The sequence below is a fragment of the Lithobates pipiens genome, unplaced genomic scaffold, assembly GCF_037356315.1.
Source record: "Lithobates pipiens isolate NorthernLeopardFrog02 unplaced genomic scaffold, aLitPip1_a1.2 Scaffold_25, whole genome shotgun sequence".
Taxonomy (NCBI): domain Eukaryota; kingdom Metazoa; phylum Chordata; class Amphibia; order Anura; family Ranidae; genus Lithobates; species Lithobates pipiens.
Genome location: NW_027507787.1, coordinates 89,103,877 through 89,248,055, shown reverse-complemented (window position 1 = coordinate 89,248,055; position 144,179 = coordinate 89,103,877). Strand labels below are relative to the sequence as shown.

At 46.2% G+C, this 144,179-nt stretch overlaps 1 protein-coding gene across 2 annotated transcripts; it reads left to right on the top strand.

The window, feature by feature from the left end:
• Nucleotides 1-61,327: 61,327 nt before the first annotated feature.
• LOC143930373 (membrane-spanning 4-domains subfamily A member 4A-like) lies at nt 61,328-119,319 on the top strand. Of its 2 annotated transcripts, XM_077454650.1 has the most exons (6): nt 61,328-61,611; nt 63,612-63,722; nt 65,121-65,177; nt 89,741-89,884; nt 110,223-110,348; nt 118,862-119,319. In XM_077454650.1, exons 1-6 carry the CDS (start codon nt 61,339-61,341, stop codon nt 118,958-118,960), a joined length of 810 nt encoding a protein of 269 aa, XP_077310776.1. In that variant the 5' UTR covers nt 61,328-61,338; the 3' UTR covers nt 118,961-119,319. The 2 variants fall into 2 exon arrangements, with proteins under 2 accessions (XP_077310776.1, XP_077310777.1); XM_077454651.1 differs by lacking the exon at nt 89,741-89,884.
• The last annotated feature ends 24,860 nt before the right edge of the window (nt 119,320-144,179 follow it).

Sequence of the window (144,179 nt, the reverse complement as noted above, 5' to 3'; positions counted from 1 at the left end):
TCCCAAACAATATATTATAAATAATATTGCCCACTCCTAGTTAAATTTAAGGGATAAATTAAAATTTGTAACAGACTCCTTTATCAGTAGCAGGACGATGAAATTTAATCAAAATGCTATGGATGCCACAGCTCCTGTATGTATTACATAGTTCCCCAGTGTGGGTGTTTAAAAAGTGGTTTCAAAAGATAGATGTTATTTTTAAAGAATTAATATGGAAAGGAGTGCCGGCAAGAATTTGATTGCATAGGGAGGGGGAGCACTCCCACATCCCTGGAGCTATTTTTTTGTGGTACAGCTGCAATATATGGGAGTGAGTAACTGGCTGGAAGGGGGATACGTAGGGGAGGAAATGCTGCTACAAAATACCCTGCATAGATCAATGGTGGAGGCCATGGAGGCAGGTTTCTGCCCCTCTAGGCTCCCCAAGTTAAATCTAATGACAAGAGTATGGGATACAGCAAAGGTATTGTTGAAGTATAGGGGATTCACAGAGTACATCCCCCTTTGGAAAAAAGACATTTGGAAGAAATCCAGAAGATGGGGACAATTAAGGAATGGGAGAGGTGTGGAATAAATTTCATTAACCAGTTATATAGACGGCATTCTAAAATCCTTCCAGGAAGGGAAGCATGGAAGGGACTCCACCATGTGGGGGGAGATGGGAACAAGATGTAGGAACTATAACAGAAGTGCAGTGGAGTAGAGCGTTGGAACTGGGTCTGTTGGTTTCACTCTCCCCTTCACAAAGGATGTCACATTTATTTTTGTTATATAAAGTATACTATACACCTCAAAAGCTATTCTTCTTTAGCTGTAGACCAGATGCCAGCTGCCCTAGGTATGGGCATTTAATCCACATGCTCTGGAGGTGCCCAAAGTTATAGCAGTATTGGAAGGAGGTATCCGGAACGGAATCATAAACCTGGTATTCGAGAGAAAATGGACGTAAGGTTATGTTTGTTGGGTTACGTAGAGGGGAAGGGAGACCCCGGAGGGGCCCAGATTGCTATTCTTAAATGCCTATTCCAGGCAAGGAAAATTATAGCACAAAGATGGCAATCTGTGTTGACCCCAACTTGTGGAGAGTGGGAACGTGGTGTGAATGAGACAATATGGAAGGAAAAAATTGTATATGTTAGACAAGGCCGTATAAAGAAATATGAAGAGATTTGGAAACCTTGGGTGGATGTGAAGGGATACCCCCCTTAGAGCAATGCCAAAGATGAAAATGAGAAATGAACCATCAGTAAAAAAAAAAGGAAAGCCAAGGTTGGGGAGAGGGGTTGAGAGGCCCAGCATCACCAATATCTATAAGGCAATGAATAACGAATAAGTAGACAGGATGTGATATATCAAAATAGAACGAAAGAATGATTAAGAATGAAAAGAGAGAGGTTGGGTAAAATGTAAGTATGAGTGCGGGAAGAATGAATAAGCGGATTAAGACGATTTAAGGCAAATTAAATGTCTGTCCTCCCGCTCACACAATCGACTTTTTTCCCCCCATCTCCCTTCCCTGCCTTTCCTTTCACACTATCCTTCCCCTTCCCGGTGCACTATACATTATTTGTATGGTTACCACCCCACCAACTAACTATTAGATATATATATTCCTATTCTTATATAGACTTATTCTCCGCACAAATCACCCATGTCCGCCGTGGGGGGAACCTATTGAGTAGCTGGGGACTGTACCAAGCTGTGGACCTGTTGGGTAAGCAATTTCTCAGAGCTATTGCTGAGCTTTATATATGTAATATGCTTTTGTATATTATGTAATTTGTCTTGTATCTTATTATATTACTTGCTTTTTAGATTATTCCTCCTGATGAAGCTGTCTATGCACCGTGAAACTAGTAGAGGACTGGTTAATCTATGAGAAAACTCCATCATCAAATACTTTTTGGGGAAACCTTTGAGTATTTGTATATTGTGTTGAATTTTTAATACTGGGACCTATGTATGCTTTTTATACATAAGAAATTATATACATTTTATTCTAAAATTATCATTGTGTATCAGTACCGAGTCCACCAAAAACCCTTGTGGGTCAGAGTTTATGTTTGGTCAGCCTCTGAAACTGTCTGAACGCTCCCATCCCTCCCCCCCTTTTCCTATAAAATTCTTGGATGATGGTACTTCCACATGCCTAGCGTTAGGCTTTGATATTTGAAGCTACACTTAAAAATTTCTTATCTGAGAATTTTTATGAGATCACGTTTTCTACTTACCCTTGCATATGTACATGCAAAACTGAGGGGGGAATTGTTGCTTGTATGTTAATGATGATAAATGTTTCAATAATTATTATAAGGTTAAAAAATAAATCAGCAGGGATTTACTAATGCTTAACCACTTAAGAACCAAGCCTCTTTCTGAGATTTGGTGTTTACAAGTTAAAAACATTTTTTTTTCTAGAAAATTACTTAGAACCCCCAAACATTATATATATTTGGCCTTTTATATATAAAATACATTTTGTCACACTGCATTTGCGTAGCGGTCTTACAAGCGCACTTTGTTTGAAAAAAAGATTCATTTTTTAAATTACAAAATAAGGCAACAGTAAAGTTAGCCCAATTTTTTTTTTATATTGTGAAAGATAATGTTACGCAGAGTAAATTGATACCCAACATGTGACACTTGAAAGTTGTGCCCGCTCGTGGAATGGTGACAAACTTTTACCCTTAAAAATCTCCATAGGCAATGTTACAGAGGAGGTCTAGGGCTAGAAGTATTGTTCTCGCTCTGACGATCATGACGATACCTCACATGTGTGGTTTGAACACCGTTTTCATATGCGGACGCTGCTCAGGTATGCGTCTGCTGCTGTACGCAAGCTTAGCGGGGTGAGGCACATTTAAAAAAATATCTTATTTATTTTACCTTTTATTTTTTACACTTTTTTTTTTTTAAAGAAAATTTGGTCACTTTAATTCCTATTACAAGGAATGTAAACATCCCTTGTAATAGAAAAAAAGCATGACAGGAAAATGCAAAAAAAAATAAAAAAAAATAAATGTAATGGGATTTAAAAAAAAAAATAGAAAATGTCCCTTTAAGAGCATTGATGTTTTGACATCGCTTCTACCATACAATGATATGGAGATGTGTGGGGGCCATCTTCCCCTCACTTATCTCCATGTCAGGCTAGGGAGAGGATCCGATTTCCTCTGCCGCTACTGAGGGCTCTGGTAAGCGGCGGAGGGCACCGGAGAGAGGCAGGAGGCCCCTCCCCCGCCGATAAAAGTGATCTCGCAGTGAATCCGCCTCTGAAGAAGAGGATACCGGGGTTATGACAGCTAGTTGCTACCATAAGCAAAAGTATTCCTCTTCAAAGTAACGACGTAAAACGACAGTGGCCGGTCCATAAGGGGTTAAAGTGAAACTATCAAAATGAGAAATAACAATACAAATTAAAAATTCCTTTAAATATAGTGGCTTGAACATGTATAGAGCCTGCTGCAGCAATAATAAAATTTATAAAGGCAAAAAAAAGTGGCGTTTTCCAATCAAGCTTGACTTAGGAAGCCAGTCTGTATGATAAGGCCACAATTTAGTGCACTCAGAACAAGATTAAAGATTTCTCACCGAGTTACACTTCTTCTTGGTGAAAGCTGTTATATAGCTGAGGACCACGTGACATCAGAGGAAGGCAGGGTCACCCGTTTACATCAGGTGGTCCAACCCTCAGCTATATAGCAGCTATCACCGAGAAGAAGTGTCACTTGGCGGGAGCCTCCCATGGAGGCGGAGCTGTTGCAGCTTTTTTTTTTTTGGCTAATCAGCGGCGTGAGATGGATCTGGATCGTAGGACATTTTTTTTTATCTTTGTCCCAAAGTATCTTCTGTCTTTTTTACTATTTTTTACACTTTTTTTGTGAACTGGTAGGGGTACAATGTACCCATTACCAATTCACATGGGGGGAGGCCAGGATCCCAGGAGGCCTTGTTAAAGGAAGCTTCCAGATTCCGATAAGCCGCCCGCAGACCCCTACAACCACTGGGCAAGGGGGGGGGGGGGCGGCTATGTAAATTTTTTTGGTGCAAAATCCATACAAGTCCTATGCCATTTTTTAAAAAAAAATTGGCACTGGGTTCCCCTTAATTTCCATACCAGACCTGAAGGGCCTGGTATGGATTTTGGGAGGACCTCCACACAATTTTTTATTTACATTTTTGTTTCGGGGTTCCCCTTAAAATTTATACCAGACCCAAAAGGGCCTGGTAATGGACTGGGGGGATCCCATGCTATTTTTTTCAATGAGTTTTAACTACCGTATATACTCGAGTATAAGCCGAGATTTTCAGCCTCTTTTTTGAGGCTGAAAGTGCCCCCCTCGGCTTATACTCGAGTCATCGCTGTCTGCCCGCTCGATCAGCGTGTCGAGCAGACAGACAGCGGCCATTCTATTCAAAAGCTGCGCCTCCGGCTCCGCCTTCGCCTGTGATAGGCGGAACACTGAATTTCCCAGCAGCCTGTGTTCCGCCTATCACGGACATCGTATCATCCTCGTACTACGGACGAGGATGATACGACGTCAGTGATAGGCGGAACACAGGCTGCTGGGAAATTCAGTGTTCCGCCTATCACAGGCGAAGGAGGAGGCGCGGCTTTTGAATTTTACAATGGCCGCCGAAGAGGGCACGGGACGGAGGCAAGGCAAGGCAAGGCAAGGCACGGCACGGCACGGGACGGGACGGGACGGGACGGGACGGGACGGAGGCAAGGCAAGGCACGACACGACGGCAAGGCACGGCACGGCACGGGACGGCACGGGACGGAACGGAGGCAAGGAGGCAAGGCACGGGACGGAGGCTCGGGACAAAGGTAGGCTGGACACACACACACACACACACACACACACACACACACACACACACACACACACACACACACACACACACATGGATACACACACACACAGGGATGGGTGGATGGATGGAGACACACACAGGGATGGGTGGATGGATGGAGACACACACAGGGATGGATGGATGGATGGAGACACACACACACAGGGATGGATGGATGGATGGATGGAGACACACACACACAGGGATGGATGGATGGATGGACACACACACACACAGGGATGGATGGACGGACACACAGGGATGGACGGACACACAGGGATGGACGGACACACAGGGATGGACGGACACACACACAGGGATGGACAGGCATGTCTCACCCTCGGCTTATACACGAGTCAATAAGTTTGCCAGTTTTTTTGGGGGTAAATTGGGGGCCTCGGCTTATATTCGGGTCGGCCTATACTCGAGTATATACGGTATATTGCCGAGACCCAATCCGTTTTAAATGACTTTTTTCTTTTAGAAATTTAATTTTGCTGTGGTACCCGGGAAAACTGTGCCACTTTACAGGCATACTATAGACAACCCCCCCCCCCCCCCCCCACCCCAGGCACGCTATTTAAAGGAATATTTAATTTTTATTAAGTATTATTAAAATCAATGCTCCCGAAAAAACAGCAGTTTTTAAAACATTTTCTTGATCATACATCACGGGACACAGAGCCTTCATTACATAGTGGGTTAGATAGGCACCTTCAGTGATTGGACACTGGCTAACCCCCAATTAAGGAGAATTCCTCCCTTATATACCTCAGTTTTTTTGCCAGTGTCTAAGGTGGTTGGTTACGTAAAACATCTGCTGTGAAGAAAATCTCTATGCAGGTCCCTGCAGGGGTCAGAGGGCTATACTAACCTGATCCATATCTCAGGCCGATATTTCACTCCCAAGATGATATGGTACCCGGGTGTCAGGGTCCTGCTCGCACTTTGCGAGCGGACCGCCATTCGCGCATGCACACTCACGCCGCTAGTCAGCCTGAGCATCGGCGCATGTGCGGGCGCAGTCGTGCGCCCCAGGCGCGTGTGCACGGCGTTCGCGCTAACGCGATTGGCGCCAGTGGCCCTATTTAAAGGTACAGCTGTTTGCAGCTAGTACCTGAAGAACCCCGTTTTTCTGCTTCTTTGTTCCTGATCGTTTGACCCGGCTCCTGTCTGACTTCGCTGCTCTCTCCTGCCCCGACCTCGGCTTGCCTGACCTTGTTTCGGACTGCTTACTGTTGCTGAATCTCTGCCTGTTTTTGACATTGCGCTATCTGCCACCTGTCTGCTGGTTCCTGCCTGCCTGACCTATCTTGCCTATATCTCGTTCTGAGACCATCCGCTACTGCCTCCCAGGTTCATCGAGTTGCCAGCCTTGCCGCTACTGCCAGTTCTGCCAAGCCGTCTGTTTCCACCAGCTCCTGTGGTTCCAGCATCTGGAGGTTCGCCGCTTCGCCTGCATCTGCTACTGCATCCGGCCAGACACTCCTACCCCGCTGTGCACTCTTACCACTGTTCTCACTCCAGTGGGACTTGAACCAGAGCCATAAGAGAGGTCTTCTTCCGTCAAGTCAGGCTCACCACCCAGGTACCTAACAGTACAAACAGCCATGACTGAGCCTGTGGAAGGAGCCTCTGCTATGAAGGAGATATGTTCACACCTTGCGGCTCTCACCCAGGCTGTGAAGTCTCTTCAGGAGGGGTATACCAGATTGAAGGAACGAGTTCAGCATCTGTCCAGTTCCGGTCCCACGGTCACTGTACCTCTGTCTACTTCTGCTCAACCCATCTCCCAGCCTGCTGTTATGATGCCTCCACCTGAACCAAGGGTACCTATTCCTGAGAGGTTCTCCGGGGACCGTTCCAAGTTCCGGGCCTTCCGCAATGCTTGCCAGTTGTACTTCGCCCTTCAGCCCAGAACTTTTTCCCTGGAAGCAACCAAGGTGGGATTCATCATCTCTCTATTACAAGGGGAGCCTCAAACCTGGGCCCATCACCTCCTGGAGAATGACAATACATTGACTCAGACTCTTTCTTCTTTCCTTGAGGGGATGGCCCAGCTATACGATGACCCTCAAGGGACTGCCTGAATCTTCCCTATCTGCGTTCCAGCAAGGCTGCCGAACGGCCGAGGACTATGTTACAGACTTCAGACGCTGGAGTGCAGACACCCAGTGGAACGAGTCAGCCCTGAGGCATCAGTTCCGCATGGGCCTTTCTGAAAGTCTCAAAGATGAACTGGCCCGTGTCGGTACCCCGGACTCTTTGGAGGGCCTAATCGCACTTGCCATCCAGATCGACCGACGGCTTCGAGAACGTAGAGCCGAACGCTCCTCACAACCCCACCGGCCTGCTTGGATGACTGCAAGAGTTCCAACCCCTGCAGCCTTTTTCTCACCTCCCCCCCAAGGGGGTCCTGCCAGCTCTGCCCCAGTCGCTGATGAACCCATGCAGCTCGGACTGTTGCGACCCACCTTGTCACCAGAAGAGCGAGCCCGGCACTGGCTGTTGAACTTATGCCTTTACTGTGGTGGATCTGGACATTATGTAATTAACTGCCCTGCTAAGACACGTAAGTGCCTCTCTTCTGTGTCTGCCAGTCCTGTACCCTTGCCAGCCAACACCACCCACATTGCTCTTCCTCTCTCATTGCAACTTCAGGAAAAGACGGTCTTCATCAACGCCATCATTGATTCAGGGGCCTGCAGCTGCTTGATCGATTCCGCCTTCACCAGCCTGCATACCATACCTCTTCGGAGGAAGACCTACGAACTATCCATTTTTCTGGCAGACGGTTCTCACATCAAGTCGGGCCAAGTAACCCAGGAGACACTTCCCCTACCAGCTGTCTCCCCTTGCCAGCATAAGGAACTACATACCTACGATGTGATCTCATCACCCCCGTTTCCGGTGATCCTGGGCATACCTTGGCTACAGGCCCATAACCCCACTATTAACTGGCCCACTGTTTTCCTAAGGCATCTGTCCGGCCCGGAACACTTCTCTGCTTGGACTCTGATCAGAACTTATGTCAGTCTGTGCCCGAACCATATCATGAGTTCCTGGACGTTTTCAGTAAATGGGGGGCAGACTCCCTTCCTCCCCACCGTCCATATGATTGTCCCATCGAGCTCCTTCCAGGGGCTGAGATCCCGTTCGGACGCATCTTTCCCTTGTCCGAGAACAGGAGGCCCTGAAGGTCTACATTACAGAGAACATCAAGAAGGGGTTCATTCGCCATTCCACCTCTCCCGCAGGTGCCGGAATATTCTTTGTCACCAAGATGGATCAGTCACTTCGGCCCTGCGTGGATTACCACGAGTTGAACAAGATTACGGTCAAGAACCGCTACCCTCTGCCCTTGATACCAGAACTTTTCCAGAAGTTGAGATCGGCCACAATCTTTACTAAATTAGACTTAAGGGGGGCATACAATCTGGTCCGCATACGGGCCAGTGATGAATGGAAGACAGCTTTTCAAACTCGTTTTGGGCACTACGAATATCTTGTGATGCCTTTTGGGCTCTGCAATGCCCCTGTCACCTTTCAACATCTTATAAACGATGTGTTCCGGGACTTTTTCGACGTTTTTGTTATAGTTTACTTGGATGATATCTTGATTTTCTCCGGGTCCCTGGAGCAACATCGGGGACAAGTGGGCAGGGTGCTGCTCCGCCAGCACGGATTATATGCCAAGGCCGAGAAATGCAGGTTTGAGCAGCGGAACATTCAATTTCTCGGTCTCGAGATTTCCCCAGCAGGCATCAGGATGGATCCACAGAATGTATCTGCTGTACTCGACTGGCCGGCACCCACAGACAAGAAGGGGATACAGCGCTTTGTGGGTTTTGCAAACTTTTATAGAAAGTTCATTAAGGGGTTTTCTGCCATCATCACCCCCATCACTCAATTCACTAAGCAGAATGTACGCTTCTATTGGGGCTCTGAGGCACAGGAGGCCTTCGAGAGGCTCAAAAGCCTGTTCACTTCTGCCCCCATTCTCAGCCATCCTGACCCATCTCGGCCCTACATCCTTGGACTCGATGCTTCCGAAGTGGCTGTGGGGGTGGTGGTATCGCAACGTCAAGGCAGTAATGACCTGATGCACCCCGTAGGGTTCTTTTCCCGGAAACTTTTCCTGCTGAAAGGAACTACGACGTGGGAGACCGAGAGCTGCTGGCCATCAAGTCAGCTTTAGAGGAATTTGTTTGAAGGTGCTGTCCATCCTGTATTGATTTACACCGATCACAAAAACCTTGAGTACCTCCGAACCGCTAAGCGTCTGAAGCCCCGGCAGGCCCGCCGGGCCCTGTTCTTTTCTCGGTTCTGCTTCCACATTACATACCGCCCTGGTTAAAAAAAATTGAAACCGGACACGCTCTAGCGCATGTATGACGGCTCTAAAGATGCTGCACCCCCAGACACCATTCTTCCTGCTAGCACCTTTTTGCTCGTTCAGCCAGATCTGCTGTCCCAGATAAAAGAAGCATCTCTTAATTCTCCTTGTCCTCCGGGGACTACATTGACAACCAGAGAGGGTCTGCTGTGGAAGGACAGTCAAATCTTTGTCCCTGAGAACGTCCTGATAAGGGTCGTTACCCTTCTTCATGATCATCCCCTAGCAGGGCACTTTGGGGCACATAAGACTCTGGAACTAGTGCTGCGTACTTTCTGGTGGCCCAGCATTAAGGAATTTTGCAAGAAATACGTTAACTCCTGCCCCGTGTGCATCCGGAGTAAAGCTACCAGGAACCGGGCCTGGGGGCTGCTGAAACCGCTCCCTGCACCTGATCGACCCTGGCGAATGATCACCATGGACTTTATAGTCGAACTTCCACCCTCCGAGAACTGTACAGCCATCTTTGTAGTTGTAGACCGTCTGTCCAAGATGGCCCATTTCCTACCTTTGAAAGGAACTCCTTCAGCATCTGAGACGGCCCGTATCTTCATTAAGGAGATCATTAGACTACACGGGGTACCCGCTAATATTGTATCTGACAGGGGGGTCCAGTTTACTTCCCTGTTTTAGAGAGCTCTGTGTGAGACTCTGACCAACGGACCGACGGAACATACAAATCACACTCTTGAACAGTATATCAGGTGTTTCACGTCTTTTGTGCAGGACGATTGGGTAACCCTTTTGCCCTTAGCGGAGTTCGCCTACAAAAATGCCAATCATTCAACCACAGGGCAGTCCCCGTTCTTTGCCAATTATGGGTTCCACTTATCATTTCTTCCTGATTTCCTTTCAGAATCTTATGGCAGTCCAGGACACCGTGACCTTTCTTCACCTCAACAACCAGATTCTGCAGGAAGCTATATCCAAGGCTCAGGCGGATAGTAAGAAGGCCTTCGATTGGAGGAGTAGGGGAGAATTGGTTCTTCAAATCAGGGATCAGGTATGGCTTTTCAACTTCTAATCTGAAGTTAGCCTGTCCTTCCAAAAAGCTGGCACCCAAGTTTTTGGAGCCTTTTCCGGTTAAAAGGAGGATTAATGAGGTATCTTATAAACTGTCTTTACCTGAATTCATGAAAATACACCCGGTTTTTCATGTGTCCCTGCTTAAACCTTCAGTACCTGACCCCTTTCCTAATAGAGGAACGAGACCGCCTGAGCCTGTTCTTTTCGACGGGAATGAGGAATACGAGGTAGAGGCCATTCTGGACTTTAGAAGACGGCAGGGACAAGGTCAGTTCTTGATTAAATGGAAAGGCTATGGCCCAGAAAGTAACTCTTGGGAACCTGTTGATAATCTGCACGCTGAGAGATTAATTCTGGCCTTTTTCTCCGCACACCCTGAAAAGAGAGGGGGGCAATGTCTGGGTCCCGCTGGCACTTTGCGAGCGGACCGCTGTTCGCGCATGTGCACTCGCGCCTCTAGTCAGCCTGGGCATCGACGCGGGTGCGTGCGCCGCCTTGCGCCCCAGGCGCACGCACATGAACGCCGTTCGCGCTAACGCGGTTGGCGCCAGTGGCCATATTTAAAGCTACAGCTGCAGATGCACTGTTTGTCTGCAGCTAGTACCTGAAGAACCCCGTTTTCTGCCTGTTTGTTCCTGATCGTTTGACCCGGCTCCTGTCTGACTTCGCTGCTCTCTCCTGCCCCGACCTCGGCTTGCCTGACCTTGTTTCGGACTGCTTACTGTTGCTGAATCTCTGCCTGTTTTTGACATTGCGCTATCTGCCACCTGTCTGCTGGTTCCTGCCTGCCTGACCTATCTTGCCTATATCTCGTTCTGAGACCTTCCAGGATCCGCTACTGCCTCCCAGGTTCATCGGGTTGCCAGCCTTACTGCTACTGCCAGTTCTGCCAAGCCGTCTCTTGCTTCCCCCAGCTCCTGTGGTTCCAGCATCTGGAGGTTCGCCGCTTCGCCTGCATCTGCTACTGCATCCGGCCAGACACTCCTACCCCGCTGTGCTCTCGTACCACTGTTCTCACTCCAGTGGGACTTGAACCAGAGCCATAAGAGAGGTCTTCTTCCATAAAGTCAGGCTCACCACCCAGGTACCTAACACCGGGCCTTGTCATCCGAAGAAATTTGTTTTTTCCTGTAAGTCCTCTTCCTTGGAAGACTGGGCTCTGGGAAAACCAGACTTGGTGTACTATTAAAACAGTGGCATGAAAGTTCTGGCAGAGTCTTTTACAGGTCCAGGTAAGAGGTTCCTCTGAGAAGGAACCCAAAAAATCCTGAAGGTTGGCACAATGCTACCCGCCGTGATGAGTGAAGATTGGAAACTGTCTGTTTTCAGCAGTTCCTGTGGAGGGGACAGGTAAGAGAAGTTAATCCTATATAAATTGTATATTATGGATTTCTTCATAATAGTAGTTGCATGTCTTACCTGGTTTCCGCCACTGGAGGGAGTAAAGAGCAACCTGGAGTATACTTACATGCCTTTCTAGGATACACGCTCAGTGAAGCCAGTAACTAGATGGCTTGTCGCATGCACAAGGGTGCTCGCTTTTAGCAAAACAGAGGGGGGTGTGGTTGTGGGGCGGTGCACATGCGGCGTGCACGACGCTCCACTGGGGAGCACCAGAGCTCTGTAATGTGGATGGACACAGAGCTGTGGGCAGTAAGCATCCTAAGGGATGGGACCCAGCCAATCCTAAGACGTCAGCGTCAGGTTGTGAAGTTTAAGCTTATAGGTATATTGTGAGACTTGTAGTACAACAGTGATTGCTCCTTGTACTAGTACCTCTGCTTTGTAGCTTAGGACTATGTCTCCCTGTAAAAGGGTCTCAGGGGGAGGTAACTAAGGCACTAAAAAATCACCACCTATGTCTAGGGGTCCTAAAGATGCCTGTAGGTTACCATCCCCCCAGCAAAACTGGAGCCAGCCTCACAGGATGAGTCAGTGCCCTGTCAGGTTTTGCAGCCTCTCCTAATGTTTCAGCCCCAGCGTATGTCACAGAAAACTCCCTTAGGGCTACATTGGGGGGGTTTTGAGGGAAGAATTATGAATTGTATTTCAGCTTCCTTAAAAGATAGCAGAGAAAGGGGTATATCCCCTCCCTCTGCTGCGATTCTTCTTTCAGATGATTCCTTTGACAATGAGGAAAGATCCCCATCATGAAATAGGGATCAAGAGCAGTCGGATGAATAAGTGGAAAGAGTCTCCTCCTCTCAGACACTCAAGAAGCAGGTCTAATATTACACTGAAATGGTACCTACCACTTTCAGAATGCCCGCTGATGAGGCCGCTACATCCTCTGTGGGATTTTCCTGACCCCCAGGGAAGAAACAGACTTCTTTTTCCTTTCCAATTCATCGCTTAATGGATAAATTGCTGCATGAGGATTGGGGGCATCCCAATAAACAGTTTTTTCCTCCTAAAAAGTTTTTAATGCTTTATCCTCTGGAGGAAAGTTTCACAAAGAAGTGGGAGGTCCCATCCGTGGATGCAGCTGTATCATGTGGGAACAAAAACCTGACCTGTCCTTTGGATAATGCTCAGGTATTTAAGCACTTTCAGACCGGACCATTTAGCTGGCTTAAGACCAGACCACTTTTTGCGATTTGGCACTGCGTCGCTTTAACTAACAATTGTGCGGTCGCGCGACGTGGCTCCCAAACAAAATTGACGTGCTTTTTTCCCCACAAGTAGAGCTTTGTTTTGCACTATAAACAAAAATAGAGCGCCAATTTTGAAAAAAACACATTATTTTTTACTTTTTGTTATAATAAATATCACCCAAAAATATATAAAAACAAATTTTTTTTCCCCTCAGTTTAGGCCGATACGTATTCTTCTACATATTTTTGGTAACAAAATCACAATAAGCGATTATTGATTGGTTTGCGTAAAAGTTATAGCATTTACCAAATAGGGGATAGTTTTATGCATTTTTATTAATATTTTTTTTTTTTACTAGTAATGGCAGCGATCAGCAATTTTTATTGTGACTGCAACATTATAGCGGACACATCGGACATTTTTGACACATTTTTGGGACCATTGTTATTTATACAGCAATCAGTGCTATACAAATGCACTGATTCCTGTGTAAATGACACTGGCAGTGAAGAGGTTAACCAGAGGGGGGCAGTGTAGGGGTTAAGTGTTCCTAGGGGCGTGTTATTAACTGTGGGGGGCTGGGCTTTGTGTTAGTGAACAATGATCTCTGCTCCAATCACATAGAGCATAGATCAGTGTCACTTGTTGCTAGGCAGAACTGAGAGATGCTGTTTACAACGGCATCTCCCCATTCAGCCTCCCCTTGAGACGATCGCGGGTACCCCCACGGCAATCGAGTCAGTGGGACCCGCGACTGGACTCACGGGGGTCCCGACCGGTGTGCGCGCGTTGGCAGGGCGGTATATAGAAATGGACGTACCTGTACACCAATATGCCTGCCTGTGCCATTCTGACGACGTACATTGGTGTGCGCCGGTCGGGAAGTGATTAAAGATCCAACTGATAAGAAACTGGAAACTTTATTTAAAGCCTCCTTTTCCATGGCTGGCGCTGTGGTACAACCTACAGTCGCAACTGTGGGGTTGTGTCAGTTCCTCAAGGAACAAGTTAAGCAAATGCTTAGCCTCCTTCCCAGTGAGGAAGTCAAGAATTATGCAGACCTTCCTCAGGTTCTGTGTTTCATGATTGATGCAATTTTGGATTCTGTCCAACAAACATCTTTTTTATCTCTCCTGTTGGTACATATGCGAAGGTCCCTGTGGCTCAAAAATTGAGCAGCTGAGCTGTCGTGTAAAAAATATTTGACTGGATTCCCATTTAAAGTGGAACGCTTATTTGGGGATGACTTGGATAAATTCATCCAAAAGATTACTGGGGGTATATCTACTCTCTTACCAATCAAAAAGAATAAACGTCCATCATTCAGGCGTTCTCTTTCTCCATCCCCTGGAGCATCAAGCTCTATGCAGTGGCGATGGCCTTCCCAACTTTCCTCAAGAGGAAAGGGCCAAGGTCACACCCAGGGACAGAAAAAGACTTGGGGGTGAAAGCCCGCCAAGCAGAACCCCAAAGCTTCCTTATGAAGGGCCCCCCCCCACTCGGCCGAGTGGGGGGAAGGATGCTGCAGTTTGCAGAAGCCTGACGGGAAGAGATTCAGGACAGATGGGTAATCTCCTCAGTACCTCTGGGCTACAAGCTAGAGTTCCAGGAGATTCCACCATCTCGATTTCTAAGGTCAAGGGTCTCCAAAGATCCAGTAAGGCAAGGGCCGCTACTTCTGGCCTTAGATCACTTACTATCCCAGGGATTGATAGTAGAAGTGGACCCAAAAGAACAGAGTTCAGGGTTTTACTCAAATCTCTTCGCTGTTCCAAAACCAAATAGAGATGTCAGACCTATCCTGGATCTAAAGGATCTGAATCAGTTTCTACACATTCGGTCCTTCCGAATGCAGTCAATACATTCTGTGGTCTCCTCCCTAAAAGAGGGAGAGTTTATGGCATCAATAGATATCAAGGATGCATATTTTGATGTGCCGATATTTCCCGCTCACCAAAAATACCTAAGGTTTGTGGTAAATCAGCACCATTTTCAATTTGTGACCTTGCCTTTCGGGCTCGCTACAGCTCCTTGAGTTTTCACAAAGATTCTAGACCCTCTCTTGGCAAACCTAAGAGCTCAGGGCATAACCGTGATGGCTTATCTAGACGATTTGCTACTCATAGAGCAGACAGCAGCGCATCTGAACCACAGTGTTCTCAAAACAGTAGAACACCTGGAAATCCTAGGTTGGATTATAAACCTAGAAAAATCATCCCTACAACCTGCTACAAGGTTGGAATATCTGGGCATGATCATAGACACCGCTTAGGGCAAAGTGTTTCTACCAGGGCCAAAGATCATGGCCATAAAGGTTCTGGTTCACCTAGTGTTGAGCAGGAGTTCCTCCATTTGGCTATGTATGAGACTGTTAGGGAAAATGGTCGCCTCCTTTTGAGGTCATTCCATTCACCCAATTTTATTCAAGGCCTTTGCAGAGATGTATCCTGCCAGCTTGGAACAAGAAGCCCCAAGCCTTGGATCTTCCTATCCCCAGAGATACGCAAGAGTCTCATTTGGTGGTTGCAGACTAAAAATTTGCTGAAAGGCAAAACTTTTCTTCCACTTCCATGGAAAATTGTAACTATGGATGCCAGCCTGACATATGCAAGTATTATGGTGCTCATAAAAACCCCCACCCACCTATCACTATTTTTCAAGAAATTGAAAAACACTTTTTAAACACAGTATTTTAAAAATCATATTTAAAAGGCAAAATAATAATGCTGCAAGTAATAATGTTGTAGGTACAATCAGCACAAAAGAGACAATGCACAGTGCAGATGGTATGAGGTGCCTTTAAAGCAGCTATTAGGAGGATTTACATCTCTGCCATTAAGGCGGCAAGAGTTGAGCATAACCATGCCACCTGTATTCTACAAGATCGTGAACAAGAATGTGCCTGGTCTCACATTGACTCCCCCCCCCCCGAAACTTTGGTCAATTTTCAGTTTGCTAGGCGAAAACTGTTTACACTACCAAAATCTTATGCATTGCTCATTAATCACTTGCTGACAGCAATACATGCACTGTTTATACATTGCGGTTTGCAAGTGGTTTACCGGGATTATGGCTGCAGATATCAGCCGTAGCCCCGGTATCGTACTTTGCAGACGGCGACTCTTTCTCAGGGAGGCTAATGAGCTGCAGGAACACTTTCCGAAGCTAGTGGTGTTTCTCTCGCTTACTATTTCTAAAAGTAAATAAAAAATTAGAGTGAGAGCAATAATCCTAGTGCTAGGGCTCCTCTGTAACTCTAAACAAGTAAAAAGGTGTTAAAAATCTCCATAGGTGACATTTTAAAGTACCATAGATGGTTGTCACTCCACGAGTGGGTTCAATTTTAAAGCATGACATGTTAGGTATCTTTTTAGTTTGCTTAACATCATCTTTCACGATTTACAAAATGAGGTATATACTGGGGGTTTTTTACTAAAGGAAAATCCACTTTGCACTGCAACTGCACTTGCAAGTAAAGTCGCTGTAGATACAAGGGGGACATGCAAGAAAAATAAAAAACAGCATTTTAGCTTTGCACATGATTGGATGATCAGCAGTGCTTCCACTCATTTCAGATGTACCCCTTAGATTTAGAACGACTGCACTTCCAACTGCACTTGCAGTGCAAAGTGGATTTGCCTTTCGTAAATAACCCCCATTGTGTTTTGCTTTTTTAAATTCATTAAAATGCATTTTTTCCCCAAAAATTTCATTTGAAAAACCACTGCGCAAATACAGTATGATCGCCATTTTATTCCCATGAGGTCTCTGATTAAAAAAATTTATAATATTTGGGGGGTTCTAAGTAATATTCTAGCAAAAAATACTGATTTAACTTGTTTTCTAGGCTTTTTCTGGCACTTTTTGTTTACAAGTGGGCGGAATGTATTTTTGAAAGAGAGACACAACATGGGAAACTTTTTGCACTCTTTACAGCAGATGTTAAATCCTAACAGTTATTCCATTGCCTTGTCTCTCCCTCAGGTGACCTAATCACTTCTAGAAATGAAATCTTTCAGACCCTTGTTTCTTATTATTCAGACCCATGCTCACCTATAGCTTCATACTCTAGTTCTTGAGCCCTTACATATGCCTCCTGTCCTGCTGAGACTCCTGAGTAACCAGATTGATACCCCCTTTAAGTACGAGGAAACGGCAATTGCCCTAACCACAAGGCCCTCAGCCCTCGGCCCTAATGGGTTGCTAGTTAAATGGTACAAACATTCACCTATCACCAAAACCTTTGCATTTTTACCAGGATTGTCTCCAGCTGGCCTTCCTTCCTTTTAAGAGGCCCACGTGGTACCGGTAACCAAAACTGACCCCCTGCTTTTTAATTTCCCTGCCCAGTATGGATTTTAAAATCCACAAGAAAATGGTGGCCAGTAGACTTATGGCTGCCCTTCAGTATGCTATCTACTTGGACCAGATAGGGTTTATGCCTCATAAAGCTACAGATTAGGGATGAGCTTTGAGTTCAAGTCCAACCCATGTTCGACTCGAACATCGTCTTTTCGGTCGTTCGCCGAATTCCGAACATTATGGGCCGTAAGCGCCAAATTCGAGTGTCACGTCACGGCCCATAATTCACTGCAGCATCGCAGTGCATTGCTGGCTGCCGATTGGCCAAGCATGCACTATGACCCGCATGCTTTGGCCAATTACAGTGCAGAAAAAATGGAGAGCCATAATTGGCCAAAGCCAGGGTGGCTTTGGCCAATTATGTCTCGAGGGGTTTAGTACACACCCCACACTATATAAGGCCGCCTGAGCGGCGGCCTTGTGTAGTGTGTTGCAGCGGTGGTTAAAGACATAGAGAGAGATAGAGAGAGACAGTGTTATTTAATTTGAGTTAGATAGAGTAGGCAGGCGAGTCAGTTAGCTTCAGTTACAGTGTGTAGAGGATATATATGCATCCCATTTGTATTGTATATATATTTATACACTGTATTCAGTTTAGCTAGACCTGTTCCTGTTATTCTTTTCATAATATACTGACAGGTAGGGAGCTGAAGTATTTCCACTTAGTGTACTGTGTCCTTTGCACAGTGTGCACCTATAGCTTTACCTGTATACAATTGCCAGTGTTCTCATACAAATATAGGCAGGGAGCTGCAGTATTTTGTTTTAGTGTCCTTTGCACAGTGTGCACCTAAAGCTTACAATTGCCAGTGTTCTCATACTACCGTAATAATACTACAGGCAGGCAGTTGATTCTGCTAGTTGCAGTATAATCAGTATATATATATATATACATCTCCCTGCAGGCCATTAGTATATCTGGAAGGCCAACAAGGAGAGGCAGACAGTCACGAGCCAATATAAGAGGGCAAGCAGGCTCTGGGTTGAGAGGCAACGGTGCTGGTCGTGGACACGGTGCATTCTCATCAGCACATGGCCATGGGACATGCTTGTCCTTTTTTTCAGCAGCTAGCCGTGTTGAGCTGCAACATGCCAAAGACTTGGTAGAGTGGATAACCAAGCAGTCCTCATCCTCCTCCTCCTCATCCTCTCTCACCCAGGCTCAGGGCACTTTGTCTGGCAAAGCAGCTGCCAACGCGGCCTCTTCCCTCAGGTCAATGGCATCAGTCACTCCTTCCCTAGCCCCACCATGTCCTCCTGAGGAGTTCCTTCGAACTGTTTGACCACAGGTTTACTGCCAGGTTTACTCCAGTGATGAAGAGGGAGGGGATGATGAGGTCACTTACTCCACATGGGTGCCTGATAGGAAAGAGGAGGAGGAGGAGGCACATCCCCAACAAGGCAGGATACCCTCCAGGGGCCAGATTAAGAGCAGCACACCAAATGTATCACACCGCAGAGCTCCGCATGTACAGGGCACTGCTGTCTCTGTGCGTTATTTCAAAAGTTCTCTAGTGTGGGCCTTTTTTGAGAGCATCAGATTGCACCGCTGCTATTTGCATATTAACATATGTCTCAAGCGTATCTTGCGTGGCCAAAACATCAGCCGCTTGGGCACCACATGCTTGACCAGACATATGTCGACCTGCCATGCAGTTCATTGGCAAGCGTACCTAAAAGACCCACACCAAAGAACAAAGTGGACCTTTCCTTGGCCCTCATAAGCTGGGATCTCTTACCCCACTATACCTTCAGTCCTCTCTGAAACCTGCACTGAGAGGAATGAAGGTGTAGAATTAGGTGTGTCACAGCCGAGTACTTACGGGCAATCTGCTATCGGTACACCAACATCAGATTGTACCAGGCAAATTTCCCTGCCCCAGCTGCTGCACCGCCGAAAGAAGTTCACTCCCAGCCATCCACATGCCCAACGGTTGAATGCTACCTTGGCTAAATTTCTAGCACTTCAACTGCTGACTTTTCAGTTGGTAGACTCTGTCCCCTTCCGTGAGTTTGTGGAATGTGTGGTTCCTCAGTGGCAGGTTCCCAAACGCCACTTTTTCTCATGGAAGGTGATTCTGGCTCTCTACCGGCATGTAAAAGGCAATGTATTGGCCTGGCTGGACAGGGCGGCCAGTGGTAAGTTGCATATTACCGCTGACTCATGGTCCAGCAGGCATGGACAGGGACATTACCTATCTTTCACAGTGCATTGGGTGACTCTTCTGGCAGCTGGGAAGGATGCAGGACAAGGTGCAGTAGTGTTGGAGGTTGTTCCGCCACCACGTCTCCAAAATGCTACTACTGGTGATTGTGACACACCTTTCTCCTCCACCCCCTCCTCTTCTTCCTCCATGGCCTCTTCCTGTGCTTTATCCTCGGAACCAGCGGTGCTCCGTAGGCATTCAAGGGGCTACACAAGTACGCAGGCAAAAATATTCTGTCAGCTCTGCAGGGGCATGCTGAGAGGTGGTTGACGCCACACCAGCTTAAGCCAGCAATGGTGGTTTACGACAATGGCACCAACCTCCTCTCTGCCCTCCAACAGGGACAACTGACCCATGTGCCCTGTTTGGCTCATGTCCTTAACTTGGTGGTGCAGCGTTTCTTGGGCAGGTACCCTGGCTTACAGGATGTCCTGAGGCAGACCAGGAAAGTCTGTGTGCATTTCCGCCAGTCATATAATGCCAGTGCTCGGCTGCCTGACCTCCAAAAGGAATTTAGCCTGCCCAAGAACCGCCTAATCTGTGACATGCCAACCAGGTGGAACTCAACGTTGGCCATGCTGCAGTGGCTGCACATAGGGCCATCAATGAGTACTTGTGCGACTATGGCACCAGGATAGGATCAGGGGAGCATGTTTTTTTTCCCCATGCCAGTGGGCCATGATCAGGCATGCATGCACTGTCCTGTCACCATTTGAGAAGGCCACGAGGATAGTGAGCAGTGACAATGCATGCATCAGTGACATTGTCCCTCATGTCCACCTGTTGGAGCACACGCTGCATGGAATAATGGATAGGGCACTTGAGGCAGAACAGAGGCAAGAAGAGGATGACTTCCTTACTTCACAAGGCCCCCTTTATCCAGACAGTGTTCCCGCTGGCCTACCGATCACACAGGAAGAGGACAAGGAGGAGGAGGATTGTGTCAGCATGGAAGTGGAGCCTAGCACTCAGCATCAGCAGCAGTCTTTAAGGGATCATTTACAGTCCCAAGAAACCCATGGACATGTACATGGCTGGGAGGAGGTGGCTGCGGATCATGTCATCCTTAGTGACCCAGAGGACTCCGGACCAAATGCCTCAGCTAACCTACGCTGCATGGTCTGCATTAGCCAGTAGCAGTCCCATAATCTTCCTCTAATCTTAAAATCCAAATGGCACTATAGCCGCTGCTACCGGTCCATCCTCTACAGACCCAATAGCATTAACAGCCAGGTTTCCCTTTTTAAAAATGACGCTCATCTCTCCGCCTTGCATTGCATCATTTCCTGTTTGGAAATAACGCAATTGTTCCAGAGGAGGATACCCATTGACACCTGGGATTGCACAGCTGGAAATTGCTGCTGTGAGGTACACCAGAAGAGGAGCAATTGCCCTGTAGAAATAAAGTAATCAGATTACATAAAAAAAAAACACCAATGCGGATTTATAAAGCAATAATGACCGGGAAGGCGCAAAGTTTACAATGTGGGTGAAGCTCAGCTTTAAATACAGACTATAGGCCTGGCAAAACCTTCTGTTATCTTTGATTGGGAAGATCAAATTACTCAACCTTGGAAGGAAAGAGGTTTGGTGGTGCCAATTTTTTCTTGCTATTTTCTAGTGAGTCAGTTGGTATATGCCCACAGATGATTAACGATTAACGATGATGTGGCAGTATCCTTGGAGGTCACTATTGTCGGACACTATGAGGCACTGTCACATTTAGTGTTTAGAGGATGTAAAACCCGCTATCTTATTACAGCCTTAATGCGCTCTGTTATTTGTGCGTGGGAGGTCACTAGAAGGGGGGATATTGGTGAGGATCCCATTAAATAATCTTGTTTGCCGCTATGGAGGAAGCCTCAGTTGCCTAATTTCTACACATCCTGCTATCTGTACAAAATTTGGGGTAAAAAGGTTGGAAATATGGTGAGGTGGGGGTAAGTGCTGCTCCAATTTGATGCTTTTAAATCATAATTCAAATTGCCGAACTCCTATTTCTTTCCCTAACTACAGTTCAGAAACATGTTCTATGCCTAATTTGGTACACCTGCAATGTTGGTTAGAGTTGGAGGCCTAGAAGCCCTGCTATGTGATGACACACTACCCAAGGCGCAATCTACACTTCATAAACAGCTTTTCACTGACACCACCAGGGTCCTGATGTCATGTAGACATGCCTGACTGGTTGATTTCCCTCAAATGGATGACGATGATTGGGACGATATGTGTGTCACCCTGTTTACCAGACTCGTATGAGCAGGGAATCACCTTATTCAGTATAAATTACTCCATAGAGCATGTTTAACTCCACCTAGACTAGCCAGTTTCTTCCACTCTCAGTCCACTACACACTGGTGTTGTCCCGCCTCACGAGCTGACTTTATAGATATATTTTGGGATGGCAATTTTGGCTGGAGGTTCCCTTTCTATTATGCTAGGAAAATCACAAATTTTGTCATGGAAAAAAATCTGTGGCTCCATCAGTATCTGCTAAAACTACTTTATTCAGTAGAGGTGTGCCAGACAAATTCGATAAGGTTTGGGGAGGTTGGGTGAATATGTCTGATGAACGGTCTTTTTGTTCAATATACAATTCCACAGTTTGGTGGAAAAAAGATACACATCCATCTAGTTCAACCAATAAAAGGGGAAAAAAAAAAAAAGATATAATCGATATATATAAATATATTTATATCATACAGTTCTATGTACTAAATCCTATACCCACAGTTGATACAGAGGAAGGCAAAAACCCCAACAAAGCACGAAACGATTTGCTCCAGCAGGATAAACAATTTCTTTCTGATTCCCCGAGAGGCAGCTGGATATTCCCTGGATCAACTTTACCTATAAATGTTAGTATCCAGTTTTACCATGTTTCTGCGAATAAAAGCCCTACCCCAAAATAGGACATAGTGTGATTATTGGGGAGGGCTGCAATATAAGCTTTACCCCAAAAATAAGCCCTAGTAAAGTTAATTTTAAAAAATGTAATGCGTTTTGCAGAACGATTATACCGCTATAAGGGGTGTGTGAGTCTCCCTTTGTAACTGTATTATGTAAAATACTTCATTTACAGCCACCACTGACCTGCCAGAGGTCTTCTCCTCTCCTCCCAACTGACGTCTGCGGCCCCTCCCTCTTCAGTGCACGGAGTGTGCTGATGTCAGCGGGGATCTCAGAGCGGAGAAGAAGAGCTCAGGGAGATCATGTGACGCCCAGGGGAGCTGTAAAAAAAAGCTGTAACAAAGATATTTTCCATAAAACAATTACAAAGGGAGACACGCTGCACCTTATACTGGAATGATTTTTATAAAACAGATTAATAAGGATTTTAAGGTGTTTTTATGCCAAAATACTGACTCCTGAACTGACAGGGGGTGGGGGGAGAAGACAGGGGACACAAGCAATCTATCATGCTTTAAAGGGACATTTTTTTTTTAGGGTTACAACCACTTTAAGATTATTGTACATATCATAAATAAATAAGACATCCCCTGAAAATAAGCCCTAGTGTGTTTTTTGTAGCCAAAATTAATATGCGACTCAATCTTATTTTTGGGGAAATACATTATTATGTACATTTAGGAAAGAATCCAGGCAGTTTTTAAAGCCACTGAGCTGGCCAGAACCAGCTCTTGAGGGCGTCTATTCTACATTTTCACAGCTCTTACTGTGAAGGAACCTTTCTGTATTTGGAGGTTAAATCTCTTTTGCTCTGGACTTACACAGTGCCCCCTTGTCCTCTGTGATGACCTTAAAGTGAATAACTCAACACCAAGTTCACTATATGAACCACTTATGTATTTATACATTGTGAGATTTGGGTGAATAAACTCATGCAGCAGGTGCATTTCCAATGAGTTGCACCAGTCCAAACTGTATTTTTAGGGCATGGCAGCCCATTTTTATTAAAAGGCAAATGGAAAGTCCATAACATATAGGGCTTCCCATGCAGGGGTTCTTCTCCAGTAAATGCTAACCCACCTGGCTCTTAAGCTCTCACTTAGCTTTACATCTGCTCTTTATGCTGCTCCTCAGGCCATAGGTGCTTCAGTGCAGACCACTTCTCAGCTCCGCTCTGGCCTTAGTCCTCAGGCTGTTACCTGTCTCTTGCAGACACACACATGCCTGGAGAAAGCTGCAAAAGCAGTTTACTCCACTACACATCTATGCTCTGTAGTCCTGCGCTGAGCCAATGTGCACACCCTGTGTCCTTTAAATGACCAATTTTACAGTGACAGCATTTCATACTGTCTCAACATGTTGATCATACTCCCCTCAATCTCCTCTTCTCAAGAGAAAATAGATTTAGTTCTCTGCACAGGGAGCTGCCAGAACTGATTGGTGATGTTTGATCGCTCGGTTCTCAGTGTAGAGGCTTCGGGGGACAGATGCAGCATTCAGGAAAAAAAAAAAAACCCCTAAGCTTATGATCCACCAGAACACCCAGACCCTTCTCTACCACTGATTCCTCCAGTTGTACTCCCCCTAGTATGTATGATACATGCATATTCTTTGACCCCCCAAGTGCATAACTTTACATTTATCAGCATTAAACCTCATCTACCACATAGTTGCCCATTTAGTGCATTGTGGTTGGTTTGTAAATTGGAGACGTCCTGTAAGGACGTTAATCCACTGCATAGCTTGGTGTGATCTGAAAAGACTGAAATGGTGCTTTTAATCACAGACCCTTTATCATTTTGAAAAATATATTAAAAAGTAAGGGTCCCAACATGCTGTCTCTTGCTTAAAATATTTTTTTCCAGCAAGAACTAATCTATGTGGTCTTTTATGAACCGCTTGCCAACCAGCCACTGTCATTATACTGTGGCAAGGTGACACAATCCAGAGAATCACCGTAGCTGTGCATCAGCTAGGGAACTCACTATTGTCCCATTGGCCAGTGGGGGAGCCAATTAGCGGGTTTGGCGGACTCGATGTTCGCCAGCCACCCCCAATCATTTCCCGCAGTGACAGAATGAGGATCTGCCTGTGGAAACAAGGCAAATCTCCGTTCTGACAGGGAAGATCACACAGACCCTGTCTTTCTACTATGCAGAAAGATGGATCTGTGAGTTTCCCCAGTCACACAGTCCCCTATACAGTTAGAAAACACCTGCAGGGAACACATTTAACCCCTTCACTGCCAGTGTCATTAGTACAATGGCAGTGCATATTTTTAGCACTGATTACTGTAATAATGTCACTGGTTCACAAAAAGTGTTAAAAATGTAAAAATGTCAGATGTCCGATCTGTCTGCCACAATGTCGCAGCCCCGCTAAAAATCACTGATTTCCGCCATTACTAGTTAAAAAAAAAACACAACATAAAAATGCCATAAATCTATCCCCTATTTTGTAGACTTTGGTGCTTATTGAGATTATTATTATTATTATTTTTTTTACTCAAAATATGTAGCAAAATACATATTAGCCTAAACTGATGAATACATTTGTTTTTTTTTTTTTCCATTTTTTGGGAAATGTCTTATGGCAGAAAGTAACATTTTTGTTTTTTTCAAAATCGTCGCTCTTTTTTTTTTGCTTATAGCGCAAAAAAATACTGCAGAGGTAATCAAATACCACCAAAAGTAAGCTCTATTTGTGGGACAAAAAGGACTTCAACTTTGTTTGGGTACAGTGTTGCACGACCGCGCAATTGTCAGTTAAAGCAATGCAGTGCCGTATCACAAAAAATGGCCTGGTCATTAATGGCCTGTTCCCTAATATATAATATACACATGCGTCCTATGAAGTCCACACATATATGATGTAATGGGAAGAAGCTCACCATATGTTCATTGTTGCCTCACGGCAGCCATCTACATCATACCAGGGATAGCCAGAAACCATCTGCTACTTAAGTCCATTTTATATTTTGTGGGTGCCTCCAAGGGCCGCCCCCATCACCATCCAATAGGCAAGATGATAGGTGACCTGGGTAAGGCCTTTAACTTCTCAAAATCGTGCCACAACCTGGGACATAAACATCCCACACCATAAGATAATTATCTCTGGGTGGGAGGTAGATCAAGGGCTGCTGTGTCTGAGCGGAAATTACATGATCATGCGTTATACAGTGCGACCACAACTGACACGGAAGTGTGTCATCTCAGTAAACTAGAAGTGACATACACATAAACACAGGGAGTAACTCAGATAACTATAGGGTGGAGAAACATGTTACAACCAAAAAAGCAAATGTATTTTATTGGGATTTTATGTGATAGACCAATACAAAATGGCACATAAAAGTGACATGGAAGGAAAATGATAAATATCTGAAAAAGTGTGTCGTGAATTTGTATTCAGCCCCCATGAGTCAATACTTTTGTAGCTGTAATTGCAGCGAAAGGTGGTTCTACAGTCATTTTGGGTATGTCTCTACCTATTTTTCATATCTAGAGAGTGAAATTTTTGCCCATTCTTCTCAAAATAGTTCAAGGTCTGTCAGATTGGATGGAGAGTGTCTGTGAACAGCAACTTTCAAGTCTTGCCACAGATTCTCAATTGGATTTAAGTCTGGACTTTGACTGAGCCATTCTAAAGCCTCGTACACACGATCCGATTGTTGGCAGGGGATTGTCTGTTGACAGACTGTTGTCCTAAAATCTGACCGTTAGTACGCTCCATCTGACAATTGTTGCCCAACTTTCGACCAACAAATGTTGGATGGCAGGCTAGTAAATTTTCCGCGGACAACTGTCTGTTGTCTGTTGTCTGATTTTCGTATCATCAGTACACGAGTCCGTCACACAAAAGTTGAAACTACAAAAATGCATGCTTGGAATCAATGCTCACCGAACACAATATTAGCAGAAGGGTACCAAAGGGTGGTGCTCTAGAGCTGAAATTCCTCATAGTATGTCACTACATTAGTATGCAAGACAAGATCCTGGCACACGTCTTTTTGACAAAAATCAGATGCTCGGTTGGCCAACAATCTAATCGTGTGTACCAGGATTAACCCATGAATTTGCTTTGAACTAAACCATTCCATGGTATCTCTGGCTGTATGTTTAGGGTTGTTGTCCTGCTGGAAGGTGAACCTCTGCTCCAGTCTCAAGTCTTTTGCAGGCTTTAACAGGTTTTCTTCTACGATTGCCCTGTATTTGGCTCCATGCATCTTCCCATCAACTCTGACCAGCTTCGCTGTTCCTGCTGAAGAAAAGCATCCCCACAACATAATTCTGCCACCACCATGTTTCACGAAGGGGATGGTGTGTTCAGGGTGATGTGCAATGTTAGTTTTCCGCCACACATAGCGTTTTGCTTTTAGACCAAAAAGTAAAATTTTGGTGTTATCTGATCTGAGCACCTTCTTCCAGATGTTTGCTGTGTCCCCCACATGTCGTAAACTTCTAACAAGACGTCTTATGGCTTTCTTTCAACAATGGCTTTCTTCTTACCACTCTTCGATAAAGGCCAGATTTGTGGGGTGCACGACTAAGCCCTTGTACACACGGTCGGACATTCTGCCAACCAAATCCGTCGGATTTTGTCCGACGGATTGTGTCCGAAACTGTTGAATACACACGGTCGGACCAAGTTGTCGGATTTTGCGGTTGCCAAGAACGCGGTGACGTAAGCCGTGTACAGCGGGACTAGAAAAGGGAAGTTCAGCACCACATCCGGCACCCTTTGGGCTCCTTCTGCTGATCTCGTGTTAGTAGAAGTTTGGGGAGAGACGATTCGCGCTTTTCACATTAGTGATTCAGATCGCTACTGCTCTTCGGTTTCTGCTTGTCTTTGCGTATCTGATAATCAGTGCGTACAGTCATTAAGTATTTGTTTCTCATTGTGGACTATATCTTGGTATAGTACGCTTTGAAAGGCATTTTTTATCGTCTGCTTGCTTCTGCTATTCAGGTCGTTCTTTCAGGCCTTGCTGTTTATCGGTGCTTTCTGGTGTCCGTTCTGACGAGCCGACCGTTTTCAAACCATGTTTCGTCTACGTACTCGTCGTAGAGTTTGTGCTGTGTAGGGGCTTCATGTTGGGGTTCTTACTTTGACACAAGCCCGGTCCATGAACAGGTAGGGGAGGCGTTTGTGGACCAAGAATTGGTTGCGCCAGTGTGACCAGTTCTCGCACATGCCTTTGCTCCGTGAGATCCGCAAAAATAATCCTGATCATTTCAGGAATTATCTCCGGATGACGGACCCCGTTTTTCACGGTCTGCTGGCTTTGCTGACCCCTTATATCACCAGGCAGAATACCTGCATGTGGCAAGCCATCACTCCGGAGCAGAGGCTCATCGCCACGTTGCGCTACTTGGCGACAGCGAGAAGCCTTCAGGACCTCAAGTTCTCTACAGGCATCTCCCCCCAGGCTCTAGGGATCATTATTCCAGAGACCTGTTCTGCCATCATTCAGCTCCTGCAGAAGGACTATATTATGCTAAGTTTTATCCTTAAACATCACATTCTATGTATTTCATGATTGCTAATGTCTTGCATTTCTTTCCTCATTCCCTAATTACCATCATTGCAATATGCTCTAATTCATATGCTCTGGCCCTTTGTCCTCAGGCATATTTGCCTCACTAACTTCCCCACCACGCTCTTCTTGGCCCATAAAACTATAGTTTAGTCACTTAACAATGTTTTTTGTCAGCTCCATAGTATTGCTTTCCCCTAAACACCCCCTAAAATGTCTACAAATGTGATGTGTGTGCTTCAATTCATGCAAAGTGACCTTTTTTAAATTTTTGGGGTTCTGACAAACTCATTTGGAACCCCCCACCCCCCAACTGCTAGCTCAGCTGATAGCAATCCTCTATCTGATGACTTGACCAAACCCAATACACACTATACCTACCTTTTTGATGGTCACATTTATGGACAAATTCACCAAAGCATGTAGTGTAAGGGCCTGCCTCAATACTTTCAAATGCAATTTTTTTTTTTTAACACATTCATTTTCTTGCTATGTAATAGCAGAATGTCAAAATGTGCTTCCATTTTGTTATTATGACACTTCTTACCTGTCCCGTGGGCTGCCAATAGTGTAACTAAGGATGGGCTTCACAAAGTATCACACATTATTTAGACATTCAGCTCTCAATCAAGTGGAAAGGGTTATCTGTCCTAAACATCCCCCCTCATTTTTTTAGCAAAGGCCCATCATATGGGGGGGATGGGGGGGGGGGGGGCTGATGACTCTTATAAGGGGACCTTATACTTTAGGCTTTAAATACTCAGTTCCCAAAATGTTATACTAATTTAGACCAAAAATGTGGGTGTCTAACCTGCTTGCAATGTTGATTTGTCAAATTACTAATTTTTGTTCTTGTTTCACTACACAGTGTCCTTCAACGCCACAGGAATGGCAGACTGTGGCCTCCCACTTTTCCATTTTTTTTTTAAGTTGTGCCTTTTTCACCAACAGTGCAAACCCAAGTTCAGAGCGAGATGAGGGGATAGTCTCTTCTTCAGATAATCTAATAATGTTGTGGGTCTGCTATACACACACCTTCTTTTTGTAACTAATGTATGTAGTGCATTACTGACCATAATCATGCTCATTTTCAGCACCATGGCAGGAAAATGGCATGATTGTCCAAATTTACACATCACTGTGGGTGATTTTTACTAAAGGCACATCCACTATGCACTACAAGTGCACTGCAAAAGTACACCTGAAACTGCACTTGGAGTGCAAAGTGGAGTTGCCTTTAGTAAATCACACTCCTTCTCAGCACAAACTCAAATTTGACTACAAATACATTTTATGCGCAATGAAAAAGGAAGCCAAACATTGTTGATAATTAAACTTTTTAATACAAGCACATTCACATGTGCGTTTCAAAAAGGTTTTTACAACAAAGAAATGTTGTGTATCCAAAACAGAGTTTAATCAGAATTTTGTTTCCTTGTTATTTTTGTGTAAACAGGCATGTATTAAACCGTAAAATACTGAACACAGGAACTTACAAAGTTCAACTTTGAAAAGTGAAGACAATATCAGACCTTAGTATGTACAAACTGGGCTGATATTGCCTTCATCACATGGGGTGTCACCCCTGAAAAAAACTAATTTGGAAGATGCACACAGTGTGTCAACGTGCTATCTCCCAGCCAGGGTGGTCTTGACGTGCTTGACGCAAATCACGTGACATTTGGGCGTTTGCTTTGCCAGACGGCTTTTCTTAACGCTGATTTAACCTTTATGTTTGTGAGTGTTTTTTATTATGGAATAGAAGATTTTGGTTTACGGTTTTACGCTATGGGAGTCTTTGCTTGCCTTTTATGAATGGCCCAACCACGTGAAAACGAGGTGATGTCCCTGTGTGATGACCCCTAAGATTTCTGATATCAAATGCCTTTCTGATTCTGGGATTTGGTAAGCGCGCATTTTTACCATTTATCAGCACGGTGTTGGTGAAGGAAATTCTCTCTCTTGCACCCGCATAGGATTTCTTGAGAAGAAACACTTATGATTATTGGACTGTTATGCCCATGATTACATCTTGATGAAGAACTGTTTTCTTATCTATAATTTTTGAGCACTCTATTCATAATATTTCTGATTGTTCACAAAAATTCTGTGCACTTTACCACTGCATGCTCATTACTACGTTTTTATGAGGAACTGTTGCTTATTTATAATTTTTGAGCACTTAGATTTAGATATATTTTTTTTAGATTTTTGTAATTGTGAGTGCGGTTGAAATTCCTGACTTATATGCTTTATAGGTGTGTATCACATCGTATCAATCGCAGTCTTTAGATATTTAGACTGATTGTTGAGAGATTTCTTTAGCGTAGTATTTTTTCCCAAATTTTTGTAAAGCATTTGCTTGTAACATGACAAAATGTGGAAAATGTCAAGGGTATGAATACTTTTTCAAGACACTGTATGTACATGGTATAAGATATCAAAATGGTCCACAAGGTGGCACCGTTTCTCATATATCAGAAAGGACATGAAAGGAGCACAAGTTATCTGTGACACGTATGCAGATCATGTTTTATTTTATGTTCGGCAACCAAAAGTTAAATTTATTGGAGCTAATGTGAGAATTTCAAAATATATCCAATTTTAAAATTATTATGACTAAATCTGAAATACTAAATATATCAATACCTACGCACGAACCTGGAATTTTAAAAGCATCATTCCCTTTTACTTGGCAACCAGCCACCTTAAAACTGAGGTACACACAAAAACTGAACCTCCACTTTTCAGAACCCTCCCCCCCTTCGGTGTAGGGATGGCCGAACTGTTCGCCCGGCAGTCGGTTCACGGCAAATTTTGCGTGTTCGCGATTCGCCCGATCGGCGGACTATTGCCGCTGTTTGCCCGGCGGACATATGTGTTTACAGTGTGAAAGAACTTTGACCCATGATGACACATCCATCATGGGGTACAGGACAGCCATTTGAGACATTTCAGCACATGGACAATTGGACATTCCCCCTACCTTATAAATAGACCTGATCTGGCGGCCATTTTACATTCTGTCTTATGTCAGTTTAGGGACAGGATGCTGTGTGGAGCAGGGAGAGACTGTAGTGACACAAATCACTAGCTATTAGGTCCACAAAAGTCCTTTTAAGGACTGGTATAGGTGTAGTACAGTATATAAGGTTCAGTGCACTGCTGTGCTGGTGATTGCAGCAGCCTGTCTTTTGTCAGTGTAGGGACAGGACGCTGTGTGCAGCAGGGACAGTCAGTTTAATCACTAGCTAGCTATTACTATTAGGTCCACAAAGGTCCTTTTAAGGACTGGTATAGGTGTACAGTATATAGGGTTCTGGTGCACTGCTGTGCTGGTGATTGCTGAGTGCACTGCTGACTGATTCTGCAGCTGTCTTTTGTCAGTGTAGGGACATGACGCTGTGTGGAGCAGGGACAGTCAGTTTAATCACTAGCTATTACTATTAGGTCCACAAAGGTTCTTTTAAGGACTGGTATAGGTGTACAGTATATAGGGTTGTACACGTATAATATACTTTCTTCCAAACATAGAAAGAATATTATACTTGACTGCTGCCCGATTCTGCAGCTGTCTTTTATCAGTGTTTGGACTGAGGGACAGTCTGCAAATCACTAGTTACTAGGTCCACAAAGGTCCTTTTAAGGACTGGTATAGGTGTACAATATATAGGGTTGTGGTGCACTGCTGTTGACTGCTGCCCTATTCTGCTGCAGTCATTTATTAGTGTAGGGACTGAGGGACAGTCTTCAAATCACTAGCTACTAGGTCCACAAAGGTCCTTTTAAGGACTGGTATAGGTGTACAATATATAGGGTGCTGGTGCAGGGCTGTGCTGCAGATTACTGCCCTATTCTACAGCAGTCCTTTATCAGTGTAGTGACTGAGGGACAGTCTGCAAATCACTAGCTACTAGGTCCACAAAGGTCCTTGTAAGGACTGGTATAGGTGTACAATATATAGGGTTGTGGTGCACTGCTGTTGACTGCTGCCCTATTCTGCTGCAGTCATTTATTAGTGTAGGGACTGAGGGACAGTCTTCAAATCACTAGCTACTAGGTCCACAAAGGTCCTTTTAAGGACTGGTATAGGTGTACAATATATAGGGTGCTGGTGCAGGGCTGTGCTGCAGATTACTGCCCGAATCTGCAGCAGTCCTTTATCAGTGTAGGGACTGAGGGACAGTCTGCAAATCATTAGCTACTAGGTCCACAAAGGTCCTTGTAAGAACTGGTATAGGTGTACAATATATAGGGTTGTGGTGCACTGCTGCTGACTGCTGCCCTTTTCTGCAGCAGTCTTTTATCAGTGTAGGGACTGAGGGCAGTCTGCAAATCACTAGCTACTAGGTCCACAAAGGTCCTTGTAAGGACTGGTATAGGTGTACAATATATAGGGTGCTGGAGCAGGGCTGTGCTGCAGATAACTGCCCTATTCTGCAGCAGTCTTATATCAGTGTAGGGACTGAGGGATAGTCTGCAAATCACTAGCTACTAGGTCCACAAAGGTCCTTTTAAGGACTGGTATAGGTGTACTATTTGGTGTGCAGTACACGTATAAAATACTTGCACATATACAAAGCATAGTATAGTGCATTTCCACTGTGCAGCATTGTGACTGCTGAGCGGTTCTGCAGCGATACTACAAAGAGGACAAACACAATAAAAAAAAAGTATTATAACTGGTGTGATAGACCAGTGGCCCCCAAAAATGACAGATTGAAGTGGGGTGTTATATACCTTCTTCCACATACATACTGCACTTCTCTAGAGACTTTTGTCACAGGGTCATTTAAAAAATGACAGGCAGAGGAAGAGGCAGGCCCTTCCGCAGGGGTGGTAGGGGTAGGGCAGGAGCAACAGGCTTGAGCCAAAGTGGCAAATTGCAGAAGGTGCATGCGATTACATCAAAGGACGCACCAGACTTGGTTGAGTGGCTCACTCAGCCCTACTCTTCTGCACCCTCCTCATCCTCTCGATCTGCACCCTCTTCTTCACTCTCTGCTATGTGCACCCACAAAGACACTACCACCAACACCACCATATACCTTCCGCATGAGTCACAGGAATTATTTTCCGATCCATATCAAGACATTTCCGATGCGCAGCCACTCTTGGCATTGGATCAGGAAGAGGAGGTAGCAACAACCACCACTCAGGAGTCTGACGACAGTAACCAGATCAGCCCAAGGAGGAGGTTGGTCCCCGCTGTTGCTGCCTACTCTGAGATCTCTAATTATAGCGGTGCGGAAGGTGACGTTGATGATGACGTGTCTAGTGATGTCACGTGGGTGACCACAAGAGAGGAAGAGGAGGGGAGTTCAGAGGGAGATATGGACCAGCAGATAGGGAGGAGAAGCAGGAAGAACTTACATTGCACAGGAGGGACAAAGCAGACTGCGAATGTATCAGGAGTGAGGCATCAACCATGTATGGTCACATCTGGCGCTCCCAGGATGCCTGCACATGGTTCCGCAGTGTGTGCTTTTTTTAACATGTCCGCTGCTGACAATAGTGTTGCCATCTGCAATCATTGCAGTCAACGCATAAGTCGCGGTAAGCCCAACACTCACCTAGGGACGACCGCCTTAAGAAGGCACATGAGCTGCCATCACGGAGCCCAGTGGGAGCAACGGAACACACAAAGCCACACTCCAGGCTCTCACCGTCCAGACTCGTCTTCTACTTCTCCTTCTCCTCTCTCCTCACACCTTCCATCACGCCATCCTCATGTTTTTCTGCAAAAAGGCAGGCTTCCGTGGGCCAAATGTTCGAGCATAAAAAAATGATGATGCCGGATAACCCTCTTGCCCAACGGTTGATGGCTGGCTTGTCAGAACTGATAGCCCGCCAACTACTGCCATATAAACTGGTGGACTCGGAGGCCTTTCGAAAATTTGTGGCCATTGGAACACCACAATGGAAGGTCCCAGGAAGGAAGTATTTCTCAGAGAAGGGCATCCCAGAGCTATATGGCCATGTTCAGCCGCAAAGGAATGTATCTCTGGCACACAGTGTCGGTGCCAAGATACAACTGACCACAGACACGTGGTCTAGCAAACACGGGCAAGGAAGGTATATCACTTTTACTGCCCACTGGGTGAACCTTCTGACGGCCGTCAAGCATGTAACCCGTGGCACCTGTGTAGATTTGGTTTTACCGCCACGGATTGCATGCACGCCTGGCTCTTCTTCTCCTCCTCCTACTCCATCCTCCTCCCTCTCCTCCTCGGCTGACTCCTCCTCTCCTCCTTTTCTGCTGCTAGCGTCTCTTCCGCTGCGCCGCCCAAGCTCCCCAGAACATTCAGCGGCGACACAATCTGCCGGTCAGACGTCTTATTTGCGATTGCCCGACGCGATGGAACTCAACCTTCTATATGCTTGATAGGCTGCTCCAGCAGAAACGTGCAGTTAACGTCTACCTGTATGAACTCTGCGGCAGAACCGGTTCTGGGGAGCTGGGGTTTTTTTTCACCGCACCAGTGGCTGCTCATGCACGACGCATGCAGACTTCTGCGGCCATTTGATGAGATCACCAAACTGGTCAGTCGCAGCCATGGCACCATCAGTGATATGGTACCTTATGCCTTCTTTATGGAGCGTGCATCGCGTTGTGTCATTGATCAAGCCGTGGAGTAGCAGGAGCGGGAAGATGAGGAAATCGCAATGCTGGATGAATTCCCAGGGGGGGCTACTCTATCTGAGACAAGTCAACAACAGGAGTCTGAAGAGGAGTCAGAGGAGGATGGTGTCGGGGCGGATGAGGAGTACCTTTCTGGGATCCCTGTTGTGCGTGGATAGGGAGAGGACGACGATATTATCCTGGATAATGAGCAGGAGCCAGGCCACCACACTGCTTCCAGTTTAGTGCAAATGGGGGCCTTCATGCTCCAGTGTTTTAACAGGGACCCCCGTATAGAAAAGCATAAGGGTCAAGGACCAGTACTGGGTGGCAACGTACTTAGACCCCCGGTACAAACACAAAATGACGGAAATGTTACCACCGTCATAGAGGGCTGTCAGAATGGAGCACTTCCAGGCCTTGCTTCGAGAAATGCTGCATTCTGCTTTTGCGTGCGCTGGCAGAGGAGGAATTCCCACTCCCAGAGAAAGAGTTGCGTGTACCAATCCAACAGTGCCTGCAAGAAGAGGCCGGTTTGAAGATGTGTTGGTGACTTCTGATATGAGGTCATTCTTTCAGCCGACCCATCGACAAGTCTCATCCGGATCCAGCATCAGGGAACGCCTAGACCGACAGGTGTCCAACTACATCGGGTTAATGGCCGATGTGGACGCTCTGAGGAGTGACGAACCCCTGGACTACTGGGTGGGCAGGCTTGACCTCTGGCCAGAGCTTGCACAATTTGCAATGGAACTGTTGGCTTGCCCCTTGTCCAGTGTCCTGTCCGAAAGGACGTTCAGCGCAGCAGGGGGGATCATGACCAATAAGCGCACTCGCCTAGCTCACGACAGTGTTTTTTGTTTGTTTTTTAATATATTTTTATTAGAGTTTAACAGATTACAAAAAGCATATCAATTGACAGATTGCATAAAATATGAATGCCAAGTATCTAGTATGTCAAGTCTTGGGACAAAATCCAAACACTAGAGTAATTTGAGAGATAAGAAGAAAAAGAGGAGGAAAAAGAAAAGGAAAGAGAAGAGGAGGGAGGGGGGGGGGGGGGGGAGGATGGATGAGGGGATTGTGTGCCATCACTATAACCGCAGAATATAGTAAACCTCCTTTGCAGGGGGAACTGACAAACACAGTAAGCAAAATACCAAATACCCCTAATTACCACTAACAGTTGACAAGCTTATAACCCAATGAAAGTAGACCTGTGGGAGACCAGTACATAAGTGCAAGTAAAAGAATGGTGAATAGAAAGAACAACCGCCTATGAAGCGGTGGGATGACCAGAACAGTCCAAAGGATATCCACTGGGCTCATGGCGGATAATGCACGACGTTGAGGGGGTGAGTAGAAAGATGGGAGGTCGGTAGTTTAAGCTTCCCCAACGAGTTTGTGAGGTTATGTTTGAGGTACCAGTCGGTATATCTGAAAGGGTACATTATCGATGGAATGTCAGCAGGAGCAAACGAGTGTTCAATGTAATTTTTCCACCGTGAGAAGAACCGGGTAGTAGACTGAAAATGTGAAGAAATAGTGTCCAGCTTTTCCATGTAGAACAGGGAGAGAAGAGCTTGTTGTACTCCATGGAGACTCGGAGGAGATGAGGTGATCCAATGAGACATAATGGTTCTGCGGGCAGCAAGTAGACAGACGTGCATCCAATGAGAGAGCACCACAGATCCTGGTTGGGGCCTTTCAGAATTGGTGGGGTCACAGCTGAACAAGCAGATAAGTTGCTCCTTAGGTAGACGTACATTAGTAATGGTGAATATGTATTGTAGCACCGAGTCCCAGAAGGTGGAAATTGAAGTACATTCCCAGAGGCGATGAAGCAAGGTGGGGCGATCCAGAGAGCACCATGGGCACTTGGATTGGGAAGGATCTCCCTTGGCAGTGCAAAATGGATAGTAGGCCCTGTGGATAATTTTAAATTGAGTTTCCCGCCAGACTTCAGAGATGATGAGTTTATGAATGAGTCTGTATCCTTTGAGAATGTTGTCGGAGAGGCCCGGGTCGCCGAAGATGGAGGCCCAATTCTTAAAAGGAGCGAGGTGGTACTTGTGTGCTTGATAGGTGATTAGTTGAGTATAAAGATCGGAGATAGAATAAGTATCTCGTTGAAGCATGGAGTCAAGGGGAGAGGTCGAGCAAGAGTCGGGCCGAGTCCCTCCTATATCTTGTAGATAATGAGTCATTTGGAAGTAGTGGAACACCTGAGAGGGAGGGAGGGAGTATTCGCAAGCCAAAATACGGTAGGGTTTGAGTCGACCCCTAGGGAGGTCATATAGGGAGGCAATTGATGTAAGACCTTTCGTGCCCCAAAGTGTGAAGGCCTGATGAGCCGTGGAGGGGGGAAACATTGGGTTCCCTTGGATGGTGAGATGCTTAGAGATGTTGGTAGGTAGTCCCATGAGTTTTCTGGTTTCCCTCCAGGCGATCACAGTATCACGGATGAGAACATTAGCCTTGAGATGACCCGGGAGGACATGCAGATTGGAATGAAGAACAGCAGAAAGAATATAGGGATGTACCAGTGCACTTTCAAGAACATAGTTTGAATATCTAGACTTACCCACTAGCCAATCCAACCCTTGGCGTACTAGGCAGGAGAGATTGTAGAAGCGAATATTGGGCAGGCCAGCCCCTCCCCCAGACTTCGGGAGACTTGGTTTCTGAAGAGCGATGCAAGGTTTTTTGTTAGCCCATAAGAAAGCACTTAGGGCTTTGTGTATTTTTTGAACATCAGAGTGTTTTATTAAAAGTGGGATAGTTTGCATTGGGTATAAAAGTCTCGCAAAGGATACCATCTTGAAGAGATGACATCTCCCAAAGAGTGAGAGTGGCAGGCCTGCCCAAGACTAAAATTCCTGCACGATTTTAGTCAACAGTGGGGGATAGTTAAGGGAGTACAGAGAGGAGGGTTCTCTACCAATACATATACCTAAATATGTGATGAAGTGTCGTGCAAGAGTGAAGGGCGAAGATGATTGCCAGAGTTTGGCTTTGCGTGGGTTTAGGGCTAGGACTTCAGTTTTATCATAATTGATTCGAAACCCTGAGCATAGCCGGAAGGTTGTAAACAGGTCACGAAGGGTGTCAAAATCAGTTAAAGGGTTTGAGGAGAACAGGAGAATGTCATCCGCAAAGAGGGCAGATTGCAATTTATGTCCATGTATGGGGATACCACTAATGCCCTCAGGGGAATTTAGAATTCTTGAGAGGGGTTCAATGGCCAAATTAAAGAGTAGGGGAGAAAGGGGACAGCCTTGCCGCGTGCCCTTAGTGAGAGGAATAGTTGGGGAGACAAAATCTGGAGTCACCAATTTAGCAGTCGGGGCAGCATACATCTGGCGCAGGAAATGTAGAACCGGGCCAGAGAAGCCAAAAGTCTGAAGAACTTTGAACAACCAGGTAAAATTAATGTTGTCAAAGGCCTTCTCGGCATCGACTGAAATAATGGCCATGTCACAATCCGGATTTCGGTTGGCACATTCCAATGCCAAGAGAACCTTGCGGATGTTAAGGGTGGCGGATCTGCCCGTGGTGAATCCCGATTGCGCTGGGTGGAGGAGAGAGGGGAGGAGCGTAGCTAGACGGGAGGCAATAATTTTGGACAGGATCTTCACATCAACATTTATTAAGGATATCGGTCTGTAGGATCCAGGGTGGGAGGGGTCCTTGCCCTTTTTCGCTATCAGTTTTATATGTGCCTGAGAACCCGTAGGGAGATAGGAGCCCCCACGCCAAAGAGTAGAGAATACTTTACACAAGGTGTCGGGGAGGAAGTCTTGAGTAATTTTATAAAATTCCGCTGTATAGCCATCAGGGCCTGGGGCTTTGGAAGAGGACAAGTGTTTAATAGTGGACTTAACATCTTCTAGCGTGATGGGAGCGTTAATGGCTTCTAGTTGCGGGGTAGTTAGTTTTGGCAAGTGGATTTTGAATAGTAGCCTATCCGCTAAGGATTGATCAATAGGGTCGGTTGCATACAAGGATGTGTAATAGTCAGTAAGAATCTTACTAATTTCCTCAGGAGCAGAAGCAAGGGATCCGTCTGGGCGTTTTAAGGTGTGTATGTAGGTGGGGCAATGGAAACCTGAACAAAGTCTAGAGAGAAGTTTTCCCGCCTTGTTGCCATATTTATGGAGGCGTAAGGTGTGATAAGAGGAGGTGAGACGTTCTTGCGTGTCAGCCCACAAGTCAAATTCCCGCTTGGCTAGTTGCCAGGCAAGAACGTTGGCTGGAGTCCGACTGCAAAGAAGGTTTAAATGCATTGCTCGTAGTTTTTGGCTGGCTAGCAAATATTGCTGTTTGGAATGTTTCTTGTGTCTAGAAACATAGGCAATGATTTTGCCCCTGAGGTAGGCCTTTCCCGCTTCCCAAAACAGATTGGGATCAGCTAAATGTACCGCATTGGTATCAGTATATTCCGACCAGCTAGTTAACAACATCTGCTTGAAATCCTCGCTGTCGGTCAGATGTGAAGGGAAGCGCCATGTGATTAATGGTGAAGAGGGTTTGGTATGTAATAAACGGACCAAGACCGGGCTATGGTCCGTGATTACCATATCTTTAATCTCCGGGTCTCTAACAAACGACAATAGGGGTGGGGATGCAAAAAAGTAATCAAGTCGCGAAAAAGATTTGTGTGGAGGCGAGAAAAAAGTGAATTCCCGATCGGTAGGGTGGGTTAGGCACCAGACATCAGTGAACTGCAGAGTGGAGAATGTCCTGTCTAAGGGAGTGACAGCGGATGTGTGGGGACTGGTCGCGATGGAGACGGGAGGATCCCGAAATTGCCTATCTTCCAGTGGATTAATGACCGAGTTAAAGTCCCCCCCAACTAAATGTAGAGCGTCAGGTACGCGCGATATCCAGGCCAGCATGTCCTGGAAAAATGCAGAATCAGGGTAATTAGGGGCATAGATGTTAGTGAAGGCTAGTTCTTTGTTATTCAAGGTAAGATGAATGGTAAGCATACATCCACCCGAGTCAGTCCGAACGTCTCGTGTCGTATAACGAAGGTGCTTGTGTAGCAGAATAGCCACGCCTGCCTTGCGGCCATCGGCAGGGGAGCCAAAGACCTCTCCGACCCAAAGTTTTCTGAGGCGAAAAAGATTGTCAGCGGATAGATGGGTCTCCTGAAGGAGCGCAACATCTGCCCACAGACGTTTAAGGTGTCGTAGTATTTTCATGCGCTTAGCAGGCGATCGAAGGCCCTTGACATTCCACGTAACCACGGTCAGTTGGTTTCTGCTTGTGTCAGCCATCAGGTGTGGGGGGAGTGTGTAAGAGCCTCAGAGTCACTTTTAAGGGAGACCTGAAGGGGATCAGGGTGGATACCGTAATGAGGATGGGTAGGTATACATCAGATGGCACACGGTACAGGGGGGGAGGAGGGAGAGGGAGAAGGAAGGAGAGGAGTAGAGGGAGAGACGAGAAGAAGAGTAAAGAAGAAAGAGTAAGAGAGAACAGTAGATCAACTAAACAAGTGCTATCAACACCTTCACCTTTTTCCACACAAGGAACGATGTGTGAGTGCATCTCCCAGAGAGTGACCGCACCCCCTGGGAGAGGCGTGGTTTGTACCCCGGGGAGGAGGGAGGGGTGAAAGGACAAGCAGGGGAAAGATTGGGAGGGCCAGGGCAAAACAAGGGAGGGAGGGATGAGAGGGGAGGAGAGAGGAGAGGGGGGGGGGGGAATCAGGGAAGGAGGGTAGGAGAAGGGACTGCGGGAGGTAGCAGAGGATAGCAGCAAAATAAATAATGAGAGCATCAATATAGCAATTGACATATGCGAAGAGCAAAACAGAACAGTAATCAGCCTAATGGAGGCAGTAGGGTCTACATCCATTAAAGACAGTAAAAATGTGAACCTTAACCATGTACATTCCTATCAGTAACAGAAAAGACATAAAGGATAAAAAGCGAGCAAACATTTGCAAACCAACATACTGAAGGTTTGCAGGATAACTTGCAAACCTGCCATGCAGCGAACTTCCAGACTGCGCTGGGGCAATAGGGATAATAGAATCCCCAACGCAAAGAATGATACCGATGGGTAGTAAAAGGAGATCTTCAGCGAAGTGCTGTGCGGTGGGGGTGATTGGTCGAGCGGCTTCGCTTGTAAGGCGGCTTTTCAGGGCTCATACGTTGGGAGGTACCGGCATGAGGGTCCAGTGCTGATCCTGGTGAGAGGCTCCTTGTTGAGGGGGCATGGGTAGTGTCCATTTCTGCAGGGTAGTTAAGAAAGTGTTCCGCCTCAGCAGGGGATGTAAAAGTGCGACGGGTACCATCAGAGGAAGTAACGTGGAGTACCGCCGGGTATGCCAGAGTGAACTTAACATGGTTGTTGAAGAGGGCCGCACAGATCGGTGAAAATGCTTTGCGCATCTTCATGACTTCAATGGAGTAGTCAGCAAATAGAAGTAGGTTTGCCCCGTCGACAGTCAGGGAGCGTTGGGATCGAAACTTTTGTAGGATGGCATGCTTATCAGCATAGTTGAGATAGCGGACAATGACCGCCCTGGGTTTAGAGCGCTGTTCATTGGGATGGCCTAGGCGGTGGGCCCACTCGACAATACATGGCGTAGTGAGGCCTAGTTGTGAAGGAATGGCTTCGGCACAAATGTCCGTCAGCTGTGCATTAGTGACCGATTCAGGCAGTCCCACAACCCTCAGGTTGTTCCTTCTAGCACGATTTTCCAAATCGTCAATTTTGATCCAAAGGTCCCTATTAGAATGTGTAAGACGTGCTATGGCTGCGGACTGCACTGTGGTATCATCCTCCATGATGGAGATACGTTCCTCTGCATGTGTGAGGCGCTGCGCCTGCAGGTGAAGCTCAGTGCGGAGCTGTTCCATGGCTTTTTGTATCGCAGTGTCAATGGTAGCAGTTAGCGTGGGGGTCAGGAGTGAGACCACTGCCTGTGCAATGTCAGCAGAGGGGGCCGAGGCATTGTTGGGCGCCGCCGGAGACAGCGGAGGAGGCTCTGTGAGGCAGAGCACGGGCGCCATCTTGGCCGCAGTCTCGGCCGGGTCTGTATCCGCAGCGATCGCCGTGGAGAGCGACCGTTGCGCAGATCGCTCCACAAAGCGATCCATCGGCGGCTCGTCGTCTCCCGGAGTCTGGTGGGGGGGTTCCCCGAGGCGGATGGCAGGCTAGAGGCCGGTTTCAGGGGGGTGAGCGGTGTCCGCTTACCTCCTCCTCATGTGGCGCCGGAACCGGAAGTCACGACAGTGTTGACTACCTCACATTTATAAAAATGAATGAGGCATGGATCTCGGAGGAATTCAACAGATGTGACCAGTAGACCATGTATATCTCTATAAATGATTTATTTAATCGAGCACACAGACCTTTTTTCTACATTTAGCTCACTTCCTTGTACAAAAAAAGCACACCGTACTATATTCCCATACCCTCCTGTTTGAAGAGGTTGAGCGGTGTCATATTTTTGGGGCCCAGCAGCGAGTTGCTGGTATTAGTATAAGTATCAGTGCTGCTGTCAGTGCTCTCTATCTCGGTGCTGGTGTCAGTGCTCTCTATCACGGTGCTGGTGTCAGTGCACTCAATCACGGTGCTGGTGTCAGTGCTCTCTATCTCGGTGCTGGTGTCAGTGCTCTATATCACAGTGCTGGTGTCAGTGCTCTCTATCACGGTGCTGGTGTCAGTGCTCTATATCACGGTGCTGGTGTCAGTGCTCTATATCATGGTGCTGGTGATCATCTCCTGCACCCTCTTCATAGCCTACCCTGACCTTTCCTCTCCTCCATTGCCTTCATGCGCTTCTGAGTCCTGAATTGTCAAAATTTCACAGATAAAAAAAGAATGCTTGTAGTTGTCGATCCCAGATTCACTTCATACATGTGTTATGTCAGTGGCCATGTGGTGAGACTATATGTGCACAGCTAGTAAGTATTTTGTGGCTGAAAATATGACCTGTAAGTTTTTAAAGTTCACCTGCCATTGAAGTCAAGTTTGCGGTTCGCAAACTTTTGGCAACGTTCACGGTTCACGAAACGTCCCGTCGGAAGTTCGTCCATCTCTACTCCGGTGTCACATTTAGCACCTTTCAGGGGGGAGGGGGTGCAGATACAGTGGTGTGAAAAAGTGTTTGCCCCCTTCCTCATTTCCTGTTCCTTTGCATGTTTGTCACACTTAAGTGTTTCGGAACATCAAACCAATTTAAACAATAGTCAAGGACAACACAAGTAAACACAAAATGCAATTTGTAAATGAAGGTGTTTATTATTAAAGGTGAAAAAAAATCCAAACCATCATGGCCCTGTGTGAAAAAGTGATTGCCCCCTAAACCTAATAACTGGTTGGGCCACCCTTAGCAGCAACAACTGCAACCAAGCGTTTGCGATAACGTGCAATGAGGCTTTTACAGCGTCCTGGAGGAATTTTGGCCCACTCATCTTTGCAGAATTGTCCTAATTCAGTTACATTAGAGGGTTTTCGAGCATGAACGGCCTTTTTAAGGTCATACCACAACATCTCAATAGTATTCAGGTCAGGACTTTGGCTAGGCCACTCCAAAGTCTTCATTTTGTTTTTCTTCAGCCATTCGGTGGTGGACTTGCTGGTGTGTTTAGGATCATTGTCCTGCTGCAGAACCCAAGTTCGTTTCAGCTTGAGTACACGAACAGATGGTCGGACATTCTCCTTCAGGATCTCTTGGTAGACAGCAGAATTCATAGTTCCTTTTATCACGGCAAGTCTTCCAGGTCCTGAAGCAGCAAAACAGCCCCAGACCATCACACTACCACCACCATATTTTACTGTTGGTATAATGTTCTTTTTATGAAATGCAGTGTTCCTTCTACGCCAGATATACTTGGACACACACCTTCCAAAGAGTTCCACTTTTGTCTCATCGGTCCACAGAATGTTGTCCCAAAAGTCTTGGGGATCATCAAGATGTGTTGTGGAGAAATTGAGACGAGCTTTGATGTTCTTTTTGCTCAGCAGTGGTCTTCTCCTTGGAACTCTGCCATGCAGGCCATTTTTGCCCAGTCTTTTCCTGATGGTGGAGGCATGAACGCTGACCTTAACTGAGGCAAGTGAGGCCTGCAGTTCCTTGGACGTTGTTGTGGGGTCTTTTGTGACCTCTTGGATGAGTCGTCGCTGCGCTCTTGGGGTAATTTTGGGCGGCCGGCCACTCCTGGGAAGGTTCACCACTGTTCCATGTCTTCGCCATTTGTGGATAATGGCTCTCACTGTGGTTCGCTGGATTCCCAAAGCTTTGGAAATGGCTTTATAACCCTTTCCAGACTGATAGATCTCAATTACTTTCTTTCTCAATTGTTCCTGAATTTCTTTGGGTCTCGGCATGATGTGTAGCTTTTAAGGATCTTCTGGTGGACCTTACTGTGTCAAGCAGCTCCTATTTAAGTGATGCCTTGATTGTGAACAGGTGTGGCAATAATCAGGCCTGGGTGTGGCTAGAGAAATTGAACTCAGGTGTGGACAACCACAGTTATAGTATGTTTTAACAAGGGGGGCAATCACTTTTTCACACAGGGCCATGATGGTTTGGATTTTTTTTTCACCTTTAATAATAAACACCTTCATTTACAAATTGCATTTTGTGTTTACTTGTGTTGTCCTTGACTATTGTTTAAATTGGTTTGATGTTCCGAAACACTTAAGTGTGACAAACATGCAAAGGAACAGGAAATGAGGAAGGGGGCAAACACTTTTTCACAGCACTGTACCTGTCTAAGACAGGCATTTTCACCCACTTCCGGGCATAGTTCCCACAGGAGCCTATGCCTCTTCCCGTCCCGCCACGCTGTCACACACAGCAGTCCCAGAGACAGCAGGGAGCATGCACAGTAGGGAACCAGAAAGTGAAGCCGCAAGGCTTCATTTCCTGAATCCCATACCGAAGATGGGGGCGGCAGCAACCGAGGGCCAAGCGACTATTTGGCCTCAGGTGCCAACATCGCTGGACCATGGGACAGGTGAGTGTCCTTATTCTAAAAGTCAGCAGCTGTATTTGTAGCTGCTGACTTTAAAGGGACACCCTCTTTAAAGTATTTAGGTATTCATCTTACAACTAGCCTTACCAATTTATTCAAATACAATTATCTAGATCTACTTAAAAAAAATGATACCCTTTGGTGTCACTATAGTTTTTTTTTTGATGCTACATTTATCTATAGCACATTATATTTGGAAGGGACAGGGACAGCTTTATCTATCCTCTTACAACACCCACCCTTAAACCTTACTGAACCTACATAGCAGGTATTTAAATTGAGTGCTTCCTATACAATATCTTTTTCCCATTCACACTAGCAAAAGGAAAAAGACAAACTTACAAACAACATACAATACTACAACAGACAACAGAGGAACATCATCAAAAAAGAAAAACCACATAAGACAAATACAAATTAATCCTCACACACCCCACACCTGGCCCTCACTAGGCCTGTACAAGAAGCATTTGAAGTGACCCAATCCTATAAAAAAAACATTTCCCTTCTCCCCCCCCCACCTTCTAACATGGGGAGGGAAGAGAGAGGGAAAGAGAAAAAACAAAACCAACTTAACTGAGGAAAAGAGATGAAGAAGGGAGCGCCTCTGGGTGTAGATTTTTAAAAGGCAATTTTTTCACAGGTAAAACAAACAGATGATGCACTCACATTTTCCAAGGCATAAAAAGGCATGTAGAATACAAGGGGGGCGTTTTTTTCATCTGATTCGTCCGTCACATGGGATCCGGTCTGCGGGTGTCATGTTGCCACTGTCAATGTTGTCATCATGCCACTGTTTGGCCTGATGAAAGAGCGCGGCCGTCTCTCCACCTCGACCCGAACGCTCAGGAAACACGTCGCCCGCCGTGACGTTACAACCCCGCGACCCGCGTGTCACCGCTAACCAAGCCTCGCTTTGGAAACACATCCTCTGCGTCCATCAAGCCGGCATTTTTTAACAACAAACTCGTGGTAACGTCAGGAGAGGACAACATGACACCCGCGGACCGGATCCCATGTGACGGACGAATCAGATGAAAAAACCGCCCCCCTTGTATTCTACATGCCTTTTTATGCCTTGGAAAATGTGAGTGCATCATCTGTTTGTTTTACCTGTGAATAAATTGCCTTTTAAAAATCTACACCCAGAGACGCCCCCTTCTTCTTCTCTTTTCCTGCAACAGTCTAGGAGCCTGGTTTCAGCTCCCTGTGGTGGCAGCCCTGCATTCCAATGTCCCACTCAAAGAACGAAAGACACTTTCACGGGACTTGAGAACTAAAAGTCCTCATTCATATTATCGTCCAATATAACTTTATACAGACAGCCCTCTGGAGTATATTATTTTCTGATCTTTTGCACCTCTACTTGTCGTGTAACTTAACTGAGGAGAACGCGCATATGTCATCCTCCTGCCTGTGGTGCAAACCCCACCCCCCTCCTAACTAGCCAATCTATCACTATTTCAAAACTAAATCATTATGCATCATAGTTAGTCTCTTGGACTCCATTCTTGATCTTTCTGTTTGCTTTGTATCTTCTCTTCATTTTTCTCCAACCACACATGTGCCTCATTTGGAGTGTAAAAAAAAAAGAGTTTCACCTAGTGCCCCTACCCGTAGCCGAGATGGATATAACATGGCATATGTGATTTTTAATTGCTGCAATTTTTTCTTCATCTCCACAAACTTGGCTCTTTTTTTTTTGCAATTCTGGGGTGAAGTCTGAAAAGAATAGAATCTTGACTCTATTATGGTATATGTCTCTCCCCTCCCTGACCTTCTGGAGCATAACCTCCTTATCTTTGAAAAAAAGTAATTTCACCAAGAATGGTCTAGGTCGACCCCCTGGAGGTGGCACACATGTGCTCTCGCTATTACAAACAAAATGGGAAAAAACTCCCTTCCCCAGAATTTCCACAAGCCATTTCCCCATAAAACCTACAAGGTTAGAGCCCCCGCAGTGCTCAGGGAGTCCCAGAATTCTCACATTATTCCTACCCATTCGGTTCTCCATGTCCTCCATTTTAAAAAAATTTCACTATCTTCACTTCCTGCTTTTAGGGGTTTAGATCTTCCTCCACCAGGCTCATTCTCCCCTCCACAGCAACTCTAGATCTCCTTCCCCTGCAAAAATAGATCTCCCAGCAGCCAACATCAATAGACCTTATAGCACACCCCAGCACACCTTGCTGTTACATACATTCAGTTCTTGAGGTGCCGGAACTGCATTCCCGCTGAAAAAAAGCCCTTCCTAAATCCAACTGAGAATCTGTGACAAGACTTGAAAATTGCTGTTCACAGACGCTCCCCATTCAATCTGACAGAGCTTAAGCTATTTTGCAAAGAAGAATGGGCAAAAATGTCACTTTCTAGATGTGCAAAGCTGGTAGAGGCATCCCCCAAAAACACTTGAAGGTGTAATTGCAGCGAAAGGTGGTTCTACAAAGTAATGATTCGAGGTGACTGAATACAAATGCACCTCACACTTTTCACATATTCATTTGTAAAAAGTTTGGAAAACCGGTTATCATTTTCCTTCCACTTCACAATTATGTGCCACTTTGTGTTGGTCTATCACATAAAATCCCAATAAAATACATTTACGTTTTTGGTTGTAACATGACAAAATGTGGAAAATTTCAAGGGCTATGAATACTTTTTAACCACTTGCTTACTGGGCACTTAAACCCCCCTCAGTCCCAGACCAATTTTCAGCTTTCAGCGCTGATGCACTTTGAATGACAATTGCGCGGGCATACAACACTGTACCCAAATGAAATTTTTATCATTTTTTTCCCACAAATAGAGCTTTCTTTTGGTGGTATTTAGTTACAGCTCGGAGTTTTATTTTTTGCTAAACAAACAAAAAAAGATGCAAAAAAAAAAAAAAAAAAATCATGTTTTAATAGTTTGTTATAAAATTTTGCAAACGGGTCATTTTTCTCCTTCATTGAAGTGCGCTGATAAGGCGGCACTGATAGGCTGCATTGGTGGGCACTGATGGGCTGCATTGGTGGGCACTGATAGGCTGCATTGGTGGGCACTGATAGGCTGCACTTGTGGGCACTGATAGGCATAGTTAAGGCGGCACTAATAGGCACAGATAAGGCGGCACCGATGGGCACAGATAAGGCGGCACTGATGGGCAAAGATGGGCACAGATAAGATGGCACGGATGGGTGGCACGGATAAGTGGCACGGATGGGTGGCACGGATGGGCACTGATAGGTACCACAGATAGATGGGACTGATGGGCACTGATAGGTGGCACTGATAGGTGGCTCTGATAGGTGGCACTGCTGGGCACTGATGGGCGGCACTGCTGGGCACTGATGGGCGGCACTGCTGGGCACTGATGGGCGGCACTGGGGTGCAGCACCTTTGAGGCAGATTGGGTGGCACTGTGGGTGGCACTGTGGGTGGCACTGTGGGTGGCACTGTGGGGTGGCACTGTGGGGTGGCACTGTGGGTGGCACTGTGGGGTGGCACTGTGGGCATTATGGGCACAGACGGGGGGCACTTACTTTTACTTTGTTATATTTCAGGATGGCACTGCGGGAGGCAGGTGGGCACTGGCAGGTGGCATGTGGTGCCTTTCATTGCTGGCCGTGATCGGGACTGATGTCCCGATCACGGCCGCCGGTGATCGGCTTTTTTTTTTTCTCCTCGCGCTGTCAGCGCGAGGAGGAATAATAGCCGATTACCGGCTCCGTTCTATCACATGATCAGCTGTCATTGGCTGACAGCTGATCACGTGATAAGGGGTCGGGATCGACCCCTTACACGGATCGGTGATCAGGCGAGTCTCACGGACTCGCCGATCACAGAGCGCGCCGCGCGCGCCCCTCAGGGGGCGCGCAGGCCACTCGTAACCAGGACGACGTACCCAAGTGGTTAAAGGCACTGTGTGTGTGTATATATCTATCCATTAGGTCAGTAATACTATTCAACACTATAGAATATAGCTATAATGTCCCCAAATTCATCTTATTCCTATCTAGTGGTTTTGTCTCCTATGGGCCGGTAGGCCCATATCAGTATCCTGAGCTCGACATCATGCATACATACTATCTATATTTTTATAAATTTGCAAGCGTGAGCTGCACAGATACATTGAAGGTATGACATATAGGATTAAATGTGTTAGATTTAGTTCATTCATCCAAGTATCCTCTCTTCTCTCCCCACCCCCTTTTGCCTTTTAAGTTTCCCCTTTTTTATTTTCTAGCCTAACTCCCCCCCCCCCCCCAGTCTTTTCCTGAATTATGGTTTGCTATGCATGAAAACAATATGTTTAAAACTTGCATATGATTTTTTCACTTATATGTTGATACAGCTATTACGTACCTCTTTGAAAATAATTCTGTATAAAACCACTAGGGCATTTTTCAAGTGCTTTTGGGCTAAAAATAGCGCATGTAAAGCACCTGAAAAATGCCTCCCCTGCAGCCCCATTGTGAGAGCCTGAGTACTTTCACACTGGGGAGGTGAGCTTGCAGGACGTTAGAAAAAGTCCTGTGAACAGCATCTATCGGTTGGTGGGGGAGCAGTGTATACACCGCTCCTCCACCTCCCCGGCCATTTAAGTCAATGGGCACCACTGCTGAAGCGCCTTGCGGGCTCTTTTAACCCTTTATTCGGTTGTTAAAAGCCCCTTGCTAGCGGCCGAAAAGAACCAGTAAAATAAACAGTGCTTTACCACTAACGCCCCCGCCTCAATGTAAAAGTAGCATAAGTAGCTAAAATTATCTTTTTATATTTTTAGTCACATTTAATGCTTGCTTGTATGGTTTTTGAAGAAGCGGAAGTCTTTACCCGATCACCCTTTCAAGCATGCCCATGAAAAATATATGTAAACATGTGACTGCAAAGCTTGTATGATATTATAGACCCAGGGTCTACAATTTTACTTGACTTATTTTTATCTATGTGTAGCAATATGGACTGCCTTTGCAACGAACAGCTATTCCCTGCCATATCTCTATAGCATATTATCCCTCTAGTGCCCAGCATTACTAGACTGTCATCATATTTGTGAGATCAACCAAAGGGACTACATATCTCCAGAATCTTTGCTATCATCAGGGAGATCTATAAAATAAGCCAGAGACCCGCCCCACTCTCTTTCTCCTGGGCCTCATGTGTGAAGGATCTCTCCATGCAGGGAGAGTGAGATCACAGGCTACCATGCGGTCTACAGTTTTCCGACCTGACCAAGAAGGGTTCCAGCATTTCCTGACGTTCGTTAGACATCTGACCAGCACCATGTCTACCGTGCAGCAACCCACGTTTCGCATTTGCAACGGGTGATCATCACAAGCAGGTTGATAGTCAGGATTTGCTAGCTGGAAGGCGTCGATTCGGCATGGTCGTTGGTGAGAGGGACACTGCTCACCTTTGCAAACCTTTCCTTTGTTGTTTCACTGGGACACAGACAGATTTACCTTGGGAACATTTCACTTCACCTTTATATGGACACTGTACATAAGCATTTTTAGCTACAGTCATCACAAGATATCTTACCACTCTGTTAGTACACCTTATTGGATATAATTAATGAGCTCCAACTGCCAGTGAAGACTATCAGATCTGCAACAGGGACGTTCCGTCATTTCTACTTAAAGGGCTCTCATACCATTCTTGTTTAGCACCATCTCTCATTAGGATCAAAGGTAAAACAGGTTGGCCTGGGTTTGCTTTCTAGAAGTATTGTCAGAATTGTTGCCTAATGTTTGCTTATCCTTTCAGGTCATGTTCCAATGGTACTCTATTGTACATATGTGTATATAATATTCTGTTGTTGCCATCTGTCTTAACTGACATTTCATGAGGAGTCATTTGGATGAGTTTGATCTGCTATCCCAAACTCAGTTGAATCATCACAAATTTTGTACAACAATATCTTAACTGAAGTATTCCAGTAAACATTAATAGAATATAACTATCTTGAGTGTTGTCTTATTACTTAAAGGTGTCACAATGATGTCTGAAATCAGAGTGTCAGGTGGGTTGGAATGTTCACAGGGTCATTAGCGAGGCAGATGAGCAGGTAAATCCAAACAGTCCCCAAGGGGGCCATGCTACATATATATTAAATAAAAAATTACCTTTTTACTATACTTATGGCATGTTCTTTGAGGCATATATAAAGTCCCGCACTACATATATGTAGTAGCCTTTCCCTTTTCCAGAAATCGTGTTATGGTCACTTCTAGGTCCAACAGAGCATTATTCCATTCTTGTGATAGCTTTATACATTTTTGCCCTTTAACTGTTCCAGCAGTGCCATTTGTCCAGTCAATTTCCGGGTAATTAAAATCCCCCATTATTATTATTGTCCCAGCCCTTGCAGCCCTTTCTATTTCCACCTTCTCACCTCTAATGCCGCGTACACACGGGCGGACTGTATGGCCTACTTAGTCCGTCGAAACACATTTCAGCGGACAGTCCGCTCGTGTGTGGGCTTCAGCGGACTTTTTCAGTGTGCAGTCTGGCGTACTAAGTATTTTGGATTTTTCGAAATTCTGTCCGTCATACTTTGGTTTCAGCGGACAATCCGCTCGTGAGTAGGCTAGTTCAACGGACTAAGAATGGCGCATGCTCAGAAAGGATTCTACATCTTCTGCACTGACGATCTGATACCTCTGCTCCCAGGAGCGGACATACATGACATAGCTATCTCAGACCACGCACCCATTTCGGCGACCCTGGAGACCCCGGACGTGCACCCCAACCCCAAATTATGGCGCTTTCCATCCTACCTTCAGCACAATTCAGACTTTAAAGCATACATGGAGAAGGAGTGGGCAATCTATGCGCATACAAATGCGATACACACTGATAACCCCAACTTGTTTTGGGATGCTGGCAAAGCTTTTCTCCGAGGACGCATTATTTCTTATGCGTCCTCGTTCAAAAAGCATGCCCTTCACAACTACAAAACTTCCAGCTCCAGACTGCACCAGGCCCAATTAGCACTCTACGCTATTGACTCTCCCGAAAACCAGACGGCTTGGCACTCAGCCAAACAGTCTTTTGATGCATGGGCTGACACCCTGGAAATCACCAAAAAAACCTACCTCGACGCTACTCTTCATAAATTTGGCAACAAAGCTGGCAAACTTCTTGCCAGACTTTGCAAAGGCCCCTACCGCCCGACGATCATTCCATCCATTCGCGACTCGGACGGTCGTGTTGCTACCTCCCAGAAAGGCATAAACGCGGCAATGCTGCGCTACTATTCTACCCTCTACTCGGCTGACCCTATTGACCAACGCACAGCGCGAGACTTCCTTGATAAGGTTGACTTAACCTGCATATCCTCTGATCAACTCAATGAGCTGAATGCCCCCATCTCCCCTTCTGAAATTTCTTCCACAATTCGGTCTCTAGCCTCCTCCAAAGCCCCCGGCCCTGATGGCCTGACAGGCGAATTCTATAAATCTCTTGATCCCCTGCTAACTCCGACTCTTGCCAAGGTCTACCAGAACATATGGTCTGGCGGTGCCTATTTACCCTCTGGCAACCAAGCGATTATTAAACTACTAGAAAAAAAAGGGAAAGACCCGCAAGAACCAGGGTCGTATAGACCCATTTCGCTCCTAAATCTTGATGTCAAAATCCTTTCTAAAATAGTAGCCAACCGCCTGGCCAATATCATCTCCTTCCTGATACATTCCGCCCAATCAGGCTTTGTCAAGGGTATAACAGCGACCATTAATATCAGGAAGGTGATGATCGCACTGGAGCACGCTAGATGCAACCCTACTAGTGATCTAGCCATTATTACCCTAGATGCCGAAAAGGCTTTTGACAATGTTAATTTTGGGTGGCTATCCATGGTCCTGGGCGAGATGGGCTTCTCCGGCCCTTTTCTTCACTTAATCAGCTCTATGTATACATCCCCAACAGCTAGGCTTGTTGCCGCAGGCCTCTTATCGGACGAATTCCGCTTGTATAAAGGTACCAGACAGGGCTGCCCTCTATCCCCTCTCCTTTTTAACATTGCTATTGAGCCACTTTCTAGGTACTTATCGACTGTAGCCCCCTTACATGGGATCAAAATAGGGTCACATGAACTAAGAACGTCTCTCTTTGCTGACGATGTTCTTATTTTCTCTACCGACCCGTCCGCTGACATGCCCACGATCAAAGAGGTTTTTGACCAATTCCGACAATGCTCGGGCTTGCTCATAAATTATTCTAAAAGTGAAATACTCCCCTTAGGCTCCCACCCACATCCACTATGGGCACAACACTCCATTTTTACAATAGCGAAAACGCATATTACATACCTGGGAATTAAGATAGGGAGACTACCCTCTTCTCTATACCACCTGAATTACCCTCCCCTTTTTGACAAAATTAAACATGAATGTGAAAACTGGATGGATCTGCCTCTATCGCTTCTGGGAAGGTGCCATCTATTCAAAATGGTCAGTTTCGCACGCTTATTATATCCCCTTCAGACAATACCACTACTTCTCCGGCACAAGGACGTCAAACTCCTAAACGCCACAATCTCCAATTTCATATGGCGAGGCAAGAGACCACGCATAGCATTTACCAAACTCCACCTTCCCAGAACCGAGGGGGGCATCAGTTTCCCCAACCTTAGAACGTACAACCTAGCCTGTCTGTTAAGGGTAGGCATTGACTGGATAACCCAGAAATCCCGTTGCTCGAATTACCAACTGGAGTCCGAAATGACGCGCCCCTATTCCCTGTCTGCCCTTCTCCACTGTCAGTGGAAAACTCTCGACCCATCCTTTCAACACAATCTTCTCCTGAGAGATACAGCTATCGCCTGGAGAGAAGTCAGAAAAGGTCTCAAGTTATCTCCGTTCATGTCAAGACACCTCCCGATTCAGGGTCATCCAAACTTTACCCCGGGTCTGGACCACCATCCTTACGCAACATGGCGACAGAAAGGCCTTATTAACTTTTCATCCATGTGTGACTTGGACTCTGGTCGTGCATTATCTTTTCGGACCTTAGCCCAAAAATACTCCTTGCCGGATTCCTCTGCTTTTCACTACGGCCAGTGCCTCAGCTTTCTCCAGAAATCTTGCAGGGTAGAGCACTCGAGGTTCAAATCTTCTCTCATCGACACGCTTTTACGCAAAGACTCCTACAAAATCTCTGAAATCTACAAACCTCTACTTCTTAAAACAACGCCTTCTCTACATTCATCCTCGGTATCTAACTGGGCGAAAGACTTTTCGGACGATGACATAGTCGAAAAGATTCTGCATGGCCTTAACTCAGTATACCACCTAATCCCGAACGAATCTTGGAGGGAAACTCAACTTAAAATCTTGCACAGAGCGCATATACCGTTCCTCCCATCGGGGACACCCCATACTTCTCAAGCGTCACAGTGCCCTCTTTGCCAACAATCAAGACCTACTCTTGCCCGCCGCTACTGGTCCTGTTTGGCCATCTCTTCATTCTGGGATCGAATATTGGCCTTCATCTTTGAAGTTACACTACTGAAACTTCCCAAGGATCCACTACTCCTCATCTTCGGGTACTGGGATCCTAAATTACTCCCATGGTCAGCTGCCTCCTCACCCCCAGGCAAGGAATGGGCCCTGATTTGCCTGTTGCTTGCCAGGAGAGCCATTCTAGCAAACTGGACTGCCACTGCCATTTCTTCAGTTTCTCAAGTCAACAGAGACCTCAGGCACCTTCTTCTCTGGGACAAACTTAACACAAACCTACACCAACCTAAAGCCACACAACGTTTCCATAGTAGATGGGACCTGTACATCGCCTCCAAACTCACTCCACAGGAACGGACCCTCCTCAAAGACCATTCTTTCACTCGCAAGGACCCCCTGCTACCAGCGAATTTTACCGCATTGTGAAACTTTAATACCCAGTCTACAACACAGTGTATCTTCTATTCTTCAACACCACACCCCCACCACCGGTTGGGCTCCCACCCTCCTCAGGTGCGGACTGCTATACTATACCAGACTTGGCAAGTTCCCCCCCCCCTCCCCCCCCCTCTTTCCCTCTAGTAATCTGTTATTTCTTTATGTATATTCCTTGTAGGACCTTGGCTCCCCTAAAGGATTCCATGGTGCCATACCATGGCATCCGCAGATCCATCCAGTTGAGGTCATCCCCTTCTCCTTCTTGTGAGGGAGAATGGTTTGGCTTCCATTTCCTGCAAGGAGTAATATGTTTATGTTTTCAACGCATTTAAATGTCGATGCTACTACTTTCTTGTGATTCACACAGCTCTTTCAAAAATGCCTTTATTCATCTTACGGTATTTTCTTTGTCATGCACCTTCTTTTCAATAACATTTATTTGAAAAAAAAAAAAAGAAAGAAAGAAAGGATTTACACGGCGGAAGGGTGCATTGCTGTGTATTGGACTTCCTATTTCTAGTTCCGTCGTACGCGCTGTACACGTCATTGCGCAAGCTTTCGACGGACTGTTTGTGCATCCGTGTGTGGTCAAGTCCGTTCATTCGAAAGTATGACGGACTGTCCATCGGATTGTATGACGGACTAAGTAGGCCATACAGTCCGCCCGTGTGTATGCGGCTTTACACTGTGTGGCATATACTAAACTAAACTCCAATGATTACCTTTGTAGGATGCACAACCATGTGCAATTCCACCCATAATGCTTCAGCCTCATCACACTCTCCATCAACTAGGTCCTCATTCACACTTGCTTTGAGATCACTTCTCACATAGATACAGACACCACTACCCTTCTTTTTTACCCTTTCTTTCTGAAAGAGAGCATAGCCAGGAATATTAACAGCCCAGTCATGTGAAGAATGAAGCCATGGTTGAAAAATACCAATTGAATCATCATTCTCCTCAAGCACCAAAGCTTCCAGCTCATCTATTTTGCTTGGCAAACTTCTGGCATTGGTGAACAAATACTTTAACTCATTGTCACATTTTGCACATGTATTGTGCATGTTTTTTATTTTAGTACACATACCATTTCCAGTGGTTGTTTGTAGCATGGGGACCTTCTTAAACACCTACCAAAGCCCTCTCCCATCTTTCCCCATTCCACCACCATTAGAGACTAATCCCCCCATTCCAGAATTCCAACTCCCAATTCTACCACCTCTATTACTTTTACAACAGTGATACACTAATTGTGTCGATGATGAAGACATTAATATCATAATTATTTTTATTATTACGTTTCCTTTATGTTCCCTGTAATCAAAGTTTCCTTCTCCTTACCTTCTGGATGTAAAGTTTTTATTGTTTTTTTTTTTTTTGTCATACGTCATTACTGTGTACTGTAAAACTACTGAACCATGTAACTAGAGAAGGTTGTAAAATTGTGCATTGTTAAATGCTTCCGTTAAGCCACTGTACCAAGTGACTCATTCATCAAGTGAACGTTGCACAGGTATGGTACTATATTACTGTGTATGGATAGAAGGACAAGGTGTTATAAGTAATTTTACCAAATATGTTAAAGGGTTTTGTAACTTTCTTAAAAATCATATTTTAGCGTTGAACTGCATTTCATTTTTAAAATTTGTATGTAAAAGGTATTCGCTACCCTGAGATTCTCTGTCGTGCTCAGGAGCCACCCAACATCTATCTTTTAAGCCTTGGGTTAATGCTAAGAATTTAAACTTTTTTTTTATCATGTTAGACAACATGTGATCAGGATTTCACACAAATTGGAGCCTCATGTAACAAGGTAATATGTTTTTGTGTGCATTTCTTCTTAAGGACACATTTGTTCTTTCAGTCATCAATGTAGCTTAACCATTTCTTTGCTCAGACTGCTTATGTACTTTGTACCTAAAATAAAGACATTGACCCCTAATTAGAGTTGTTTTGTAAAATATTTTCAATCAATGAAGCTCCCTGCTGATTGAAGAGCTGTAACTTTGACTAATTTTGGGGAGAGCTGAACTTCTACAGAGAGACCACTTCTTCTGCAACAGTCCTTCTCTAAAGCATATTGGTAGGGTTTTCTACTAATGTTGTGGCTGCTTTATAAAAAAAAAAACTAAGACTTTGCAAATTTTGGGGTTTATGGCGCATTTGGAATGTATTTGGCTGATTTAAATTGATCATTAGATATGTTCAATTGATCTTTAAATATGAAATATTAATTTTCAATATTTTAAATCTACATGAAAGAAAAAAAAAATTGTGTTTTTTAGTACTGAACAAAATACAGTTGTAAATAAGTAAAACATAATATGTAAAAATCTTACACATCCCCTACAAAGAATATATCTCATCAGTGTGTAGTAATATGTTAAAAACAAATGTATTTTTCTATGTACCATATATAACTGTACATATACATGGGACACGCATGTTTGCTAATTAGATACACATCAGAACATAAACACTAAACTGTACTATAATATGTTAAAGTACATGATCACAGAAAACACACTCATTCACTTTTATTAAATTCCAGTATTTATTTTTGTTTCTTAGCTTTGATCATGTAATAAAGAGATGTTAAATAATGTAAATAATGTGAATAGATTGATCAAATCAGAATAGACAGTTCCATTAACGTACAAAATAAGTGTAATTCAAAATAAATAAATAACTGTAACACATACAGTAATGATTGACAATGCATGTTATCATAAATGGGAATGATAACACACATTTTCCTTGATAACTGGGGTCTTTGGTGACACAGGTTCAATAGTTGTGCTCTGTGCAAACAGCAGTGAGTTACCCATTGTTAACTACTGTACAATAATGCATTCAAGCATTCCTTTGGTAATTTGGGTGGATAGCTGGTAGCAGGAAGTAAATCTTGACAGATCCACCAAATACGTGTCAGGAGCAAATGCGCTCCTGCTCCGTCATAGCTGCTGGTTCCAGCATCCTGGTTTTGGCTATGGCATTCTCCATGTCTGTCCAGATCTGATTTAAGTCAGCCAAACTTTCAGTCACATGCTTGTGATATTGCACTTGTAACACGTTTTCCAAGCTCCCTGTTTGCTCTGCTAGATTGGATTTCCCTGTGTATGATCTTGGACTGGATAATGACTATTCTCTGAACTTTGCCTGCCGTGTACCTGGCCTATCATTGAACCACTCTGCCTGTCTGGCACCCATAAGTACCTGTTTGCTTTGCTTAGTTCACGCATGCCCTGGCATGGCAGACAGGCACTATAGCATTGTGTACTGTATATATCCTGGGGGCAGCCAAGTACCGGTAGGCCTACTTGCCTTATGGCAAAGGGGGCTGCTATAGGTGTAGAACACAGTAGCCAGCTAAAGTTTCTGACCACCTGTGTTTGGGCCAAGCGTGACATTATCACTAGCATTTAACAAAAAAAAATTCTATGAAGATGAACTCTACACATGCTTTTTTTTTTTTTGCTGAGGAGAATTACAAATTAACACGCCAAGTCCAGGAACTGTCTGTACGTGTAAATGCACCTCCAGCAGTAACACGGGAGCCAGAGCCCAAGGTTAACCCACCTTATTTTATTTCTGGTGACCCCCATATGTTTTCCAACTTTAAAAATATTTGTATGCTATACTTTAAGCTTAAACCACGCTCTTTTGGTTCTGAAGCACAGTGGATTAACCTGATTATTACAAGGTTGAAGGGGGACCCCCAATCTTGGGTCTTTAGTCTCCCTAAGGCCTTAGGTTTACTTTATGATTAACCTGACTGTGCCCACTCAGCTGAAACTAACCTTGTGTCATTACATCAGGATAAATGCACCGCTGAACAATACTGTTCTGATTTCTGCCGCTGGGCATCTGACTCGGGGTGGAATGACCCAGCTCTAAGAAGCCAGTTCATGTTAGGCTTATCAGACTCCATCAAGGACTCCTTAGTGCACCAGCCTGAAACAAAGTCGTTCAATGTAGCCATGCAAGTAGCCATCCATATAGACAGGTATTTATAGGAAAGGCAAATTGAGAGGTTTGTTTCTTTGCCCCTAGTTTGCTGCCTATTTTTTCTTCATCAGACCTTCCTGAGCCCTCCCCATCTCTCCTGGAGGATGACCCCATGCAAATTGGCTTTACCCATTTATCTTCTGGTGGAAAAGGCTAGAAGATCCTAGGGACTCTCTTATATTGTGGAAACCATGGGCAGTTTGTCGCAAGATGCCCTAAAAAGCAAGGAAATGCCAAATGTCTAGTGCGGGTGGGGTCTGCTTCTTTAGACTATACAGTCCCCCCGAGATACAGTATTTGATCCTATACAACTTGGTCCTGACAAGTTTTCTCATGACTTTTCAGCCTTCAACGATTCTGGTGCCTCTGGTATTTTTTCATTCTTAGCTGTTAACTGTCAATGGGCCTGGTCACCTTGTGCATGGTACCTATTACTCTGACCATTGATGGAATTTCATTGGGAGACAATCATCTTCTACTTGATAACATTTCCTGCCTATCCCCTCATCTTAGATTATCCTTGGCATTAAACTCCATAACCCTCACATAGATTCCAGACCTGCATTAAAACTGATGACCAGTTGCAACTCTCTTTTTGGCCAGTACCAATTATGTGCCTTTATTACAGTTCTATTCAGATCTTGATCATGACAATTTTTCCAAGTGTGACTCCAGTTTGCATAACCATTTGACTTTATATGACTCTGTTTGTAGCAAAAGACTCTGATAGGTTTATTGAATCCTCTATAGGCCACCTCTCGAGCCAATTGTCACGGTTTGAATCTTCTCCTCCCAGATGCTGAACTTACCCGCTGTCTAGCAGCCTTGAGCCCTGTTTGGAAACTTCCTCTAAGTTTCACAATATATTACCTCCAGCACAAGTAATGGGGGCCTTTTTCCTCTGACATTTTGGACTCTATTTTAAAGGCTCAGTCTTGTTTTCAGCCCAATCTACCCCCTGGAAAGTTATTTGTTCCAACAGGTGCAGAACAGTAGGCAGACTGTTGGACTGGCATGTGCAGGTACACAGCAGCAGGTGAAGAACAGCAGACAGAATCCAAGCTAGTGAGCAGGCGGATGCAGGATCTCGGGTGGTCAGGCAGGCAGGCAGGCAGAAGTCAGTAACGGCCAAGCAGCAGAGGTACAGAATCAGATCCAGAAGCCTGGGTCACTATCAGGCAAGCAGAGAAGGCACCAGAACAGTAGGCAAAAAGCAGAGTTGGGTCACAAGCCGGGTCAGCAATAAGGTATCAGGAACGAGCAGAGTCAAACAGGCTGACTCAGGATCAGGTCACAGATGGTTGAAACTGACAACCACTTCTATGGAGCTAATTTAAATAGGCAAGAGGGCACCAAGTACTCACACACGCTCACAAATTTTTGTGTGAATGCATGTGAGTTACAGAACCTCTAGTTGTCACTCGAGAATTCTTATTAGCAAGTGCACATCTTCGTGCATGTCTTTGTGCATGACTATGCATGTGATTTCATGATTTCCATGACATCCTTATTCAGGATTTTCAGTAACCTGGCTTCACCCTACTGCAACTACATTGGCTCAAACCTGTCTAAGACATTCCATCCATACTTTGGATAGACACATTCATCCAGATGGGGCCTGTGACCTTTTCCTCAAGCCACTCTGAAGAAAAAAAAATGAATCTACACCGGACCATTATCTGAGCATGCAGCTTGGCTGGCCCAGAAATGGAGGGGTGGATGTGAGTGTTATCAGGCCCCATGCTCTTAACATGGGGAAGGCACATGATTTTTTTCAAGGGCTCTGGGGCGTGTGCTGCCAGAGCTCTGCTCCTGCTGTGATTGGACACAGTGGGAGCCAATCAGCGGGAAACCTGGCGATCATTTGGAGAGAGGCAGAACTGCGGTCTGTCTATGTAAACAAGGCAGATTGCCGTTCAGCTAGTGAGGTAGACAGAGATCTTGTGTTTCTGCTAAGCAGGAACATGGATCTCTGTCTTCCTAAAGTGCAACAATCCCCCACACAGTTAGAAAGCATTCCCAGGGAACACATTTAACCCTTTGATTGCCCCTGATGTTAACCCCTTTCCTGCCAGTGTCATTAGTACAATGACAGTGCATTTTTTTTTAGCACTGATCGCTGTATTGGTGTCCACTCGTCCCCATAAAGTGTCTTGTGTCAGTTAGGTGTCCAACTTGTCTGCCGTAATTTCGTAGTCCCACTAAAAATCACTGATCGTCATCATTACTAGTAAAAAAAAAAATGTATAAAAAGTCCATAAATCTTTCCCATAGTTTGTAGACGCTATATCTTTTACGCAAACCAATCAATCTACCCGTATAGGGAATTTTTTTACCAAAATATGTAGCAGAATACATATTTGCTTAAATTGATGAAGAAATGCGATAAAAAAAAATAATAAAATTGGATATGTTTTATAGCAGAAAGTAAATAATATTGTTTTAAAAATTGTCAGACTTTTTTGTTTAAAGCGTAAAAAATAAAAACCACAGAGGTGATCAAATACCACCAAAAGAAAGCTCTATTTGTGGGATAAAAAGGACATCAATTTTATTTGGGTGTTACAAGACCACGCAATTGTCAGCTAAAGTAATGCAGTGCATTTTCTCAAAAAATGGTCTGGTCAGGAAGTAGGTAAAAACTTCCAGAGCTGAAGTGGTTAATCATGTCGCTCAGTAATGTAGATCCATGCCAATCACTGTGATGTGATGTAATGTGAAACTATGCTTGCTCACCTGCTGAAAAACAAAAAAGGCTGACTCGTAAACATGTCCATTCCCAAAGACTGATCACAACAAATGACATGTCCATATTTTATCATGACCACATTTGCACTTTTTAAATATTTGCATGGAATATGTCCAAGCCTATTCTCTCAGTCCATCTGGGTATTTATTTTTGTTATTTTCTTTTTCTAACAAGGCTGAAAAATGTCTTCTCCCCAGTTCGGCAACAAACCACAAAATAACTTTGCACAACCCAGTCCTTCTGCTCCCCCACCTACCCAGTGGAATGTTCCTCCAGGTGCCCCCGGATATAATCTATCTCCTAACCCTCAGATGTGGAATGCCCCTACTGCACAACAGTGGAACCCCCCCGCTCCTCAGCAATGGAACAATCCAGAAACTACTGTTATACCTCAGATGACCCAGTCAACTATGTTCCATCAAGAATTTCTGAAGGGAAAACCAAAGGCTCTGGGGGTAAGTGTAGGGGGAAAAAAAAGATTGTTTCTGTGTTTTGCACGCACGTGCTCCCAAAAGATGTAAAGTAGATTTGAGTGTGTTTGCCTGAACCAACTTCAGGGAAGATTCATAGGTAGCCCTATATTTGTAAATATTCTATTGGGCATTTTGATTTACACCTCCCTTGAAGACAACTTCTCTCCAATTTACTTTGTATTCCTACTATGTACAACCACATAGAGGAGTGAAGGCTACCATACATTACTCTCTGATAGGGAGATTAACATTATTATGCTTTTTTAATGAATGGCAGCAAAGGAAACAATGGTGGTCCTCTGCCTTGTTCACATTCATTATTATGTAACTTAATAAGTCTGACTTATTGTGACACGGTAGGGCAAGTCCACTCTGCTGGTAATTAAATTGGTAAAGGGGATCTATTGGACCCAACCTATAACTTTTAGATCTCTGACCCATGTGTGAATGGGATCCAATGGGGACCTGTATTATCTTGTAGTAGAGGATGCAGGGGTACTTTATATAATAAGAATATACTGCATTTTCTTATAAAATGTTACCCTAATAAGAAAGTGTGAAGGATCCGATCCGAGTGCTTCCGTCAGTATATCCAATCTGACTATCAGAGAGATATATTCTCATAGCTGCATTGAATACAAGTCTAGCCGAAAATAGCTTGTAGAATCTTGAATCCTTTATTGGACAGAATACAGCCTTTTATACACATTTTACACAAGGGGGTAAATAACGAGGTAGGGCTGCTCATCGATACTCCCCCCCCTCCCCTATAGCAACAACTTAAAAGACAATTAAACAATTAACATGTTAATTACCCCAGCGCTTAAGGCAGCCTAGGTGACCAGACAAGTCCGTCTCCGGAGGTCAATGTAATCAGCTCTTTCAAGGATTGTGTATTGTCCAGAACAACCTAAGAATAGTCTTTACATATATCCTGGGAGATACTGTGGATAAATATTACTTACATTTTAAGTAATCCAAGATATATTTTCTCACTCACCCTGTACCAGGATGGCACAGGGTGACTTAGACATAAGAGTTGTATGGCGAGCTGAAACATTGGTTTCCCAACCTTTCCAAGGGATTCTGGGTTCCATGTGCTCTCCCATCACAGAAAGTATAGTACCTTCTTACTGGACATAGGACATCACAGGGAGGGAACCCCACACTGTAAACCCCACACTAAACTATACACTAATATAGATTCTATGCAATCCTAAATGAGACTTCCAAGGTGTGATTGAGTAGTAAACCAATCTGCTGAAGATCAGCTATTTACAGGAGGAAGAAGGTCTGCTGATCACCTGGTCTCAGTTGGACATGTCTAGGTAGGCTTTATGGGATTCTCAGGAGTCGGGGTGGTTTACATGCATTGTCACATGCTACTATATGAAGATATATTAAATAAAGGGGTTGTAAAAATTCAAAAAGTTTTTCTATCGTTATGCATTCTATGCATTAAGATAAAAATCCTTCATTGTGCAGCAGCCCCCCCCCCCCCAACACTTACCTGAACCCCCTCTCTGTCCAGCGATGTCCACAAGTGTCTCAGCTGTCCAAGATTCTCTTTCTTGATTGGCTGAGACACAGAAGCGGCGTCACTGGCTACAGCTGCTGTCAATAAAACTCAGCTAGTCAATGAGGGGAGAGAAGGGGGCGGGGCCGGGTCGGGTCGGGCTCCGTGTCTGAATGGACACAGGGAGCTGTGACTCAGCTTGGGTGCCCCCATAGCAATCTGCTTGTTGTGGGGGCACTGAACAGGGGGGAGGGGCCAGGAGAACTGAAGAGGGATCTGAGAAGAGGAGGATCCAGGCTCATCTGTGAAAATCCACTGCAACAGAGCAGGTAAGTATATATATATTTATAGGAAAAAAAATAGACTTTACAGTCACTTTAACCATTGTTACCATTTTTTTATTTATACAAAAAAGAACTAGATGTAGTCAGTATGAAAAATAACTGTCTCATTGTTATGATTTTAGATTATCCTGATCATTGTGGGCATCGTACACATTGGCATGGGCATTGGACATTTGTTCACAGCATCCTATGCTGCAAAGTACAGTGGAATCTCATTCTGGGGAGCTATTTTTGTAAGTGAAAAAAATACGAATAAAATGTTGATTTCTTGCAAATATTATGTTTACCCACGATGGGTTCTCCGGCCAGCAGAGCTGTCACTTATGGTTGGATTGCAAGCTGCAATCCCAAGCCTGCTCTGCTCTCTTGCTTCGGGATGGGCCTTCAGACAGCCTAGCAGCCAGATGTGCCCAGGATAGGCACAAACACCAGCCTAGCAGCCTGGGCAATACAAAACACGTCCACCCAGACAGCCATCCTGGTGGCACAGAACACCGATCACCTGACTCCACCCAAATATATAGGTTCTCCCAGCAGGCCAAGGGATTTAAGAAAACCCCTGTCCATTGTCTGAGACACCCTATATACCCAAAATCTGACCTTACAGTCCCGGTGTCTTATCTAATGCCACCAATACCCGGCCACCAAGCAGTAAAAGAGTTGCAGCAATTACAGACTTAGAGTGAAATCAGTTGATCCCTAACAATGGGACAAGGTAGCTATGCCTGGCAGGTAAATTTAGGAGCAACCCTGCCTAAACACCATGGTATTACATGTATAAATACACTCATATAGAAAAGCACTAAAGAACTAGTGAAAACAAATGAATGATGAAGAAGGTAAATAAACAAAAGTTTAAGTTATATAAACACCACTGTAAATCAGTAAAAAATATAATGAAACCAAAGAGTCCAAAGTGTGTAACAGTGATAATCAGAAATATAACATGACACATTTTGTCGTCATTCTCATCATCTGGGGTTTTGGACCCGTGCCTGGTCATCTCGTCTTTACAAATGATGGCAACAAATAAGAGTTTCTGTCACCCATATGCCTTGAGCCTCAATCTGAGCCATGATGTGTAAAAAACTTAGAACGAGGCTTGAAACAGTGCCATCTTTTAAGTACCACTATACTTGAAGATGGTGCTCAACATGCACTTCAAGACTCATTCTGAGTATCGCTAAAATTGAAACCTCCTTTTAGGTCACACTCGGTTCTGAGTATACTGGGTAATGTGTGTACCACCTCCCACTCTAAAACTGAAAATCTCAGCAGAAAACAGAACAAATTTTTCCCAATATAGGGTAAACAATATAAAATCCACTAATATGGGACACATATAAAAAAAGGTACAAAAATATATATATACATTATAAACATATATGATCCCGCCTAAAGCCCAATATTTAGATTGCAGCATTAAAGCAGTGCCATCTGTTGGTCAAAGAATACCTTGGACAAGAAAAACACAATGCTATGATATTAGTAAAAAGAGGTCCAGTATAAGGCCATTAAACAAAGAAATGCCTACTGGTTACCAAAGTATAAAGTAACTTTTATAATACAATAAAAGGAAAAACTTACATACAATAATATCCCAAAATAATAATTATTCTTATATTTTGCAGAACATTGTTGCAGGGTCTTTGTCAGTGGAAGCCGTGTCCAAGCCTTCCATGTGTCTGGTAAGTGAACAATATATTAATTCTTTATACGAAACCGATTGCTTTTATGGTCACAGAGCATGTTAAAAAGTCAGCACACTGAAAACTGACATTGATGGTGTCTCTGCGCTGTGGGTGTGTCAAATCACCTTCTGGCCTCTTATATTAGGGTGCTCTTCAAGGAGCTTCAGTATATTTCATGTATCCACTTCTATTCCACCCAGATCTTGCTGTGGAATCTCACTCCATGCCTTTGGAATGATGCTTTAGAAGGAATCCTCCTTCTAGACAGAATATAATCTCCTGTAAGCATATTCATTGTGTGTGCTGTACAGGGGATTAGGAAAAGCTAATAGACAGATTAACGTGTTTTATCTAGCTGGTTTAATTTAAAAATGTGTTAAATGATTTTGTGATGAATGCATAGAAGAGTGTTTAAATTTTTTTTTTTTTGCATTGTCTCGAATTGGGGAGATGCATTTTTCCTTACTGTCCTGTAGACATGACAGGACATCTCCCCAAAGTGGGAGTAATACCCTCTTTGGCCCCTTTCACATCAGCTGACCAATCGTGTCCACCTGTGTGTTTTTCAAGCGGACCCAATCGGATCACGCACTGTACTCTACAGGGCAGTGGATGTCATTGGTCATGTGTGCACCGGGCATCCAATCGGATAAAATCCAATAAAAATAGATGTATGGCAATACATTCGTCATCCGTCCATTGGATCGGATGGAAACGGACTTCCACATAGAGGAGAGCGGGCTGTGTCTGCTCTGCATAGTGGAGTGGATACGGACCTGTCATCTGCCTGTTTAGCGGGGGATCAGGTGGATTCCGCTTGGATGGATCCACTCCATCTGAAAGGAGCCTTAGATAGCCATCACCAGAACAAATGTCCCCATTAGAAGATGTTCCCTGTATTCCTGTTCTAGTGCCTCAGTGGTGTACCTAGGGTATGGCAGCCATGGCAAGTGCCATGGGCGCTATGGGGGGGCCCCGCACAAAAAAAAGTCTGACTGACCGACTCCCACCCCTCCACTCACGGCCGCATCCCGCACTAATCCAGTCGCCAGTGCCGCGACTGGCTTGCTGGAGCACAGCACACTTGCGACAGGCAACCGGGCATCCCCCATGACGGCCGCTCACTTGGCTCTGGCCAGAGTGACCACCCGTGTCGCCTACATTCCCATAGAGTGACTGGCGGAGGCAGAGCCTAATGCTTCGCCTACCCTCCTCTGCGTAGCGGCTTCAGCTTCTCTTCTCTGGGGTCTCCCAGGTCTGTGTGACGTGCTGACGCCAGTGCTGTGACGTGGAAGGAAGGAAAACATGGAGGCTGGAGACCAGGAGAAGAGAGAGGCATCAGTAGAAAGAAGAGAAACCATTGGAAGCCCCCTCCCCAAGCAGCAGCAGCAGGTACTAGTACAGCAGCAGCACAATCTTGATCATCATCCTGTGCATCATGTGTACAGTCAGTGTACCAGTAACCAGCACCAACTGCAAAGCAAATATAGTGCTCAATTTGGATTAAATAAATATGCTTATCTATAGATATCATATAAGTGTAATAAAGTGATGTGTGCAAGTAGTACCTGCTGTTGCACAACTCACTTTATTACACTGTATTTATGATATCTATGGCTATGCATATGTATTTAATCCATATTGAGCACTATATTTTATTGGCTACTTGCTTCTGCTTGGGCCTGGCACACACACACCCAATTGCACTTGATGATGACTTACACCTCTACCACCGAGCCACCCCAGGCATCAGCGGTAAAGCAGCGCTATTTTTAGCACTGATTTACCGTCATTTTAGCAGCGCTATTCAGCCAAAAAGTGGTTAAATCCTCCCGCAAAATGCTGCTGCAGTGGCGCTTTGCCGGTGGTATGGCGGTGCTGCCCCATTGTTTTTAATGGCCAGGAGTATTCACCACTCCTCCATTGCTGCAAAGAAGCTGCTTGCAGGACTTTTTGAGACACCCTGCCAGTGCAGCACCCCAATGTGAAAGCACTCGGACTTTCACACTGGGTTTGCAGCTGAGGCTTTTTTCAGGTTCTATGCTGGCGCTATTTTTAGCACTGTAGCACCTGAAAAACGCCTCCAGTGTGAAAGGGGTCTTAAAGTCATCATGTGGGATTCTGTGTGCCAAGCAGACAGGGCCGACGCTACCACTAGGCAAACTAGGCAGCCTAGGGTACCTGGCCACTGGTGATCCTACTCCCTCTCTACCTCTGTACAGTGTCAGAGACCTTGGCACCACATTTATGGGTGCTGATGTTACTGTATTTAAGGGTGCTGGTAAGGCCGCATTTATGGGTGCTGATGTTACCGTATTTATGGGTGCTGGTAAGGCCAAATTTTTGGGGGCTGATGTTTTCCCATTTATGGGTGCTGATATTACCGCATTTACGGGTGCTGATGTTACCGCATTTATGGGTGCTGATGTTACCGCATTTATGTGGGCTGAGGTTACTGTATTTATGGGGGCTGATGTTACCGCATTTATGGGTGCTGATGTTACTGCATTTATGGGTGTTGGTGAGGCCACATTTTTGGGTGCTGGTGAGGCCACATTTATGGGTGCTGATGTTACTGTATTTGAGAGCCTCCATGGGTCAAGACAGACTCTGTGATCTTGCTCTGCTGAGTGTAGAAAGAGAACAAACAGAAAAAACTGACTTTGAGCACATCATAGACCAGTTTGCATCAGTGAAAGCAAGGAAGGTGCAGTTGTAATTTTTATGTAGTGCCAATCCATAATTTGTTAATTGGAAGATCAAAGAGTTTGACTTGTAGTTTTGTTTTTTAGTTTTTTATTTTTTTGCCTTTTTTTTTTGTTCAGGTTATCTGAAAGATGGGTTTCAAATGTTCTGACAGAGGCGCAATTTTAGTTCTTGCCATGGGTGCCATTTTCACTAGATATGCCTCTGTAGTGCCTGCTCAGAATTTTATGTTTTTTTTTTCACAAGAAACTAAATTTTATGTTTAATCTCATGTTCAGTCCCAGGGACAATAGTCATTGAGATAAAAAAAAGGGCAAATCTCCCTAACCGAGACACAGGTGGCAATAACATTTTTTAACTTATCACTGCTCCATCCAAAGCTAAAAATGTGAAAATTGGCTTTAGATACACTTTAAAGCTTCATATTTTATTTCCTTTTTTTTTTTAATTCAGTAGGTAGAGGGAGACACCCTTGATAAGGCATCAGGTGAATAGTCTGTTTCTTGACCAGTATATTCAACATTGGAGTGACCATGATGTTTATTGCAGAATTATTATTGTAGAATTTACGGTACATGAATGATTGGATGGCTGCACACTCACTGCTTTGCAGAAAACGGCTTTCTTGTAGAACAAAGTCCATAAAAGGTAGCAACAAGGATCAGTCAGGGGAGGAAAAATGGGTAGACGTGTTTCATGTGGGGGTTCACGCTTTCTTAATACCACAAAATAATGCAGTCTACACACTCTATATATACAGTATTTGTATTCAGAGTCTGGATACTGGAGCGAACGCAACACCAACCATGGCGACCTGAGGTGTGTGCCATGCCCGTCTGTGAGAGTATGCTTAAAAGAGGGCAAAGAGACACCAACTAAGTACAGAAAGTGAATTGAATGAAAACAACACGATAAATAATTAATCCAACAAAGTGGCAAAAGCATGTTTGACTGCCACATGGGGATCCGGAATGTACCGACTATCAAGATGATTGCCAGTGTCCCATGTACTTGATGACATGGGAAGGGACCCCCTGCTTGGAATCCATGGATGCTGCCCCAATCTTGAAATAGTGCCCTGACAACTGTTTCGGGTTAAACCCCAATCTACCAATCAAAATCCTGACATGTGAAATAAACTGACTGGATGAGAGGCCCTGCGTAGGAAAGGGAAGCAATGGGCTGTCGAGAGGGGCTGCAGAGAATAAGCAAATGAGTCGATCCAAAACCTCCACCTGACACCAGGCGGCGTTGGTTCTGTAGTAGTTGATGACAAACCCTTACCCCACCTGGCAGTTCTTCTTGTTGGGGAGTTGTAATGCAAAATGATCCGGCAACCTGGTAAGACTTCCCTTGCAGAGAACTGGTGCATGGAGTCCGGCTCGGGACACCTCCCCAGGTCTGAGGAACCCAAAGAAACAGAGGAATACTGCTGCCTTCAGGACCAAACTAGGACCCAACCCAAAGGGTGAGAGGGATAATAAATCAGCTAGCCCCCAGAACATCTGCCTGGAAATAGGCAAGCGCATAACTGCTGGCCTCCTCTGAGTTCTCGGGATACCTTCGAGCATGGCTTTAATGGGGTGAGCTGCAAAAAATTACGGTGACTCAGGATGGAGAAGGGAAAAGAAATGTTGGACACCAGAAAGGTATAGTTTGATGGTGTTGAAGGACAATGGCAATCTGTCATGACAATAGGCCATGAAAGCCATCATGTACTTGACACCCCACCCCCTATCGCAGGGATAAAGGGACGTGAAGCCACAGAAACTCCTCCATGTCGTCTTGTATGCCCTGAGCGTGTTCTAGACAATGAAGCATGCACCAGGCTGGCTGTGCCACGTACCTTACAGCAGAGACCGAAATGCTGAGGGTGGCCTCTTGCACGGTTCTGGTTCCAACACCCCTGGTAGTGAGGACAGGGAGTGCTGGGGCAACAAAAGGGTGCAGGTGCCTACAGGCTGAAGGCTGGAGCTTGGAGATACAGGATCCACTCGGAGGAAGGCATGAAGACTGATCACCAGAACTCTTCAGCTTACACCAGGTGGGTAAGTATGGATTCAGGAACAGGCAAAGGTTGGCAACGGGCTGGCAGCGAGGTACAGAATCAGGAAGCAGAGCCGTAATAGAGAATCCAAGCTGAGGTCTGTATCATCAGTAAAAGTAGGTAACAGGCAGGGGTGATCCAGGGGAATGGTCAAGCCGGGTTTGTCAGGAGCAAGGTAACAGGTCAAACAGCAATCAGGAACTCAGGAACAAGCTGAAGACGATCCAGCACTGGTATCAGGCAGAGACTCTGTTTATATAGGGTGCCATGCTCCAGAAATGGTGGACGTGAATGTGTGTGCACGAGTGCGCACAAACGTTTGCATTGGTGTGCGCGCACACGTTCGCATTGGTGTGTGCATGCGCACGTTCATTCCGGAACTCATTTGCCTCTGTCAGGGACACTGCGCATGGCCATTGGCATTAGCGGAATGGGAATTAGCCACTGCTGTACGGAGACAGGCATTAGCACTGTAAGTTCTCTGACAATGTCCATTGGCATTAGCGGAATGGGAATTAGCCACTGCTGCACAGAGACGGGCATTAGCACTGTGAGTTCTCTGACAGGCTGCATGTCCCCCGAGTGCATTTAATCCAACCTCAGGTGGGCAATTGGGGGAACCAGCATGCCCATTTCCGATCTGCTTCCGGATGCTGTTGAAAGAAATGCCAGAAATCAGCCCTGGATAAAGCATCAGCAGCCCCGTTGTAAACCCCACTGACAAACTCCCCCTAAAAATGGAAATTGAACTTGAGGCCCAACCACGTCAATCTTCGCATGAATGCCATGATCAGGAGAGACCCTGACCTACGTTTGTTGACAATCTCATCAGATGCAGACTTGTCAGTGAAAAAAATAATAGTCTGCCTGGACCACGAGGGACCCCAGTGGCAAGCCGCGGCCACAATAGGAAAAATCTCAAAAAGTGCGGACGTTCGGGAAAATTCCGGAATATCCGAAGGCCAGGGGCCCGCAAGCCACTGGCACCAGAAAATGGCTGAGTAACTTACCAAGGCAGCGGCATCCGAAAAGACCCTGGGAGAGGCTGACGTAGGTGGATGAATGAACATGGAAATCCCATTCCACGCACACAAGAACTGATCCCATATCAGTACATCAGCTCTAGCGTCGGCCTGCTACCGCACCACCGAGTCAGCGTCTTGGAAGAGCGGAAGGAGATCCTCATGGCAAAGTTGAGCATGCCTAAGAGAGACTGCAACTCTTTCTTAGAGCACACTGGGGACCTGACCAAACTGTGAATGATCCTGCGTAGTGATGGCCGAACGGTTCGCCCGGCGGTCGTTTTGCGGCGAATTTCGGCTGTTCGCGGTCCGCCTGATCGGCAGACTATTGCCGCCATTCGCCCGGCGGACTTCCATGTTTACTGTGTAAAAGAACTTTGACCTATGATGACACATCCATCATGGGGTACAGGACAGCCAATTGAGACATTACAGCACATGGACACTTGGACATTCCCCCTAAATTATAAATAGACCCGATCCGGTGGCCATTTTACATTCTTTCTTCTGTCACTATAGGGAGAGGTTGCTGTGTGGAGCAGGGAGAGATTGCAGTGACCCAAATCGCTAGCTATTTGGTACACAAAAGTTCTTTTCAGGACTGGTATAGGTGTTAGGTGTAGTTCAGGATTAAGGTTTGAGGCAGTGCTGTGCTAGTGATTGTTGCAGCAGCCTGAGTGTCTTTTGTCAGTGTAGAGAAAGGGACAGGACGGTGTGTGCTGCAGGGACAGTCAGTTTAATCATTAGCTGTTACTATCATGTCCATAAAAGTGCTATTCCAGTTATTGTTCCAGCAGCCTCTGTTTTGTCAGTTTATATAGGGACAGGCAGGAAGCTGTGTGTGAGGCAGTGAGGGTCAGTTTAATCAGTAGCTGTTACTATATTAGGTCCACAAAGGTTCTTTTCAAGACTGGTATCAGTGGTATGGTAATAGGCTTGTACACGTATAATATTCTTTCTTCCAGATATAGAAAGAATATTATACTTGACTGCTGCCCTTCTGCTGCAGTCTGCTAATCAGTCACAACCTACTTGTTCCACAAAGGACCTTATAAGGACTGGTAACCTGGTGTAGGGTGCTACAGTACATAGGGTTGAGTGAGGTACAGTCTGCTATTCCGTAAGGACTGGTATAGGTCCACAATACATAGGGTTGAGGTGCACTACTGCTGACCGCTGCCCTATACTACAGCAGTCCTTCATCAGTATAGGGACTGATGTACAGTCTGCTAATCAGTCACACACAACCTACTTGTTCCACAAAGGTCCTTATAAGGACTGGTAACCTGGTGTAGTGTGCTACAGTACATAGGGTTGAGTGAGGTACAGTCTGCTATTCTGTAAGGACTGGTATAGGTCCACAATACATAGGGTTGAGGTGCACTACTAATGACAGCTGCCCTATACTGCAGCAGTCCTTCATCAATATAGGGACTGACGTACAGTCTGCTAATCAGTCACACACAGCCTACTTGTTCCACAAAGGTCCTTATAAGGACTGGTAACTTGGTATAGGGTACTACAGTACATAGGGTTGAGTGAGGTACAGTCTGCTATTCCTTAAGGACTGGTGTAGGTCCACAATACATAGGGTTGAGGTGCACTACTGCTGACCGCTGCCCTATACTGCAGCAGTCCTCCATCAGTATAGGGGCTGAGAGTTTTGTCACAGGGTCATTTAAAAAATGACAGGCAAAGGAAGAGGCAGGCTCTTCCACAGGGGTGGTAGGGGTAGGGCAGGAGCAACAGGCTTGAGCAAAAGTGGGAAGTTGCAGAAGGTGCGTTCAATTACTTTAAAGGACGCACCAGACTTGGTTGAGCCTTACTCTTCTGTACCCTCCTCATCCTCTCGATCTGCACCCTCTTCTTCACTCTCTGCTATGTGCACCCCCAAAGACACTACTACCACCAACAACACCACCACCACCACCACATACCTTCCGCTTGAGTCACAGGAATTATTTTCCGATCCATATAAAGACATTTCTGATGCGCAGCCACTCTTGGTATTGGATCAGGAAGAGGAGGTAGCAACAACCGCTACTCAGCAGTCTGACGACAGTACCCAGATCAGCCCAAGGAGAAGGTTGGTCCCCGCTGTTGCTGCCTACTCATCTCTACTTATAGCGGTGGGGAAGGTGTCGTCGATGATGACGTGTCTAGTGATGTCACGTGGGTGCCCACAAAAGAGGAAGAGGAGGGGAGTTCAGAGGGAGATATGGACCAGCAGATAGGGAGGAGAAGCAGGAATAACTTACATTGCACAGGAGGGACAAAGCAGACTGCAAATGTATCAGGAGCGAGTCATCGACCATGTAGGTCACATCTGGCGCTCCCAGAACACCGGCACATGGCTCCGCAGTGTGGGCTTTTTTTAACGTGTCCGCTGCTGACAATAGCGTTGCCATCTCCAATCTTTGCAGCCAACGCATTAGTCGCGGTAAGCCCAACACTCACCTAGGGACGACCGCCTTAAGAAGGCACATGAGCAGCCATCACCGAGCCCAGTGGGAGCAACGGAACACACAAAGCCACACTCCAGGCTCTCACCATCTAGCCTCGTCTTCTACTTCTCCTTCTCCTCTCTCTTCACAATTGTCCTCCACTCCACCTTCCATCACACCAAGCTCACGTTTTTTTGCAAAAAGGCAGGCTTCCGTGGGCCTAATGTTCGAGCGTAAAAAAATGATGACGCCGGATAACCCTCTTGCCCAACGGTTGAAGGCTGGCTTGTCAGAACTGATAGCCCGCCAACTACTGCCATATAAACTGGTAGACTCAGAGGCCTTTCGAAAATTTGTGGCCATTGGAACACCACAATGGAAGGTCCCAGGAAGGAAGTATTTCTCACAGAAGGGCATCCCAGAGCTACATGGCCATGTTCAGTGGCAAGTGAATGTATCTCTGGCACACAGTGTCGGTGCCAAGATACATCTGACCACAGACACGTGGTCTAGCAAACACGGGCAAGGAAGGTATATCACTTTTACTGCCCACTGGGTGAACCTTCTGACGGCCGTCAAGCATGTAACCCGTGGCACCCGTGTAGATTTGGTTTTACCGCCACGGATTGCATGCAGGCCTGGCTCTTCTTCTCCTCCTCCTCCTACTCCATCCTCCTCCCTCTCCTCCTCGGCTGACTCCTCCTTTTCCGCTGCTAGCGTCTCTTCCGCTGCGCTGCCCAAGCCCCCAGAACCTATTCGACATGCCAGGTGAGACATTGCCATGCCGTGCTGCGTCTGTTGTGCCTGGAAGCCAAGAGCCGCACTGGCTCGGCACTCCTTTCAGTTTTGCGTTCACAGACAGATCAGTGGCTAACACCGCTCAATTTGACAGTTGGTAAAGTGGTGTGTGACAACGGTGCCAATCTGCTTAGCGCATTGAAACAGGGCAAAATCACGCACGTGCCATGCATGGCACACGTCTTAAACTTGGTCGTGCAGCGATTCGTTGTCAAATACCCTGGGGTCCAGGACATCTTGCGGCAGGCAAGGAAAATCTCGGCCCATTTCAGGAGATCTTACACGGCCATGGCTCGCCTTGCTGACATTCAGCGGCGACACAATCTGCCGGTCAGATGTCTTATTTGCGATTGCCCGACGCGATGGAACTCAACCTTCTATATGCTTGATAGGCTGCTCCAGCAGAAACGTGCAGTTAACGTCTACCTGTATGAACTCTGCGGCAGAACAGGTTCTGTGGAGCTGTTTTTTTTTTCCCCGCGCCAGTGGCTGCTCATGCACGATGCATGCAGACTTCTGCGGCCATTTGAGGAGATCACCAAACTGGTCAGTCGCAGCCATGGCCCCATCAGTGACATGGTACCTTATGCCTTCTTTATGGAGCGTGCATTGCGGCGTGTCATTGATCAAGCTGTGGAGGAGCAGGAGCGGGAAGATGAGGAAGTCGCAATGTTGGATGAATTCCCAGGGGGGCTACTCTATCTGAGACAAGTGAACAACAGGAGTCTGAAGAGAAGTCAGAGGAGGATGGTGCTGGGGCGGATGAGGAGGAGCAAGAAGAGCATGCTTTAAAACTTTCTGGGACCCCTGTTGTTGTGCGTGGATGGGGAGAGGAGAATGAAGAGGACGACATTATCCTGGATGATGAGCAGGAGCCAGGTCACCACACCGCTTCTAGTTTAGTGCAAATGGGGGCCTTCATGCTCCAGTGTTTTAATAGGGACCCCCGTATAAAAAGCATAAGGGTCAAGGACCAGTACTGGGTGACAACGTACTGAGACCCCCAGTACAAACACAAAATGGCGAAAATGCTACCGCCGTCACAGTGGGCTATCAGAATGCAGCACTTCCAGGCCTTGCTTTGAGAAATGCTGCATTCTGCTTTTGCGTGCGCTGGCAGAGGAGCAATTCCCACTCCCAGAGAAGGAGTTGCGGGTACCAATCCAACAGCGCCTGCAAGAAGAGGCCAGTTTGAAGATGTGTTGGTGACTTCGTATATGAGGTCATTCTTTCAGCCGACCCATCGACAGGTGTCATCTGGATCCAGCATCAGAGAACGCCTAGACCGTCATTGTGTCCGACTACATCGGGTTAATGGCCGATGTGGACGCTCTGAGGAGTGATGAACCCCTGGACTACTGGGTGGGCAGGCTTGACCTTTGGCCAGAGCTTGCCCAATTTGCAATCGAACTGTTGGCTTGCCCCTCGTCCAGTGTCCTGTCCGAAAGGACGTTCAGCGCAGCAGGGGGGATCGTGACCGATAAGCGTTCTCGCCTAGCTCACGACAGTGTTAACTACCTAACATTTCTAAAAATTAATGAGGCATGGATCTCGGAGGAATTCAACACATGTGACCAGTAGACCATGTATATGTCTATAAACAATTTTTTAAATCGAGCACACAGACCTTCTTTCTTCATTTGGCTCACTTCCTTGTCCAAAAAAAGCACACCGTACCATATGCCCGTACCCTCCTCTTTGAAGAGGTTGAGCGGTGTCATATTTCTACTAGGGCTGCTTATTATGAGGGGCTCCCACTATCCCTGTGCTGTGCTGACTTCCTCCTGGGGCTGCTTATTATGAGGGGCTCCCACCATCCCTGTGCTGTGCTGACTTCCTCCTGGGGCTGTACCTCTGCTGTGCATATTATGAGGGGCTCCCACCATCCCTGTGCTATGCTTATTATGAGGGGCTCCCACCATCCCTGTGCTGTGCTGACTTCCTCCTGGGGCTGCTTATTATGAGGGGCTCCCACCATCCCTGTGCTGTGCTGACTTCCTCCTGGGGCTGCTTATTATGAGGAGCTCCCACCATCCCTGTGCTATGCTGACATCCTCCTGGGGCTGCTTATTATGAGGGGCTCCCACCATCCCTGTGCTATGCTGACATCCTCCTGAGGCTGCTTATTATGAGGGGCTCCCACCATCCCTGTGCTGTGCTGACTTCCTCCTGGGGCTGTACCTCTGCTGTGCATATTATGAGGGGCTCCCACCATCCATGTGCTATGCTTATTATGAGGGGCTCCCACCATCCCTGTGCTATGCTCATTATGAGGGGCTCCCACCATCCCTGTGCTATGCTGACTTCCTCCTGGGGCTGCTTACGGTGCAGGTGTCAGTGCTGTATATAACGGTGCTGATGTCAGTGCTGTATATCACGGTGCTGTTGTTAGTGCTTTATGTCACACTGCTGATGTCAGTGCTCTCTATCACGGTGCTGTTGACAGATCACTCTATCACGGTGCAGGTGTCATTGCTGTATGTCACGCTGCTGATGTCAGTGCTCTCTATCACGGTGCTGATGTCAGTGCTGTATATCACGGTGCTGTTGTTAGTGCTTTATGTCACACTGCTGATGTCAGTGCTCTCTATCACGGTGCTGTTGACAGATCACTCTATCACGTTGCAGGTGTCATTGCTGTATGTCACGCTGCTGATGTCAGTGCTCTCTATCACAGTGCTGGTGTCAGTGCTCTCTATCACGGTGCTGGTGTCAGATGACTCTATCACGGTGCAGGTGTCATTGCTGTATGTCACGCTGCTGGTGATTATCTCCTGCACCCTCTTCTTTGCCTACCCTGACCTTCCCTCTCCTCCATTGCCTTCATGCGCTCCACAGTCCTGAATTGTCACAACAATTTCCCATATAAAAAAAGAATGCTTGTAGTTGTTGATCCCAGATTCACCTCATACATGTGTTATGTCATTGGCCATGTGGTGGGACTATGTTTGCACAGCTATTAATTATTTTGTGGCTGCAAATTTGACCTGCAGGTTTGCAAAGTTTGCCTCCCATTGAAGTCAATGGGGCCCGCCGTGAACGTTCCGGTTCGCGAACTATCGGCCGTGTTCGTGAAACGTCCCGTCGGAAGTTCGTCCATCATTAATCCTGCGGATCCTAACCAGCTTGTCCTGCAGCAAACTAGTGATCATTCGGATGCTGTTCAAGGTGATCCCTAGAAAGGTGATCACTGTGGAAGGCCCATCGATCTTGTGGGTAGCCAAAGGGGCTCCTAAACAACTCAGTGAGAGTAGCGAGATCTTTGGGAGGCTGTGCTGGGCTTTCAAGTAGCAAGAAGTCATCCAAGTAGTGAATGACCTTGCCACACCCCAACTGAGAAGACAAAACCCAATTGAGTGCAGAGGCAAAGATATTAAAAAGCCAAGGGCTGCTCTTGGAGCCAAACGTCAATTTGGTGGCAAAGTAAAACTGTTCCCACCATTTGAAACCATGACACTGCCGGAGAGATGGTTTGATGGGGAGGAGTTTGAAGGCATCCTAGATGTCAGCCTTTGGCAATCAGGTGCCCCCGCCTAACTGTAGGATAGGCTGGATGGCAACCAATGAGTATTGCAAGGAGAACTCCTCAGATGGTATAAAAGAATTTAAACTTGGAATGGGTGATGAGGAGTCGACAGATCATAAATTAACCAATATTTATTAGAACATTTACCTTTGGCGACACCAATGGGGCTCACCCTTCACATGCTAAATGGCGGATGCAAAAAATGTCAACGACAAACCCCTTAGTCAACTCATCCTGCAAAAACTCATCCATTAACATGGCATTGGAGGCAGCAGACAACAAATTGACACATTCAAATGATTGTAAGGAAGGGAGATCAGGCCCGTATGGAATCCCTCAGAAAACCCACCAACCAGGAACCGCCTAAGAGCTGAATTCCAACTGGGGGACTTTGACCTGGCTCAGTCAGGATGAACTGGATGACTTGATAGGACAGGCAGTTTTTGGATGAGCCCTGAAACTATTGGCACAAACATGAAGCAGCCTGCACTGGTTGTAATTGCAGATGGTGTAGTTTAAGTTGTTGCAAAGCTGAGCCTTATTTAGCAAATGAATGGGTCTTCCGAGTCTATCAAACTGCCCGGAAGACCCCGAGGAAGATCTGCTCGAGCTTGGCCTGACCCTGAAGCCCCCAGGTGATCTAGGTTCGGACACCAGTTAGCAGTGTGGGCAGCTGACTGACAGTTGGCACATGTTGGAGATTTTTGACTGGCGAAATGCCTGCAAAATAACTCTGTGTCGATGTTGCTCCAACATGTGACCAACTGGAACTGGGCCCACATGGCAGTGACTTTGGATGAGAAAGACCTGTGATAGTTGTAAAAATGGCAGGACCGCCATACTTATGGGCCAGATCTAACACCTTGTGGAGATCCAGCTCCTCCCTCCTGCCAGGACTGACTGCATAAATAACATCTCTGTAGACACCAAAGGCAAGGACAAATTTGGCAATGCTCAGCTTGTGGTTAAGTCTGGGATAAAGGGTTCTGAGGACCACTGAGACTTCCCCTCAAGTGTAAGCCTTGTTCTCAACTATGTCCTGAGACGCAATGAGCAAGGATGCCAGATTGATGTCCTTCCCCTCCGAAATGTCCTTCTTGAGATTGGCCAGAATGAAATGGGCAGGAGAAACAGATGGTAACTTGGTTGAAGGAGAAGGAATCGCCAGAGATAATGGCACCCTGGTGTTACCTGCAGAGGATCCGGATAGCCCAGGACCTGAGGAAGCTGCTGGAACCACCATGCTGGCTGGATGGGCCTCCATCACATCCATTCTGTCCTGCAACAGCTGAACAGAAGTGGAGATTTTGTGGATCTGCATCAGTGAGGTGATCAGAGATGCATGTTCTGCACTGGTGGAAGGTTGTGGCTGGGATGGGACTGAAAAGAGGAGTCTGAACAACTCCACTTTCCTGGCTGTAGCTGGGAATGGAATGCCCCTGCAACGGAGATCGGCAATAAGTTTAGGTATCGTCCAGCTCCTCAAGGATGGAGTGCTGCCATGCTCCGAGCCCCTAGCTGGACTAGGAGGGATGAAGGCAAACTCGTCACTTTTGGACACATGAGACATTTTCCAATCTGTGGAAACAAACTAACCGATAAGTCAACTCTACCCCCAACCCAAACAACCCTACCCTCACTATACGAAATGGTGAGTGGTGCTGTAAATAAATAAACATAGCGCATGAGATACTAATGACCGTGACCCCCTCTGCGTGAGTGTGGCACTAGCTCGAGCAACCTGTGGCACTGGGACAGGTAATTATGAAAAAATGAGCACTCTGGGCTTGATATCTACAGACCGCTGTAGGCAGAAATAGGAACGTACATGACGAGCAACGTATGGCGTATGAAGTATGGGAGAGAAGATTGCTGATGACAATCATTAAAATTAAAAAAAAAAAATTTCAAATGTCCCTCCCTATGTGCACTGGCGCCGGGCGCAGTGCAATATAGGAAGCGCCACGTCTATGCAATCACAAGATTGCAGACGAGGCGCTTAATTTACCCAAAAAGCAGCGCTCTGTGGCGCAGCTGATCGCGCCACAGCTTCCGGCACAATCGACTGGCCGAGCAAGTGCATAGACTTGCACTTGAGTGAGCGGTGGGCGGTGCTTCCGACATCAGTCAAGGAAGTGACGTTGGCACGGCACTTCTCTATTCTGCTTGCCTGAGAGGATCAGGTAAGGGGCTGCCGCATGGTAGCTTAAACAATCTTGATCGTTTATTCCGCCCAGCCGCTGGTACCCCCTCCACATCGATCTATCTTATGGTGGTCGCACTCGGCAGCATACCTCAACCCCCCCACCCCCTGCTAAACAAGATTTAAAGAAATAGTGTTATCAGTGACCGGCAGCATACACCCCCCAAAGAAGCTTTAAAAAAAAGGGTTATTAATAATAAGGGGGGTTATGCTGCCGACCACCGATAATAACCCCTTTTTTAAATCTTGTTTAGGGGGGGCAGGTATGGGGGTTAATGCTGCAACCACCGATAATAACCCTTTTTTTAAAATCTTGTTTGGGGGGTATGCTGCCGACCACCGCAGCATACCCCCCCAAACCTGCCCCCCCCCAAACAAGATTTACAGGTTGTAGATATGTGCGATTTGCATGTTGTAGATATGTGCAATTTACAGGCTGTAGATATGTGCGATTTACAGGTTGTTATGTGTGATTTATAGGTTGTAGATATGTGCGATTTATAGGTTGCAGATATGTGTGATTTACAGGTTGTAGAAATGTGCGATTTGCAGGTTGTAGATATGTGCGATTTGCATGTTGTTGATATGTGCGATTTATAGGATGTAGATATGTGCGATTCATAGGTTGTAGATATGTGCGATTTGCATGTTGTAGATATGTGCGATTTGCATGTTGTAGATATGTGCAATTTACAGGTTGTAGATATGTGCAATTTACAGGTTGTAGATATGTGCGATTTGCATGTTGTAGATATGTGCAATTTACAGGTGGTAGATATGTATGATTTACAGGTGGTGGATATGTATGATTTACAGGTTGTAGATATGTGCAATTTACAGGTTGTAGATATGTGCGATTTTCATGTTGTGGATATGTGCGATTTGCATGTTGTAGATATGTGCGATTTGCATGTTGTAGATATGTGCAATTTACAGGTGGTAGATATGTGCGATTTACAGAATGCAGATATGTGCTATTCACAGGTTGTAGATATGTGCGATTTATAGGTTGTGGCTTGTAAGAAGTGGTCAAATCAGAGGGGGCGTGGTCTTGCGCCCCCCCCCATCCTAAAACTTCACCAGCCGCCACTGGTGTGTATGCAGCATAAGGGGTTTATTTACTAAAGCAAAATCCACTTTGCACAGTGCAGTCGCTGTAGATCTGAGGGGAAGCTCTGCTGATTTTATCATCCAATCACGTGCAAGCTAAAATGCTGTTTTTTATTTTCCTTGCATGCCCTCCTCAGATTTACAGCGATTGCACTTTCAAATGAACTTTCAGTGCACTTGTAGTGCAAAGTGGATTTGCCTACAGTAAATAACCCCCTAAGTTTATCATTTTATTTAATCACATGCAAGGAGTGCTGTATCCAATACGTTGGACGCACTGCAAGAAGATTAAGAGATAGGTTGCATGATCATGTCTTCTCATTTTCATTTATTATTTTTTTCTGTTTTTGGTATATTTTTGATGATTCTTTGAGTTAACTACTATACCATGAGCTCCATTTTTGTGCGGGGATATTATTGAATATATGTTGGATGATAAGGAAAGATTTTTATGTCCTTACTGCACATGGGTGGAGCTTGAGTTGATGTTTGCAGTTGATTAATTATACACGTTTTGTATTTAATGCTATGATGAAGCTATATATATTGTATATATAGAGTGTGTAGACTACATTCCTATGTGGTATAGAGAAAGCATGAACCCTCATGTGAAACACGTCTACCCATTTTTTACCTCTCCTGCCTGATTGGTGTTGGTTGTTTTTATAGACTTTGTTCTACAATAAAGCCATTTTATGCAAAGTAGTGAGTGTGTAGCCATCCAATCATTCATGTACCTCTGAGTCTGCAGCAGTGGCAGGGCATGTACCTCATTGGTTGTGCAGTCTGAGCATAATGGCCGGAATATGTCACCTGTGAGCTGCGGCTTCTTTCTGTGTGGACCCAAAGTATAATTTACCTTCTAGCTTCCATATCTTAGTAATATATACAGATGGGACACTACTGAGTAGAAGCCACCACAGACACAAGCATACATTACATAAGTAGAGTGGGTCTTTGGTTGGGTTGAAGATTCCCTAATACTGACCTCAAAGCAGTCACCATGCTGAATATAAAAAGGAAGGGAAGGTTTTCTATGTACCAAGACCATATACCATAGTACCCCATTAAATGCCACCATACTTATGTTGGAGGAACAAAATCTATTAGGAAAACCAAAATTGACTAAGTGCCATTTTTTCCCTGAAGTTTTTTGGTTGAGGGGGTCAGTTGAGTTCTGAAGGTATCCATAATTATCCTACTCTTTGCCCAAAATTAACTTGGACTCTCTGGATGATGATCATCTAATGCCTATAATTTTACAATAATGTAAATATGCATGGAAGCTGTCTACTAAAGGCCAGTGAGGGGGTAAAACAGTGTAAATGGAAGAATGGAAACCCAAAACTAAACAATTATTATGTTAAGCATAATTTTTGCTCACTTCGCAAGCAAAAATATTTTTGTGTGAACTGGTGCAAAGTTCCTTACCTGAAAATTCTGCCAATAACAGCACTTCCCGTTTCAGACTGACAACACTAAGCCACTGCATTGCAATTAGCAGTAGCACTGTCTGCCTGCCATCTGCACTCATTTGGCCATTGGGCTGCTCATCAGATCTGCAGAAGGCATGCACAGTCCTGATAGGATGTTCAAGGACTAACTGAAGTAGAATGTGAGGTACAATGACAATACTGCTGCTAAAAACAATGTCTTACCTCCTATCTGCAAAACCTCACTTCCTTTTACTTAATCATCTATCCAGGGAAGACCTCCTACCATGACAACATTTGGGCAGCAATAGAAATTATGATATGAACACGGGCTCATCCATTTGTTTTTTAGCACCACATCCCAGATTTTTATAAATTAAGGCACTGGTAGCTAGGGACTTTAAATGTGCAACATTATAATAAAATATATTGTATAAAAAATTATTTTATTTTTGAACAACAAAAATAAGAATTTGCCATTAAAATATACAGGAAAAAAGGAAAGGGCCATGGTTCCATACAGGGCACAGCCCATATAGCACAAGGGATTTGCAGTGGGAAACATGCGGGCCAGCTTATATGGGGTGAGATACCATCTCGTCATAATTTTGAGGTTGGCTTCTATTAGGGAAATATTTTTGATACCCTTGTAAGCTCTGGAGAAGGATGTTCGCCACTGTTCTAGTCCCAGTTAATTTGGAGTTCATGCTCCCACTCTGTCATGTAGGGTGTATTACCTGTCTGATGAGCAAGGGCTTGGTAGATAACTGATATTCCACCCCTCTGATCTCCGGGCCTGACTGGTCCAAATCTTGTAAGGGGTAAATCCGGGCAGAGAGGGAGTCCCTTTCCATAGATCATGAAGAAAGTGTTGTATTTGGTAAAATCTAAAGTGTTCCCTGCCCGGAATTTCCAGCTTGTTTTTACAAGATTTAAGGGTTATTGGACCCGGGGGTGTGAAAAAATGACCGATCCGGTACATCCCTTTATCCAGCCACCATTTGAAAGCTTTTATGTCTTGACCTGGGGGAAACTTGGGGTTATTGAAAACATGAGCCAATGGGCAACATTCAGAGATCAGGGAGGGAAGGGTCTTAAGTTTATCCCATAGGGACAGGGATTGCAAGAGTATCGGGGAGAGAATAGGGGGTCTGTCCTTGGGGGGAAGCGAAAGCAAGTAATCTAAAGTATATGAGGGGACCGCCTGTCTCTCAATATGAATCCAGTCTGGTTTTTCCCTTCTAGTGTACACGGTGGAGCGTTGGGCCAGTCTCGCCGCCTGGAAGTAGTACTCCAATTTGGGGAGCCCCAGACCCCCCTGAGTGCGCTGTCTGTATAAGGTATTTTTTGGAAGTCTGTGGCCTTTTCTGCCCCAAATAAACCCATTAATTTTCCTTTGTAGGGATTGCAGGTGGTCCCTTCTCAGATTGATCGGGATAGCCCTGAACAAGTAGAGGAGTCTGAGGAGAAGCGTCATTTTTATCGAGTGGATCTTGCCTAGCCAGGATAGGTCTCTGTTAGCCCACGTTCTCAGTTCCATTTCAAGTCTTTTGTATGCAGGAGGGAAGTTGACCGAGTACAGCTGGTCAATTCTGGAGGTGAGGTTAATCCCCAAATATTCTAAGTGATTGTCGTTCCAACTGAAATCAAAGGAGCTTTTTAGATTGACCACTATAGAAGATGGAAGTGAAACGTTAAGGGCATGGGACTTAACAAAGTTTACCCTGAGGCCTGACACCTTAGCAAAGTCATTCAAAACCTGGTAAAGGTTAGGGAGTGAAGTTATAGGGGAGGTTATGAACAGTAGCATATCGTCCGCGAAGAGACCACACTTGTGTTCCTGGGAGCCGCACTGGACCCCTTGGATATTGGGGTTGGAATGGATCGCTATTGCTAGAGTCTCTATCGCTATAGCGAAAATTAAGGGTGATAGGGGCAGCCCTGTCTTGTACCCCTCTGTATGCCAAGGGGAGTAGAGTGATGTCGGATTAGCGCTGAGGGTTTTGAGTATAAGGACCGCAAGGTACCTAAGAAGCGGTCACCAAATCCCCACCGTTCTAAAAGGGCGAACAGATATGGCCATTTGACAGTGTCAAAGGCCTTGTGGATATCTAAGGAGAGTAATATTCTTTCTTGTTTGGGACCCCCACCCCAACCTGAGTGTAGAAGGGAAACCAGATCAATAGCTCTTCTAACCTGGTCTGGACCCTGCCTTCCCGGGATAAAGCCCACTTGGTCTTTGTGTATGTAGCGTTGGATGAAAGATGACAAGCGGTTGGCCATGATCTTCGTAAAGATTTTGAGATCATTATTTATGAGGGAGATCGGTCTGTAATTACCAACTTCTTCTGTATTTTTATTTGGTTTTGGGATTACTGTTATATAAGCAGTGTTTAGATGGTGATCTAAGGGGGTTCCCTGCATCTTTAAATTGAAAAGCCGAGCCATATGGGGCGCTAGCGTATCAGTGAAGACCTTATAGTAAGGTACGGACAGACCGTCAGGTCCAGAAGCCGAACCAGGCTTAAGGTCTTTAATGACCTCTCCTATCTCCTCAACAGATATGCTCGACTCCATAATCTCTTTATGTTCATCCGATAGGGTTGGAATCGAAAGATCCTGAATACATTTATGTATAGAAGGGGTTCTAATGTCTGGTGTCATGCTGTAGAGTTTGGCATAAAAGCTCCTGAACGCTACCAGTACCTTGTTGGGGTCCATCGTGGGGAGGTGACCTGCTACTCTTATCTTTGGAAAGCAGTAGTTGCGTGGTTGAGGAGAAAGTTTGGATGCCTACATCCTACCGATTTTGTCCTTCTGATGGTAGAATCTAGCTCCACTCCAGCAGATACGTTTCTCCGCTTTTACCGTGAAGGCTAGATTCAATTCCAGTCTGGTGGCGTCTATTTGGTCTAGCAGAGCTTTGGAAGGTTTCTTCTTGTGTTGATGTTTGAGGAAGGCAAATTTATTTTCCAATTTAAAAATGTCAATGGACCTTTCTTTCTTTTGTTGTGTGACTAGGCTGATAATTTTGCCCCTAATGGTGGCTTTATGGGCGGCCCAAAGGGACTCTGGAGAAACATTCTCTACATTATTTAAATTACATTATTTAAAAGAAAGTATTCCTTCAGGGAATTATCTAGTTCCATAACATTTGTGGGATTGCTCAGAATGGATTCATTTAGATGCCAGTGGGTGATTGGAAGTCCAGGGAGGGGATTTTCCATATAAAGTAGGACTACAGAGTGGTCTAACCAAGCAATATCAATAATGGACGATTTGCGTGTCGATGAAATAAGGGAGGGAGGAACTAAAATGTGGTCTATTCTGGCAAACGACTTATGCGGGGCCGAAAAGTGGGTGTAATCCCTTTTCGAAGGGTTCAGTTCTCTCCATATGTCGACCAGCCCATGTGAGTGTAAGAGTTTCACGATGGCAAGGCTGGCTTTAGTGGGTCGTGTCAGTTGGGCCTTGGGGGGTCTCGATTTGTCTAGGCCTTGGTTGAACGCAACGTTTGAGTCCCCTCCAAAAATGATCTTGTCATCTACTAGAGGGAGAAGGGTGTGAAGGAGGGTTTGGAAAAATGTAGTTTGTCCTGTATTAGGGGCGTAATAAGAGATCACAGAGTAGATAATACCCCCCAATGGACCCTTTTACTAGGATAAATCTACCCTCAGGGTCCCTGTAATCGGAAATATATGAAAAATTACTACGTTTCGAGAACAGTATCGCTACCCCTTTGGTTTTGTTCGAGGCATTCGCCAGATAGAAAAGGGGAAAATGGGAATGAAGGAAATTGGGATTGTACCGGATCGGGAAATGGGTCTCCTGGATCATGACTATGTCTATCTTCAGAGAACGGTAGAGATCGAAAGCTATCCTGCGTTTACTCTGGGAATTCAAGCCCTGACTACTGTGAGTGGCAACTCTGAGATCGTTACCACATGTGTTAAACGAAGCCATAAGATCAGAGGGGTGGAAAGTTGCTCAGGCTACCGCCACTTACCCCCAGCCGGTGTTTCCTCATGGGCCCAAGGTGTGGAAGGTGAAGTGCACCAAGCTCCATTGCTATCATGATTACCAATGTACCTGTCAGTTGGCTCAAAAGAAGAAGAGAGTTGGGGGGGGGGAAAGGAAATAAAGAAAAGACAAAACATAGAATAACGTCCCCAAGGAAGACGAACAGTGTCCGGTGGGAGGAAGACCCACCAGACAGCAACACTTTGGCTTCGGTGGCCTCTGTAAGAGGTCCGAAGTACCATACCACAGAGTGGGAGTATCCTCATCTGTGGTATGAGTGGAGGCGCATGGGTATCACCCCCAGCCTCTACTAAAACTTTAAATATAACAGTGCAGAATAACACAGCTTAACGTCAACTTGATAAGCATTCCAGACCATACCACATTCTAGTGATTATAGAACCCACTGCACGGGGTACCATCGCCCGATGGGGAAGCCCATGAGCGACATTATTATGTACTGTTCCCCTCCCAATCCTGGGTTGCAACTATAGGAGAGGTGCACCCGAGAACAGGAGTACCATCGGTGTTCAAGAGAGTCCCAGGGCTAGGCCCTCCACATTAGACCTGCATCAGGCTCAGTTACCAAGATAAAAAAACAAGAAGAAGAAAAAATTCCCAAAAAATTGTTCAAGGTCACCGAATTGCCATGGCTGCCCTAAATTAAACGACTCCTTCAGGCCATCCTCAATCTATGACTTAGGTCTGGTGTTTCAGGAATCATAGGAGAGCACAAGACAACCAGGGGGACTTATGACACACTAGGTCCGTAAACTGAGAGTAGATGGTCAAACTTTTGGACAACAGGAGTAACAATGGGAGCTTTGTGCTCCCTCAATGGTAAGGAGAACTGTCCCAAATCAGCGTGCCCAGTTCAGGGCGGTGTGTTGAGAGGAGTCGAAGAAGGCATCTTAAGGGGGTTTGGTTTCCTTGGGCTTCTTTGGCTTGACCCTGTTACAGAGGGGGGAGACCGGACTTGCAGTCGTGGTGTAGAAGTCCATGGGTGCTTCCTGGGAGATCAATTTAAGGTGGAGGAAAAGCTTTTCTCCTTCTGGTAGAGAAGAAAATGCGTCCATTTTCCCTTGTACGTTAAATTTTACCCCAAAGGGGAATGTCCAGCGGTATTTGATGTCTTGTTAGGACAGCATCGTTAACAGCGGCTTGAGAGATCTTCTCTTTTGTATGGTCGATGGGGCTAAATCCACAAACATTTGTATTTGATGACCACAACATGCAAGGTGCTGTTTAGCGCGGGCTTGTCTCATCACTTCCTCCTTAACTGCATACAAGTGGGGCTTTACTATAACATCCCTCGGGGAGCCATACTTCCTGGGGGGACCCAGGGCTCTGTGGGCTCTGTCAAGCTCTAGGCGATGATTCGGAACGTTTGGGACCAGTTCCTTAATAAGGTCTTGTATTGCCTCGGGGATATCCGTGACGGTTTCAGGGAAACCACGGACACAGAAATTTTATCTCCGGGACCTATTCTCAGGGTCATCAATCCTGCCCAGGGCAGTGTCTAGCTGGTCCTGGAGGGACTGTATGTGGGACGCATGCTGGTTGGTGTGGGACACAGTGGTGTCCAGTTTAGTTTCAATGGCCTCAATTATATTGCCGAGGTAGGCAAAGTCTGATTTTATGTCTCTGGTGATTTGTGCAGCCGTATTTGCCAGACCTCTCTCCAAAAGGGCTGCAAATTTGTGAAACAGGTCTCCCTGAGAAGAAGGGGCATCCAGGTCCTTCATATTAGGAGATGGTGTGGGCTGCTGGGGTGGGAGAGCGGGCCCTGTGGGGGACAGGTTATAGTCCTCTAGTACTCTGCTTAATAGGGATTCTATGGATGCTGGGGAGGGCACTTACTGGCCTTCTTGTGCTCCCTGGGCAACCTGGGAATATGTGAGCATTGCAGGGGCTATCACTTGCCTGTGCTCTGGTTGCCTGTCTGTGTAGGACGCGTGGTGCGGAGCTGAGGGAAGTCCGCGGCCATCTTGGTAACCCTCCGCTGCCCGCTCGATCAAATGCCGGCCCCAGATCACGCCTCGCTGCCGGTCCAGACATACAGGGGGATTCCCAGTGGTGTCCCCTCCTCGGGACGGTTAGCGGGGTCCTGGTCCGGTTCGTGCTGTGTCCACTATGGTGCTAGTTCGGCTGGGGTGATGCCCATGCATGCGCACTCTAATAAAATAATTTTTTATACAATATATTTGATTTATAATATTGCACCTTCAAAGTCCCTACCTAAGCCATATAAATTCGTTCATAATTGGAGACAAGGAGGCTGAATTACTAAAGCATTTGAAAATATTCACACAATAAACTGTGTGTGAAATACTCACTTCAATTATCCAATCATAGGCAGTTGAAATAAATAAACAAGGATTTTCTTCACATGAAGGGAAAAATCAAAGCGAAACTTTTCACTTTATTGTTTCAACATTCTCAAATCCAGTAAATCAGATGCAAAAATTTTAGTGCAATACTCAAGAGCCAGGTACCAAAAAATTACTCCCAAGGGCTTTTAGGCAGCAAGAGCAATGAATGTACAAATGCTTATAATATCAAGATTTTTATTGGTATAAACATTAAAATTAAAATCCACATACAATTTTAAAATATGAGCTCTGGTATGCCCCAACTTACAAAAAACTGATGTCCTATAAACAGATGGCAGGTGACATGTTTAACAGGAATTTTCAATAATTATTACACTTGTCTAAGCAAAATCCCCAATGCATTTTGAATATAGTGATCAAACTCTTCCTCAGGGGGATGAGGGCATTGATATTGAAAACATGATGTTAGAATGTTTCTATAATTTGCATAAGAATCCTAGCATCATATCATTCATCAATTACTATTGCAATTTACTATTAGCAAAATCTATAATAACACACTTTCAAGCTGTCTCTTGGCCATCCGTGACAAGCTAGAGCCAGGTTCCATACTGTCTAATGAACCTGATGTTGCTGCTTCTATAGTGCAGATAAGTAAAATGTAACATATACAAGCTAGTAAAAATGATTTATAGTTTTTTCCAAGGCTACATATTTACCATTTGAACTGTTTGTAACACTTGGGATGTTCATTTATTAAATAAGAATTTTGATGGATCTTGGCGTGCAGCCATTTCTTTAGTGTTGATTGTGACGTTATAAGTAGAAGTTGACAATGTGTATTCTGCCTGAAACAAAATACAATAAGAATAAGATGAGCTTTTAAGCAAAGTGTCTTTATGTTTTTTTTTTTTACAGATACAAGGCTCCCTGGGCTTGAGCGTTATAATATCCATTCTCTCTTTTATTGGACTGATACTGAACATTGTAGATTACTTTGTTTATTATTATTGCTACAATTCTTCTTCTTATTATTATGACTATGGATGTGATGATTTAATTGTAAGTATCTAATCACTCCATGTCTTTCCGTTTTATCAACCATAAAAACATTTTGCCATTAATATTGGAGGGGCAAGTTCAGGATTTTTATAAAGACCCCTCCTCCCCCCCCCCCCAGCCCCTTAAACTACTATAAGCTGAGCCATCCCCCTACAGGTACTTATGTCCTGCCTACCTCTATAGTCAGAAATACACTTTATCTAAGGCTCAGAGGACTGCAAATCAGCCACTTACATAATCTTTTTATGTCCATTCCGTGATACATACACACCCCAAAGGAGACAATCCAATCAAAATCCCCTTCATATATGCCTCTTAGCCTTGGTTTATTATCCCCAGTGTAGTGCCCACTCCCAGGAGTGCTGTGGAGAATACGACCAGGTCTCCCTTGCAAATACAGAGGCAGCCTCCCACAGTCACCATTCCAATCACACTGACATCAGTGGCTCAGTATAGGGGAAGGGTTTTTTGTGGATTTCATTTGCAGAAATTTGAGCAATATCAGAATCAACAGGAAGACAAACTTATTAGCAGGAATCCTCATAGCTGCAAGCACACTTGAAAGTTAAAACCAGATCTGACTCGCAATGTCCCAAGACCTGACTGCCATCCAGCTTCCACATGACACTCTTCAGAGATGGAGATAAAAGATCCTTTTCCAGACTAGAACTTCCGGATAGTGACTGCCAAAAACAATCCTTTAGCAATCTTCTCCAGGCCATCAGCCAAGCACCTGCTGAGGCTCATACTGCAATTTCTTGTCTTACTAGTTATCTACCAAGGGCAGCAGCCCCAGGAGAACTCAAACCCTCCCTGTAAAGGAAAGAGCCCTCTGGAAAGGCCTTCCAAATATTTATCACCTTTCTCAGCTACCATCTGGGTGTCCCTTCCCAGTGAATGTCAGAAGTCTGATAGGAATTCATAACTAATGCCGCGTACACACGTAGCGGACTATCCGACGGACTTAGTATGGCGGACTTCCCGCCAGACTGTCCATCCGACTTTCCGAACGGGCTACTTGCCCACACACACGGCACTTTTTCAGCGGACTAATACGGCGACTAAGTCCGCCGTACTATCCGCCCTACTTTTGAAATGAACGGACTCGCCCACACACGCGGAGGAAAGTCCGCTCATTTCGAGCGGGTCTCCAGGTAGGCGGGGCCCGTGAAGGAGACGTCGCTGGCCCCACCACCTGGTATGGACTTAAAGGGGAATTCCAACGCTGGAAAAATTGGCGTGGGGGTTCCCCCCAGGTCCACATCAGACCCTTGTCCGAGCACGCTACCCGGCCGGCCAGGAAAGACCGGCCCCCCACCCTATGTGAATGAGTATGGTATAAAATGTACCACTACCCATTCACCTGTGAAAAAAAGTACAAAAAAAAAACACAACACAGGGTAAAAATTGTTTATTGCACAGCTCCGGGGGTCTTCCGTCTTCGGGGGTCTTCTCGCCGGACTCCTCCGCTATCTTCTGCTAGCTCTTTTGCTAGCGGAGGAGCCCGGCTTTCTTCCTCGCCGCTGGCCTCTTCTTCCGACTTCGGGGGTCTTGTCCCCCTCTTCAGTTCTTCTGCAGGGCCACCGCGCCTTATTATAGCTCTTTTACAGGCGGTGGCCCGGTCTTCTGTCGCCGCTGTCGTCGTCGTCACTACCTTCTGTTCTTTTCTTCTCTTCTGATGTTGACTCGTCGCTCCCTCCGCTCACAATGACAGGGACCGGGCGCGCGACGACTTATATAGGGACATCACCGGATAATGTCCCCTCCTATTATGATGTCAATGTCCCAGCATCCTCTGGGACTGTGACACCATAATGGGCGGGGACATCATCCGGTGATGTCCCTATATAAGTCGCCGCGCATCGCGTCAGAGCCATTGTGAGGGGAGGATGCGGCGAGTCAACATCTGAAGAAAAGAAGAGAAGAACAGAAGGCAGCGGCGGCGACGATGACAGCGGCGACAGAAGACTGGGCCACCGCCTGTAAAAGAGCTATAAGAAAGCGCGGTGGCCTGGCAGAAGAACCGAAGAGGGGGACAAGACCCCCGAAGAGGGGGACAAGACCCCCGAAGTCGGAAGAAGAGGCCGGCGACGAGGAAGAAAGCCGGGCTCCTCCGCTAGCAGAAGATAGCGGAGGAGTCCGGCGAGAAGACCCCCGAAGACGGAAGACCCCCGGAGCTGTGCAATAAACTATTTTTACCCTGTGTTGTGTTTTTTTTTTGTACTTTTTTTTCACAGGTGAATGGGTAGGGGTACATTGTACCCCATACTCATTCACATAGGGTGGGGGGCCCCCTTATTAAAGGGGGCTCCCGGATTCCGATAAGCCCCCCGCAAGCAGGCCCGGACAACCAATGGCCAGGGTTGTCGGGAAGAGGCCCTTGTCGTCATCAACATGGGGACAAGGTGCTTTGGGGTGGGGAGGCCATGCGGCCCCCCCTTCCCCAAGGCACCCCCCATGTTGAGGGCACGCGGCCTGGTACGGCTCAGGAGGGGGGGCGCTCGCTCGTCCCCCCCTTTCCTGGCCAGCCGGGTAGCGTGCTCGGACAAGGGTCTGATGTGGACCTGGGGGGAACCCCCACGCTGATTTTTCCGGCGTTGGGGTTCCCCTTTATGTCCATACCAGGTGGCGGGGCCAGCGACATCTCCTTCGCGGGCACCGCCTACCTGGAGACCCGCTCGAAATGAGCGGACTTTTCTCCGGGCGGGAAAAGTCTGTTCATTTCAAAAGTATGGCGGACTAGCACACACACGGCCGGATTGTCCGCCGAAATGCGAGTCCGGCGGGAAGATTAGAGTGCAAAACTACTTTCTAAGTCCGCCGTACTTTCGGGTCAAAAAAGTCTGCCGGAGGCTACACATGGGGGGATTGTCGGGCGGACTTGAGTTTGCCGGACTTTTCCACCCGATTGTTTGAATCAGAAACAGAAGCAATCAAACACCAAGCCTATCAAACGCTGAGCAGACCAAAAAAAAAGAACCCGATCCTTGCTCCACTGACTACAGTGAAGTCAAAAACTAAATTAGGCCTAATAGAGGCAGGGAGATATTCCAGGAAAAAACAAAAATAGAAAAAACTAAAAAAAGTGTGTGTATATATATATATATATATATATGTGTTGTAAGGGATCTTCCCGGGGTAGGGTGTGTTTGGACACAGTTCACAGCAGACTTGGACTTTATAAAGCAGACCTTTGCGTTTATTCGTGGTACAAACAGTCCAACAAACAAAGTATACAGCAACACCGTGCTTCTTGTGTATAACAGGAACAAAATAATAACAAAAACAAACAACCTAGCCCGGCTGGGCGCTTACTAACAGGTTCTTCTCACCTATCTGACACTTATAAACACAGCGTCTTTCGCCTGGATATCGCAGGGTGGATTTTAGCTCCAGCAGTGGCTGTGCTTGCAGCTTCCTCAAACACACAGACTGTTCGTTTCCCTGGCTGAGAGCAAACACCTGCAGGCCCGCAGAGCCTTTACCTTCCCAGGCTAATTAGGATCAAAGCTCACCTGATCCAAAACCCAGAACTGGAACGAGGGATGGGGGGTGTGGAATGACAGGTCCCTCTACCAAACCTACCTGCCATTCCATATAAACCCAGGCCCGGCAAGATTAAATAACAACTCAGCAGCATATTGCTGCTGAGAAACTGATCCATCCTGGACTTACCATCTCACACTGTGTAGCAACCTAGGTGAGATGTACACCCCCTCAACCACTTCTCCAGTGACATGTCTACATATCCCCCCCCTCTTTTTCAGACCGGAGGGCTGAGCCTTTTGTCCCCACAGACAACTCACCCTCGACAATGCGTCAGCATTTGCCTGTAATTTCCCTGGCCTGTGTTCCACAGTGAAATTAAAGTTTTGTAAGGACAGAAACCATCTAGTCACTCTTGCATTTCTCTCCTTGTTTAACTTCATCCATGTTAGGGGGGCATGGTCTGTCACCAACTTGAATTTCCTGCCTAGCAAGTAATACTTTAAAGATTCTAGGGCCCACTTCACTGCCAAACATTCTCGCTCCACAATGGCATAATTTTTCTCGGCCGGGGTTAGTTTTCTACTCAAGTACGTCACCGGATGCTCCTCACCATTCACTACTTGTGAGAGTACTGCACCTAAGCCTGTGTTAGAGGCATCTGTCTGGACCAGAAATTCTCGCCTGAAATTGGGGGTAACTAACACAGGTGGTTGGCACAAGGCAGACTTAAGGCTTTGGAAAGCCTTCTCGGCCTCTGGGGTCCACGTGACCATTGCTGTCTTTCCGCCCTTTGTCAAGTCAGTTAGTGGAGCAGCAACTGAGGCAAAGTTCGGCACAAATCTACGGTAATAACCGGTAATACCCAGGAAAGCTCTAACCTGTTTCCTTGTCAGGGGTCTAGGCCAATTCTGTATTGCCTCAATTTTATTTAGCTGTGGCTTAATCAATCCTCTCCCAACAATGTAGCCCAGATATTTGGCCTCTTCTAGGGCTAGAGCACACTTCTCGGCATTTATGGTCAACCCTGCATCACTTATGGTATCCAACACGGCCTGTACCTTACAGAGGTGACTTTCCCAATCAGGGCTAAAAATTACCACATCATCGAGGTAGGCGGCTGAGTAATCCCGATGTGGTCGCAGAATCAAGTCCATCAACCTCTGGAAAGTTGCAGGCGCTCCATGTAACCCGAATGGCATCACTACATACTGGAATAGCCCATCAGGGGTGGAGAATGCAGTTTTCTTTTTAGCCTCGCCAGAAAGTGGAATCTGCCAGTAGCCCTTTGTGAGATCGAGGGTGGTTATGTACCTGGCGTTACCTAACTTCTCAATCAACTCATCTACCCTGGGCATAGGATAAGCATCGAACTTGGAGATCTCATTCAACTTTCTGAAATCGTTACAGAACCTCCAAGTTCCATTGGGCTTTGGGATTAGCACAATCGGGCTGGACCATTCACTCTGTGACACCTCAATTACCCCCAGATCAAGCATACGTTTTACCTCGTCAGATACGGCTTTTCTACGTGCCTCCGGTATCCTATAGGGCTTTAGGTTTACTCTGCTTCTAGGCTCAGTTTCAATGTGATGATGGATGAGGTGGGTACGCCCTGGGAGGTCAGAGAACTTGTTTTTGTTTTTCTGTAAAAATTCCAGAGCCTCCTGTTTCTGTGACACTGATAGAGCATCACCTACTTTGACTGGAGGGATTGGTGGTGACAAATTATTAACAGTATTTGTCGCCACCAAGGATTCCCTGTCTTTCCAGGGCTTGATCAAGTTTATGTGATAAACTTGGAAAGGCTTCCTTCTACCTGGTTGGTGCACCTTGTAGTTCACCTCACTGATCTTTTCAACAATTTCATAAGGACCTTGCCACTTCGCTAAGAATTTACTCTCAACAGTGGGGACTAGTATAAGGACCCTATTGCCTGGGTTGAATGTCCTGATTCTTGCGGACCGGTTGTAAATTCTACTTTGGGCCTCTTGAGCTCTCTGGAGGTGTTCCCTTACCAGGGGCATTACAGTGGCTATACGGTCCTGCATTTGTGCTACATGCTCAATAACACTCTTGTATGGGGTGGACTCACTCTCCCATGTCTCTTTTGCAATGTCCAGTAGACCCCTAGGGTGACGACCATAGACCAACTCGAATGGTGAGAACCCTGTGGATGCTTGGGGCACCTCCCTAATAGCAAACATGAGGTAGGGTAATAAATGATCCCAGTCACGACCATCTTTTCCCACCACTTTCTTCAACATATGTTTCAAAGTTTTATTAAATCTCTCCACCAATCCGTCCGTCTGGGGGTGGTATACAGAGGTACGGATGTGTGAGACTTTAAATAGTTTGCATAATTCCTTCATCAGTTTTGACATAAATGGCGTACCTTGGTCAGTTAGGATTTCTTTGGGGATCCCAGTCCTAGAGAACATATAAAACAACTCACGTGCAATTGTTTTAGATGCAGTGTTTCTTAAGGGTACAGCCTCAGGATAGCGGGTCGCATAATCTATGACTACCAAAATATACTGGTGTCCTCTAGCTGACTTTACCACGGGACCCACTAAATCCATGGCAATACGCTCAAAAGGCACCTCTATAATAGGGAGCGAAACCAAAGGACTGCGAAAATGTGACACTGGGGCACTAACCTGACATGTGGGGCACGACTCGCAGTATTTTTTAATGTCATCATATATCGCCGGCCAAAAAAACCTCTGGAGAACCCTCTCTCGCGTTTTGTCAGTCCCCAAGTGTCCCCCAAGAACATGGTTATGTGCCATGTCAAGCACCTGACGCCGGTACGGCTTAGGTACCAGAAGCTGTTCCACAATCTCATCCTTAACCTTATTGACTCTATAGAAAAGATCATTAGTCACAGAGAAATGTGGAAATCTTTTTTCAGCATCTGGTTGCTGAGGTACCCCATTCATAACAGCAACCTGCTCTCTCGCATTTTTGAGAGTGGGGTCCTGTAATTGTGCAGCGCCAAAATTATCCCTAGACACCTCTAAGTCTAGTATATTTTGCTCAGTGGGAGGAGCCTCCTCCTCCCCAGCCAGGACCTGCAAAGGAGAACAATCATTTTCATCCTGCACACTTCTATCATTCACAGGGGACAAAGCAACCCCCTTAGAGGTATCCCCACTCCTTTTGGGGATTTTTCTTTTTTCCCAGAGAGCCCAGAATAATGGAAAATCGCGCCCCAATATTACATTATGCATGAGGTTTTTTACCACACCCACTTCATATTGTACGGTGCCTTGTTCAGTCCCGACTTTAGCCAGCACTATAGGGTACACTTTTGTATCACCATGTATGCACACAACACTCATATGCTTTTTAGACTCTAAGTCCCCAGCCACCAGGCTAGCATGCACCAAGGTTACGAGGCTTCCCGAGTCCATTAACGCCTCAACGGGAAGGTCATTGATGGTAATATTGCAGATTTGCGGTTCAGTCTCTAGTCCCGGAACTGCAGCACAAGATGGTTCCGCAAACAGCGACTGACGCCGGCTAGCGTCACACTCCATGGGTTCAGTGGTAAGAGGGCAATGGGCCGACACGTGTCCCGCCTCATGGCATCTCCAACACTGGATAGGGCCTGGTCTCTTTGGCAAGGAGTCCTTTTCAGAGCCCCTTAGCCACCCGGGACCATCACCAGTCTTTTGTCCCTGAGACACCACTTGAGCCCTTTTCCCTCCATCAGCACCCCTCCACACTCCCCCAATAGATGGAAGTCTCTTACCAGCTGACGGCACAGATCTGGCGCTCCGGGGAGGTGAAGATGCTGCAGGAACATCACGGAGGTAGTCCTCAGTCGCCTGGAACCTCTCCACAAGGTTGACAAGTTCGTTTGCATTCTTAGGATCACCTTGTCCCACCCAGAGTTGCAGTTCAGTAGGAAGCGCTCGGAGGTAGCGATCCATCACGACCTTCTCTAGGATTTGTGCAGGAGTAGAAGTGTCTGGCTCCAACCACTTTCTTGCCAAATGGATTAGGTCATACATCTGGGACCTCGCTGATTTGTCCAGACTGTAGCTCCAGTTGCGTACCCTCCGGGCACGGACTGCAGTAGTAACTCCTAGTCGGGCAAGTATCTCCTCTTTTAGCCGAGTATAGTCCTTAACCTCTTGCTCACTGAGGTCATAGTAGGCCTTTTGAGGTTCACCTGTTAAATAGGGCGCAATTACCTCTGCCCACTCAGCGGCTGGTAACTTCTCTCGCTCAGCCACGCGCTCAAATACTGTTAGATAGGCTTCAACATCGTCCTCAGCAGTCATCTTTTGCAGCGCTTTCTGCACAGTCCTTCTCCCAAAAAAAATCCCTGGAGCGGCTCCCATCACTGTGGGTGGATTAGCAACCACAGGCGCCTCTCGATTTGCTATCAGGTGCTCGATAAGTTGTTGTTGTGCAGCCATGGACTGTTCATGTCGTCTATTGGCCTCTGTCTGAGCCTGCTGTTGTTGCAAACTCACTTGCATAAACTGCTTCAGCATCTCCTCCATGTTGCTGGACTGTTCTTGGAGTGTAGTTGCAGCTTTCACCCAGGACATCAGCAGCTGTAGCCAAGTCTGTCCACACCGTTGCCCCTAGCAACCGTGTTGCCCGCATTCTCCACCAATTGTAAGGGATCTTCCCGGGGTAGGGTGTGTTTGGACACAGTTCACAGCAGACTTGGACTTTATAAAGCAGACCTTTGCGTTTATTCGTGGTACAAACAGTCCAACAAACAAAGTATACAGCAACACCGTGCTTCTTGTGTATAACAGGAACAAAATAATAACAAAAACAAACAACCTAGCCCGGCTGGGCGCTTACTAACAGGTTCTTCTCACCTATCTGACACTTATAAACACAGCGTCTTTCGCCTGGATATCGCATTGTGGATTTTAGCTCCAGCAGTGGCTGTGCTTGCAGCTTCCTCAAACACACAGACTGTTCGTTTCCCTGGCTGAGAGCAAACACCTGCAGGCCCGCAGAGCCTTTACCTTCCCAGGCTAATTAGGATCAAAGCTCACCTGATCCAAAACCCAGAACTGGAACGAGGGATGGGGGGTGTGGAATGACAGGTCCCTCTACCAAACCTACCTGCCATTCCATATAAACCCAGGCCCGGCAAGATTAAATAACAACTCAGCAGCATATTGCTGCTGAGAAACTGATCCATCCTGGACTTACCATCTCACACTGTGTAGCAACCTAGGTGAGATGTACACCCCCTCAACCACTTCTCCAGTGACATGTCTACAGTGTGTATATATATATATATATATATATATAAAATCTTTATCGTACATTACGGGACACAGAGCTCCATAGTAATAACTACATGGTTTATAGGCCACCTTTAGGTGAATGGACACTGATATATCCAAAAAGGAAACAGGAAGTGCCCCTCCCTATATAACCCTTCCCATACCGGGAGTATCGGGAGGTTGATGAAGTGCTAAGAGAGCGCCACTAAGTAATCTCTGATGGGGATAATGCAAACGAATCCATCTAAAGTGGAGGGGGGACCATCCACCATCAGAGAGGTCAGGTTCCCCCCTGCTGAAGACTCCCCACCCCATCTCGATCTGCACTCACTACAGGGCCAGCTATCTCCACGCAGAGCGCAGGAAAGGGATCCTTAAAAAAAGGAAGCGGGGCCTAAATCTGTGTGGGGCGTAGCTTAAACGCTTCCGGCATGCACGTGAAGCACATGGCTCACTACTTAAAAGCTGTACACTCCGGGAGTGTCTGGTTGGCTGATGGAGGGACACAGAGCGCACAAGGGCATGTAAGCTGTATGGGTGTGTGGATACAGGCATTTCCAAGGGGCTAGACTAGACTAAAGCTCAGCAGTAGATGCATTTTGTTCAGTACCTCTGCTTTTTTTGTGCTTAGGACTATGTCTACCCATAGGAGGGGTAATTCATCAGGGGGGAGTGCAAAGTCACTGCGGTCAGAGCCTACAGCTCCTAGTCGCACACCCACAGTTCCATCCTTCCCTGGAGGACCTGGAGCATCTGGCGAATCTGAGCCATCTTGTCTCACAGGCATGGTGGCTACCCCAACATGTCAGCTTCTGCATTAATCACTAAGGCCGCGTACACACGCGCGGACTGTTCACCCAACTTTGTCCGTCCAACAGTTTCGGCAAACAGTCCGCTCAAACTTAGCATGGACGGACATGGCCACACACGACGGACGAACAGTTTGCTGAAACCGTGCGCGATGACGTTTCGGCACGCACGACAGATCGAAAATTTCGACGTCCAATACACTGCAATGCAACCTTCCGACGTGGAAATCCTTTCTGAGCATGCGCGAGACTTAGTTGGCCGAACAAGCCTACACACGAGCGAACAGTCCGCTGAAACCTTGTTTCAGCGGACAGTTTTTCGGAATTTCCGTAAGACCTTGTTCGGCCAACTGTCCGCTGAAACTGTCCGCTGAAGCCCCACACACGAGCGGACTGTCCGCCCAAACACTGTTCAGCGGACAAGGTTGGGCGAACAGTCCGCCCGTGTGTACGCGGCCTAAGGATGATTTCGCTTTGGCTCTGGCTGGTATGGAGTGAAAAATAGCTGATTTGTTCACGTAATCCTCCCAGGAGGTGAGAAAACATGGCAGGTCCCCTTCTCCTGCACTTGACCTTCCCGATTTGGAACAACGATGGGCAGATGATAGTGAGGTACCTTTTGAGGGAAAGAGGTTCAGGTGACTCCTCTTGTGAGGATTCAGCATCTGAAGAACCTTTCTCAATCTCAGAAATTGCTAATTTAATCCCTTACAGACTTGGTTCACTCTGGATATAAGTTGCCTACTGCAGAAGTGGATGAGGTTTCCTTCTCTTTGGGTTCGCTAAAACCCTCACAGGGTTCTCATGCTTTCCCTATGCACGCATTACTGGAGCATCTGATTTTATTCTGATTGGGATCGCCCAGATAAGCAGTTTTCTCCCCCTAAGAAATTTTCATTTCTTTACCCTATGGAGAAAAAGTTCTCAAAGAGATGGAATTTGCCATCCGTGGATGCTGCTATCTCCTCTGTGAACAGGAGTTTAACTTGTCCAGTGGACAATGTACAAGTATTTAGAGATCCAGCTGATAAAAAGTTTGAATCTTTACTAAAAGCCTCATTTGCTGTAGCCGGTGCGGTGGTACAGCCTGCAGTAGCTGCAATCGGCATCTGTCAATCCCTTCGGAATGAACTCAAGCAGGTTATTAAAGTTCATGCTCAAGCTGATAAGGCCCAAAGTTTAGCTGAGCTACCTAGGGCCCTATACTTTGCAGTGGACGCTATCAAGGATTCCATCCATCAGGTGTATTGCCGTGCGCTTATGTTGATGATACATATGTCCAGGACTCTGGCTTAAAAATTGGTAAGCCAAGTTACCATGCAAGAAGCTCTTGGCTGGGTTTCCCCTTCATGGAGAAAGGTTGTTTGGGGAAGATTAGGATAAGTATATCCAAAAGAGTTCTGGGGTAAGAGTACCCTTCTGCCGGTTAAGAAAAAGAATAGACGGCCTTCTTTCAAGACTTCCTGTCATGGTCATGCAATAGAGTTTGTCTGCTTACCTGTCTCCATGTGTTCGTCTCTAGAGACCAGCCGGCCCTCACCTGACTGCTTTTGTAATCCATCCTCTGGCATGGCTCCACCCTAGCTCCTATCAGAGAACTCTATATTAACCTGTGCACTGCAGTCCAACCCTGCTGATGAACCTTTGTGTGTTTGGCTTCCTGTTACCTGCCGTGTGCTCTTCTGTTGTTCTGTTACCGACTTTGGCCTGTCTCTGACTATCCCTGTTTGCCTGTGATCCTGACCTTTTGGCGTGTCCCTGACTATCCCTGTCTGCTTGTGGCCCCGACCTTGGCTTTATCCCTTACTATCCCTATCCTCCTGTTGCCTACTGTGGGTGTGAGCTGGGGGACCCTGGGGGTCGTGACCTGGAGCCAGTTGCAGCCCAGTCCATCCTCACCACTAGAGGCTCTGGTGAACACCTGCTGGCTCTTAGACTCCGCACCCCAGGGAATCTTACGCTCTAACCCCGGTGGGATCCGTCTTGGTGTTTCGGCGGCCCTGCCTTCCTTATCACCTTGACTCTTATCCGCAGCAGTCAGCCGTAGGGTCCACAACCTTGCGGTGCACTCCTGATCCCTACGGTGTGCATCTGTCACCTGGCCTCAAGGTGACCTGACACTTCCCCTCTTATGCCTGGAGCAACAGCCTCCAGGCAATATCGATGGCAATATCGATGGCCTCCGCCATCAGGGGCAAAGGGTATGCCTCATAACCAGACACAGGGCTACAAAAAGCCCTGGGGACAAAAGTCAACAAAACAGAATCCCAAGGCTTCCTTGTGAAGTGGGGAGAAGACTGAGGTATTTTTCAGAAACTTGGCAAGAGGAAATCCAAGACAAGTGGGTCCTCTCTGTAGTAGCCCTAGGCTACAAACTAGAGTTCCAAGAGTTTCCACCATTGCGTTTTCAAAAATCAAACATTCCCAAGGACCCAGTAAAGAAAACGTCTTTATTTCTGGCACTGGACCGATTTACTGTGTCAGGGAGTGATAATAGCGGTTCCCTCAGAAGAGAGGGACGTGGGTTTTTATTCAAATCTCTTTATTGTAGCAAAACCAAATGGAGATGTCAGACCCATTCTAGATCTCAGGAATCTGAATCACTTCCTAAACATCTGCTCCTTTCGAATGGAGTCGATTCGGTCAGTTGTTTCCACTCTATGGGGAGGAGAGGTTCTAGCATCCATAGATAGCAAGGATGTGTATCTACATTATTATTGTTATTATTATTATTATTATTCAGGTTTTATATAGCGCCAATAGTTTGCGCAGAGCTTCCAATTTTTCCCGCTCACCAGAAGTTTCTGCGGTTTGCGGTTGAGCAGCTTCACTTTGAATTTGTGGCCTTGCCTTTTGGGTTGGCCACCGCTCCCCGACTGTTTACAAAAGTGTTAGCCCCAGTATTAGCAAGACTAAGGGGCCAGAGTATAGCAGTAATGCTAATGCTATAGCAGTAATGTTCCGACAAACAAAATTTGAACTTCAAATTTCTCGGCTCGTCGTACATGTTGTACGTCACTAGGTTCTTGATGTTCGGAATTTCTGACAAGATTTGTGTGACCATGTGTATACAAGACAAGTTTGAGCCAACGTCCATCTGAAAAAAAAAACATGGATTTTGTTGTCGGAAAATCATATCATGTGTACAGGGCATAAGAGAGGCGGTCCAGGCAGTCAAGGCAAAGAAGGGTCCTTCCATTCGCCTTTGCATGAGATTACTAGGGAAAATGGCAGCTTCCTTCGAAACGGTTCCCTATGCCCAGTTTATTCAAGTTTTGGGCAGAGAAACATGTTCCTTGCCTATCTGCAGTCTAAATTCCAGGTGTGGAAAATTGGCAGGCAGATTTTCTGAGCCATCAAGATTTGTTGCTGGGAGAATAGTCTCTACATCCCAATGTCTTTTTGGCCATATGCCAAAGATGGGGTACGCCGGACGTAGATATATTGGTGTCCAGATTCAACAAGAAGTTGGACAACTTTGTGGCGAGAACAAGGGATCCACTTGCACTCTGAGTAGATGCATTAGTGATCCTGTGGAATCAGTTTTCACTGATTTATGCATACACTCCAGTTCAGTTGCTACCATGGCTGCTTCACAGATCAGGGAAGAAGTGAAGCCGGTAATCCTAGTGGCCCTGGCATGGCCCAGAAGACCCTGGTATGCAGGGATCGTGAGAATGGCAGTAGGGGAGTCTTTGACTCTTCCAAATCGTTCGGACCTGCTGTTGCAGGGACCGGTATTCCATCCTGCCTTACAAACGCTAAATTTAATGGTGTGGCTATTAAAGCCCACATTCTAAAAAATCGGGGGCTTTCAGGTTCGGTAGTAACCACCCTGATTAACTTGGCGTCCGCGTTTATAGCCAAATGACGGCTACAGCATGGACCTGAATTTCCAGGAGGCAGTCATATGATGTCCTCCCCTTTGCGTGCGTGCTATGATCACCGAGATCCCAGCCCCTTACCACGTGATCAGCTGTCAGCCAATGACAGCTGATCACGTGTGTAAACAAAAGCTTGGTAATCGTCGATCACCGGCTTATGCGCATGGGACATCGGTCCCGAAGAGGAAGGAGGCACATCTGCCTCATATGTGCACACCAGTATCCTCTGCCGGTGCCACCTGCCATTGCCACCTGCCAGTGGTGCCAATCAGTGCCTCATCAGTGCCACCTAGCAGTGCTGCCTATCAGTGTATCCTACCAGTGCCCATCACTGCCACCCATCAGTGCCCACCAGTGCCACCTATCAATGTCCTTCAGTGCCACCCATCAGTGCCACCTCTGATGCCACATACAAACGATCGGACTATCCGGTGGACTTAGTCCAGCGGACAACCCGCCGGACTTTGCCGCAGAGGTCCCCCAGACTTTCCGAACGAGCGGACCTGCCCACACACGACCGGACTATGGCGGGAGTCCGTAGGACTTTTGAAATGAACGGACTTGCCCACACACGGAGTAAAGTCTGTTCATTTTGAATGTGGCTCCAGGTAGACGGGACTAGCGAGAGAAGTGTATGTCACCGCCTCCATCGGCGAGATTGACACCTTGCTAGCCCCGTCACCTGGTATGGATTTAAAGGGGAAGCCCTAAACCGAAAAAATGGCACGGGGGTCCCCCCAAAGTCCGTAGCAGACCCTTATCCGAGCACACAGCCCGGACGGTCAGGAAAGGAGGTGGGAACAAGCGAGCCCCCCCCCATCCTGAGCTGTACCAGGCCGTGTGCCCTCAACATGGGGGGGTGCTTTGGGGAAGGGGGGCCCTGCCCCCCACCCAACAGCACCTTTTTCCCATGTTGATGAGGACAAGGGCCTCTTCCCGATAACCCTGGCCATTGGTTGTCATGGTCTGCGGACGGGGGGCTTATCAGAAATCCAGGAGCATCCTTTAATAAGGGGCCCACAGATTCCGGCCCCCCACCGTATGTAAAGGAGTATGGGGTACCATGTACCCCTACCCATTCACCTGAGGAAAAAAGTGTACATAAAAAAACACAACACAGGTTTTTAAAATACTTTATTAGACAGCTCCGGGGTCTTCTCTTCTTCCGTCTTCGGGGGTCTTCTGGCCAGACTCCTCCACTATCTTCTGCTCTTTTACTAGCTCTTTTACTAGCGGAGGAGCCCAGTTTTCTCCTTTGCCACCACCGTTCGGGGTCTTCTTCCGACTTTGGGGGTCTTGTCCCGCTATTCGGGGGTCTTGTCCCGCTCTTCGGTCCTTCTTACCGGGCCTCCGCTTTCTTCCAGCTCTTTAACTAGAGTTGGCCCGGTCTGCTGTCGCCGCCACCTTCTGCTTCTTCTTATCTTCTTCCGATGTTGACAAAATGCTCTCTCTGGCCGCAATGGCAGGGGTACGTTGTGCGGTGACTTATATAGGGACAAGGGACGGGGTCACCAGGTGATGTCACATGGTGACCCCACCCCTTATGATGTCACAGTCCCAGCATCCAGCCCCTTGTCCCTATATAAGTCGTCTCACAACGTATCCCTGCCATTGTGCCCAGAGAAAGCGTTGTCAACATAGGAAGAAGGAAGAAGAAAGAAGAAGCAGAAGGTTGCGACAGCGACAGAAGACAGGGCCTACGCTAGTTAAAGAACTGGAAGAAGAAAGTGGAGGCCCAGCAAGAAGAACCGAAGAGCGGGACAAGACCCCAGAAGAGTGGGACAAGACCCCTGAAGTCAGTAGAAGCCTGGACGGCGACGGTGACGAAGGAGAAAGCCGGGCTCCTCCGCTAGTAAAAGAGCTAGTAAAAGAGCAGAAGACAACGGAGTCTGGCCAGAAGACCCCGAAGACGGAAGAAGAGAAGACCCCGCAGGGCCCCCCTTCCCCAAAGTACCCCCCACATTGAGGGCGTGCTCGCTCGTCCCCACCCCCTTTCCTGACCGGCCGGGCTGCGTGCTCAGATAAGGGTCTGCTACGGACTTTGGGGGGACCCCCACGTCGTTTTTTGGCTTCCCTTTTAAATCCATACTAGGTGATGGGGCTAGCAAGGTGTCAATTTCGCCGATGGAGGCGTTCGACATTCACTTCCCTCGCTAGTCCCATCTACCTGGAGTCATGTTCAAAATGAACGGACTTTTCTCTGTGTGTGGGTGAGTTCGTTCATTTCAAAAGTTCGGTGGACTAGCACGCAGACAGGCGGATTTTGAGTCAAAACTTTTTTCCAAGTCCGCCGGACTTTTGGGAAGAAAAAGTCCACCGGAGCCCACACACGGACGAATTGTCTGCCTAACAATCCGATCGTGTGTACGTGGCATGAGTGTCACCTCTCACTACACACCAGTGCAGCCCATCGGTGTCCATCAGTGCAGCCCATCGGTACCCATCAGTGCAGCCTCATCAGCGTATATCAATGAAGGAGAAAAATTACCTGTTTGCAAAATTTTATAACAAAATATAAAAAAGATATACTTTTTTTTTATTCGGTCTTTTTACATTTTTTTTAACAAAAAATAAAAACCGCAGAGGTGATCAAAAGAAAGCTATATTTGTGAATTTGGGTAGAGTGTTGTATGACGCGCAATTGTCATTCAAAGTGCGACAGCGCTGAAAGCTGAAAATTGGTCTGGACATGGGGGGCTTTAAGTGGCCAGTAAGCAAGTGGTTAATGTCAAAAAGCCAGCCTCCAGGACCATTTATTACAGTGCCTGGAAGGCCTACGTCACTTGGTGTGAAACCAAGGGTTGGCATCATCGTAAGTATATCATAGGAAGAATTCTGACCTTTCTACAATTAGGCGTAGAAATTAAGCTGGCCTTGAGTACAATCAGGGGTCAAATTTCGGCCTTCGCAGTGTTTTTTCCAAAGACTGCTTGCTTCGCACTCTTTGGTCCGGGTATTCATACAAGGGGTAACTCAGATAAGTCCGCCAGTTAGCATACCCTTGTGCCCATTGGACTTGAACATGGTTTTGTCAGTGTTGCAAAGACAACCCTTTGAACCTATACGGAATATTCCTTTGATCATTTTGACAAGGAAATTGGTATTCCTAGTTGCAATAACCTCTGCAAGAAGAGTATCAGAATTGGCTGCTTTCTCTTGTAAAGAGCCATACTTAATCATTCACAAGGATAAGGTGATGCTGCGTCCGCACTCAACCTTTTTCCAAAAGTGTCTGGTTTTCATCTGAATCAAGATGTTTCCTTACCTTCCTTTTTCCCAGAACCTCGTTCTGCAGAAGAAAAATGATTACATTCTCTCGATGTAGTGAGAGCAATTAAAGCTTATCTGAAAGTGACTGCTCAGATACGGAAAACTGATGTCTTGTTTGTGTTGCCAGAAGGCCCTAGAAAGGGTCAGGCAGCATCAAAATCTACTGTTGCTAAGTGGATTCGTCAGGTCATTAATCAGGCTTATGACCTAAAAAGAAGGGTTCCTCCCTAAAGCGCACTTTACCAGGGCAGTCTGTGCTTCATGGGCAGTGCATCACCAAGCCTCCGTGACTCAGGTTTGCAAGGCCTCTACTTGGTAGTCAGTACATACATTCATGAGATTATATCAAATGGATGTAAGATGGCAAGAGGACACTGCCTTCGGGCGCAGTGTGCTGCAAGCAGCAGTATAGGTCCTCACACCTGGCGGTGGCTATTTGCTTTGTGTCTCCCTCTTCTCAGGTGGCATTGCTTTGGGACATTCGATATAGTTGTAACTATGGTGCTCTGTGTCCCGTGATGTACGATAAAGAAAATAGGATTTTTATAACAGTGTACCTGTAAAATCCTTTTCTTGGAGTACATCACGGGACACAGAGGTTCCTTCCCTCTTATTGGGATATGTGTATATATTGCTTTGCTACAAAAACTGAGATACTCCTGGTATAGGAGGGGTTATATAGGGAGGGGCACTTCCTGTTTCTTTTTTGATTATACCAGTGTCCATTCACCTAAAGGTGGCCTATAACTCATATAGTTATTACTGTGGTGCGCTGTGTCCCGTGATGTACTCCAAGATAAGGATTTTACAGGTAAGCTGTTATAAAAATCACATGAATACACACACACAGTATATCACAAAATTGAATACACCCCTCCCATTTTTACAAATATTTTATTATATCTTTTCATGTGACAACACTGAAGAAATGACACTTTGCTATAATGTAAAATAGTGAGTGTACAGCTTGTATAACAGTGTACATTTGCTGTCCCCTTAAACTACCTCAACACACAGCCATTAATGTCTAAACCACTGGCAACAAGTGAGTCAGGTGTGAATGAGGAGCAGGTGTGTTAAATTTGGTGTTATCGCTCTCACTCTCTCATACAGGTCACCGGAAGTTCAACAGGGCACCTAATGGCAAAGAACACTCTGTGGATCTGAAAAAAAGTATTGTTGCGCTACATAAAGGTGGCCTAGGCTATAGAAAGATTTCCAAGACACTGAAACTGAGCTGCAACCCATTGGCCAAGACCATACAGCTGTTTAACAGGACAGGTTCCAATGAGAATAGCCCTCGCTATGGTCGACCGAAGTAGTTGAGTGCACGTGCTCAGCGTCATATCCAGAGGTTGTCTTTGGGGAATAGATGTATGAGTGCTGTCAGCATTGCTGCAGAGGTTGAAGGGATGGGGGGGGGGGGGTCAGCTTGTCAGTTCTCACACCATACGCTACACACTGCATCAAATTAGTCTGCATGGCTGTCATCCCAGAAGGAATCCTCTTCTAGAGATGATGCACAAGAAAGCCCGCAAACAGTTTACTGAAGACAAGCAGACTAAGCACATGGATTACCATGTCTTGTGGTCTGATGAGACCAAGATAAACTTATTTGGTTCAGATGGTGTCAAGTGTGTGTGGCGGCAACCAGGTAAGGAGTACAAAGACAAGTGTGTCTTGCCTACAGTCAAGCATAATGGTGGGAGTGTCATGGTCTGCGGGTGCATGAGTGATGCCGGCACTGGAGAGCTACAGTTCATTGAGGGAACCATGAATGGCAACATGTACTATGACATACTTAAGCAGAGCAGGATCCCTTCCCTTCGCAGAGCAGTATTCCAACATGATAATGACCCCAAACACACCTCCAAAACCACCACTGCCTTACTAAAGAAGCTGAGGGTAAAGGTGATGGACTGACCAAGCATGTCTCCAGACCTAAACCCTATTGAGCATCTGTGGGACATCCTTAAATGAAAGGTGAAGGAGCACAAGGTCTCTAACATCCACCAGCTCCATGATGTCATCATGAAGGAGTGGAAGAGCACTCCAGTGGCATCCACCTTTGTAGCTCTAGTGAACTCCATGCCCAAGAGGGTTAAGGCAGTGCTGGGAAATAATGGTGGCCACACAAAATATTGACACTTTGTCCCCAATTTGGACATTTTCACTTAGGGGTGTACTCACTTTTGTTGTCAGCGGTTTAGACATTAATGGCTGTGTGTTGAGTTATTGTAGCAAAGTGTAATTTCTTCATTGTTGTTACATAAAAAGATATAAAATATTTACAAAAATGTGAGGGGTGTACTCACTCTTGTGAGATACTGTGTGTGTGTGTGTATGTATGTGTATGTGTATATATATATATATATTTTTTTTTTTGGCTAGGCACATCAAATTGGACTCGTTCAACTGTATTTTTGTTTACAGGTTAAACAATGCTTTTAAATATCGTGTCATGTCAAAAAGCGATTTTAGTCATAGGAGGAGCCACATGGGTTCAGCCCAATCCCTATAACTTTAGTTGCATCATATGCCTGTAATGAAGGATGTTCCACACAGTGAAGGCAGCTGGATTTTGGAGCAATCTTTGCTGCAGGGATGTTCCATCCTCTTCCTGGCTCTAGACTTCCAGTGCTGCAGTGCTTGACAGTTTTGGATCTATAAGCAGAACAGCAATACAGATGGTCTGATAGGGACACACTCCCTCCATCATTGTCCTTCCTCCTCCTCCATTGAGAAATGTTCTTTTATTAATCACACTGTAACATGATCTGTAAAGGATGGGGGGAATCCCGTGACTGATCAAACTCCAGGCTTCTCCCCCACAACCGTGGCCAGTGGTTGTAAAGGTCTATAGATGGGCTGGCTTTGCAGAATCCACTTTTAATAATAAAGGGGGCTACAGATACCAGCTCTACCCTTTGTGAAAAAGTATTGGGTACAAAATACCCCTACGTATTCACAAAAAAAGTAGATGCCACCCAGAAATTAACTGAGAAGCCTGCTGCCAACCAACTCACAGGTAAAAAAAAATGGGTGGAACTCCACTTTAAGAACCAGTGACAGATTAAAAAGGAAAATAAACTGTTGCTGTAACTGCTTAAAAAGTGGTGCTCTAGATATACAGTTGGATGAATGACAAATTAAAAATATCACTTCTATATTTGAAGCTTGGTTCCTGTTGATCATAGTGCCGAATGGGCAAAAGTCAGATCTTCGCTACTGTTAACCATTGTTGCACCAGAAGTCCAGAGACAGGAATATGACAGCCATCCCTGCAGTGAAGATTTCTCTCGGATCCACCTGCCAGCACAAGGGACATACTTCCTTACAGGCAAATTATGTTACCAAAGCTATAGGAATGATTTTCTTCTCTAAACATCAGCTGTAAATTTCTTATGTAGTCCAAAGATATGTTCATGTCATGATTCCCAACAGTTTTTTTGATCGCTGGGAAGTTTTGAGTGTTCCAGCTATTCTTCCTAATAGCTCTATAAAATAAGACCTCAAGCGAAAGAAGAGACTGTCAGGCTGTGTAACGCTGAAGGATAAACCAAACTCTGATATATAAATTTTGGGTGTACTTACCTTCTAATGTGTTTATTTGCATGTACAGGTTGGAGGCCATGTTCTCCGTGGAATTTTCATTTTTACATATCTGCTGCAGTTTTCCGTTTCCGTTAGTCTTTGTGTGTTTGCCTGTCGGGCCCAAGTGCACGGAAATTCAACACAACCTGCTCAGGTAAGTGCCAGAAAAGTCAGATCTTTAACACAAAGTGACAGGGGAAAAGCAGTAGCCTACTGTGCATGCATTTGTGTGTTGGCGTGCCACTCATTTTAAATGGAATCTAAACTTACATCCATACACAGATACATTATAGTTCACTGCAGCACATGAAATGCCTCACAATGTGCTTCAAAAAATATGCAAGCAGACCTTTTTGTGCTTTGAGGTGTGTTACAGCACAATCATTTTTGAATAGGTTGCCTTACACAGTGCACCAGAATGTGTCTCAGTGCACAAAAAACAAATTTCCTGTGGTCCACTGTATTCTGGTGCAAACTGGCCTTTAAAGTAAGCAGTTCAGCCCTACACTGCTCGCTAATGTCAGAGGACACCACCATTTTTATGGTCTGCCTGCAGTTATAATTCATTAAGGAATAATACTGAAAATAATATATATATGTACATACTCACACATTGCTCAAAAAAATTAAAGGAACACTATGAAAACACATCAGATCTCAATGAGGAAAATATACTGGATATCTATACTGATATGAACTTATGAACTATGTAATGTGTTAGGAGCGAAAGCATGCCACATAGTTTGATGAAAATCAAATTCAGCCCTCTGTAGGTTTATCATTTTAAAGGCCCCCCGAAAATCAAAGTGAAAAAATTATGCAGCAGGGTAGTCCATTTTTCTGAAATTTAATTGCAGCAACTCAGAATGGCACTCGGTAGTTTGTATCGCCCCCACGTTCTTGTATGCATGACTGACAATGTTGGGGCATGCTCCTAAAGGGACGACAGATGGTGTCCTGAGGTATTTCCTCCCAGATCTGGACCAGGGTATCACTGGGCTCCTGAACAGACTGATGTGCAACCTAGCAGCATCGGATGGACCGAAACTAAAAGTCCCAGAGGTGTTCTATTGGATTTAGGCGAGTGTGGGGGCCATTCAATGGTATAATTTCATTCATTTTCCAGAAACTGGTTATATACTCTCACCACATGAGGCCAGGCAGTGTCATGCACTAGGAGGAACCCAGGACCCACTGCACCAGCATAGGGTCTGACAATGGGTCCAACAATTTCATCAAGATACCTAATGGCAGTCAGGGTGCCATAGGTCATTTGGACAAGAAGTGTGGGGAGATCTTCCCAGTTGGAATATACATCAATAATAACCTGAAAAGGGTTCTAACCCATTCACATGCTACTTAAAAGATGGTATTTGTTGCTGTCTATATCCTCACTTCCTGTACCAGAGGCAGTTGTTGCCAAAGCAGAAAGTGGGGATCTAGGAGTTCACTGGTATTACCAGAACGAAAGACAGGATGTGGAAAGACATTTTCTCATTGGGGACATGACCCATGCATCCGGGAGTTCACCCCTTCTCTGCAAACCCCCTTTTACCTATTCCTTCCCCCCTTTTGACCTTTAACCTTTTCCACTCAACCCTCCCCCAAATAAATAGACCACACCGGAGTTTGGAGTGTAAATGGTCATAGAAGCCTTTATTTAACAAATGTTCAAACCAAAAACTTAAATAAATAACTTTATTACTATATATAAAACACTATATTGCAACGGCAATTTAAAACTCCCAGTCAGTTGGTCTTTGACAAAAAACAACACAAGATACTAGCGCTTTAAAAGATACAGTTTTCATCAAAGCAAGATGTTTTTTTTTTAAAGTTATCTGAGAAAACAGTACTTGGAATTTGCTAGCAATCCAGAAAGGTTGCTTGCTGTCCTTAGAGGATAAGGGATGTATGTGCACAATCACCTGCGGCTTATGCTTCTTTAGAGTGAAGTCATCTCATGAATAGGATACCAATAAAAGAATATATATATAAGAATATATAGAAGAGCGTCAAATCAGTAAAAAGTGCATTTATTTTATACAATCAAGAAAAGACTCACTTACATCCATAATTATTATTGTCCTCTGTTTGATAGTCTAATCACTGTTCCCTTTCACTGGTGCTGTTACTGGATGAATCCTCCTCCACAGCGCGCTAGGGGAAGCTCCGCTGTGTTCTGTGATGCACAGAGACACAGACTGGCTCGTAGACAGCGTGTGACGTCAGCCGGGGGGGTACCCAAAAGCACAACGCGTTTCTGAACTTGCGTAAGCCTCGTTCGGGCATGAGCGCTCCTTTCTCAAGTGCAGTGTCATGGGAGGGATGCCTAACACAGGCATCCAGCACAGAATAAACAGATCAATGGGCTGCACTGAGGAATGAGGCTCGAAAGGTAAGTGAAAATATAAATATTTATTAAGGAAAAAGGCACACGTGCAAACCAAACAAACACAGCAAACCATAAACAAGCAAGAACACAAATAATACACAGCAAACCATAAACAAGCAAGAACACAAATAATACACAGCAAACCCCAAAACCCTAAACTAACTAACTAACTATATACATGGAAAGGGAACACATATATAACAAGGCAGGGATGAGAGACAAGGGGAACAGGAGGCCAGGTGGAGGAAGCGGAAGGGGAGCCAAGGCAGGGATCAGGGGAGAAGTCACAGGTATAGGGAACAGAGTCCAGGACAGGAAGCAAATCAGGAACAGGTCTCAGGCAACAGGTCAGGCAGGGACAAGGCTAGCAGGAAGGATTCTGAAGCAATGAGCCTCAGTGAAGGGCGGGCTTATATACTTCCAAACCATACCACTTCAGGTGCAGCTGGATTATTAGAATGTCTGTTTGCTGGGAGACACCCGCTGGTGACCACCAGAACTGCAACCTTTGATGGCAAAAGCAACAGTGACACCAGCAGGCGATCCCAGCAACAACACCGTTCCTGACAGTTCCCCCCCCTAAGGAGTGGCCTCCGGACACTCCATTCTGCCCTTGGCCTGACAGTGCATGTAAATGGGGAAAAGTCCAGAAAGGTATCCCCTGTGATTGCTGACTTCTTTGCGCTCTCCGGCCAGAGTCTCTTAACCTACTGGGAGGCATGCCACCCAAGTCCGACAATGGAACATGTATCCCACCACCAGGGTCTGGAAGTTTAGATCTGGAAATAAAAACAGGCTGGGCAACTTGCTTTGGATCATCGGGCCGGGCAGCAGGCTCCAGGTCATCAGGCTGGGCAGCAAGCATCGGGTCATCAGCCTGGGCAGAAGGCTTGGCAGCGAGCTCCGGGTCATCAGGCTGGGCAGCGAGCTCCGGGTCATCAGGCTGGGCAGCGAGCTCCGGGTCATCAGGCTGGGCAGCGAGCTCCGGGTCATCAGGCTGGAAGGCCGGGACATCAGACTGCAAGGCATCGGACTGGAAGGCCGGGACATCAGACTGCAAGGCATCGGACTGGAAGGCCGGGACATCAGACTGCAAGGCATCGGACTGGAAGGCCGGGACATCAGACTGCAAGGCATCGGACTGGAAGGCCGGGACATCAGACTGCAAGGCATCGGACTGGAAGGCCGGGACATCAGACTGCAAGGCATCGGACTGGAAGGCCGGGACATCAGACTGCAAGGCATCGGACTGGAAGGCCGGGACATCAGACTGCAAGGCATCGGACTGGAAGGCCGGGACATCAGACTGCAAGGCATCGGGCTGGAAGGCCGGGACATCAGACTGCAAGGCATCGGGCTGGAGGGCCGGGACATCAGACTGCAAGGCATCGGGCTGGAGGGCCGGGACATCAGACTGCAAGGCATCGGGCTGGAAGGCCGGGACATCAGACTGCAAGGCATCGGGCTGGAAGGCCGGGACATCAGACTGCAAGGCATCGGGCTGGAAGGCCGGGACATCAGACTGCAAGGCATCGGGCTGGAAGGCCGGGACATCAGACTGCAAGGCATCGGGCTGGAAGGCCGGGACATCAGACTGCAAGGCATCGGACTGGAAGGCCGGGACATCAGACTGCAAGGCATCGGACTGGAAGGCCGGGACATCAGACTGCAAGGCATCGGACTGGAAGGCCGGGACATCAGACTGCAAGGCATCGGACTGGAAGGCCGGGACATCAGACTGCAAGGCATCGGACTGGAAGGCCGGGACATCAGACTGCAAGGCATCGGACTGGAAGGCCGGGACATCAGACTGCAAGGCATCGGACTGGAAGGCCGGGACATCAGACTGCAAGGCATCGGACTGGAAGGCCGGGACATCAGACTGCAAGGCATCGGATTGGAAGGCCGGGACATCAGACTGCAAGGCATCGGGCTGGAAGGCCGGGACATCAGACTGCAAGGCATCGGGCTGGAAGGCCGGGACATCAGACTGCAAGGCATCGGGCTGGAAGGCCGGGACATCAGACTGCAAGGCATCGGGCTGGAAGGCCGGGACATCAGACTGCAAGGCATCGGGCTGGAAGGCCGGGACATCAGACTGCAAGGCATCGGGCTGGAAGGCGGGGACATCAGACTGCAAGGCATCGGGCTGGAAGGCCGGGACATCAGACTGCAAGGCATCAGACTGGAAGGCCGGGACATCAGACTGCAAGGCATCAGACTGCAAGGCCGGGGCATCAGACTGCAAGGCATCAGACTGCAAGGCCGGGGCATCAGACTGCAAGGCCGGGGCATCAGACTGCAAGGCATCAGACTGCAAGGCCGGGGCATCAGACTGCAAGGCATCAGACTGCAAGGCCGGGGCATCAGACTGCAAGGCATCAGACTGCAAGGCCGGGGCATCAGACTGGAAGGCCGGGACATCAGACTGCAAGGCATCAGACTGCAAGGCCGGGGCATCAGACTGCAAGGCATCAGACTGCAAGGCCGGGGCATCAGACTGCAAGGCCGGGGCATCAGACTGCAAGGCATCAGACTGCAAGGCCGGGGCATCAGACTGCAAGGCATCAGACTGCAAGGCCGGGGCATCAGACTGCAAGGCATCAGACTGCAAGGCCGGGGCATCAGACTGGAAGGCCGGGGCAGCAGGCTGGAAGGCGTCAGGCTGGAAGGCCGGGGCAGCAGGCTGGAAGGCGTCGGGTTGGAAGGCCGGGGCAGCAGGCTGGAAGGCGTCGGGTTGGAAGGCCGGGGCAGCAGGCTGGACAACAGGCAGAGACACTGGCACAACAGGCTGAACAGCAGGCATTGGAACATCAGGCGTGGAGGCAGAAGTGGGTGATGACAGAATGGTATGGGTTGGGAAAAACTTCCGTTTCTTTTTGGTTTTAGCAACTGAAGATTTGTATGTGGGTACAGGGCTGTAGGTAGTGGATGCAGCTGGTAAGAGCGAAGAGTGGAAGGATGGTAAAACAGAGGGAGCAGATCTTGAGGGGAGATTCAATGGAACTGATGAAGGCAGCTGAGAAGTAGCAGAGGGGTTAAAGGCTGGGTAGGTACAGCAGGAGGAAACAGGGTACTGGTACTTCATTGGTAGCAGGGTGTATTGGTCAGAAATTGTGGTTGTTGGGGGTAATAGAGAGGAAGATATCCCAGCAGGCTGGTATCTGGACACAGAAATGGGTGGTTGGGAGCTGACAGAAGCTGAGTACAACAAGCTAGACCAGGCCTGTAATAATGGTTGCACAAAATCTGGTTTGCACACGGTTTGTCTGACCAGAGACTGCACTGAATCAATACATGCTGCAAGCACCTGTTGAGGACAAGCTGAGTATTGCTCAAAGAAAAAGGCTGAGTCATCTTCCAACAGCCACACCAAAGACTCTACCTGAGCTGCACTAAAAGGGGGTTTATAGTCATCACCTCCACTAGAGGCATCAGACAGGGCCAAGTCTGTACAGATCCGAATCAATGGCTGCACATCCTCAAACAGGAAACTGCCCTGATCAACAAAAACATGGGCTATACGGATACATTCCAGCAGTTGCTCTCTAGTATATTCACCTAATGTCTGATGACAAAAATCTCTGTCATCTGTTGCCAGAAGCGAAAGATACAGGATATCTTCCAGATGCATTTTTCTTGGCAATAGCAAGTGTCCAGACCCTATTCCCAAGTGCAGCCGATCTGTTAGTATGGCTTCAGAATTCTGTCATGGGAGGGATGCCTAACACAGGCATCCAGCACAGAATAAACAGATCAATGGGCTGCACTGAGGAATGAGGCTCGAAAGGTAAGTGAAAATATAAATATTTATTAAGGAAAAAGGCACACGTGCAAACCAAACAAACACAGCAAACCATAAACAAGCAAGAACACAAATAATACACAGCAAACCCCAAAACCCTAAACTAACTAACTAACTATATACATGGAAAGGGAACACATATATAACAAGGCAGGGATGAGAGACAAGGGGAACAGGAGGCCAGGTGGAGGAAGCGGAAGGGGAGCCAAGGCAGGGATCAGGGGAGAAGTCACAGGTATAGGGAACAGAGTCCAGGACAGGAAGCAAATCAGGAACAGGTCTCAGGCAACAGGTCAGGCAGGGACAAGGCTAGCAGGAAGGATTCTGAAGCAATGAGCCTCAGTGAAGGGCGGGCTTATATACTTCCAAACCATACCACTTCAGGTGCAGCTGGATTATTAGAATGTCTGTTTGCTGGGAGACACCCGCTGGTGACCACCAGAACTGCAACCTTTGATGGCAAAAGCAACAGTGACACCAGCAGGCGATCCCAGCAACAACACCGTTCCTGACATGCAGGTATTACCTTGGTTTCCTCCTTTTAACTTTACACTTTCCACCAGTACACTGCGGGACCAAATTTTACCATACCAGGCCTACGGCTGTTTATCAGCCCGGAGACAACCCCCTTTCCCCAAGTGCCACCAATCCCGTATCCCAGCCTACCCTCCGCTGGGATACACCAAAAGGGGGCACATACCACCTATGAGCCCCCCACACTTCGATCACATCAGTTTCTTTGCCCCGTCAATGACCAAAGACGCAGCTGTTACAGCTGCTATGACAACCCGCATCATCGAACCCTGCAAGAAAAGTAAACACAGACAAAACAACAAGAAGAAACACCAACAATAAAATACAGTTCTATCTCAAACACAAATGGGCGGGTGGGTGGGCAACTTCTCCCGTGTTCTGACCCACGCTTGCCTCCCGACTCCTCCCCTTCTTTTTATATCACTTCACCCCCTCCTTTCTTCCTCCACTGCTCCACCCTATACTTTTTTAACCCTGTAGTTGCTTCCCTGAACCTTAAAGGGATTGTAAAGTGAATTTTTTTTTTTAATTTAAAATAACAAACATGTTCTACTTACCTCCACTGTGCAGCTCGTTTTGCACAGAGTGGCCCCGAACCTGCTCTTCTGGGGTCCCTCGGCGGCTGTCTCGGCTTCCTCCCGCAGGTGCTTCTCACGTTCATGTGAGCTCCCTCGCATGGTGAGAAGCATCTGCAGGCACGCTCCAGTGATACAGCCGGCGGCTATAGCAGCTCGCTGTATCACACGGCCCCGCCCCCGGCGCTCAGCGTCAGTGGATGTGATTGACAGCAGCGCGAGCCAATGGCTGCGCTGCTTTCCATCCATCCACTCCAGCCAATCAGCCGCCAGGCTTAATGGTGGAAAGGACGTCGGGGGGACGAGCGCGGGACTTTCGAGGGGTGAGGTAATTAAAACGGGGGGCTGGGGGCACCGGGACTGTCAGATGTTTTTTCACCTTAATGCATAGAATGCATTAAGGTGAAAAAACATTTACCTTTACAACCCCTTTAATCACGCCCAGCCCTTCACCTCCGTCCTTGCCTTCTTTTCCGGGCCTCCTTTGATCCATGCATCCGGGAGTTCACCCCCTTCTCTGGAAACCCCTTTTTACCCCCCCCCCCCCCCTTTTACCTATTCCTTCCCCCCTTTTGACCTTTAACCTTTTCCATTGTCTTGTAACCAGCCTCCATTGAAGAGCAAAAAGTTGTGGAAAGCCGCAATCTGGAAAAAACTATTTAGCCTTTTATTTAAAAATCAGGATCATAAAAATACAGACCACAGCAAAGCGATACAAAGAAGCTGATGCGTTTCACACTAAAGATAGTGCTTGCTCACAGTCTTGACATTTCTAAGACCAAGAGTGCACCTCGTGCTTGTGCTGTAATATTTTGGCATAAAACCAAGCAAAGTATTTTCTACACACACAAAAAAACAACAACATCTACCTCTTAAAATTTGTTTTCTTTAGTTCCTAAATGGCTTTTTAATTTATAGTAAATGAAAATTTTGAAAAGTGTATTTCTTATTAATGTTTATGGAAGGAATATATTGAAACAAGCTAACATGAGATTCAAAAGTAAGTCTTGTCAAAGTGCTATACAAGTATATTTACTGGGTAAATTTAGCACAAAGAAAACTGAAAACAAAAGTGATATGGTTACCCTATTGACCAACTAGATTTTATCTTTTATTCTTTGGGGAAAAAAATGAAAAGAAAATAATCTGACTGGTTATTACAATCAATATCTTAAAGAAACAAAAGGTTTTAAAAGAACTGTGATTTGTTAGAGATATATTTTACATGAGTGCATTGTTGATACTGATGACTAGGGGGCAGAATTTGCTGCACCAACTCTGCAATACAACTCTTTGTGGTTGTTACATCTATACATGTAATATATTTTAATTTTTATAACATTTTTTTTTTTCCCCAGGTAATTGTGTTACAGAACGGTGCTCGAGTTTTACAACCATCCGCAGGTCCTGGATCCTATCCTACCTACCTTCAACAACCACCCTCTTACATGACATAAAGTGGGACGGGTGGTGGAACAACAGCATAATATAGTCCCTCATCTTAAAGAGACATGACTTTCTTTTAATCCTTTGTTTCACTATATCTTCTCCCTCATATAAGATTACCGTAGTAATTTATTTAAATGTTGCCCATTTGTAAAGTTTGTAAAGGAAATAAGTTATCATTGACTTACAGAACTAAGAAAATACTGGCAAAACCAAAATTCAAATAATGAAAATAGAAAAAAAGATTATTATCTGTTTGAATTCGAATGATCGTTATGTGGTAAAATCTCTTATAGGTAGAATTTTTTTTTTGTCTATATTGCATTTATTTTTGAACATTTGCATTTAATAAAAACAATAACTTGTTTTATTTTAATGTGTTATGTCTTGTTATGAATGTCTCCTTATGGTGTCAATGGCTGGGAGAGGGAGAAGCTACTGCTGTAGTATTCACACCCCTTCCACAGACATTCCTCACTCTCCAGTATCCACATCCTCTTGAATGACATGCCTCCCTCTGCCCCTCTTCAGTGTCCACACCTCCTCCAAGACATTCCCCCCTCTGCAGTGTCCACACCAGGGGCATTGCTAGGTCTGCAAAAGATCTGGGGCTAGAGCCCATAGCAGTGGTCACCAACCTTTTTGTATGCCAGCGGGGGGTGGGGGTTGAACTGGTTATAAGCAATTTTTCATGGGCGATGGCTAGTGTTGGCACTTCAATCACCATGGTTGATATAGTGTCAGGGTGATTGAAGTGCATTATTTCTCTTGTTACATTCTAATAAATAATCAAGTGATTCAACTCACCATACTGCAGAATCATTAGGAGCCCTGGGCATGTTACTTGCCACATCTCCTGTCACCAGAAGCAGCATGTTACTTGTCACCATCACCTGTCACTAGATGTGGATTGTTACGTGCCACGTCACCTGCCACCATTTGCAGATTGTCCCTTGCCACGCCTCCTGCCACCATTTGCAGATTGTCACTTGCCACGTCTCCTGGCACCATTTGCAGATTGTCACTTGCCACGTCACCGGCCACCAGATGTGGGTTGTCACTTGCCAACTGATGTGGATTGTCAATTGCCATCCCAGCCAGTGCCACCAAATGTGCATTGTACATTGATGCTGCATTGGTGGCAGGTCCATTTAGTGAGAGCAGGAGAGCGGTGATGTGGGACGGTCAGTGAGAGATGTTATCTCACTGCTCCCCACCGTACCGCCGACATTGAAGCAAGGGGGTCTGGCTGCAAAGTGGAGCTCCATGATGACAGGAAGCATGTGACCTCCACCGTGTCATGAGGGCAGAAGAACGCTGATGTGTGACAGGCAGTGAGAGATGATGTCATCTCTCTGCTGCTCAATGCACCTTGCTCCCAAATTGAAGAGGCCCGGCTGTGAAGATCACTGATGTGGAGCAGGCAAAGAGAGATGTCATCTCTGCTTGTCCGCCCATTTGCTTCTCTTCTCTCCTCGGCCTCTTTCAAGCAGCCAGCCTGCCTGCCGCAGCAGCCTCAACCTGCTGGTTAGGCAGGGACCCTGCGGCAAGAGACTCAGGGCTATGGGCCCCAGATTTGTGGCTATAGCCCCAATAGCCACCCTCTAGTAATGCCCCTGGTCCATACTCCCTCTACAGACAATCCTCACTCTACTGTGTCCACATTCCCTCCACAGACATTCCTCACTCTACTGTGTCCACATTCCCTCCACAGACACTCCTCACTCTGTGTCCACATTCCCTCCAGACACTCCTCACTTTACTGTGTCCACATCCCCTTCCACAGGCATTCCTTCCTTGCAGTCACCTTCAGATATTCCTCCATGAACCATTCTTCAGCAGACAAACTGCCTTCTGTAAGACTCATTGCATTACTGTGAAGTGTCCACAAACCTTTCAGAGACATTCATTGATCTGCATTGTTCCCAACCCCTCCTCGTGTGTGTGTGTGTGTGTGTGTGTGTGTGTGTGTGTGTGTGTGTGTGTGTGTGTGTGTGTGTGTGAGAGACTGTGCTGGACCAGTATATGATATAATATCAGTAGAGGTGATCTGGGCTGTATTATCCTTCAGGAGAGTTTGTGAATGACTGATGAAGGTTTTATGTTGATGTAACACTACCTGTGTAGGAGTTGCTGATGTCCGAGTCCCCACTGCTGCACAGCCAGTCACATAGCATTTCCTGTATGCACTCCAACACAAAAAATCAGTCATTGGCCTGTTTTTGTTAATATTAGCGAATGATAACTTGGATAGGGTAGGGAATTATGGGATGCCCAAAAACATGCAAAACACAGAACAAGGGACAACTTACTCCTTATTTACAAAGATCCTCTTCTTTCTTCCTCCTGCACAAACTTGGTTCCTATGTACAGCACCTGCTCTCACTCCTGGTGGAAATAACAGTATAATTCTGGTCTGCGCTGATCTACTCACTGTCTCTCCTTGCTGTCTCTGCATCCTCTCTGGCTTGAGTCCTTCTAACTACCTTCTATGGTGGGATCCTTCCAGGCCAGCCTCTCAAGCTCCAGCTCAAGGTAAATTCCAACCCCGGTAAGGGGTCTCTCAAGGGCCACCAACAGCCTACCTCAGCACTGCTTCTCAATCTTCCACCCAAACTCCCTGCTGGCATGGCATGTCTATTTAAGGGTTTTCTCAGTTACCTACCAAGCCCATTCCTGTTGATTGACTGAGGGCCCATAAATGTTCATGGCAGCCCCTCCTAGCCTACACCCACTAGTTCCAGAACATTCTCCAATGTCCTAGAAACAGGGAAGGCACCAGAGATCTCCCAGGATAAGCTGCCCAGCCCTGGCCTCTAGTAACCCTGCCCCAGATTTAATGATTCAGGTCTAATCCTAAGCCAGTTAAGTTTTTGCTACTCTCACTACTAGTAGCACACACTACAGCATGCTACACTGGTGGGACTTTTAGGTCTTAGGCTGCTGCTTCTCTGAAAGCAATGCAAATACATTTTGCAGAATAATTTTGGAAGACTGTAGAGACATGTTCAATCTAAAGGTATATCACACTTGTGGTTATATTCAAAAAGTTTATAAAAGAAGTTAGTTTACAGATGATTGGTTAAACTGGATGGACTTGTGTCTTTTTTCAACCAGTCTAACTATGTAACTATATGAAAAGCCAACATGTCTTGAGGGAACTGCCTTCGCCTTCATCAGGACAAAGTTGGAAATCATCCACCTGACATGCCTGATTTGACACTACCAACAGGTACCCCATGGGCAAAATATGGTTCCAAAAAATCATCCCCCTGCCTCCCGGCGAGCTGGGGCCTCCTCCAATCTGGATTGGTTCCTGTATAGGCCGGCATCCCTGGCCTCAAGTGCACAGGAGGACCCCCCAGAGTTCTCAGACCTATTTGCACCTGTCGAGGAGACTCCCCCAGGGGCTTCTTCTGCCCTTTCTTCTACCCCTTCAGCTGAGCCCACGTCGATGGTAATGTGGAGGTCCTAGACCTGAAATTACACACCTTACTGCAGAATTTAACTCACAATATATCTAAAGAAGTGGGGGAAATTGATCAAGAACTTAGAGGTTAGATTAATCAGTTGGGTGAAGGTACTGACACCCTGGAAAATAAGTTTGATGAGTTAGTGAAGTATGTACATGTTTTGGAATAGGATAATGCAGCACTGAAGCATACTCTGTCTCAATTACAAATGCAACAAGAAGATCTGTAAACAGGAAGTGGCATCAGAATCTGAGGATTTGTGGGGTCCCTGAAACGAAACTGTAAGTAAGAAAGAAATACACCCCTATCTATTGGGCATATTCAATACATTGGCTCTTCATATTTCAAACCTAGATTGGCGCCTGAACAGAACCCACAGATCCCTGGCTCCCAAACCAGCTGATGGTGCTAATCCCAGAGAAATTGTAAATTTCCATTATTATGAGAGTAAAAAAGCTCTGACAGTGGATACTCACACTAAAACCCTGCTAGATTTCAAAGGGGACAAGATTCAGATCTTCAGTGACTTACTCTAGCCAAGAGACAGAATACAAAATGGCGACAAGTCATTGAAGATCTGAATCTTGTCCCCTTTGAAATCTAGACGGGTTTTAGTGTGAGTAGCCACTGTCAGAGCTTTTTTACTCTAATAATAATGGAAATGGATGTGGGCTCAGCTTGTGCGCCATTACCTCTCATTTACAAGAAAATTAAGTTATATATTGCTGGGGATTCCCCATTTGGTAGCATCTGAGATGAATCCCATCATATGGTTGGACCATGTGCCCATCTTTTTAGACCTCACCCTGTCTACTTTTATTAAGATGCCAATGGCAGGTCTTACAAGTCAATAACTTTTACAAACTTCTAAAATTAAAGAGCAACTTACTGAGAAGCTTTTGGAATTTTTCCAGTTCATGCTGGTACAGTGTCGAGGGCCTCCACCTATGAGAAACCCATAAGGCTTTTTTAGAGGTAAGTGTATTTATGCAGGGTCTCGTCTGAAAAAGGAGACCAATCTTTAATGATCTTTACTTATTACACAATTGTGCACTTGCTTCACTGCCCTACGGTGGAGCACCTACATACTGTTGTTTCTTTATGCAACCGTATTAAAGCTTTGGGTATGAGTAAGGTTTCAAAGTCTATGTTATGGTCTAGACAAAAATGTTATGAATATGCTAATAAGCTTCATAAGATGCTAGTATGCATCTGACTTAAACCACGTCTTTTCCTCTCTACCCCTGCTTTTCAGCTTCAGCCAGATGGTTCTCCAACCTATTGTCCCCACACCATATCTAAAGTTTTTGGGGATTTTTTTTTTTTTATCATAAGCTTTATAACTGTTTAAATTCAGATCCACAATTCCACTTTACACAAGGAAAATTTTACACTTGTTATGTCTTTCTCCATCTGTCTAAAGTATCCCCAGCTAATTATTCAAGTTGAATATGACTATACCTGCTAAAGAAATAGGAGTCCTACGTCATCTGACTTTACGTAAATCCCCTGTGCCTGATTTCTTATTCATATTATAAGACCTTCCTTCCAATTTTATCTCCATATTTGGTGAGTTTATTTGCTTCCCTTATAAGGTATTGTCTCCCATGCTCAATTTCTACACGCCTTCATCACAGTTGTCTCAAAACCAGGTAAGGACTAGGGATGAGCTGAACACCCCCCCCCGGTTCGGTTCGCACCAGAACTTTCGAACGGACCGAAAATTCTTACAAACTTTAGACCCCCATTGAAGTCTATGGGACTCAAACGTTCGAAATAAAAAGTGCTAATTTTCTGTTCAAATTTTTTATTGAATAGAAACATAAGAATAAAGGTTACAGCCAGACACATTCAAGACTGAAGATACAGCGCATGACATTAGTTTAACAGGGATATAAGTCAAGAACATAAACAAAGAAAGCATAACTTATTAGACACAGAGCATACATAGCAAAGAGTATTACGCTAGCTCTCTTCAAGTTAGAACAAGGAGAATAATGAATATCATTGAGTAGGAACTGGTATAGGGGGAAGAACACCCTACCAAATTACAACATAACCAACAAAACTACTATGTCGGGTGTAAGGGGTCTTCCCGGGGTAGGGTGTGTTTGGACACAGTTCACAGCAGACTTGGGATTTGATAAAGCAGATCTTGGCGTTTATTCGTGGTACAAACAGTCCAGCAAACAAAATATACAGCAACACCGTGCTTTCTAAGTACAACAAAAATAAAAGTCCTAGCCCGGCTGGGCGCTTACTAACAGGTTCTGCTCACCTATCTGACACTTACAAACACAGCGTCTTTCGCCTGGATATCGCAGGGTGAGTTTTAGCTCCAGCAGTGGCTGTGCTTGCAGCTTCCTTCAACACACAGATTGTTCATTCCCTGGCTGAGAAGCAATCACCTGCAGACCCTACAGAGCCTTTAGCTTCCCAGGCTAATTAGGATCCAAGCTCACCTGATCCCAAACCCAGAACTGGATCGGGGGATGTGGAATGACAGGTCCCTCTACCAAACCTACCTGCCATTCCATATAAACCCAGGCCCGGCAAAATTAAATAACAACTCAGCAGCATATCGCTGCTGAGAAACTGATCCATCCTGGATTTACCATCTCACACTGTGTAGCAACCTAGGTGAGATGTACACCCCCTCGATCACTTCTCCAGTGACATGTCTACATATCCCCCCCCTCTTTTTCAGACCGGAGGGCTGAGCCTTTTGTCCCCACAGACAACTTACCCTTGACAATGCGTCAGCATTTGCCTGTAATTTCCCTGGCCTGTGTTCCACAGTGAAATTAAAGTTTTGTAGGGAGAGAAACCATCTAGTCACTCTTGCATTTCTCTCCTTGTTTAACTTCATCCATGTTAGGGGGGCATGGTCTGTCACCAACTTGAATTTCCTGCCTAGCAAGTAATACTTTAAAGATTCTAGGGCCCACTTCACTGCCAAACATTCTCGCTCCACAATGGCATAATTTTTCTCGGCCGGGGTTAGTTTTCTACTCAAGTACGTCACCGGATGCTCCTCACCATTCACTACTTGTGAGAGTACTGCACCTAAGCCTGTGCTAGAGGCATCTGTCTGGACCAGAAATTCTCGCCTGAAATCGGGGGTGACTAACACAGGTGGTTGGCACAAGGCAGACTTAAGGCTTTGGAAAGCCTCCTCGGCCTCTGGGGTCCACGTGACCATTGCTGTCTTTCCGCCCTTTGTCAAGTCAGTTAGCGGAGCAGCAACTGAGGCAAAGTTCAGCACAAATCTACGGTAATAACCCGTAATACCCAGGAAAGCTCTAACCTGTTTCCTTGTCAGGGGTCTAGGCCAATTCTGTATTGCCTCAATTTTATTTAGCTGTGGCCTAACCAATCCTCTTCCAACAATGTAGCCCAGATATTTGGCCTCTTCTAGGGCTAGAGCACACTTCTCGGCATTTATGGTCAACCCTGCATCACTTATGGCATCCAACACGGCCTGTACCTTACAGAGGTGACTTTCCCAATCAGGGCTAAAAATGACCACATCATCGAGGTAGGCGGCTGAGTAATCACGATGTGGTCGCAGAATCAAGTCCATCAACCTCTGGAAAGTTGCAGGCGCTCCATGTAACCCGAACGGCATCACTACATACTGGAATAGCCCATCAGGGGTGGAGAAAGCAGTTTTCTCTTTAGCCTCGTCAGAAAGTGGAATCTGCCAATAGCCCTTTGTGAGATCGAGGGTGGTTATGTACCTGGCGTTACCCAACTTCTCAATCAACTCATCTACCCTGGGCATAGGATACGCATCGAACTTGGAGATCTCATTCAACTTTCTGAAATCGTTACAGAACCTCCAAGTTCCATTGGGCTTTGGGATTAGCACAATTGGGCTGGACCATTCACTCTGTGACACCTCAATTACCCCCAGAGCAAGCATACGTTTTACCTCGGCAGATACGGCTTCCCTACGTGCCTCGGGTATCCTATAGGGCTTAAGGTTTACTCTGCTTCTAGGCTCAGTTTCAATGTGATGATGGATGAGGTGTGTACGCCCTGGGAGGTCAGAGAACTTGTTTTTGTTTTTCTGTAAAAATTCCTGAGCCTCCTGTTTCTGTGACACTGATAGAGTATCACCTACCTTGACTGGAGGGATTGGTGGTGACAAATTATTAACAGTATTTGTCGCCACCAAGGATTCCCTGTCTTTCCAGGGCTTGATCAAGTTTATGTGATAAACTTGGAAAGGCTTCCTTCTACCTGGTTGGTGCACCTTGTAGTTCACCTCACTGACCTTTTCAACAATTTCATAGGGACCTTGCCACTTCGCCAAGAATTTACTCTCAACAGTGGGGACTAGTATAAGGACCCTATCGCCTGGGTTGAATGTCCTGATTCTTGCGGACCGGTTGTAAATTCTACTTTGGGCCTCTTGAGCCCTCTGGAGGTGTTCCCTTACCAGGGGCATTACAGTGGCTATACGGTCCTGCATTTGTGCTACATGCTCAATAACACTCTTGTATGGGGTGGACTCATTCTCCCATGTCTCTTTTGCAATGTCTAGTAGACCCCTAGGGTGATGACCATAGACCAACTCGAATGGTGAGAACCCTGTGGACGCTTGGGGCACCTCCCTAATAGCAAACATGAGGTAGGGTAATAAATGATCCCAGTCACGACCATCTTTTGCCACCACTTTCTTCAACATATGTTTCAAAGTTTTATTAAATCTCTCCACCAATCCGTCCGTCTGGGGGTGGTACACAGAGGTACGGATGTGTGAGATTTTAAATAGTTTGCATAATTCCTTCATTACTTTCGACATAAATGGCGTACCTTGGTCAGTTAGGATTTCTTTGGGGATCCCAGTCCTAGAGAACATATAAAACAACTCACGTGCAATTGTTTTAGATGCAGTGTTTCTTAAGGGTACAGCCTCAGGATAGCGGGTCGCATAATCCAGGACTACCAAAATATACTGGTGTCCTCTAGCTGACTTTACAATGGGACCCACTAAATCCATGGCAATACGCTCAAAAGGCACCTCTATAATAGGGAGCGAAACCAACGGACTGCGAAAATGTGACACTGGGGCACTAACCTGACATGTGGGGCACGACTCACAGTATTTTTTAATGTCATCATATATGGCCGGCCAAAAAAACCTCTGGAGAACCCTCTCTCGCGTTTTGTCAGTCCCCAAGTGTCCCCCAAGAACATGGTTATGTGCCATGTCAAGCACCTGACGCCGGTACGGCTTAGGTACCAGAAGCTGTTCCACAATCTCATCTTTAACCTTATTGACTCTATAGAAAAGATCATTAGTCACCGAAAAATGTGGAAATCTTTTTTCAGCATCTGGTTCCTGAGGTACCCCGTTCATAACAGCAACCTGCTCTCTCGCATTTTTGAGAGTGGGGTCCTGTAATTGTGCAGTCCCAAAATTATCGCTAGACACCTCTAAGTCTAGTATATTTTGCTCAGTGGGAGGAGCCTCCTCCTCCCCAGCCAGGACCTGCAAAGGAAAACAATCATTTTCATCCTGTACACTTTTATCATTCACAGTGGACAAGGCAACCACCTTAGAGGTATCCTCACTCCTTTTGGGGATTTTTCTTTTTTCCCAGAGAGCCCAGAATAAAGGAAAATCGCGCCCCAATATTACATTATGCATGAGGTTTTTAACCACACCCACTTCATATTGTACTGTGCCTTGTTCAGTCCCGACTTTAGCCAGCACTATAGGGTACACTTTTGTATCACCATGTATACACACAACGCTCATATGCTTTTTAGACTCTAAGTCCCCAGTCACCAGGCTAGCATGCACCAAGGTTACAAGGCTTCCTGAGTCCATTAACGCTTTAACAGGAAAGTCATTGATTGTGATGTTACAGATTTGCGGTTCAGTCTCTAGTCCAGGAACTGCAGCACAAGATGGTTCCGCAAATAGCGACTGACGCCGGCTAGCGTCACATTCCATGGGTTCAGAGGTAAGAGGGCAATGGGCCGACACGTGTCCCGCCTCATGGCATCTCCAACACTGGATAGGGCCTGGTCTCTTTGGCAAGGAGTCCTTTTCAGAGCCCCTTAGCCACCTGGGACCATCACCAGTCTTTTGTCCCTGAGACACCACTTGAGCCCTTTTCCCCCCATCAGCACCCCTCCACACTCCCCCAATAGATGGAAGTCTCTTACCAGCTGACGGCACAGATCTGGCGCTCCGGGGAGGTGAAGATGCTGCAGGAACATCACGGAGGTAGTCCTCAGTCGCCTGGAACCTTTCCACAAGGTTGACAAGTTCGTTTGCATTCTTAGGATCACCTTGTCCCACCCAGCGTTGCAGGTCAGTAGGAAGCACTCGGAGGTAGCGATCCATCACGACCTTCTCTAGGATTTGTGCAGGAGTAGAAGTGTCTGGCTCCAACCATTTTCTTGCCAAATGGATTAGGTCATACATCTGGGACCTCGCTGATTTGTCCAGACTGTAGCTCCAGTTGCGTACCCTCCGGGCATGGACTGCAGTAGTAACTCCTAGTCGGGCAAGTATCTCCTCTTTTAGCCGAGTATAGTCCTTAACCTCTTGCTCACTGAGGTCATAGTAGGCCTTTTGGGGTTCACCTGTTAAATAGGGCGCAATTACTTCTGCCCACTCAGCGGCTGGTAACTTCTCTCGCTCAGCCACGCGCTCAAATACTGTTAGATAGGCCTCAACATCGTCCTCAGCAGTCATCTTTTGCAGCGCTTTCTGCACAGTCCTTCTCCCAGAAAAAATCTCTGGAGCGGCTCCCATCACCACAGGCGCCTCTCGATTTGCTATCAGGTGCTCAATAAGTTGTTGTTGTGCAGCCATGGACTGTTCATGTCGTCTATTGGCCTCTATCTGAGCCTGCTGTTGTGCAGCGATCATCTGCTGTTGTTCAGCCATGGACTGTTCATGTCGTCTATTGGCCTCTGTCTGAGCCTGCTGTTGTTGCAAACTCACTTGCATAAACTGCTTCAGCATCTCCTCCATGTTGCTGGACTGTTTTTGGAGTGTAGTTGCAGCTTTTACCCAGGACATCAGCAGCTGTAGCCAAGTCTGTCCACACCGTTGCCCCTAGCAACCGCGTTGCCCGCTACCTCCACCAATTGTAAGGGGTCTTCCCGGGGTAGGGTGTGTTTGGACACAGTTCACAGCAGACTTGGGATTTGATAAAGCAGATCTTGGCGTTTATTCGTGGTACAAACAGTCCAGCAAACAAAATATACAGCAACACGTGCTTTCTAAGTACAACAAAAATAAAAGTCCTAGCCCGGCTGGGCGCTTACTAACAGGTTCTGCTCACCTATCTGACACTTACAAACACAGCGTCTTTCGCCTGGATATCGCAGGGTGAGTTTTAGCTCCAGCAGTGGCTGTGCTTGCAGCTTCCTTCAACACACAGATTGTTCATTCCCTGGCTGAGAAGCAATCACCTGCAGACCCTACAGAGCCTTTAGCTTCCCAGGCTAATTAGGATCCAAGCTCACCTGATCCCAAACCCAGAACTGGATCGGGGGATGTGGAATGACAGGTCCCTCTACCAAACCTACCTGCCATTCCATATAAACCCAGGCCCGGCAAAATTAAATAACAACTCAGCAGCATATCGCTGCTGAGAAACTGATCCATCCTGGATTTACCATCTCACACTGTGTAGCAACCTAGGTGAGATGTACACCCCCTCGATCACTTCTCCAGTGACATGTCTACACGGGATATAAGAAAACATAAGAACAGTAAATTCGTCAGCACACAGACCTTGTTCATGGCACAAAAAGAACTCAAATATATTGTATGAAGCCATGGGCTAAGAAAAAGGAGAAGAAAAGGAAAAATAAAAGGAGAATAGAAAAAAGGGAAGGGGGGGACAGAGTGGGGAGAAAAAGATAGCAAGTAAAGGGGGGACCAAATGGAAGTGGAGGTGGGGGGGGGAGGGGAGTGGTCGGCGTCGGTAGGAGCGCCCGGGGCCCCAGGCAGCCATCAGATCAAACAGTCAGAGTGTGAACTCATTTCATAGTACAAGAAGGGTTTGGTCAAAATCTTGGGGGAGAAAGTTATCCACCCATGGGGCCCAAATTCGCGAGTGGCGAGGGACACGGTCCAGCAACGTCGCTTCGATCTTGCTATGGATCATGGCACGAGTCACTCTATGCTTAGTTTCAGTAATATGAAGATTCGGGGTCTTCCAAGCTTTAGCAATAGTCTGTTTTGCGGCCGTAGTCAATTGGAGGAGGAGACGGCATTGCGATTTGTTATAGTCTTCCGGGATATGATTTAGGAGCGCTATGGCCGGGTCGGGGGCTAAGGTATCATGTAACAGTGTTGAAGCAATTTGGAAAATTGCCAGCCAGAAGCGCTGTACTATCGGGCATGTCCACCAAATATGAACATGTGTACCCCCTTCCCCACAGCCTCGGAAACATACTGGAGAGTAGTTCGGTAGGAATTTGGAGATCCTAGCTGGGACTAGATACCACCTCATGAGTACTTTATAGTTAGCTTCTAGGGCTACTATGTTTTGAGTCGACAATTTAGTCATAGCCCACACATGGGACCAGCTTTCCGTATCAAGGGTCAGGTGTAGGTCCTTGGACCACTGCGCAGCATAGGAGGGAAGGGTAGTAGAGGAGTTGTTTAGGTGGGCATAGATAGCTGAGATAGTACCCGGGGCATGAGGGTCTGAGGAGCAAGTTTTCTCGAAAAAAGACATATTGGTGAGAGATGTGGCGGATCCAATTATTGATTTAACAAAGTGGGCTATTTGGAGGTAACGGTAGAATTCAGAGGGAGGTAAGCCGTGTTGGGTCTGAAGGGCTGAGAAAGATCTAAGGGAGGTATCAGTAACAACATCAAGTATTCGACAGAGACCAGCTTGGGACCATAGAGTAAATGACCCATAGCTGGGTGAAAACGGGGGTGGCCGAAGAAAGAGAGTAAGGGGGTATGCCGAGAGGCCAGCCCAAAGGGGCCACGCAATCTGTCCCAAATCTTTAGAGAGTGCTTTGTGACAGGATTAGTTATAGAGCTACGTGTCGAAGGTGGGAGCCATAATAGGTTGTGCATCAGTAAAGGAAATACCTCTATCGCTTCCAAACTGACCCATAGGGGTATTTCCGTAGTAGCATGAAACAGGGTCACCTGAGCCAACTGGGCAGCTTGATAATAACGAGCAAAGTTAGGTATACCAAGGCCTCCCCTACTTCTATCCCGGAGAAGAATAGATCTCGGAACCCTGGGTTTAGTTGAGCCCCAAATGTACCTGAACACCCGAGACTGTATAACACGGTGGAAGTAGGACGGGACTGGGATGGGGAGAACCCTGTAAAGGTAGAGGAGTTTAGGCAGTAGGGTCATCTTAACGGCTGCAATTCTACCTATCCAGGAGACACAGAGGGGTTTCCAGGTTTCTAACAAAGAGGTAATGTGCGATAGCATGGGAATATAATTAGCACGAAAAAGTGTGGAGGGATCTCCGGTCAATTTAATTCCCAAGTATGTGAGTGTAGAAGCAGACCAAGGAAAGGGGAAGTTACTTTGTACATGTGCCAATTCTGAGGGAGAGAGGGACACATTTAGCGCTTTAGATTTCTGTTGATTTACTTCGAGGCCCGAGATGATTGCAAATTTATCTAGAATAGAAATAAGGTTCGGGAGGGTTGTACGGGGGGAGGTCACGAAAAGGAGGGCGTCATCGGCAAATAAACATATTTTGTGAGAGGTGGATGCTACTTCAAGTCCTTTTATATCAGGGGAGCTTCTGATTAGGGCAGCGAGAGGTTCAATAGTCAAAGCAAAAATAAGGGGGGAAAGGGGGCAGCCCTGTCTTGTTCCTCTTTCTATGGGAAAAGCATCTGAACGGAAACCCGAATATTTAATATAGGCTTGTGGTTGATTATAAAGGGCATTCACCCATTGAAGAAAATGAGGGCCGAACCCCCAACGTTTGAGAATATAATCTAGGTAGGGCCAGGACACCGTGTCAAATGCTTTTCTTATATCAAGAGATAATAGGTGCATCGGAATTTTACGAGACCTAGCTAGGTGTTGGAGTAAAATTACCCGTCTAACATTATCACTGGCCTGGCGTCGAGGCATAAAGCCTACCTGGTCTTTATTGACCAATTTACCAATTATCGGGTTAAGGCGAAGGGCTAAGATTTTGGCTAGAAGTTTAATGTCCAAGTTCAGCAAGGAAATAGGACGGTAGTTAGACCATAAGGAGTTATCAGTGTTAGCTTTGGGAATCATGGCTATTATGGCTGTTAGGGTGTCACGACCAAAAGTCCGATTCAGTAGAAGGGCATTAAAGGATCTACAAAGGAGAGGGGTCAGGATGGGGGCAAATTTCTTATAATATGTGGCAGACAGCCCATCTGGGCCAGGTCTCTTATGCGGTTTAAGGGTCTTGATAGCTGCAAGTATTTCTTCTGTTGTAATGGGCGCTTCCAGAGACTCCCTATCAGTGTCAGTCATAGATGGCAAGGAGAGATCTTGAAATAGTTGGTCAGCCGTCCGTTGAGAGAAAGTCGATTTGGCTTTATTTAGGGTTTCAAGGCGACCACGGAATTCCCGGAGTACTTTAACGGGGTTGCTCGTGTATATGTTCTTACCTATTTTAAGTCTAATGGGGGCTTGGGCTCTATCAGGGCGTCTAAGGCGCATAGCCAATAGTGTATCCGGCTTATTAGCCTTCATATAGAGCAGGGATCTCAAACTGGTGGCCCTCCAGCTGTTGCGAAACTACAAGTCCCATCATGCCTCTGCCTGTAGGAGTCATGCTTGTAACTGTCAACCTTGCAATGCCTCATGGGACTTGTAGTTTTGTAACATCTGGAGGGCCACCAGTTTGAGACCCCTGATATAGAGTGTATGATTGGATCTACGGATAGCCTTGTCAGCCGACTCAGCCAACAGCAGATCCAACTCAACTCTGGATTTTTCCATCACCACTCAGTTATGATCCGTTGGGGAGGACTGGAACTGTAGAAAGGCTTGATGAAATTTCTGCTCTAACCCAGCCAGACGGAGTGTTTTAATTTTCTTAAGATGTGTGGATACCGAAATACAGGTGCCTCTAATTACTGGCTTATGTGCTTCCCAGAGTAGAGTAGGAGAAATTTCAGGGGTAGAATTATTTTTTATATAATCTTTAAGGGCAACTTGTATGTCTAGAAGGAAAGACTGGTTGGTAAGGTGAGCTTCGTTAATGCACCATGAGCGGTCTCGGGATTGCGGAATCAGAGAAGATATAGAAGTTATTACTGCGCAGTGGTCCGACCACGATATAGGGTGAATAGAGGAATCAATCAGAATTGGGGATGTAGCAACTGACAGGAAGATATGGTCAATTCTGGAAAAGGAGTTATGAGGATAGGAATAAAAAGTGTAGTTTTTCTTGGACGGGTGACATTCACGCCAAGAATCAAGTAGGGAGGCTTGTTGTAGTAGTTTCCGAAACCGTAGGGACAGAGCGTACTGTTCAGGGGCATATGGGGATTTATCCAGATGGGGTTGCAGAACTAGATTGGAATCCCCACATAAAAGCAGAGTGCCCTTACAGTGGGTCCGTAAGACCTGGAGCAGATGTGAAAAAAAGGGGATGGGGTTGTTATTGGGAGCATAATAGGAAACCAATGTAGTTTCTACATCCTGAAGTAGGCCTACTATAATAATATATCGTCCCTCAGGGTCTTTAATTTCTGTGAGTACCGAGAAGGGGAGGGTATGGTGAATAGCTATCAGTACACCACGTTGTTTCGTGGCTGCAGATGCGGTAAAAACCTGGGGATATCGGGAATTAAAGTATTTGGGGGTTGCGTTAGAGGAAAAATGGGTTTCCTGAAGGGCTAAAAAGTGCTAATTTTAATGGCTAATATGCAAGATATTGTCCTAAAAAGGGTCTGGGGGCCCGGCTCCTGCCCCAGGGGACATGGATCAATGCCAAAAAATAAAATAAAAAAAAACGCAGTTTTTTTGGGAGCACTGATTTTAATGACAATTAAAGGGTGGCACAGTGGTGTAGTGGTTAGCACTCTCACCTAGCAGTAAGAAGGGTCGCTGGTTCAAATCCCAACCATGACACTACCTGCCTGGAGTTTGCATGTTCTCCCTGTGCCTGCGTGGGTTTCCTCCGGGTACGCCGGTTTCCTCCCACACTCCAAAGACATGCTGGTAGGTTAATTGGCTTCTGTCCAAAATTGGCCCTAGTATATGAATGGGGACCAGGGGCGGGCTGGGCCGGGGGGCAGGGTGGCAATTTCCCCCTAGGCTGCCCTAACAATATATGCAAAACGGCCGGCGGCCACCGCTCACGATTTTTTTTTTTTTTTCGGGTCAGGACAGGGGCTGCAAGCTGAGGCAGAGGGAGGGGCGCGGAAACTCAAGAGGCACTCACTTGTGTAGTGGAGGCCGCTCTGTTCCCACACCTCCCGTCGGTCGCGCTCACACTAATCCAGTGACAGTGGAGTGAGAGCCAACCTGTCAGCTCGTGTGGGGGATTCCCCCCCTCCTCTCCTCCGAACACTGCAGCTTGTGTGAGCGTCCGCCCACTCTGTTCCCTCCCCTGCTTCCTCATTGGTAGAGGGAGGGAGCCCATCAGAGCCTCCAGCAGCTGCAAAGCATCATGGGACATGTAGTCCCGGTGGCCTAATAGCAATTCCTGGGCGCAAACAATTCCCTAGCTTGACCACAGGAAGAGAACAAACGAGAGGCTGCGGGGGAGCAGACTTTCACCCCATGAGGCTGATCCTGAGGACAGAGCACAGATAATGTAAGTTTTTTGGTGAATGTGTTTTTTTTATTAAAAAGAAAAGTCTTACACTATGAAGATTTCCCACTTCTTTCCCATTGTTTTAAGCTGGGAGCTGATATTATTAACCCCTTCATGCCTAAACCTTTTTTGACACTTGTTTACAAGTAACAAATCTTTTGTTAAAAAATTACTTAGAACCCCCAAGCATTATATATATATATATATATATATATATATATATATATATATTTTTTTTTTTTTTTTTTAGCAGAGACCCTAGAGAATAAAATGGCAATCGTTGCAATATTTTATGTCACACTGTATTTATGTAGCTGTTTCTCAAATACATATTTTTTTGGAAGAAATACACTTTCATTAATTTACCACTTCAATACTGGGCATTTTCATCCCTTCCTGCCCAGGTCAGTTTTCATTGTGCGGTCATGCAACATTGTACCCAAATTAATTTTTTCCCACAAATAGAGCTTTCTTTTGGTGGTATTTGGTGATATCACCTCTGCGGTTTTTATTATTTGCACTTTAAACAAAAAAAGAGTGCCAACTTTAACCACTTCAGCCCTGGACCATTTTACTGGCCAAAGACCAGACCACTTTTTGCGATTCGGCACTGCGTCGCTTTAACTGACAATTGCGCGGTCGTGCGACGTGGCTCCCAAACAAAATTGACGTCCTTTTTTTCCCACAAATAGAGCTTTCTTTTGGTGGTATTTGATCACCCCAAACAAACAAAAATAGAGTGACAATTTTGAAAAAAACGCATTATTTTTTACTTTTTGTTATAATAAATATCCCCCAAAATTATATTAAAAAAAACATTTTTTCCCTCAGTTTAGGCCAATACGTATTCTTCTACATATTTTTGGTAAAAAAAAAATCGCAATAAGCGATTATTGATTGGTTTGCACAAAAGTTATAGCGTTTACAAAATAGGGGATAGTTTTATGGCATTTTTTAATAATTTTTTTTTACTAGTAATGGCGGCGATCAGTGATTTTTATTGTGACTGCGACATTATGGCGGACACATTGGACATTTTTGACACATTTTTGGGACCATTGTCAATTATACAGCAATCACTGCTATACAAATGCAGTGATTCCTGTGTAAATGACACTGGCAGTGAAGGGGTTAACCAGTGGGTGGCAGTGTAGGGGTTAAGTGTTCCTAGGGGTGTGTTACTAACTGTGGGGGGCTGGGCTTTCATTTAGTGAACACTGATCTCTGCTCCAATCACATGGAGCAGAGATCAGCGTCACTTGTTGCTAGGCAGAACGGGGAGATGCTGTTTACAACGGCATCTCTCCGTTCAGCCGCCCCGTGAGACAATCGCGGGTATGCCCGCAGCGATAGAGTCCGCAGGACCCGCGACCAGACTCACAGGGGTCCCGACCAGATTGGACGTACTTGTACGCCAATATGCCTGCCTGTGCCATTGTGCCGACGTACATTGGCGTGTGCTGGTCTGGAACTGGTTAAAAAAAACACAATATTTTTTACTTTTTGCTATAATATGCCAACTTAAGCCTTAACAGTTTAGGCTGATGTGTAATTTTCTACATATTTTTGGTAAAAAAAATTGCGATAAGAAGTAATAAGTTATAGCGTCTACAAAATAGGTTATTGATTTATGGAATTTTTATAATTTTTTTCTTTTTACTAGTAATGCTGCAATTTTTATTGTGACTGTGACATTGCGGTGGACAGATCGGACACTTTTGACACTATTTTGGGACCAGTGACTTTTATACAGCGATCAGTGCTATAAAAATGCACTGATTACTGTATATCACTGGCAGGGAAGGGGTTAACACTAGGGGGCAATCAAGGGGTTAAATGTGTTACCTAGGGAGTGATTCTAACTGTGGGGGAGATGGGACTGACTAGCGAGGAGACCAATCCTATATACTAGGAACATACGATCTGTCTCCTCTCCCCTGACAGGATGTGAATCTGTGTATTTACACACACAGATCCACATTCCTACTCTGTCATGAGCGATTGCGGGTGCCCGGCAGACATCACAGCAACCGGGTACGTGCATCGGCTCCTCAGTGACGTGTACCTCAGTGTACCACCAGGAAGCCAAGGATGGCCTATGATAAAGAGCACACTGGTGACATCTATCATAGAACCTGGTCCAGGAGGCAGGACTTCGTATGACAGAAGCCGCACTGGGTAAGCGGGAGATCTCCGCTCTGTGTTATCCAGCAGCTTTTCTCTCTCTAATCCCCATGCACTGAACAGACTGCATTGATGGGCTATGGTGAGGCTGCATTGATGGGCACTGACAAGGCTGAGCTGATGGGCACTGGTGAGGCTGCATTTATAGACACTAGTAAGGCTGCATTGATGGGCATTGGTGAGGCTGCATTGATGGGCACTGGTGAGGCTGCATTGATGGGCATTGGTGAGGCTGCATTGATGGGCATTGGTGAGGCTTCATTGATGGGCATTGGTGAGGCTGCATTGATGGGCACTGTTGATGGTGAGCTGATTCGTGGATTAATGGGCCACTTGACTAGACTTGCCCCCCAGGCCTAAGGCTGCCAGCCCTCCCCTGATGGGGACCTTGGATCGTGGGCTCCCTGAGGGTAGGGACCGATGTGAGTGTGCAATGTACAGGGATAGGGACAATTGTAGACACTCACTCAGGTTGAACTGGATGGACTGGTGTCTTTATTCAACCTTACTAACTATGAAACTATGAAAAGTGAAAAAAAAAGACTTAAATATTGGCACGTGTTTCCCGTGTTTAGAACTGCTTGCGGTTTTAATGTAATATCTGATTCCGGCAATACGGATGAAAATCATTGAGAAAAAAATGGCATAGGTAGCCCCCCCTGTCCATTACCAGCCCCTATGGGTCTTGTACGGATATTAAGGGGAACCACATACCCAAATAAAAAAAAAGGAAAGGCGTGGGGCAACCAGGCCCTATATACTCAAAACAGCAGTATACAGGGGATGTAAACAAGACAGGGACTGTGTAGGTTTGTTGTGTTAAGTAGAATCTTTTTTTAATTTTGAACTGGTACATTTTTAAAGTGTAGCTCCAGTCAAAAAATGTATTTTTAAGCTTTTTGGAAAACATAAGCAAGGGTTATCACCCGTTTCTTCTTCTCCCTTCCTGTTGTCTCCTTCCGTTTGCAAGTAGAAGACGTTTGTAAGTTGGATGTTTGAAAGTATGTGCCTGCCCTATATGCTCTGCAGAAATGTGGGCCTAAGGTGTTGGTGTTGCCACAACACTGTAAGCCCTCAAAGTGACTCTTGCTGGGCGCTGGAGCGCCCTGCTCTGAATGATTATATCAAGAATTGTAATTACATGCCATTGTTGAACAGTGGTAGAAAAATTGGGCCTTTGGTGGGTGTCGTGGTGGTGGTGGTGCTGGTGCCACAACACTATAAGTCCTCACAGTTACTCTCGGTGGGCGCAGTAACAGGCCCTGCTGTGAAATATTATATCAAAAATTGTAATTACATGCCCCTGTTAAACAGGGGCTGAAAAATTGGGCCTTAGGCACTGGTGCTGGTGCCACGACACTGCAACCTCTCCCAGATACTCTAGTTGGAGTGCAGGAATGAGCCCTGCTGCAAAGCATTGCATCAAATATTGTAATGACATGCCCCTGTTAAACAGGGGCTGAAAAATTGGGCCTTAGCCACTGGTGGCATCACCCAGAACCAAAAATGTTCTTCCAAGCTATCAGCAGGATCATTGAGGAGGAAGAGGATAGTCAGTCAACATAACAGGACAGTCACTCAGCATCAGCATAGGCAGTCTTAAAGGGATGTGACATTTCAAAAAAAATTATTTGGTTACATCAGCTTCAGGTGCTTGGTAGCTGGTTGTGATCCAAGACTGGTTCATCTTTATGAAGGTCAGTCGATCAACCGAGTCGGTGGACAGGCGCACCCTGTGATCGGTTACAAAGCCTCCAGCAGCACTGAAGGTGCGTTCTGAAAGAACGCTGGATGCAGGACAGGCCAGTAGCTCAATTGCATACTGTGCAAGCTCTGGTCAGTGATCCATCCTCAAGACCCAGTAAGCCAGAGGATTTTCAGTGGGAAAGGTGTCCAAGTCTGATCTTGCCCCTAGGTATTCCTGCACCATGTAAATCAGATGCTGGCGATGGTTTCTGGAACCAATCATACCTTGGGGCTGCAGACTAAAAAATTGTCTGAACGCATCGGTCAGATGGCCCCCTTCTCCACCGCTGCTTCTGTGACTGACCGAAGCCTCAGCAAGAATTGCGCCCTCTCCGACAGCAAGATAAGGTCCGCAACCTTGTACCGTGGATCAAGGAGAGTGGCCAGCCAGTAATGGTCCCTCTCCTTGATCCGAAGAATACGAGGATCCTTCCGCAGGCTTTGCAGGATCAGGGAGGCCATGCAGCGTAGGTTGGCTGAGACTAGGGATGAGCTTCGAGTTCGATTCGAACATGAGTTTAGTGAACAGTGAACAATTTGGGGTGTTTGTGGCAAATTCGAAAAGCCGCAGAACACCCTGTACAAGTTTATGGAAGAAATCTAAAGTGCTAATTTTAATGGCTAATATGCAAGTTACTGTCCTAAAAAGTGTTTGGGGACCTGAGTCCTGCCCCAGGGGACATGTATCAATGCAAAAAAAAGTTTTAAAAACAGCCTTTTTTTCGGGAGTAGTGATTTTAATAATGATTAAAGTGAAACAATAAAAGTGTAATATTCCTTTCAATTTTGTACCTGGGGGGTGTCTATAGTATGCCATGTTTCCTGTGCTTAGAACTGTCCCTGCATAAAGTGTCATTTCTGCAGAACAAAAAGTCATTTAAAATCACTCGCGGCTATAATGAATTGTCGGCTCCCGTAATACAGAGAACACTCATCGAAAGTCATTGATAAAAAAAAAAAAAAGCGTGGGGTTCCCCCAAATTCAATTACCAGGCCCTTCAGGTCTGGTATGGATATTAAGGGGAACCCCGCATCAAATTAAAAAAAAAATTACGTGGGGTCCCCCTAAAAATCCATACCAGACCCTTTATCCGAGCATACAACCTGGCAGGCCGCAGGTCACCTGTCACCTGACCCCGCCCCCCCTGACGCAAGTGGGGAAGCCGGGATTCCCCAGTGATGTATGGGTGACCCCGCCCCCTCTGATATAACGGAAACCTGCGTTACATCAGAGGGGGCGTGGTCACCCATCCGTCATTGGGGCATGTGGCCTGGTACGGTTCAGGAGGGGGGCCAATTATGCCTGTGGCCAATTATGGCTCTACTCACTGCCGGCGCTGTGATTGGCCAAGCATGTGGGGTCACAGTGCATGCTTGGCCAATCATAAGCCAGCAATGCACTGCGATTGTGCAGTGCATTGTGGGGCATGAGCGCCAAACGAATATGTCACAAACGGCCGGTGTTCGAGTCGACCATGCGTTTGACTCGAACACCAAGCTCATCCCTAGTAAGGACCTAGGTCTGTTCTAGGTAATTATCACTTTATTGCATTATTGAATTCATACTATACAATTTTTGCCCAAATTTAACAAACAGGTTAGCACAATGCACAAGTACACCCGTCTCTAATTCACAGAGAACAGAGAACAGCAGGGGTTTGTACCTTCCGGCAGGGGATAATACTAGACGTACCATTGACCTCATAGATCTCCTAAACAGAACAAATTGACCTGCCCTTGTCCTGAGTTTAGATGCCCAAAAAGCATTTGATAGAGTATATAGGCCTTTTATGTTTGCTACCCTCTCCCATTATGGCTTCTCAGGTTGTCACGTACCTAGTGGTTTTGAGCCCGAATTGCAGAGGGAGGCCTCCCTTACGGCTCCCACTACCGGTTCCCTGGTAAGGTAACATGGGACACAGGAGTAAGGAGGGGCACGGGTGCCTGGCAGGATCAACAGACCGGAAGGGATGAACAGACTGAGTCAGCTCCGCAGACAGGAACAGCTTGGCAGACAGGATCAACACAGCAGAATGGATAAGCTCAGCAACCTGGATCACCTTAGCAGATGGGATCAGCTCAGCAACCTGGATCAGCTTAGCAGATAGGATCAGCTCAGCAAACTGGATCACTTCAGCAGATGGAATCAGCTTAGCAAACTGGATCACCTTAGCAGATGGGATCAGCTCAGCAAACTGGATCAGCTTAGCGGGTAGGATCATCAAACAGGTCGGGTCAGGTATCAGGCTGGAAGCGAGGTACAAAGGAGCAGGCAGAAGAGTAGTCACAGACAGGCCAAGGTTGGGTGCAGACAGATAACAGGTAGGTCGCAAACAAGCGGGTCTAAATCACAGGTAAGTACTTTGGATCAGGTTCTCAGGCACACAACACTGTAGAGCAGACAGCGGGGACCGTCTGTGACAGACAGGCTTAAAAAGCCTGTCTGGCGCCAACAGGGGAGCGCGCACGTGTTCGCGCACGTGAGCCAGAGGGCCTGGGGCGCAGATTTCTGGCAGGATTTCCATGACATTGCCCCCTCCCAAGGGGCAGCCTCCGGATGCCCCTTCGGGCAAATTTCTCGGGAATTTTGCCCAGTTTATGGCAGGATTGTGGGCCTGCAGCCATGGCATAACAAGTATTACGGGAAAGAGTGGAGAGGAAATTATGTCCATACGAAGGAATTCTCGGTGAGAACCGGAGATAACAGCAGGTAGTGGGGCAGTCTCTTGAACTACAGGGTCAGATTTGATAGCAGACCCGTCGGCCAGATGAATAGAGAGTCCATAGGTCTTAGGCAGGAGGGGGATCTGGTGTTTGGCAGCAAAAGATGAATCCATAAAACAGCTGCATGCCCTGGACTCAATAATGACGGGTGTCTGTAAAGTCGTTCCTGGGAGCTGAAAGGAGACAGAAAGGGCAAGGTGAGATGAAATCTTGGTTAGAGGATCTGTATAACCAGAAGGCATAGATGGGCACTTACGGAGCTTTATAGGGCAGTTCCTGACGTAATGTCCAGATTCCCCACAATAGAGACACGGATTATTATTCCGACATCGTTGACGTTCTTCAGGGGTAAGAGACGGCAGCAAGACCCCAAGTTGCATGGGCTCAGGTGCGTCAGAAGTGGATGCTGGTCGGGCAGCTGGTGCTGGGTGTAGATGGCTTGGAACTCTTGGAAGCATCCAGGTTGGACGAGAGAAACCCGTGGCCCTCTCGGCCCTCCTTTCTCTCAGACGTCAATCGATCTGTATAGCCAAGTCGATCAGCGCATTTAAAGTCTGTGGAACACCGACTCTAGCGAGTTCGTCTTTTAGGGAATCAGAGAGTTCCAATGCGGAACTGATGACGAAGGGCAGCATCATTCCAGTTTGTATCCGCACCCCATCGCCTGAACTCAGCCACATAGTCCTCTACCGCTCTTCGTCCCTGCTGGAGGGTGCGCAAGGCGGTTTCTGCAGTCGCTGAAAGTTGAGGGTCTTCATACAGTTGAGCCATTGCGTCAAAGAAGGTGGTGAGATTGGTCAAGGCTGTATCCTTCTGTTCTAAGAGGCGTGAGCCCAAGTCTGGGGGTCTCCGGTAAGTAAGGACACCGCAAAGCCCACCTTGGTGGCTTCCAAAGAAAAGGTCCATGGTTGGAGGGCGAAATACAATTTGCAGGAGTTGCAGAAGGCTCTGAAGCTGCTGCTCGGTCCCCGGAGAATCGTTCAGGTGTAGGAACTCTAGGTTCCGGAGGAAGCATCACAACTGTAGGTGCCGGTCCTGCTTCGGCTGAAGGAGCTGATAGCTGAGGGGCTCCCAGGGTACCGGAGGGGTTGGATAGGGCGAGCACCCATTCTTCCAGCCGGATGTAGCTGGAGATTCTTAACTGCCTCGGTAAGTCCTGCCAGATGTTGACACAGTTCTTCCATAGCGGAGGCTCCCCGCCCGGGCTCAGACATGGCTGTCTGCCACTGTCAAACCTAGTGGTTTTGAGCCCGAATTGCAGAGGGAGGCATCCCTTATGGCTCCCACCACCGGTTCTCTGGTAAGGTAACGGGACACGGGTGTAAGGAGGGGCATGGGTGCCTGGCTGGATCAACAGACCGGATGGGATGAACAGACTGGGTCAGCTCCGCAGACAGGAACAGCTTGGCAGACAGGAACAACACAGCAGACTGGATAAGCTCAGCAACCTGGATCACCTTAGCAGATGGGATCAGCTCAGCAAACTGGATCAGCTTAGCAGATAGGATCAGCTCAACAAACTGGGTCAGCTTAGCAGATGGGATCAGCTCAACAAACTGGATCAGCTTAGCAGATGGAATCAGCTCAGCAAACTGGATCAATTCAGCAGATGGAATCAGCTCAGCAAACTGGATCACCTTAGCAGATGGGATCAGCTCAGCAAACTGGATCAGCTTAGCAGGTAGGATCGTCAAACAGGCCGGGTCAGGTATCAGGCTGGAAGCAAGGTACAAGGGAGCAGGCAGAAGAGTAGTCACAGATAGGCCAAGGTCGGGGGCAGGCAGATAACAGGTAGGTCACAAACAAGCCGGGTCTAAATCACAGGTAAGTACTTTGGATCAGATTCTCAGGCACACAACGCTGTAGAGCAGACAGCGGGGACTGTCTGTGACAGACAAGCTTAAATAGCCTGTCTGGCGCCAACAGGGGCGCACGCACACGCTCCCGCGCACGTGAGCCAGAGGGCCTGGGGCGCAGATTTCTAGCAGGATCTCCATGACACAGGTTCTTTTTTACAAGCACTCTACTCTAAGCCCACGTCCTAGGTACAAATGAACCTCCTCCTTGTATTCTTTCCCATTGAGCAATGGTTTTAGACAAGGATGTTCTCTTTCACCACTACTTTTTATTCTTAGTCTAGAGCCCCTTGCTGCTACCATTCGCTCACACCCTGATGTTAGGGGGGGTTTTCTGCATCAACAGAAATATAAATGATCCCTTTTTGCTGACGATATTCTATTAATATTGACCTACCCACTCACTTTTCTCCACACCCTACATAACATTTTGTCCAACTTGGTTCTCTAGCGGGTTTTAAAATGAAC

Bases quoted from the DNA above. Each gene is read 5' to 3' on its own strand.
- LOC143930373 (XM_077454650.1), top strand. From the start codon at position 61,339: ATGTCTTCTCCCCAGTTCGGCAACAAACCACAAAATAACTTTGCACAA. The intron at 61,612-63,611 runs GTAAGTGTAGGG...TTATGATTTTAG, and splicing joins GAAAACCAAAGGCTCTGGGG to ATTATCCTGATCATTGTGGG. The intron at 65,178-89,740 runs GTAAGTGAACAA...TTTTTTTTACAG, and splicing joins CCAAGCCTTCCATGTGTCTG to ATACAAGGCTCCCTGGGCTT.